Below are 144,179 nucleotides of genomic sequence, written 5' to 3'. Positions count from 1 at the left end.
TTAATATTAAAAAAAAAACACGATATACACATGAGATTAGCAAAGGAACGTTCACGTGAGCGTGAAATGGATAGTGAATTGAATAAATTATGTTTGCCGGGTTTGCCGCCACTGCCAAAAAGTTTAAGCACAGCAGCTGCTGCAGGCGTTTCGTCGGCCGCCTCCTCAGCAACGCACTCGAATACTGCGTCACCGTTAAACAACCATCATCAGCATCATCATGCATTGCACGGTGTCGAGAGTGTGGATCTCTTTTTGGGACCCTCAACATCGGCGGCCGCCACTCGTAATCACTACCGACACGGCAGTTTGTCCTCGACACAAGAGTCACTAAGTGATCGTGAAAGTATACACAGTCGCGCATCTTCGTCGCACAGTAGTCATCATACACCCACAAATACCAATACCGATAATGGTGGCACATCAATCTCGCTAAGTGGTGGCAGTGGTAGCAGCACAACCAGCACGTTGGACACACAACTAGCCATATTGCGTCGTGAAATGTATGGGCTGCGTCAGTTAGATCTTTCTTTACTCTCACAATTATGGGCACTCAACGAATCGATTCAGGGATTTCGTGTATTTCTACAAGAACAAGAAGCGCTCTCACCGCCATCACCCTCACCAACGCCATCTGACACTAATTCGCTTACATCAGAGGCGGAAGAGGAATCATATTCAGCGCAACCATTGAAATTACAACATCCCATTGTTGCACAAGCAGCATTACCACCTGGTGGCTCGACAACATCGCACGCCTCAACAAGTTCAGCGTCTGGCACGTCGGGCTCCTCATCGGCTACCTCTTCGATGGGTAAGCATGGCGGTATGCCATTACCGCCGGCACCACAAAAGACACACCCACAGCTGCCACGTATTCTGCAGCAACGTATGCGTCGTGCACCGCCGCCACCGCCACCAACAACACGACCCAAAACGACTAGGGACGCAATGGCGGCAGCCAATGGCACAGCAACGACACCAGTGCCACAGAGACCAGCATGACAAAACCCATTCTTGGATTAAGCATACATACAACGTAAAGTGTTTGCTTAATTCAAGAATGTTGCTCTAAACAAAAATTTATAGCTCGTAGACTATTCAAACGTTTGTGACTGTAGTACGTGTAGGCTTGTTGCCATTTGGGAATAGTCGTGCAAGTCGTAGAGACAAATATTGTCAATTATGTGTTGCGATTGTGTCGCTATGTAGAAGGAAAAACTGACACGTAAACGTTGAAGCGCAATTATGAATAACATAATCAAAATATATTCAGTGGATTTAATATTTGCGTATTTCGAAAGTGTATTTTAGACGCTTGTAAACGGTAAACATTTGCGGTAGAATTTAGCGTTTAATTTTAAAAATTATAGCGCGTTTTATTCAGTGCGTTCCATGCAATTGTATCTAGTAAGTAAGCGCGTAAGCTAATCAAAATGTAATGAATGAAATATCGGTGTCGTATTGTACACATATTCCCAAATATTGCTGTTAAAGGGTTAAAAAACAAAGAAAATGTAACGAATTGAATATCAAACTTTAGATATACGAAAATTATTGATTAATACATATTGCTATAAAGTCTGTTTAAATATTTTCCACTATACACAAACTTACATACACAACCCACATGCACAACAACAACGTGAAAGTGCACACATCTGTAACCAAAATACACATTGCATCCTAACACCACGCTGCATTTACGCATAGAAGAGGTGTTGTGCCAATATGCGATGTCATTCACTCCACTCCATTGTAGCCCTTGGTGGTCACATTTAACGAAACAAAATTATACTAGGAACTATGACGAAAACGATAAACAAAAACGATCTTAGCTGATTTTAGCCCAATACATACCATAAATAAACCTAAACAGAAGTAGCACTAGACGTTCAATTTATATTCAGAAATTGCAATCAATTATATAAATTACATACATAAATAATAAACGGCTGCACAAGTCGACTTACAACTTATTTCAAATTATTCGTTTGTTTAACATAACACTGCAATGTTCCTTGTTCCAACGAGTAATTCAATGTATGAGCGCTGAACAACAAATAGAAAAACATGCGTGACATTTTCATGTTAACCTCTTACATTGCTGTAAATGTTATCAAACAATGTTAATGCAATAGTTCACTCATTGCTTCGGAAATATCAAGTGCACTTGTGCAGCAGTTTAATAAATAATAACGAATCAAGATCATCATTAATGCATATACATACATTTAAGACGTATTACATCGATCTAAATATTTAAATTAATTTAAAAATCATAAATAAAATTGCAACATATAAGTAAAGCGAAAATTATAGTTGTATTGTAATCCGCATTAATAAGCGTTGTCAAGTTATACAAAAAATAAATAAATGCTAAATAAATAAAAAATAAATAAACGCATTCGCATGCATATATGCAAAATAATAATAATGAAGAAAAATCTACTTTGAAAATAAGCTAAGCTAAAATAAAACTTGTTCTCGTTCAATCGTTATAATCAAGCTCCTATTATAAGAAAATCTACTCCACTAATTTATACTCGAACTATTTTCCTTATAAATATCCTGGTGGTGGTTGACAAGCGCCAGTCGTGTGAAGCATATGTTGCTTTAAAGAAATTATGTTGTAGCGGATTTTCCTAGATATACCTAATATAAAATTGTTTCTAAGCGTGTAAATGTTTTTACAAGCACTCAAAATTATAAATTTTCTCCAAATACATTGATTTGTAAACATGTTTGAATCACACATATGCATATTTACTACATACTAAACCTATTATAACTTATTAAATTATAATATAATAAAAGTGCAGAAATGTGAAGAAGAGAAACGTTGATATGAATTATGCAATAAATTATTAAACGAAATAAATTTTGTGTATTATTTGTAAATGTCTAGTTGTAAAAAGCACCGGTTTTAAATGTCAAATTACGTATGTGTTGTTGGTGCTGTAATGCAGCGAATCGCTACTCTCCAATGCATGGATTACTGTGTAATGTCAATTGTGAATTGGAATCGTATCAAGATGTGTTATTTTCATTGTTTTTATATTTTTTCACACTCTTGGAACACATTGTTTACATTTTAGTTCGAAGTTACCAACAATTATTTGCCAATCAAATTTACTTCACAGCTGATTATTTTAAGTATATTTATATGTGCAGTTTTATTTTGTTCTTTATTTTTTTTAATACTAAACATACGCCATTCACTACAAATTTCCAGACTACGGTCATAAAATGCAGGGTAGATATTTATTCAATACTAAAATTCCAGGGTCCATAAATCAACCTCACAATGCAGCAGCCAATACGTGGCGTTTGACTAATAAATGCAGTCAACAAAAGTTAAGTATACTATTGTTAGATTTAAGAAGCAAACGCACGCGGTATTGGGGCAATAGGACATGCACTGCTCACTCTAAAATAATTTTTGCTTCCTTGCCATCGATGTAGACTTTTAAACCGTTGCGTAGACAGAAATCACGTTTGACATGCGCGAACAGCAAGTCTGTCACTAGGAATATCTATAAGGCATTGAAAATAATATAAAAATTATATTTTTTATAAACACAATATCAATAGCTTACTTGTCCTGTGGAGAAAGCTAACGTTGTGCCAAAATAAAAATTAGCATTCGCCGAGCCGGAATAAATCCATAATTGCCACAGCGCTGGCATCATAGATAAGGTGACCACGAAAAAGCAGAACACCACAAAGTTATGCGCCATAACTATGAATTATAATAAAGTAAATTTGTTTTCTCTTCTCACAAATGAATGAACGTTAGCACACTTACACTTCCAGCAGCGACGCCACAACGGTAACAGAGCCAAATAGAAACTAACATCACCAACACTGGGATACGAACGGAATATAGACATTAATGCAATGAGCACTGTGGCTAACAACAATGGCTCTTTGCGCAATTTCAGTGATAATGGCACAAGGTAGAGGACGGTGGCATTCATTTGGAATGTGATTAGGAACATTGTGCGGAAGTGCTCGAACATTTCCGTAAAAAAATACCAAAAAAGTCCGATATTTGGTTGTAAATCACGGTAGAAGAAACTAATAGAGTAGAAAGGCAAAAAATTAAAATACAATTATTACTTTAGACAATAAATTTAGCACTTACATAAAACCAAGTGTAGCATCTATAAAGCTCCAGCTATGGATTACAGCATAGTTCAAACCGGTGATTGCTAAACAAGCTGCTCCAAATAGCGCTAAAACACCAATGGCACCGGTTGTAGAGGATTTTGAGCGTTGTGCGAAAACCAATACAACTGGTGCAATCAGCACCAGCGGATATAGATTACGCATTGTTTCCAGTGCTAAGCAAATAACACAAGGTAATAAATGGCGTTGCATGAGAAAATAAAGCGTAAGTGCCAGCAGAAAATTGCTGAATACTGTCGATGTGAGACCAGCGCAACTGAGTAATGATAAGGGATTAAAGAGATAAGCTAGTAATACACAGCGCGGTATAACATCCATATCGGAAGCTTGTACTTGTAACTCCTCGGTGCCTACGGCAAACTCCAGTGCTTCCGCTTTTTGTTCAACAAGTTTTGAGCGTACAAATTTTTGTGCCAACTTATATAGTAGCGTAGCTGTTAGTAAATCGACTAGTACATAGAATAGTGGCACGAAGCTTGATATCGCACCAAAAATCCGTACAAGCAACACTAAAATTATTGGCAGCTCATGTACGACATCGCCGATGTAGGGGTCTATGCCATTTTCATATAGATATATGCCCTCTTGTACTGTTTGTGTGAAATTTGAAATTATTAATGAATATTAATTGCACTATTTTAAGCCGACCAACCTCGTTTGTAGGAGTTTATAGGCGTTGACACTTCAACTCTTTCACCAATCCACTGGAAGCTATGCAAGTAGTAGCGCGTTAGGCCACCAAGCGCCACCAGCAGTAATAACCTCTTTTCCATATCTTATTATAATATTTCGAAATTGTTTCTATCCACCGGCAAAATATTTTTTGAACGCCAATTAAACAAACAAATTCTGACGAGCAAATTGCAATTGGCTTTTTATAAACATATGAAAATTATGGGTTGCCAAGTGTGCAATATTTAGAATTACGAACAAAATTAAAAAAATACTGGATTTTTATGAATTTATTAAAAAAATGTTCAAACTTGATTTATAAAAAAATGTATCCGCATCCATATTTCTATAGAAATTAATAATTTCTTCGTAAGTTAGGTATCAACAGCATTCAGAAATATTTCTGTTAAAGTTTTTATGAGTTTCTTAAGTAGCAATTGACAATTATAAACTAAACTCTTGTGTATGTGATTTTTTATCCCTTTCTTATGCCAAGGGCTTAAAAGTTCTACTATTTATAAGTATTAGTTCCTATTCTTATTATTTCAATTCATTGGAATTTCGGCAGCCACACTTAATGGGTTGTATTTCAAAATTTCTGTCCATGATATATTTCTTAGTCAGGCAACTCTTCACCATTTTCTCATTGTGAATTCACGCTTAAGAAGAACAAGCATTATTTACATCGATTTAGAATTTTGTGTAAGTTATTTGCTAAAATATATTTAAATAAGAGAAAATTGATTAGCATAACAAATAATGGGGACAGTTGAGAAGGATAACTTTCCCGATAATGAAGCGCTTAACGAAATCACTACTGAATTCAAGAATATAACTGAAGACCCAACACAATTCCTACTAGTGTAAGTATTGCACGTGGTGCAACAAACATACAAAAACAAAATATACTAATTTTCTAATATTCTAGTGTGCCTTCAAAAAAACAGGAAGATATAAAAACGTTGTTACAAAAAACGTATCAGGCTTGTATACAGAACGATGAAAGTAGCAAGAATGCGCTTGAAATACTGCCGGAGTTGGTTGTGGAGGACATGGATGAAGAACAAATTTGGCAACAGTTGGAGCTCCGCAACAATACAATACTAACAGCGTTAGTAGAAAATGCCTCAAAGTTATTGTCACTTAAGGAAGAGAAACTGGAGGTACGACTGGATGAGGATGATAATGAAGAAATAGAAGAAGAGTTAGAGCAAAGTGAAGGCGAAGAGAAAGATAATTCGGGCGATGCCGATTTATTTAACGGCGAGGTCGATGATGAAAGCGATGAAGAACAAAAAGTCTTTCAAAAAAAGCAAGAAGTCAAAAAGAAACGTAAGGGGCGCACATCCGTGGTAGATGATAAATTCTTCAAGTTGAGCGAGATGGAAGCATTTTTGGAAGACGAAGACGCTAAAGAGATGCGACGAAAAAATAAGAAGGGTGAGAATGCGTTGGATGCAACGGTAGACTATTTTGCGGATGATCTGGGTGTAGGGGATGAAGATGAGGATGATGAAGACGCGAATCCAACATACCAAGACTTTTTCGATGAAGAAGATGAAGATGCAGACGTAAGTCTTGAAAAACCTACCAAAAAGCAAAAGGATCATTTCAAAGAGGTGCCTAGTGAGAATGATGAAGATATGAGTGTAGATGGAAATGGGGATGGCGAAGATGAAGAAGAAGCTGAAGAGGATGACGAGGATGAGAATATGCAAAGTGAAGATGAAAATGATGAGAGTGATAATGAAGTGAAAACTAGCAATGGAGGTTTACAACCGGCCTCCTCAGGCTCTGATGATTCTGAAGATGAGGAAGATCGTAAAGAACCAATGCCACAATCTTCATTCGAAATACGACAGGAGCGTTTGCAACAACGCATACGGGAGTATGAAGAGGAAGTGCTGGGTGAAAAACCATGGCAATTAAGAGGCGAAGTACAAGCCACTAGCAGACCGGCGAATTCACTACTTGAGGAGCTGTTGGAATTCGAATCAACCGTACGACCAGCGCCTATCATAACAGAGCACACAACACGCTGCTTGGAAGATATCATCAAGCAACGCATCAAAGATCAAGCGTGGGATGACCCAGAGCCGAAATTAAAACCTTTACAATCACCACATGAATTCCGCAAACAATTGATATTGGATCAAGAGAAGTCTAAAGAATCGCTAGCACAAGTCTACGAAAAAGAATATCAAAAAGAATTAGATAAATTCGATCCAAATCGTGCAGACGCCGGTGAGGAGGAACCGAAAGAGCATAAAGAAATAAAACAACTTATGCGTGCACTATTCGTTAAATTGGATGCGCTGTCGAACTTCCACTTCACACCAAAACCCGTGGCGCCTGAGGCCAGAATCATCACGAACACACCGGCAGTCAATATGGAGGAAGTAGCGCCAGTAGCTGTTAGCGATGCTAAGCTACTAGCGCCCGAAGAGGTGTACCGCGGACCGAAGAATGAGCTCGTCGGCAAAACAGAACGTAATCGTACAGATAAGAATCGTGAGCGCCGCAAGAAGAAGCAGAAGCAACGCGTTATCAATCGTCTATTGGACGAAAAGAGCAAGAAGAAGCAGGAGTTGGGCATAGCGCCAACAAAGAAGGAGGAGAACGCCAAGCTGCTCAAGTCACTCACAAAGCATCGCAATGTCGAGAAGGTATGGATTCTTTACTATTTAATTCATTTTTATGCAATGAACAGAGTAACGAGCTGAGTATTGATGGCCAAGCTGTCAACTCGGCAACGCTCCAACAAAAATAACAACGAGCGGAGTCGATTTAGCCATGTCCGTTGTTGTTGTTGTTGTAGTGGCAGTATTCTGTCCTGTTGACAGTCGTTGGCCGGATAAATTCCGGGTCTGTTCCGGTTACTTAGATCCGACTGTCGCGGAACATTTCTTGTTTACTTGTTATTTAAATATCTTTTTCTGTCTTACAGTTAAACACCACCAGCGACGATCAGCGCGCATTGAAGTCTTCCAAGTCGTTCTTCTCCAAATTGCAGGACACCACCAGCGTGGCGGGCCAAGCGGCCATAGCGGCGAAGGCCAAAAGGCAAAAATCCACTGGGAAGGCGTTGACAGCGAAAAGAGTGAAATTGTAATAACTCCTATTGTGGACTTTGTTAGTAATAAAGAAGTTTATTTTATTATATTACGTTTGTACATATGACTGACGTTCGCTTATTTGTTGGCCAAGCGCCGAACTAATGCAACAGTATACATATATGTACATATGTACATACATATGCGTTAGTGAAAATATCCAAAAAATATTCCAAAATATTTTTTTTTTTGTTTTGTGTTTATTGTGTGACGTCAACATATGCGCGTACATTTCTAATGTAGCAATTTTGTGCTGTGCTCCAGGTCACGTGTCGCAACAATTAGGCTGCTGCTGCCACTAGAGATAACTGTGTGTTGATGTGCGTGTGTCTATGCTGTTGCGCGCGCCGGTAAATTCAAAGTAGCAGGAAAAGTTACTTTTATTACATGTTTGTATGTGTAAATATCAGCGGATTTTGTTACAGTTAGGCGGAAAACCGTATGGGGTAATCATAGCTCAACACAGCAGATCAACAACTTAAATATGCCACAATTTTAGACACAGTACACGGTTGATGTTTGTGAATGTTATATTTGTAGATATGTATTTATTTGTGTTTGTCTGTGTGTGTGTCACGGACCATGGGGGTCACAAAACTATGCGCGCGTGTCATGCAAGAATAAAGTGGACTTGCAAATATGATAAGTTAATATGTTATACATACATATGTGTATATGTATGTATGTGTAAATCTGTGTGTGTATTTGTATATGTTAACATGTATATGTATATGTTTTTATGAGTGCGTGTGTTATTCCAGTCGGCGCAGCATTCAAAGATTACGCTTTTATGCGTAGGTTGGCATTGAAATTTGTATACAAAAAAGCAAAAGGCCGTTTTTAGAATATAATTTGTTGTAAAAATTTTAACGAGAGTGTGTAAGAAATATGTATTTGTATGTACATATTTGTAATCGTGGTTAGTCATCAATGGAAATTCACGTTCTCTACACACGTCAGCGTCGCCATTGCGCATCTAGGTATGTATTGCAACAATGCAGATTAAAATAATTGCATATTTATTTTCAGTAGCATAAATGAACATGAATGACATACATACATATGTACATTTGTATGCATACATATACATACATAAGGGTGTTTGTTATTTCCTAGACTGATTTTTATGCTCCGACAGGCTATATTAAGTTTGTTTAAAAGTTTTTAACACCCAGAAGGAAACATTTGAGACCCTATAAAGTAAATTATATGTGTATAAATTATATATTATGAATTATGTAAATGCTGTCGGTATAAATAAATTATGTATATAATTTATATATGGTGACAGCTGAATCGATTTTTGTCTGGTCGTTCATCTGTCCGTATCTACGCTCACTAGTCCTGCAGTTTTTGAGATATAGTTTCAAAATGTTGCACACGTTCTTTTCTCCCTAAAAAGCTTTTAATTTCTCGATACCGCCAATATCGGACCACTACAACATATAGCTGCCATACAAATTGAACGCTCAAAATTAAGTTCTTGTATGGAAATATTTTTTAGTTGTCAAGATATCTCCACGAAACTTCGCATGGATTGTTTTCCCAGACAACGTTACAATCCTCGGAACAAATTTTCCAGATCCGACCACTCTAGCATATAGCTGTCATACAAACTGAACGATCAAAATTATTTCCTTGTATGGAAAACTTTTTAATTTCACTAGATATCTCCACGAAACTTCGCATGGATTGTTTTCCCAGACAACACTATAACCTCCGAAGAAATTTTTCAGATCCGACCACTCTAGCATACAGCTGCCATACAAACTGAACGCTCAAAATTAAGCTCTTGTATGGAAAACTTTTTCATTTGACTAGATATCTTCATGAAATTTAGCATCGTTTATTAACAAAGCCAAAACTACAATCTCCGAGTAAATTGTCCAGATCGGATCACTATAGCATATAGCTGTCATACAAACTGAACGTTCAAAATCACGATTAAGCTATTTTTTATACCCTTATATACATATATGCTATAAAAATGCACCTGTTAAGGGTATTGCAAATTCGTTACTATCGAAATTAACGTTTTTCTTGTTTTTTTGCAAAACAAAAGTTTTCTTAAAAGCGATTTGTATGTACATTCTGTGTTGCTCATACGGCATGGTGTACCATATGAATACCGTGCATTTGAGGCATAACTTTAACTGCGTTTAACTTTTAAAGGAATGCTTTTATGAAACAAAAATATTTACGATTTAATGAACAGAAATCAACTTGGCGGAAAACAGTCACCCTTATACATATAATTATGTATAAATATTTTTTTTCATAGTGCCTAGTTGGCACATAGGGCATGAACTGCACATACCTACATACTTTTAAATATATAAAGCGCACAGCATTTATGGCAACTGCTCATAAAAAATAATCGCAATGCACTCATATATTTACATATGTAATTCATATGTTCATTCATTCATTTTATTCAAAAGCAATAACGCTATATTTGCTCTACAATCCACCCATCTAGTCGCTCGCTTGCTATAAATATGCATACGAGCAATACAAACCATATTGTCTATATTATGCAGTTTGTTACTCATCAATGACAAATGTGTAATAAATTTCAAATCAATTGATTTTTAAAATCCACCCAACTATGAAGTACAAACGACTGCCCACGCTGTTTATAGTGTTAAACGTTAAAGGTTCACACACTTTGCTTTTATTGTCAGCGCATAGTAGATGGCGTTAGCATTAATTTTTAATATAAATTTAATGTATTTCTTGGTGAAGTGCGAGTACATCAACTAAAAATATATAAATAAACACATAGATGCACTTATATCCATTTGATCAAAATTGACCCGGACTGATATAAAATAACGTTTCATGTATTCTAGTACAAATCTTAATTATCGCCCCAAAACATTCATGAAAACATTATTATTATTATTACATTTATTAGGAAAAATATACAGGCTATTAAACCTAATGATAAGGAGGAGTGCGAGCAGCTTTGGCCATCAACTCCGATATTAAATATAACAAATCTATATTATATCATATTATGTATGTTACATTCCACTAGAAAATTATAAATACATGTAATATTTTCAAAAGATGGTGTTTTTAACAGTGTTTGATATTGAGCAGAAATAAAGTGTTTATGCCTAATACTCTCTAAAGCTGGACAGGTGCGTAAGATGTGATCCACGGATAGTGTGTTGGAGCAGAAGGGGCAAGATGACTTAGGATTTCCGGTGAGTAGGTGCTGATGTGTGATTTGTGTATGGCCGATTCTTAAACGTGTAAATACGGTTGCTTTCAGTCGAGATATATTGCTAGGGTAGTAAATTTTATTTCGAAGTGGGTTGAAGTTTTTATACGGGTGTTCGAAATTTCTCCAGTCCGCGCGTCTTCTTTCCTGTACATGCTTTTGTAACCGTTTTCTAAGGTCATTTTCGTCATGTAACTCATGGAGAAGAGTCGGTGCTGACTCGAAGTACTTAGCGGCATTGTCTGCATGCTCGTTCCCAGCAATTCCGACGTGGCCTGGTACCCAGAGCAAAGCTATTTTTCGTTTGTTTTTGATGCATGTGTCTCGAATTTTTGATATTATTGTAGAGTTATTGCGTATATTACGGATTGCATTTAAACAAGAAAAGCTGTCAGAGCAGATTACGAACTTGCCTTTTTGTCGGGTGGTATATTCTAAAGCTTTGTGGATGGCAAAAGCTTCGGCAGTGAAAACAGATGAATGAGAAGGAAGAATTCCGCCGGTAATGATTGTCCCATTGGATGTTGTAACTCCGAAAGCTGTATTTGTTGCTTTGGAGCCATCAGTATAAATAGCCGAAAATTTTTTACACTTGTATTCGTTAGCGATTTCAAGAAAATGTTGTTGGAAGGTGGCATTATTGGTGTTAAATTTTTTGAAATCGTGCAATGAGGTATCTATACTGACTTCGTTTATTAGCCATTCCGGCTGAATGTTGATTTTGCTCGTCTTGGATGGTAGAAGTATGTTTATGGCTGAGCCATACCCAAGGCAGCGTTGAAGCGTGGACTTAAGCTGGAATTTTTTTTTGTGTCTTGCGGCTTTTCTAAGAATTTTATGAAGATCAGCGTTCGGCGAATTTAGCAGTTTTGGAAGTAGTTGGACCGTCGTTTCGTAAATTCTCTCTTTTATTGATGGTAGACCACTTTCACCCAAGATGCTTTTTACTGGTGATGTGGGAAACGCATTTATGCTACGGCGAATCGCAGCATGGTATGGAGCCTCCAATTGCTTTATATTTGTATTGGCACACCATCCATAAATCGGTAAGCCATAATCGACTTTAGAGAGTATTATAGCTCTTGTAATATTAATTAGAGTATTTGTATGTATAAATGAACGCTTACTAGATAAGTATTTAATTATATTGAGCCTTTTGAAAAGGTTTTTTCGAAGACTAAGGCATTGGACTCGGCTATAATCGCGTAAGCGGTGTCTACGCCAGTAAAGAAGAAGAAGGCATTGGTATTTAAAATTGAATTTGTTGTCAAAAAAAATTCCTAAGATTTTTAAGTTATTAACAGATTCTATTGCAGTGTTATCAAATATAAGTTGAGGATAATTACAATTATTCTTCTTGCAGATATGTAGTAATTTACATTTTGAAATTGAGATAGATGCTCCGGTGCGGGCACCCCATTTTTTAAATTCTAAAAGTATTTTTTGAAAAGTTTCGTTAATTTTCAGTGGGTCTTTTAAATTAGTATAAATAATAGCGTCATCCGCGTACAAAGTTAGCTTAATGTTCTTAATATTTAAACAAATGTCGGTAAGTTTGTCAAAAGCAATAATAAATAAAATTACAGAGAGCGGGGAGCCTTGTGGTATACCATTTTTAAGGGAATTTACATTGGAAAATATATTATTGACTCGAACTCGAAACTGACGATGTGTCATGAAGGCCTTTACTATCATAAAAGCTTTAGGACCAACCTTCCAGGCTGCGAGTTGGCTCAGCACTGCGTGAAGTCCTACGCGATCGAACGCTTTTTCGAAATCGGTGGACAAGATTGTGGCATGGTTTTTGGTTGCAACAGTGTTAGAAACAAAATGCTGTAGCTGGATAAGTGAGTCAATCGTACTGCGCTTGTTCCTAAATGCGGTTTGATTTTGCTTGATGTGCTTGTTTTTTGTAACGAACCAAATTAATCTTTTTGCAATGATTTTTTCGAAAATTTTGCTGAGGCAGGATAGCAAAGAAATTGGTCTGTATGAAGAAGGCAAGTCGGCAGGCTTATTTGGTTTAATAATGGGTATGACCGTCGCTATTCGCCAAGAGTGTGGGTATGAACCTTTTTCAAAAATGCTATTATATAGTGAAAGTAGTCTTTGTTTGGCTATTTGGGGCAGATTTGAGAGCATGGGGTACGATATGCGATCGATACCCGGCGTTTTGCCTTTTGCGTGTTGAAGTGCTGATATCAATTCACAGAGTGTGATTTTATTTTCTACGCAAGTCGCAGACACAGACAGACTTTGTGGGGCGTACACCATGGAAAGCCAGTGTTGCTTTTCCCTGACATATTCCTCACAAAAATTGTCATCGTTGGAGTATTGAGCCCAAAGTTGAGCGAAAGTATCAGCGATTTCTTCAGAGTTGGTCAGGACTTTATTATTTGTCTGAATAGCTGTGACAGGATTGTGGGGAATGCCAGTTATACGTTTTATGTCAGACCAAATCCTTTTTGGGGTTGAAGAAGGATTAATTTGTGAGGTAAAAGCTTCGAAACTTCTCCTCTTAGCAGCCTTAACCGCTCTTTTAAAACACGCGTTTGACTTTTTGTAGTTGGTAAGGTTTGTGTCGGACATAGAATTTTTGAAAACCTTCCAATATTTATTTTTCTGGTCACGAAGATATTTAAGATCGGCGTTCCACCAAATTGGAAAGTCCTTAGCAAGTTTCTTTTTAGATTGGGGTATCGATTTGTTGGCTGCAGAGCGTATGATTTTGGTAATAGAGGCACTTTCTTGATTGATATTGTCAATTGGCGAGCTTTTTATATTTTTTGTGATCTCTGCTTGAAATACATCCCACTTAGCGAAGTCTGTTTTGAATATGGGGCGGTGGTTATATTTGATAGGGTGGAGGTTGGTTTGAACAGTGATAGAGATGGGGAAATGGTCGCTGCCTTTCAGATCAGTGGAAATATCCCATTTAATTCTGGGAGAAAGTTGAGGGGAAGCTAAAGACAAGTCGACGTGAGTTAATGTTGAATGGGTTGAAAAATGAGTAGGAGATCCATTATTTAATAACACTAAGTGATGATTTAATATGAAATTTTCAATTATTGATCCTCTGGCATTAGATTTTTGTGAGCCCCACAGATGGTTCCAGGCATTAAAGTCGCCAGTCCACAAAATTGGGGTGGGTAATTGCTGAAGTAAGTTACTTAAGTCGGTTTCACTGAAAACTTGCTGGGGGTGGATGTATGTAACGGGTGATTTTTTTGAGGTTAGGATTTTCATGCATTAGTATTTGACAGATCACGTGGGATTTCAGACATGGTGTCAAAGAGAAAGATGCTCAGTATGCTTTGACATTTCATCATGAATAGACTTACTAACGAGCAACGCTTGCAAATCATTGAATTTTATTACCAAAATCAGTGTTCGGTTCGAAATGTGTTTCGCGCGCGTGTTTTGTTCAGCGATGAGGCTCATTTCTGGTTGAATGGCTACGTAAATAAGCAAAATTGCCGCATTTGGGGTGAAGAGCAACCAGAAGCCGTTCAAGAACTGCCCATGCATCCCGAAAAATGCACTGTTTGGTGTGGTTTGTACGCTGGTGGAATCATTGGACCGTATTTTTTCAAAGATGCTGTTGGACGCAACGTTACGGTGAATGGCGATCGCTACCGTTCGATGCTAACAAACTTTTTGTTGCCAAAAATGGAAGAACTGAACTTGGTTGACATGTGGTTTCAACAAGATGGCGCTACATGCCACACAGCTCGCGATTCTATGGCCATTTTGAGGGAAAACTTCGGACAACAATTCATCTCAAGAAATGGACCCGTAAGTTGGCCACCAAGATCATGCGATTTAACGTCTTTAGACTATTTTTTGTGGGGCTACGTCAAGTCTAAAGTCTACAGAAATAAGCCAGTAACTATTCCAGCTTTGGAAGACAACATTTCCGAAGAAATTCGGGCTATTCCGGCCGAAATGCTCGAAAAAGTTGCCCAAAATTGGACTTTCCGAATGGACCACCTAAGACGCAGCCGCGGTCAACATTTAAATGAAATTATCTTCAAAAAGTAAATGTCATGAACCAATCTAACGTTTCAAATAAAGAACCGATGAGATTTTGCAAATTTTATGCGTTTTTTTTTTTTTTTAAAGTTATCAAGCTCTTAAAAAATCACCCTTTACTTGCTATACCAAATGGCAAGTTCAGATTTAATTTTAGTGCTATGGTTGATATAGATGAAGTTATATTTATAACTTCATGTGGGATGTATCTTTTTATTAGGATACCAACACCTTGTTTGTTAGTTTGGATGTTATTTAAGTTAGAGAAATAGCCTAAGTACTGTTTGGGATAAAAGGGATTGGATATTTGTGTTAGTGGGATATGTGTCTCTTGCATACATATTACGTCTGGGCTTTTCTCTTTGATAAGCAATTGCAGCTCGTGATAGTTGTTGGAATACCCGTTTATATTCCACTGGAGAATTTTTAACGTCATAAAACTTAATCAAAGTAAAAAGGAGAGGCAAATATGTATTTATTAGTGTTTATTAGTTGTTGTTTTTCTTTTTATTCCATTTCGTTATCAGACGTATTTTGGTTTATAGTAGCAGCTAATACTTGGGCGAGTGATGGGAGAGGTTGGAAGAGTGGCTGGGATTTTGGGGAAGAGGAATGTGGTTTGGATGAAGAGAAATGATTTCTATTGTAGTTAGTGTCTGTCTCGATACGATCAGTGAGTTGAAATTCGGAAGTCGGAGAGTTAAAAGTTAAGTTGTGTTTGTTAGTATTTTGTGTTGTGGGAATATTATCGTTTTCTTTTGCTGTTTTGTTTGATTTAACTATATGGGAGTCAGAATAATTAATTTGTTCAATGGGGGCAATTTGATTGGAAGAGGAATTGGAAATTTCAATACTCGTATCTATGGTTGCTTCTTCGTAGTTTTTGTGGTTGATATTATTTGAGTTTTTAATGCTCTGTGCGTAAGTGGGAGAGCTTTTATTGTTTGTTGTAGCTGCTGTTATTATTATATTTGTTTTGCTAGTATTTGCGCTCGATGCAATGCCGGCGTAGGAGTAACTGGGTGAATTTGTTATATTTAGTTGTTGTTTGTGCTTTTTTATAGCTTCTCCCATTGAGCATTTGTCTATCGTTTTTATTTTTATTATCTCTTTGGATTGTAGAAATTTTGGACATTCTTTGGAAGAGGAGGGATGTGGCTGTGCGCAGTTAGCACAGAAAGTGCGTTCACAGTCAGATGGGGAATGGGGAGGTAGGGAACAATTTGCACAAAGAGGTGACCGTTTACAATAGTTTTTCGTATGCCCAAGGAGCTGGCAAGATTTGCAGCGCATGGGGGGTGGTATATATTGGCGAACCAAAACTTTGCACCAAGCAATGTCGATCTTACTGGGAAGATGGTAAAGATTAAATGTGAGTAACACGACTCCGGAGGGGTGAAGGTTACCGTCGAAGGTTTTTTTAAACTTGTATGCTGCTACAACTCCTTGGGAGCTTAATTCCTTAACAATTTCTTCTTCAGCTACATTGTTAAGAAATGGGGCAAACACTGTTCCTTTCACGTAGTTTAGCGATTCATGTAGCTTGGCTGAGATGGAGCACACATTTTCGAGTTGTTTTGCTTTTATAAACTTTTCGGCGATTTTATTGCTTTTTACAAGGATAAGTAGTTTTCCGTCACGAAGAGTAGAGATGGAGTGAACCTCACTACTAATTTGTTTGATACCACGATGAATTGCAAAGCACGAGTAAGATGAAATAGGCTTGGAGGGATCGGTTGATTCAATCACGACAAATTTTGGATCATTCACTTTAGTTTCAGGCAGAAAGGGGAAATCGGTTTGAAGGGCACTTGAATCAATTTTGTTTTTTTTTCTTTTTGGTCCAGTATCTAATAACGCAAATCGATTTGCGTTAATGTTTGGTGGCCCCGGGGCCATGGTGCACGTGTTTTTAAAGTTCACGTAAACAAAAGTAAGCGTATGCACAGAAATAGAAAGAAAGAGAAAAAGCGGAGAAAAGGCTGAGCTGAGAAAGAAAGAAATCAAAAAAACTCCGTACGCGCAAAAACAAACGTCTAGTCTGCAAGAGAGTTAGTCGATGACTGCATGAAAACACTAAATTTCATACTCTTTCTATAAACCTCGGCTGGAATAGCCTTCAGTATCTTCAACCAATTTTAATTTTTTTGAATTCGCCTCATTTTTCGCGTGCAACGCGCTAGATTGCTAAATAGTCAACGTCAGATTCATAAACTCCCATCTCAGCGCCAGTAATGATGTGTTTGATGTATGTAGGGTCCTCAGGTACATAGTGAACCAACTTTTTTGCAAAGGATTCAGAACCTTAGGAATGAGTCTAGAGACACCTTATACCCACAGCATTAAATAAAATGTGTTAAGTCACGTTGAAATTCTTTGCTATCTCTCTGATGCCAACACCACGACTTTGAAGTGCTGTTTCTCCATCTTTTTCGCAGTTATCGTCTTTAACAGAGGTGTATGGACGACTAGTACATATGAAGCAAGCCTTTGATGACTTGACAACCTTCATTGAATGATTTGTGTCACTCAAATACTTGGTCAAATTGCCATGAGCCCATCAAAACGGTGACTAATCCATGAAAGAAGATTAAATAGGTTTTGTTATGCGTTTGGTGGTACTCCAGAGAATCTACGAATAGGAGTTGCTCCTCTACGGCCAGCTCATCATTCAGATCTGTTCCATCAGAACAACACCTGGTCTGTGAGATTCGCCAGAAGCTAAGGGAATTTGGTTGCAAGGTTCTTATGTAAGCTTGGCATGAAGTGATTACTTCCCATTCCTGTCTATTTTCCACTTAATTATCATCATTGGGATTCTCCAAATACTTTTAATAACCATTTTGTTGTTGATGACGTTGTTGCGACAAAAAATTTATCAGTTAAATTGCGTCAAAACATGTTTTCGAGTATACTTGCATCATGCCACATGCTAATGCCATCCTTTCCCTGACCCTAATATACGTATAGCCTATATAGTGATTACCGACCTGGTTTTTATGCGTTTTAGTTGGTAAAAGAGGGTCTTGTTTATTGCTAAAGACCAACGACTTAACTTAACCCCACAAGTAGAAGTAGCAGTTTCTTGGAGGCCATTTAATGTTACAATTTTATGAAATAATCGAATCTCTAAAATTTTCTCCCAATAATTTGATTGTTGGACGTGCTGTGTGTAACTCCGTCTTGTTGGAACCAGATATTGTCAAGATCAACTTCTTCCGTTTGCGGTCATCAAAAGTTGGTTTTCACCGATCTATACCGCTCTCCATTGGCAGTAACGGTGTCACCAGCCTCATTTCGAAAGAAGTACAGACCGATAATTCCACCAGACCAAAAACCACACCAAACTGCCCATTTAGATGAAGAGACAGTTGTACATATATGAATAGTTTGTGGATTTTCTTTCCATCAGAATAAAGAAGAAATTGAGCCTAATCGAAGTGGTTGGTAAAAAAAAAAGTTTTCAACCTGTCTAAGACAAAATCAGCAAATTTGCGACGTTTACGATGGTCCAATGGCTCAAATTTTTGAGTGAAAATAATTCTGTACGAATGCAAACCCAAATCCTTTCTTATAATACACCAGTTTGTGGTATGAGACAGTCCCAATTTTTTGAGAACGTTTTGCAATCGACCAATTGCGGCAACACTTGCCTGAACGCCTGCAATACCACCCAATAACCTTTTAATAGTAAATTGTTTACTTGATGAAAACCATTTTTCGGAACATTGTTCGTAGTGTCAGCAACTTAATTCGTGCTCTTCATAACTCTTTTTAGCAGAGTCGAATTTCTTTTGATGGAGAGTTTGGTGGATTGGCATATCTTAGCACAAAAGCAGTATTGTTCTTTTCATACCACTAACTGCCGATTTGCTATAATGACATGAAGCCATGTAAGGTCAAAAAAATGAGGACACCTCTTGCCGTCTTATGCATGACAAAAGTCGTTTTTGCAAGCACTTCTGGATGTATAAATCAGTGTTGATAGTTCCAGTTTTGACAAAGAGCCGCTCCTTTTACCACAGCCACTAATTGTTTGTCAAACTTAAGATTTCTTTTGCAAACTTTGCCTTTTTGTGTGCTTAAACTCCTCCTGGACATTCCCTTTATGATCTGCAACATTAAAATTCACACCTGAAAGCTGCGAAAAGTCTCCAACCAAATATGTCTCATGATTCATAATGCAGCAGTAAAAATGTTTAAAGAAATCAAGGTAGAGCTGCTTGGCTCGATCTTTTGCCGTCCTGTGCTTTTTGGAATAACTAAGGTATGTGACACCTAAAGCATTTTACTTCATCTGTCTATTTTTGGTCTCAATGCCGGCAAAAATCAAAAAATATATGTTATATATGGAAGTAACTTACTACTTGAGAAATATTTATACCTCTTGAGCTTGAGTTTTTTCGTATAGTAAGCCTTTGGGGAAGGGAGCTTAGTCCCGGTGGTATCACAATGAGTCTCCAAAAGGCCGAGGTGCGTCATAAGACAACCACTCTGCCTAACCTAACCTAACCTAAGCCTTTACATACAGATTACTAGTGTACTAGTGAAAGAAAATTGTCAGGCTAATTATGGGAACTTCTTGCTTTCAACTTTCCGAATTCCTTCTGTGCTTCACTTTTATGACGGTATATTTCTTCCGTTGGTGGAAGACTTTTCCAGCGAATAGCGAAGTTAAAACAAACAAAACCAAAAGGAAAACTAAAAAAAATGCAAATAGAATGTTGAGCTGCACATAAACAGTCAAATATGTGCTCATTATTCTATTAGAAATCTGCTTGTATTGGTATTAAAGCAAAGAAAAAATCTGGTGTAAGTGAAAAAATACCGATTTCCCCTTTCAGACAACACGGCAAAGCTTTTAAAACACCAGTTAGTAAATGGATTTTTTTCTGTTGACGTCTTTCCATGGCTTTAATGTCTGTAGTGACTTGTAGTGGAGTATGTAAATTAGCAGTTTTGTACTTACTGAAGTTACACTGAAGTGAAGGGAGTATAGCTGGCAATAAGTACATATGTGTCCCATAGTTTGAATTTATGGGAAAAATTATTGAGCCTTACTGATTTTACAAGGATTTTGCACTCAATCACTTTGATGCCAGTTGAAACACTGAGGAGAATGGAAGCTTTATTGTGACACGAAAGGCTTAGAATGCCAACGAAAGGTGTTGGACAAGCGTGTGATAGCTCTATAGGGCAGGTTAAACTTCCTTAGAGACTAGATTATTTGATTTTAGGAGGTTTACTTCTTTAAAATACAGACTAAGATCTTCAAGGCTAAAATTTAATATAAATTTGGAATCAATTCTTCAGCTAACCTTCAGTTCATTTACAGTTAATACCTATATTATACCTATGTATATATGTATATATGTATATCTAACTACTCACTGATATGCATTTCATCATTAACTTTTCGTTTTATGATTTGCTTATCACAACGTTTTCATTATGCTACGCTTGTACTCGTGCAGACCTTAAGCTAATGTATCGGCATTTGCATGATAATTATCTCTGCTGGCTGAAGTCATAATTAGGCAACTTTTTCTGCATTTCGTATTCACATTTTTTATTGTTGTATGCTGTCGTAAATAAGCCAAGGCCCCCCTGTATGTATTACATGCACATATATATCTCTCGGCCTAGACGCGACAACCAGCAAACAGACGCGATAAATGAATATTATTAGTAATAAATCTATCATAAAATGTTGTCAAGAGAAAATGTTGCACGGAGATAAATGAAAAATCTAAAAACAGACTTTAATTATTGCAAAAGGATAACTTTTTAAATAATGAAGCAGCAAAAAAATTATAAAAAATTACTGCCAAAGATTAAAGGCGGGAAATACCTACGAAGCTTTACACTCCAAATCGTTGTGAAAGAATTCAATAATCGTGGAAGGATTACAATCAAATTTGGTATCTTGTTGACTTATGTAGTCGTGGAATGATTTAGATACATTCCTACATCTGCATGTCCGAGATATTAATATTAAGATCCACTTAATTAACTGAAATGAGATAATAGTGATAGAAAATCAATCAAATTTAATATATGGGGTCTATGAGGAAAACATCCAACAAACGATGGGAAATCCCAATTGCACTCTGGACTAATGAAATTCATTACATGCAACATATGGGATATGGGGTAATTCGTGGATCGACTTAAGTCCTACCCGCACTCAATAAAAAGGACTGAAGGACGATGATTGCAATACTCACTGATCACAGTGTCCAGGAAGTGTTAAGAACAAGATACCAGGGAAAGAATGGAACATCTTTACGGCATTTATCTCGCATTGGCAAAGCTATCATTTAAGCATTTGGGGACTCTACGGTTTCAGACGCTGGAAGAGGTATTGTCGCCAATACTGTTGAGTACCACTCATTGATTTCTTAACGGAATAGTTAAATTGTGAGATATAAAGTCAGTCCGGTGTTTGAAAACCATATATTAAGTATGTGAGGGCTAGAGGAATTATTTCCCAGAATACTTCCATTTTAGAATGGGACTGAAATTAGATGAGGTTTGCACCGTGACCTATTATGATCTTTCCTCCATCACATCTATTCTCTAAGGCTCAGCACCCTGACGAATTGCCGTAACTTGCTGGGATCCAAGGACATTCACCCTGCGCCTACAAATTGCTGTGCAATCAGGTGTTCCGAATTTTCCGGTTCCATGCAAGACTGGCAGTTTGCACAACAACCAATGACCACGTTTGGAATATTATCTATCTTTATCCATTATCTTTCTCTACCCACTCTCTTCTCCGTGCGGAGCAGATCCTTTATGAAGTGGGATCATCATTCTGGCCAATCATCCCAGAAGCCGCAGAAGATGGGGCGAGTTTATCGTAAGCCCCTGCACCCAGATTAGGTGTGCACGGTCGCAAACTGATAGGTGGTTCAGCCTTCCTATACACTCATCCACTAATAGCGATTTAGTCCCATAGGCTCAGGTCGCTTGACCATCGTCGATTGCGATAGTTACGATGGATATTAATTTTTGCATACTGACTTTTAGGAAAGATTTCTGTTTGAAAAATTACCGGAAAACATCCCATGGGTATGGAAAACTTGGTAAGCGGTTCCACAATGCCTGCTTCAGTTCCCTCCGGTGTCTTCGAGCTGCAGTGTACCACTGAACTTTGCATGCTATGAATGCTTTTGTGGTTTTAGACAGTTTTATTTCCACTTATTTATTTCACCGTAAGGTGGAGTCTAACATAGACCAAGGTGTTTAACTTCTTTAGATACCTACAACTCCCTGCCATCAAGGGTTTGGGTCCTCAAGCCCGGAAGTGATCTTTTTTTGTAAAACGCTACTGTATCGCATCATCCCAATACTAGGCTTAAACCACCTTAACTTTATAACAGAGAATAATTGAGGCAAGAGGATACACTGTTATTATATACATATATTTGTTTTCTGAATTTCATAAGATGTGTTAAATTGACCGATAGATGCGGTATAAAGTCAATTGGAATAATAGGTATATGTGAGTATTGAAATGATGTTACCCATTTTTGGCACAAAAGCATGCTGTTATTACAAGAATATTCTCTCCGAATGTTACCTCACAGATTGACAGGTATGTTCCGTAAAAAATCAACCATATGCAGCGCGGTCCACATATTTGGTGTTTGGGTTTTTGAAAAGTTAAATTCTGGGAGTCAGATGAAATGGCTTTTAGTCACTATTTGTCTAAAGTTTTATATTCATAAGTTCATTGATGTTTGAATTGTATACTGTGAAATGAAAGAATCAGATGGAATTAAAAAATATTTTATATGGGTAGTTGGCGGGGCTTTTGTTCCACTTCGCTCATTTTGGTACAGCTATGAAAGCAACTCGGACTGACATATGGACCAACTTGGCGCATTCTACGTCGAGATATTAAATTGAAAGCGTATAGAATACAGCTTGTGCAAAAACTAAAGTCATTTGATCTTCCTAAGCGACATCGCTTCGCTCTATAGGCTCTTGAAAAGTTCCAAGAAGATCCGACGTTTTCGAGCCAAATTTTGTTCAGAGATGAGGCCCATTTCTGGCTCAATGGTTATGTAGACAAGAAAAAAGACAAGAAGAGCAACTTGAAGAGATTCAAGAACTGCCATTTCATCTAGTAAAAACAATGGTTTCGTGTGGTTTGTGGTCCGGTGGAACCATCGGGCCATGTTAACCGACTATTTGACGCCTGAAATTGAAGCTCGTGATTTAGCCGGGCGATTAGCTAGCAAGATCGTGTGATATCACCTTTTTATGACAACGTTTAGACTCATTTCTGTGGGGTTACGTAATATCACGCGTCTAATTCACCAGTTACCAGTCGAAAAGCTCGAAGAAGTCACCGAAAATTGGACTCAATTGATGGATCATCTGAGACGTAGCCGCAGCCAACATTTGAAAGAGATAATCTTCTAAAAATGAATGCCAATGAATTTTCTTTCGAATAAGAATAATAAGAAGTTTCTGTGATTTTTCTTTAAAAATGTAGGGAACGTCGAAATTGGATCACCGTTTATTATACTCTGAAGCCACATGTAGCAAGAATATATTTAAGTTTAAAATCTAGAGCAAAAAAAGAGATAAGTGAAAATAAATATTTTTAAACATGTTTTAAAATCATTAATTAAAGTGATAATTATCTAAAAACCGTCATGATAAAACAAATAAACATTTTTCTCAATACAAAAATGATTGAACAGTGCTAAAGAGCCTTTATAATTGTATCATTGTGAATTAAAAATAAATAAAATAAAATATAAAAAATTATAAAGTTTTAGTTTTAAAATATTTAAAGGAGTAGTTGAAGAAAACATTTATGATTGTTAATAAATTTAAAAAGAAACAACAACAAAGATTAATTTGTCTTAAAAATTTTTACCAATATTAAAAAAAAATGGTATCATTAAGCTAATAAACAATAACAAAAATTATGAAAAATTAAAAAAGGTAAAAAAACAAAATAAAAAAAATAATAAAAAATAATTAAAAACAAAAATAAAAAAAATTAAATTGTAGTTTAAAAAATATTTTAAAAATTAATTTGATAATTTCGTGTATTACCAAAATAAAAAAAATAAAAATCAATAAAACAAGTCATGAAAAATTAAAAACAAGTAAAAATGATAATAAAAAATGTAAAACAAAAATAAAAATATTAAACAAAAATTATGAAATTTTAATTTTGAAATATTTTAGAAATTAATTTGAGAAAAATTTCGCGCATCACCAAAATAAAAAACATATCCGTGTCATGAATTACTCCTATTTTCAACCGCGACTTTCCCACACCCGTTTCTAGTCAAACGTGTGTGGTAGAAAAGCAAAACACTGTTTTCTGATACACATGCAACACAAAACCCACTCAAAATGCTGAACACATACTAAATATATACATAGATATATATGTGTGTACATCGATGCTACCTACATATCTATAATATCTCCGTATATCGACAGTCACATGAAGCATATGTTTAGTAGCATGTTATGTTACGGCGCTTTATGTCGCTATTTGCCGAAAATACGCGCACAACAATAAAAACGCTAGCAGCATTAGCAAGCGGATTGTGGCTTATTTCTGGCACATTATGGGCTTTAATGTCGCTGTGTCAATGATACGTGACACTTTTGCGCGCCAAGTTATGCCAGCTATGCGCCACGAGTTCACCAAAAATTAGCCAGAATATTTGTGTAGCGAAAATCACTCATACGACCTGGCGCACGGATGTCAAAACTAAAATCAACTAACGATGTGTGTGTGTGAGTGTGTGCGTGTAGTTGTTCAAAGTTAATTGAGAACTTTCTAATGACTGGTAATCGCCGAAAATACAAAAGTCATCATTTTTATTGTTTTTGTTGTGGCAAAAGTTGGCATAAATACATAAAGTGATGAGTTGTGGAATGGCGGTGGCGTATGAGCAACGTGACGTGGGCAGTTAATTAGTGTTTAATTCCATGTTGAGTGGTCACACTTAGCTGAAGTTGAGTACATGGCATACAAACACATTATACTAAATAAAGCCCTCGATATGCAGGAAGAATAGGATAAAAGTGAAAACGATTGGACTCATTAATTTGTAGGGGAATCCGAATTACTGATTGATAATTTTGTTGGAACTTTATTCAAATTTCGGGTTTACTTACCTAAAAGTTGTAGTATGCATGTAGTATCCTGCAATTGTTCCAAATTTTGTTTGTCGTACATGGAAAGTAAAAATTTAATTTGTTGTATATCTTTAGGGGCGCCATATAATTATCTAAGTCGCACACCTAATACGGTAATATTTGAAATGTAACTCTGATGCAGTCTTACAAATTTGGCATTTTTAAGGGGTTACATGGATTTCTTAGTGTAAAAAACAGCCTTTTTTCATAAATTTCAAGAAAAAAAATTTAATATTTTGTTAGTTTTTTTCAAACATACATACATACAATGCTAACTAAGAAATTAAAATTTTGGAAAAAAAAAAATAAAAACTCGTGATGTTATTCCACTGTGATGTTATTTCCAGTGGCCCGATAGCAGGATAGCTGAAAATTGGATTTTTGACAGACATTTTTACAAAACAATGTAAATTTCAGTGAGAATTTAGCGACAATTTTTTTAAATAGTTGTAGTCGAAAAGAAATCGTTCTCTAAGTTTTTAAGAATTGTATCATAAAGAGCTGTGTAATAGTGAAAAATAAAATGAAGATCGGTTGAATACATAACGAGAAATTTTGTCAACCGACTTCAAAAATAAAGTTTTGAGAAAAACGCGTTGAAAGACGGCTAGGGTAATAAGCTAGCTTCGAGCTCACAAGTTCTCAAGGCTGTACCTCTGAAACTATTACTCGGATAAACTTCAAAATTTCGGACAATATGCCAGAGGTGTTGTAGAATTTAGTAATATAATAAAAAAGACATTAGTAATTAGATTTTTTGAAACCAAAAAAACGCATGTAAACCTTTAAAGTTAAGTAAGTAAGTTTTGATAAATTAGTACATCAAAAGTGTAAAACCTTTTTCTGTGTTAAATATTAACATTATTAAATAAAATATTCCTAAATAAGTATTCCGATTAAAAATAATATTAGTACTCTCGTAAATACAATTTTATGATGTTACCAACCATTCGTAGCTAAATTACTAGGTTCGGGTTTTTGCAGATTCTTACTATGACATTACATTTCAAAATTTGTGATGTACAATCGTGAAACTACAGATATTATTAAATCTCCAAGTAGTTCAAAATGTGACAACTTGTGACAAGGACGGGGAGAGGGGTTAAAAAGTCCTTAAATTCGTGTAACGTAATTTATGGATGGCCCCTAATGTTGATTTGGACATAAAATAAATATTCTTAGAATGCAAAAATATTATTCAGCTTAGAAGTAGAATGAGTACACAATTTTAAATTGGTTTCCACTTGGTGGAATATTACCAAGAAAAAATGTGATATTTGGACGCACCAAAGCTATATTATCCTTCACAGGTACATTCCTTTTAGCATAAAAGGGTATAAAATGTATAAATTAACTTAGCTCGTCATACTCATCAGTTATAGTATAGATTTTGTAAGACCGTCGACGTTTTTTACTAAAAGTGGCCGGAACTATGGGCTGTAAACTTTTGCCTTTTTCACCACGATAATGATTTGAGTATAACGACATGCTGTCAGCCGGAAGTGAAGGAACTCATAAGATTTTTGTTGGATTTGACTAGCTGATCCATTTAAACTGCGCTTGCAAAGCGATTGGTATCACTTTTTTTATGTTCGTGTCAAGTTTGATATCCAAATGTCCATATGTTACCATGACAAAAATTAAACAAAGAGATTGTTTGAAATTATGTGTTTCCAACGGTATCAATTCTATGGAATCAATGAAAGAATTGCAGAAGCATTTTAGGGGAGTCTACTTTATCACGAACACAAGTATTTTAGGGGTAGAAAGCATTCAGTGAAGGTCGCGAAGTCATCCAAAGTCATCCTCATACGAGTCGTCGACATTGAAAAGTTAAAGAAACAATGATTGAAAGTCAAGATGCTGCTTTCAGAGAGATAATAAAGGAATTCAATTTTCTGTGGACCGACTCAACACATTTTGGTTAATGTTTTGTAACTGTCTTGTGCCAAAAGACCTAAATCCTTTGAAAAAGCATTACTGAGTAAAGTTCAGAAAATAGTGCTTGAATACTATGATTATAATTAATATTAATAATTAAATTCCCCATGTAATTGATATTGCAAAAAAATGTATTTTGCCAAGTTGGTAGGACTGATTCAGTTTCAACAAAATAGTACAAAACCTTCAAAGACGATCGAGAGATCGTCGAAGACATTCCTCATTCTGAACAACTTTTGACTTTTTCAATTGATGAAAATATTAAAAAAAGGATGGATATGGTGACTGAAAATCACCAGGCAATTGTTAGAGAGATGGCAAGAGAGCTCGACACCTCTCGCGAGTCCGTTTGGATGATTTTCGTGGATATTTTTGGTATGAAATGCGTTCTTGGTCGACTCGTCCTGATAAATCTGAATTATTTTTAAAACTTGTACCGTAAACAGGTCTCTTCGGGCATGCTTGATCTTGAGGATTCCGATCCCGTTAATACAGAGCATTATAACTGCCAATGGGACACGAGCTTATGAATATGACATGCAAACAAACCAAAAATCATCGACATCCGTCGAAAACGTTCGGAATTGTGCAAAAAAAATGCATGGGTTTTACACGATGATAATGCTCCATCACGTACATTGAGTCACGATTGTGGTTGAATTTAAAGCCAAAAACGCAATGAATACCATCGATCAACCACACCGTACGCAACAGATTTGGGGCCGTGTGATTTTTTCTTGTTTCCCAAACTGAAATTACTGCTCCGTGGAAACCGTTTTCAGTCAATCGAAGAGATACAAAACTCGGTGAAGGATTTTCCCAAAAAGCCATCCCAAAAGTTGCTTGTGAAAGTGACTAGAAATTGTGTGACTCAAGTTTTAACTCCGTTAAACTCCGTTCTTACTTGGCGAATGTAGCTTCAAAAATAATTCTTTTTCATAATGCAATGTATATGATTAAAACATAATTGACTTAATATCTATATAACAAATTATACGATGAATTTGAATTAAGATCGAAATCACCCTAATTTGTCAGACCCCAAACAAATGACGCAAGTCAATCAAAATAAACCGTTAGGATAACAATAACTAAGCTTTTCATGAAATGGCATCAACGAATTCGTTGCAAATAAACAATTTTATAGAGTCCAAAAGTCAATTGTGAAGTGGCAGTCATATATGTTGCATGCGTCAAATCATTCTTTATTAATATTATTGGCAATATACTGATTTGCACGATTTTAATTACAAATTGGGCTGACGAAATGTTACGAAATTCGGTAGCTACCATATCGTCACGTATTATTTGGGCATTTATGAGTGCATATGTTAGTGGTAAAACAAGGAACACCCGAAAATGTATGAAATCACAAGTGGCAGCTAATAAAACAAGCCGTTAATGAAATTAGAGGAAGAATAGATTAATTGCAGAAAAAAGATTGTGTTAATATATGTTTATATATGCTTGTAGGCGCAAAAATTGTATCATAAAATATGTTTGCGTTCTGCTGGAGTTCTCCCATAAAATAAAGGTATCGTCAAGCTAATCTTATCAGTCAGCGATTGGCCAAAAATAATTAATGCAAATTTAATAGCTAAGTTCGTTTGTGTAGAGGAAATATGCTGACACGTAGTTCGGCGAATGCATATATGTATAGTGTACATACAGACACATATATACTTATATCTAATTCCATATTTAAAGACTTCTTCTTCTTTACTGGCGTAGACACCGCTTACGCGGTTAGAGCCGAGTATACAACAGCGCGCCAGTCGTTTCTTTTTTTTGGCAATGTGGCGCCAATTGGAGACTCCAAGCGAAGTCAGGTCCTTCTCCACCTGGTCTTGACAACGGAGTGGAGGTCTTTCTCTTCCTCTGCTTCTTCAGGCGGGTATTGCGTCGAATACTTTTAGAACTAGAACTTTTACCTTTTTCTCGAAAAGTTGTAACGACGAATCATCAGAGGACGGTAGCAATGACTGACTTATAGAGTTTTGTCTCAGCACCTCTTGCCAAGAGTTATTCTGAGTTGAATTTCAAGGTTTACATTGTTGTTGGTGTTAATACTGGTTCCAAGATAGACGAAATTATCTACGACTTCCATGTTATGACTGTCAACAGTGACGTGGGAGCCAAGTCGGGAGTACGAGGACTGTTTGTTTGATGGCAGGAGATATATCGTCTTGGCCTCGTTTACTACCAGACCCATTTGCTTCGCTTCCTTATACAGTCTGTAGAAAGCAGAACTAACGGTACGCCAGCAGTTGTACACTCTTGTAAAAGCTTGCACCTTCTTTTCATATCTGCACCAAGAATTATTTTCTTTGGTAATAGGTTCAATTTGTTATTGAATGGCTTGGGAAAGTCTTTCCCTGGAACTTTTGGTTTTGCTTAACGTCAGTTTACACAGCCGTATTAATTATGAGCAGGATACCAAATTCAGACATATTGACATAATGGCGATCACAGCTGTGACGAAGAGGTGATGTGTGTCGATCCTCTTTTCACGGTTCTTTTCCAAGATTTGGCGCATGGTGAATATCTGATGAGTGGTTGAGTTTCCAGACCTGAAGCCACACTGATAAAGTCCAATCAGTTTGTTGAATTTTCACACAAATTACATGTGCAAGCAACAAATACAGTTATCGAGATGAAGATAGTATGCAGATGTCTCATGAAGGTAGTATAGCCGTGATCTTCGATGCTAGCAAGATTTGTTTTTGATTATTTTAGATCAGTTTTTCATTTGTGAATGATAATGGTAGAGGATGGAACCATGAGTAGAAATTCACGTAATTAATGAAAGTTGTCTGACCTCTATTCACTTGGGTGTGGCCAGAAACGATTTATTTACATATGGCTCAAGCAGCTTACGACTTCCGGTGTTAGACTTCTGGGAAGACACAAACATCAGTTTAACGGCGAAATAAAGTGAGAAAGCGAAACACTCCCACCTGAGAGTTGTGCGCTGAGTTTGGGACCCGCCACGTAAAAAATTCTACCAATGAAAAGAAAATAACAGTCTGAGACAAGTGATGACCCCTGAAAACGTGTTAAGATTATGATTTGAGGGCATGCACCTGGAATATCCGGTCCCTTAATTGGGAAGATGCTGCTGCTCAGCTGGTTTATGTCGTCAATAGAGTAAAGGCTGTCATCACCGCCATCATTCAAGAAATGCGAACGATGGGACACGGACTGAGGTGAGTAGGACCTTGTGGAATTTAGTACAGTGACCATATAAAGGAGCGCAAATTCGGTGTGGGGTTTGTGATGGAAGCGAGACTCCGTTACTGAGTACTGCCATTGACCCCGGTAGAGAAACGTCTACCCACAATCCGCTTCAAAAAGGAGTTCTTCAATAAATTCCTAGTTTGCGCTCACGCCCCGATGAAAGAAAAGAACGATGTGACCAAAGATGTCTTCAATGAGAGCTTGGAGCACACTAATGAGAGCTGTCCGTCACGATGTCAAAGATGGCATAGAAGGTATCTTTGACACAATGGTCGGTAAATTCGGTTTTCATAATGAAACATCCCCAAAAGGGTTGAGACTGATCGACTTCGCCACTACCCGAAATTTAGTTACCTGTAGTTTCAGATTCCAATATAGGAAAATTCACCAAGCACCTGGCTGTCTCCGGATCGAAAAGCTACCAACCGATTGATAATGTTGTGATATATGGAAGACACGCCTCCAGTGTTTTAGATGTGCGTGCGCTCCGAGGTCCTAACATTGACTCTGGCCACTATCTCTATCTTTTTGCAGCCAACAAATAGCCGATATACTCGATTTGCACTCCTGCTCTCTGAGAGCACTTATCAGCAACTCGGTCTAAGGGAACTGTGGGCCGCAAACGAGACCATTGGTTTTCTGAAAATGCAAAAGAGCTGAACACAACACATACGGGATAGCATAAATACCGGGAGTTGAAGAGGGAAGCGAGACGCATTTGTAGACAAAAATACTCTTGTAGCACAACCAGAGGTGATCTAGTAACCGATGCCTAGAATATACTAAAATTATATAGGGAACACTTCTCCAGCCTGCTGAATAGCAGTGAAAGCATAACACTAGGAGATGTCGAACCCAATTCCCCAATCGATCTTTTACAAGATATCATCACACAATTTTCTTTGGATGTTTCTCAAAAGCATCGCTACATTCTCCGAATATATTCTGCAGATTGGACCAACAGCAAATATAGGGTGATTTTTTAAGAGCTTGATAACTTTTTTTAAAAAAAAAACGCATAAAATTTGCAAAATCTCATCGGTTCTTTATTTGAAACGTTAGATTGGTTCATGACATTTACTTTTTGAAGATAATTTCATTTAAATGTTGACCGCGGCTGCGTCTTAGGTGGTCCATTCGGAAAGTCCAATTTTGGGCAACTTTTTCGAGCATTTCGGCCGGAATAGCCCGAATTTCTTCGGAAATGTTGTCTTCCAAAGCTGGAATAGTTGCTGGCTTATTTCTGTAGACTTTAGACTTGACGTAGCCCCACAAAAAATAGTCTAAAGGCGTTAAATCGCATGATCTTGGTGGCCAACTTACGGGTCCATTTCTTGAGATGAATTGTTGTCCGAAGTTTTCCCTCAAAATGGCCATAGAATCGCGAGCTGTGTGGCATGTAGCGCCATCTTGTTGAAACCACATGTCAACCAAGTTCAGTTCTTCCATTTTTGGCAACAAAAAGTTTGTTAGCATCGAACGATAGCGATCGCCATTCACCGTAACGTTGCGTCCAACAGCATCTTTGAAAAAATACGGTCCAATGATTCCACCAGCGTACAAACCACACCAAACAGTGCATTTTTCGGGATGCATGGGCAGTTCTTGAACGGCTTCTGGTTGCTCTTCACCCCAAATGCGGCAATTTTGCTTATTTACGTAGCCATTCAACCAGAAATGAGCCTCATCGCTGAACAAAATTTGTCGATACGTAAAGCGCGAAACACATTTCGAACCGAACACTGATTTTGGTAATAAAATTCAATGATTTGCAAGCGTTGCTCGTTAGTAAGTCTATTCATGATGAAATGTCAAAGCATACTGAGCATCTTTCTCTTTGACACCATGTCTGAAATCCCACGTGATCTGTCAAATACTAATGCATGAAAATCCTAACCTCAAAAAAATCACCCTTTAGTTGTAATTGAAACTGACCTATCAAAATGACCTTTTATATGCTTTTATGCTATAAAATGCGCCTGTGTAGGCTATGTAGCTCCGGTGCAATCGAACTGAAAGCTCAAAGGTCACTAAAGTGTGCATAGTTATGCTATATTTATGTATACACAACTTTGTAGGTGTGTATCGGTAATGTTTATCCTCTCAAACCAAATTTTTTATAAGCAAATATTTTATCGTTTTGTTATGAACTACGAAACGTAATGTAGTTAATTACATTTTATAGGTGGAAGCGTTCCATCATTCAATACCGCATTGTCATTGCTTTGACTAAATTGTATACAATAACAAAACAAACCATAAACGATAATTATCAATTATAATTGATGATAAATTGATAAGCAAAGGCAAACGATAAACGCACATATGAACATAAATTAAAAAGTCCAATAAGAAAATAGAAAATAGGAGAAATCGCAAAAAGCGCATAGACGGCTGCCACAGTGCTTTTGCTGCCCAAACCGTAATCACAATTAAGCAGCAAAATAATTTGGTGCAAATTGCAAAGCGATTTATTGACAACAAACCGCAGCACACAAATGTAGAAATGCGCAGATATGATAATATGTGAACATATATGTACGTACATTTATATGTGTGTTTGTGAAATGCTTGCTTTCTGTGAATTGCTGGAAAAATCCAAAATTAACGATGCAAATGTGCTATTGCCACATTACCACGTGTTGCACGATGCCGTGGCGCTGACAAAGCGGCCAAGTGTTGCTCATACGCCACCGTGGCATGGCATGCCTCATTGGGCCAGTGCGAGTGCACTAGAGCGACGGCTGTTGCTTGCTCTGCGCACCACCTCACTACACACAACACTTTTTGAGCTGCTGTGCTAGCTGTCTGTCTGTCCTTCTGCTGAGTATGTGTGTCTATTTGTCCAACTGCCCGTGCGTTTGTCCACTTTGCACCGTCAATGCGCACAATCGTTTCCGTTTCGTCGCATCGTCGTCCTCCTCGCCCTCATCCTCGTCTCCCTCGTCTTTGTTGTTGTTGTGTTTGTATAGTCCGCCTCGTCGTTAGTGTGCTCGTGTGTGCGCTCACCTGTGGCGAAAGTTGGCGCCCATTAACCTACAATATATAATTTCCATACAAACGTGTTATGTCTGTGTGTGTGTGCGCTCGTTAGCTCGTACTTTGTCGTGTGGTCGTAACTCTCCACTTCCGTTTGATTGTTGAATTTTGAAACATAACTGTTGCCGCCAAAAATTGCCGTTAAATGTTGTTGTGTGATAACTGTTCAACAGTTGCACGAACACACACATACACATATACATATAAAAAGCCACGCACACACACACACATACAAAATTGACACACATGTATTTATAAAAAACACACACATGCATAAAGTACACACATATTGAAGAACCAACTGTAAATACACACACACATTCATATTTCGTGCTCGTCAGTCGTTTGCTCGTGCTTTTTCCGTTCGCTGTTGTTGCTGCTGTTATTATGATTATTGCTACAGCTACTCCACTTATGAAGTTCGTGGCTCGTGTGCCTCGTGTATCGTACAACTCTGCTTTCCGTCGTCGCTGCGTCGCTGCCTGGCGCTGCGTCGGCGTTCGCCGTGCACTATAAATCTCGCCAGCAGTGCCGAGTTGCTTTCACTGTTCATTCAGATCTCCAAAGCGGTGCACTCTACCAGCGGTAGTGACCAGGCAGCAAACAGTCTGAGCTGTGCTTAAGCACTTGACTTGTTTCAAAAAATACCTTTTTGTTATAACAGTTATATTTGAAAGGTCGGCAGTGTGTTGCAGGCGTTGTGTGAAAAGTGTAAGTGAAACCTAGTGTTGGCAAAAAATCAAATAGATTTGCAAAAAAACTGTGAAAAGTCAACATTTGCGCGGCGAAAAGCTGAAATTGTGTAAATCGTGAGAAATAACTAATTTCTAAATTTACTGAAAGGTGAGTTTTTGAAGCAGTGTGATAACAAAAAGAGAAGTTATATTTTTATTAAAGTCAAAGAAATTTAAAGGGACAATTTTTTTTTTTGGAATTTTTTTTTTTTGGAATACAAGCGAAGAAAATATTATAATAAAAAAAATAAAATATTTTCTCAGAAATTCATTAAAAAATAAAGTCGAAGTTTAACTGCCAATACTATTTTTTTTAGTAAGGTTTTTAGAGTAAAATCAATATTTTTTGAGTATGTGTTTTTTGCAGTAAAATCAATCCAATTATTTAAAACAAAAATTAGAAAAAATCGCTAAAATTTATTAAATATAAAATAAAGTCAAAGAAATGAAAAGGTTTATTTTTTATAAATATTTTTTGGGATTAAAAAATAAAGTTGAAGCAATTTAAGGATAACATTTCTTTCCGAACAAGTCGTTTTTTGGAAAAAAATAAAAAAAAATTATTAAATGTTCATGTCAAAGAAGAAAGAAGTCAGAGAAATATTTTTGTTTTAATTTTTGCATTAAGGAAGTAATTTCAAACCAAATATTATAACAAAAGGAACATAATTTGAAGTAAGTTTTTTATGGTAGAAAATTCATCAAAATATTATGAAAAAGAAATCAATTTAAAAAATATTCGCAGAAATTCTATAATTAAAGTTACACTTTTCAATTAAAAGGTTAAGTTGAAATTAATAATTTTTTATAAAAATAAAATTAAATTAAAAAAAATATAAATTAAAAAAATATAAATAAAATTTTCTCGTCAATTGTTAAAGCGACTATGTGGCACTCTAACATTATTTTGCATTTTATAATACTTTTTTCGCTTATGAAATAGGCAGAGCAAAGGTAACATATGATTAAAAAAATGAATGGGCTTCTTTAATTTCAATTTTTAGCCATTTAATTTAAAGAGATATTCTGCTTACCTCTACTGCTAATCAAATAATATACTTTTTACGTAACGGTGAATAATAGTTTGAAAAAAAAAATGCTGCAATTTTTTTTTTTAAATTTAATTTAATAACATAACCTAAAACAAAATTTGCGAAGATTTCATTTATAGGGAATAAAAATTCTAAAAATAAATGCTTTATTTCAATGATGATTAATCATTTTCCAATAAATAATAAATAATTGAATAATTTCCAATACAAATTTTTGTTCGAAAAAAAAAACAAATTTAAAAAGAAAAACGAATTGGAGCAAAATTCTAAAAATTATTTAAAAATATTAAAAGGATTATAATAATAATAATTTTCAAAGAAACTTTTCAAACACACATGCGAAATCGAACAAACATTCTAATAAAAAAGCATAGATAATTTCAAAAAAAAAAAAAATTTAATTATAATTAATATAACTACAAAAAGAAATAACAAAAATTAATTAAAAAAAAAATTAAATTAAAAAAAATCGAAAAAATGTAATTGAAGAAAACTGCTAAACCTGCATGCTTTATTTAATATAATAATTAATTTCAAAAAATATAAATTTTTTAAATAATATTAAAAAAAATTAAAATAAAAGTTTATTTGAGTATTTTTAACGCAATAAGCACACATTTTGAGCAGTAATACATTAAAAATGTGTTTAAAACATATTCTCAGAAGTAAGATTATTCACGATTTGGTTAACTAATAAAATTAAAAAAAATTATAATAAATAACTTATAACTTATAATAAAAGAAATTGTAATTGAAGAAAAGTACTAAAACTGTATGCATTAATTTATCATTAAATTATAAATAATAGTAATAATTATTTCCAAAAAAAAAAAATTATTTGCTGAAAAATATAAAAAATAGAATTGAAATTAAAAATATAAGTTTATTTGAATATTTTTAACGGTTATTGCGCACATTTTAAGGACTAATACTCTAGAAATGTGCTTAAAGTATTTTCTCAAAAGTTTTCATCAAATAAATAATTTCTTGAAATTCTTGAAAGATTTTTTACGTTCTGATTAATTAATAATATTAAAAATAAAACTCAATAAATTCCAAAAAAAATTTAATTGAAGAAACTGCAAGATTTTATTAAAAATATTATAAATTATAATAATAATATTAAAAATATAATAATAATATTATAATTTATAATATTATAAAATAATAATAGTCAATTAAAAAAAAATATTTAAAAGAATATAATATTGTATAAAATAAAAAAAACTAATTAAAAATAATTAATTAAAAAAATTATTTGTTGAATATATAAAAAATTTAATAAAAAAATAGTACATTTTGAGGCCTTATAATCAAGAAATGTGTTTAATCTCTTCTCAGAAGTTTTCATCAAATAAATTACTTCTTAAACTTCTTGTCAGATTTTTATAGTAATTCTACATTATCATCAATTTGAGATAGAGGCGCTTTAACTGAACTTATTGTTAAAAAATATCTTTAAAAAGATAAATAGCTTGAAAAAACCCAATAAATAAAATTCATTTTGGGGCTAGAAACTCAGCAATGAACTTTCCTAATTTTGAAGTAGCTTTAAAAATTTCAATAAGGTTATTAGTTCTTGTTGATACTATTTCAACATTAATTAAAGTTTATGCGCAGATTTTTATATTACTTTGACCACATAAACATATAAAAATGTCTAATAAAATTTCAAATATCGTATTTTTAATATATAAAAAAAGTTCTTTGAAATTTACAGCTTTTTTAAGTGTAAATATTGGTACAAAGTTGCTTCTTTTTGGAATTTCATCTTCTCAATTGTCACTGAGTAAAATAATTGGCAATGCGCCGAAATGTAGGCAATGTTTTTGTTTTTATGACTCGCGAAGAATTTGAAGATTTGCTTAACTTTGTATTTTTTATTCCTAAAGATTTTACCACAAAATTTGGTTTATTTCTAGTTTTTTCATAATCATATCAAAGAGAAATATTTGTCAATCGCGGTAATGTTTTATTCTATAAATTAATGGCACAAAAAATGCAAAAGCTTACAGTAATTTTTTGATGTTAGAGACTGTTTTTCGCTAATTTTATGTTGCTTAAACCGAATATAATAGCACAAATTTCCTGTTTTATAATCAGGGGATGTAGGGAACAAGGGTAATGAATAAAATTTGTCTCAAAATTCGCAATCATGAAACCTGAACCTTGCTAAAAGCAATGTTACTTATGTAAATTGTACATATATACGTTTATTCCAAAAAGGTTTACAAGCTCAATCAGTCAAGCGAATATGAATTTGCATTTGTGAATGATCAATTTGATTAGTGAACGAATATTTTATTAATTTCTTAATTCGCCCAGAAAGAAGGGATAAATTTATAATATTATAAATTTCTATCCTTCTGTACATTTTGATGGCTTCTTTAGTGATTTTATGAAAAGGTGTAACACTAAAGAAATCAACAAATGTAATTTGAAATTGTGCCAGGAATAATAATCGTCGTAATAATATGTAATAGTTTCTCTTGTGCAGAAATCGCCAAAAAATCAATAAATCAGTCTTTTAAATTATAAAATTAATGAAAACTGTTTATTTATTGAATGAATTGTCATATTAGTTGCCATTGAGTTGAGTAAGTCTTTGAGGAGTTTCTTGGGTCACTTTTCACATATGTAATACTTATTTTATATAATAGTTATTCGGCTATAACAGCTTACACAATGTTCGTGTATCAGTCATTTATTTATTGACTTTATTAAGTACTTGAGATATATGTGGTTAATATGGTCAAATTTGTTAATGAGTTAATTAGATTAACGCTATATGTCTGATATAGAATTTCTTTAATAAAAGATTCAAGGTGGAATTTTTGGAGGAATTTAGAATTAGTACTCCTTTGAAAAAATTCAGCTTTATCGGGCCAAGTCGAATAAGAATTCATTTTATTCCCAAAATATTAAACCAAAATCATTCGAACTGACTCCCGAGAGATGTGGAGCTCTCCTGACATCTCCCCAACACTTGCCTGAAGATTTTCAAGCACCATATCCTTCACTTGTTTAATATGTTCAATAGAAGAACGAGGCATGTCTTCAACGACCTATCGACCGTCTTTGAAGGTGAATCACCGTAACCCTTTTCCAACATTCGTAATGATTCCGTCACAAAATTTGAGACAAATTCTTTTTTCCAATTTTTTTTTGTTTATGGTAAAACTCGCAACACACTACTGAGGTGTATCGACTTAAGGGATTACATGGGTTTTCTCGGGTAAAAAAGAGCCTTTTTTCAACAATTTTATTCTCATATAGAAAATTAAATATTTTATTAGGATTTTTTATTGTTATTAATATACACTATTAACAGAGAAATTCGAAAATTTTTGGAAACACATATTTTAAACTCGGCAATTGCGACACCATTTTCGGTGACTCTTCGGATAAAAAATGCGCCCGCGTTAGGAGGATGACTCCTTACAGGATCATCGAAAGTGAAAAATACTTAGAACTTGTACAAAGGAAAAAAATATAAAATTGTATTTTGGCAAACATTAAAAAAAAAAGAAAACTTTGCAAAAGTTTTTTTCTAAAAAATTTGTCACTTATTTTATGGATATATATATAAGATATAAAAAAAATATTGATAAGAATTGGATCAGTTATCCCTAAGTAATCATTTAAGAAATTTGAAACATTCAGTTTTGTTAAAAATGCCTTTAAAGATAAACTGTTAGGGCTTATGGAACTGAGCGTTTACATTTTAGAAGATTCAAATCTTGTTTTGATATTGGTTTAAAATTTAGGTATGGTATATTTTAAGGTATAACCAAAACGAATATGAAAAGTTTGATTTTTTTATTTCTATTTCTGGCTCTTAAGCACAAAATATAAAAAAAATAAAAGATTGAGAATCTTCGAGTTTCATTTGTGCTTTAATAATAAAAATAACAAAAATAAAATTAAAATAAAAATATAAATAAAGGAAATTAAAATATTTTACTCGTTTTTCACATAATTTATTTTATTTTATTTTTTATTTTTTGCTTATTTGTAGTAGTTAATGACAATGAAGTAAATCTTCTATACCCGAAAAAATTTTAAAATTTTTTGCTTCGAATTTTCGTAACCATAATATGCCCAAAACGCAAATTATTTATTGGAATTGCAAAAATAAATGAAACAAGTGCATTAATGTGTATTTTTAAGCACACTCATGCACATATAAGCACACATGTATGCAAATAACAAAATTTCACACGCAGTCAGCCATAAAAAAAGCGCCACACGCAATTATTTGCGGCATTGCGGTTAATTAAGATCTTCGGGCATAAGTTTTAAATCTACCTACGACTTAATGAATGACAGCTAAAGTATTTAAACAGCAAATTACGGCAGTTGTCAAACGGAAATATGAGGCATCGCTTAAATGCCGCTGGTGTTGTTAAATATATGTGCATACTTTACGGTACTAACGAGCTTGCTATATATATTTGGCTATAAATATGCATTAAAACTATAATATATATATATAATATATACTTATATGTATATAAATATATATTTTGTATGCATGAATGTGTATATCAGCTGGTGTAGCTATTTGCTGTCATTCAACGCAAGCTAACTGATTAAAACGCGTGTCGCATATTACATATAAATATGTATCATAAGTACTTGTCTGTATATCTACCATTATTATATTCAAACAATTAATTTTGGTGCACAAATATGCTAATTTAATTAAGACTCAAGTATTTTTGGTGAGACTGGCTTAGCTGTCATTTGGCAGCAGCTTCACTTGGCTTCTATATATACACGTGGTTGTGCATTACTGCTTGTGCTGCTGTTTTTAATTAACACGCGCGCAGCTTATATACGAACTATACTGCATATACCGACATACATATAATCATAATTGTGTTTGTACACAACTTGAGCAGACAACACATGGAAATTTTAAGAGTCAGCCAAAAATTCACGCGCTTATTTGCAATTTATGTGTGTACATATGTATATGTATATAATTCTATATACCTATATAAGTATAAACAAGCGTAGCTCTGTCTGCTAGCGCTTAGTTTTATTAATAAACGCTTATCGCAACATTTTCTTGTTGATTGTAATGACTCAATTGCCGCCTTAGCTAAATTGGTTACGTATACGCAGCGTAGTAGTGCGCGCGGTAGCTCAAGCGCGAGGTGCTAGAAATCGCACATTTTTTTCAACCATATGCTGTGAGTGGAGCATATTCATTTGGTAAATATTTACATTTTAAAAATAACTGTGAGCATCTATTTTCGGCTCACATGCATTTGGCGGCTGATTTGGAATTTTTAGCTTGCAAAATATTTATGTTTACACTTATCAGAGCTTGGCAACTGCTATAAAAGTTACATAGAAATTAATATAATAATTGCAGGCAACATCACTAAGCGTTGAGAGTTACGAGAATAAATATTAAAAATTTTAGCATTGGTGTCTTGTGTGCCATTCTTCCTTTTTTATACAAAAGTTTAAAAATAAAGCGAACTTCTTCATTATTTTAACTCATTTTTGAACAGCTGTAACTTTTTTTCAATTTTTTTTTTGGTTAAATGAAGCTTAAAATCTCACCTTTCCAACACGCAAAATACGAAAATACTTTTTCGACTACCCAATATTTTCATTAAGTTGTTATAATCATTCTTTCGCTAAGGACCAAAACTGGTTTATGCGTGGCTCACAAGTCTATTAGACTAACCTAAGAGACTGTTTAAATAGAAATGTCATACTATTTTCTAGATATATTTGTCAGATATATAGAGGATATATGTATGTATGTATTAAATTTACTACGATTTTTGTAACACCAAGAAGGAAATCTCGAAAACCATATATAGTGTATATCTTCACCTAAATTTGTCATTGTCAGCATATTGTCCAATATGTTACCATTTTATAACCAAAACTCAACTTTTGTATGATAACCAAAATATACTATAACTAGTTTATAACCAAAACTCAAATTTTGTTTCAATATCAATGTTTTCTATTATAACCTTTTTCAATATAAGTGTATGATAACCAATACATAACCAATACTTAACCAATGCATAATCAATATATAACCATTTCATAACCAAAACTCAAATTTTGTTTCCATAAGTGTGGTTTGTATTAAAACGTCTTTCCTTCGCCTATAAACTACAAAAAGCGATATTACGCTATTTTGCATTTTATAGCAACTATAGCATATAGCTGTCTTACAAACTGAATCAAGTGCTTGTATGGAAAACTTATTCATTTGATCTTCAAATAAATTGTTCAAATCAGACTACTACAAATAACAAATAAAATACTTCTTAACAAAAAAAATCACAAAAACTCATTTTTTCTCACACGCAAGTGTTATACCACCTTATTTGGTCTAAAATCCACCAAAATGCATTAAAAGCCAACGCCCCACCCTGTATCATAAACCAGTTTGCATTTCTAAAAAACAAAAAAAAAAATAATAATTAATAAATTCCATCATTTCTGCGCTTATTCACCGCCCTCATAGATGTCACTCGCTAACCAGCGCAGGTGCTTTTAGTCGCTCATAAAGTTGGTCATTTACGTGGCTGGTCGGTTTTCGGCATTGTTTATGTTCCATCGCTTGCTATGCTAATTTTCTTTAAGGACTTTTCCGTGTTTTACAAGCACCGCAAGCCTGTGGGAAACATAAGAAGAACGCCAGCACAGCGCATCTGCTTACCGTTATTCCGCTGTACTGGTTCGGCTGTGCCGTCGGCAAACTGTTGCGCTACATTTCGCTTGGCTTTGGGGCTAAAGTCCATTAACAGTGGCTGTGACTGTGATTTGTTGGTGGCAGTCGTAAATATTTATATAGCAAAAGTTGTGCTATTAATTAAGCAATACGAGGTTGCTGAATGTCATTCGTATTTATTATTTATTAAGATATAAGTAACTGTATTCGGGCGTGAATGTTAATGTTATTATTATAAAGTTTTTAGTGGAGTTTCGAGACTAATTTTATTACTGAGAAATGTATATGTATGTATGAAGAGATCTTTTGAGCAGAGTGGTTTCTAATTAAAGTTTTAAAACAAAAATAGTTCTGAAAATTAAATGAATAGCAGTATAAATAAAGACGACAATTTTTGTGGAAATATTTTACTTTCATTTCACTTAATTAAATTTTAATTATTTTTTCCGACTAAATTAAAATTATAAAAATACAACAAAATGTAAAAAAAAATTGTCTTAATTTTTATTAATAAAATTTTAATTTTTTTTCCTATTGAATAAATAAATTGAAAAAAAATATTTATAAAATAATTAAAAATATTTTTATTTTGCTTTCAAGTAATTAAATTATAATTATTTTTTTCGATTGAATTGAAAAATATAATAAAAAATTATAAAAATAGTTTAACTTTTTTTAATTTCGATTAATTTTATTTTAAATTTTTTTCCTATTGAATTGAAAAATTTAAAAACATGAAGAAATTAAAAATATTTTTCTTTTTATTTCTCTTAATTAACTTTTAATTATTATTTTTTTTCCGATTGAGTTGAAAATTAAAAAAATTAGGAAACAGTAGAAAAAATATAAAATTTTGTTTATTAATGTTTGTTTATTTTTGTTTTTGCCTCTAATTTTTCTGAAATATTCTAGAGGTGATTCTTTGCTAAAAGAAATATTGAAAAAATAATAAGAGAAATTAATAATAATATCTGATCCTTAGCAGATCGAAGTAAAATCCGTTTTCAAAGGAAAATTTCCATTTGCTAATGAGGTTAAAGGGCATAATTGTCAAAGCTTCTAGGGCATGTCAGTCATAAAAAAGTTAGCTAACACCTTTTTTTTTCTTTTTTCATATTATTGCTCTCCTCCTTTCCATCATAGTTCTTTTATCTCAGGCTTTTTATAAATTTCTCTCTCCTTTCCCTCTACATCTCTTTCTTTTTCAGTCTCTCAGACTGAATTGGATTGTTTTAGTTGTTTCTTCAGGGCTGAGAAAATCTCGACGAGTTTATTTCTATTGGTTTTAGAAATACCCAATATAAGTACTCCAGGAATTTAAAAAAATTCTTACAAATCTAATAAATATCACTCTACAAGGTTTGTTGGATAATATTCCTTGACTATTAGAGGGAAGTTGCAACAATTATTCAAAGACTTTATACACGAAACATTTACCAAAATGTGGTGAGACGATCCAGAAACGGCTTCATACGGCCACATAGAGAATGACCGTCTGTCCTTCCTAATAAATTTATGATGCACCAAATATCGAAAAAACAATGAGCATCACTTTGATTTTTGATCGGCTTTGGTGTTGTTTTTTGCTTTCGGTTCGTTTTCTTCCCTCATTCCGATGTTTCTTGACTTGTTTGTATGTCAAACAAACAAATCCATGTCTTATCGGGAGTTATAATGCCCTACAAGAATGTGGGACCGGAATTCGCACAATCAGGCTAGTCCAAAGAAATCTGTTTGCGATAATCTATAAAATAAAAATCAGTTTTATAGGGGCGAGTCAAGCAAGAACGCGTTTCATACCCAAAAGATCCACCAATATCCATTCAAAGGGTTTTGCGAGAGTTGTCGAGCTATCTTGCCATCTCTTTAACACTCGCCCGAGGATTTTGAAGCACCACCATATCCTTCACTTTTTTAATATTTTCTTCAGTTGAAGAGGGGTAAGGTCGTCCAGAACGTGACATGTTTTCAACGATCTCTATCGTTTTTGAAGGCTTTGTACCAGTCTGAATCACTGAATTACTGAAGCCATTTCCAACCAGGGTATAAATTAATAGAATCCCTAAGCATTGGTGCTTTATAGTGTAGATCGATGCTTAACGACCTTGCTGACTTAAGATGATTAGTCATTTTACTTTTTTCTTATTAAATCTATAACTTTTCCTAGCTGCATTCCAAAGTACTTTGAACCTTAGATCCTCCTTCACTCCCTCACGTTCTATTGTTAAAAGTGTTTCTCTGTATTAGTTTTAGAGAAGTATGTGTTTGAAGTTAAGAAAGAAGAGCTTTCCTCATTTCAGTTATTAATTTCTTTTGCGTTATTATTAATTCTTTTATTTCAATTCCAAGTCCCGACAACATTTTATGCTATATTGCTACATAGAAATATATTCACATGAAGATTGCAGCACGCTAGTATCATTCTAATTTAATTAAATCAGCGCAACTAAATACTTGTAGAAAACACCACTTAATAAGCAAGACGCGGCTAAAATTCAAAACAGTCTAAAACTTGTATTTGTATTTAAAAGCCACGCAAACGCAGCGCAGGAAAGGCAAACCCGCATGGAAGCAGACACGCTTACGCACACAAATACACACATACATGCAGCTGCAAGCAACTACAATAAAAGAAGAATACACACACACAGCAATGAATATATTTTAAGTAAACAATATATTTACTTGTTGTTTGTTTGTTATTTTAGGTCTGCTGCGTCGCCAGCAGCTAATGTCGGCGCTTGTCTTCAAATGTGCGGCTGGCTATCGGCACTCGACAGCGCTTGACGTCATGCGTTTGCTTAAATATTGTGCTTAAATGTGAGGCAGCAGCAAATATGAGCAGCACTTGGAGTTGTGCTTTTGTTTTTCTTCGCTTTTTTCTGTTTTTTTTCATCGTTTTTTGGAACCACCTATTCTAGGCAGGAAGCGGTGCAGAAGCGTACGCTATGCTCCAACCACATATCCACAGTTTTAAGTAATTTTCAGAGCGCTGCAGCACGCGTGCTCGCTTGTGAAGTGTCTTATTAAAAAATCGTAAAATTTCATCTCCAGTTTACACCGGAGTTAAGCGCCAACAACAACGGCAGCAACTGCGTCAGCTAAGCGGCAAAAGCGTTAACTTGAACTTGAAAGCTACACGTGGGATTTGTTGCACAAATTGTTCGTCCTTTTTTTTTTTGTTTTTTTTTTTCATAAAATTCCTTGTTTTTGCTTAAATGCTTGTATAATATGCCCGTACAAACCGGCAGTCAAATGGTTGCTCATACGTCATGGTGTCTCTAGCGTTGTGCTGTAAGTGCCACTCTGCTGCTGCTTTGCGGCAGGTAGCATAATTTATTGTCTTAAGCAAGTTTGGTAGATCAAAAGAAATATGTTTTATTTTTATATTACTCCTCCTCTTCTCCGCTTTTTTGGGATTTTTCTGCTATTTAGCTATTCATAAACGCTTTGTTTGTGAAGTATTTTATTTATGTGTGTTGCATTTTTTGTTGGCATTTCTATTTAACAAGTAGCACAATTTTATTAAACCGCATAACATGTCGCAACAAATGCAAACAATTCCATTGCAATACAAAGAAATCCATCAGCTATTCGGCGTATGTGTGTGGAAGATTTTGTTGCTGCCCGCAAGGCGTTCACAATGGCCAGAAGAAGCAAAATCATGTTGCAACAATGAGTTAACATTCGTTTTGACGGTGTGGATGCAAAGAGAGCATTCACATCAAAGTACACAAAAACTAGCGCATATATATTACTAGGGTTGCCTAGTGTTTATATATAAGCTTGAAGAGATTTTTGGTGAGAAAATATTTTTTTTTCGTTATTTTATATTAAACAAAAAAAATGTTAACTTCGCAACTAAGCTACATTTTTTATACTCGTAGCATGAAAAGGTATACAAAGTTCTTAATTTTATTTTGATCGGTCATCTTGTATGACAGCTATATGCTATAGTAGATCGAACCAAACAATATGTTCGGAGATTGCGGCGTTGACTTCGGTAATAATTAATGCCAAATTTTCTGAAGATTTATTTTCAAATAAAAAAATTCTCCATATAATAACTTTATTTAATCAGTCTGTTCGTATGAGAACTATATGCTATAGTGGACCGATCTAGACAATTTATACGAAGGTTTTTGGGTAATAATCCATATCAAATTGCGTCAAGATATTTTTTAAGTAAAAAATTTTCCATCTAAGGACATTATTTTGTTCGGTCGTTTTTTTCGGCCGCTTGATCCTATAGAGGTCCAATATCGGCGGTTCCGAAGAATAAACAGCTTCTTAGAGAAAAAAGCGGTTTGCGAAATTTCAGATCGATACTTCAAAAACTGAGGAACTAGTTCACATACAGACTCCATCTATACTTTTTCCTTTCACTTCAAAAAGAAACAGCTTGCTGATCTTTCTGGTCAATCAATTTGAAAAACTTATTAATCTACCTACTTTATAACACTTATACACTTAATATGATTATAAAATCACCCATCATAAGACTTTCTTCAAAATAGTGAAATGAGAACTCAACCTTTTAGTGAAAAGTTGGTTCAGTTTAGCTTATAATAGCACTAGTATGCATCGAAGCATACATTTAGGAGTGGAAAGTTTGAATTCCATAAACCTAGCACAGAACAGATACTTTCAGATTCATAAATGACTTTTTGAAGCTTTTCTCTCGTGTTTTTTAAGGCCATTCAGCCCTTCCCAGCTCCAAGAATGTTTAAGTTTGAGAACTAAAGCAAAATCAAAATTTAATAGAGTTCCTAGAACTGAAGAAACTCCAGCTAAATAAAATGACAAAATAATTAAATCGACAGATGTTCCTGCATGGATAATAACTGATTCAACCTATAGCAGCCCCATTTTCCACAATGTTTCCCACATGAAAGAGGCGTTAAAGTTTTACTTTTTGAAAATTAAAAGTGAGTCAGATCGCCAGAAAAGTGCAAGGAGTTAAAAACAGGCAGAGAAACAAAAAGTAGAGATGGGTAGAAAGCAAAAGAGTGAGAGGGTGAGATAGAATTATGGAGAGAAATAGGATAAAGAGAAAAAGGAAGAATATGGAAAGATAAGGAAAGCAAGATAGAGAGCAAGATAGATAGATATTTGAATAGAGAGAGAGTGTTTGAGATAACTAGAGGGCGGAAAAGATGGAGGAAGGGAGTGAATCAGACTGTTAAGAAAAGAGAGAGAAATAGGAGAGAGAGAGTGAGGGTTGAGATACATAAAAGAAAAAAACTAACATAGAAGAGTAAAAAGGATAATTAAAGAAGTGTCATTAATCTCTTGCTTAAAATTCGCTGTATAAATAAAATGATTTTCGAAAGCAAAAGATTTATAGAGAAAAATAAGATAAAGAGGATGAAAAGAGAATGTATAAAGAGAAGCAGAGGTAGATATATTTGGATAGAGGGAGAGATATAGAGAGTGGTTGAGATAACTAGAGGGAAAGCGGGCAGGAGGGAAGGAAAAAGGGAGTGAAATAGAAAATTAAGGTGAGAGAGAGATAAATGAAAGAGTAAGAGAAATGGAAAAGATAGAAATATAGGAAAGAGAAAGAAAGGGTTGAGATAAATAGAGAGAAAAACAGACAGAGGGGGGTGAGAAAGAAAATTAAAGATGTGGCATTAATCTTTTGCTTAAACATTTTTTTTTTTTGCTTAAAATTTATTGTATAATTGTGAACTTCAAAAATGTTTAAAGATATTTTTGGCATCCTTAGATAACTGATAAAACCAAAGGCTCTTACTACAAAATTAAAAATTGTTTTTTTTTTTTATCAAATTTTCTGCCGGATTTCTTCATTTTGCCAATATATAATTTGTATATTAAATTTTATTATATTTAATATGTATATTGTATTCCATCACTGCGTTTGAGAAAAAAACCAAAACGAGATTCTTCTACTTATGTCGATCTTGTACTAACCTCTGGACACCAAATTGTTTGGACCTTAGATATTTTGTTGTCAAAATTTTTAAACCGGTTGGCTTTTTCTGAGCTGGTTTGTGAATACCTGTCACCTGTCGACAGCATTCTGGGTGATGTCTGGTCTCAGGATATGCTCTAGTAAGCCCAATTTTTTATTGCAAATTTCGATCAAAAGAGACATTTGGTTTGAGGGTGACCACAAATCTACGTTAATGACGGGATAAAATATACAAAAAATACTGCGAAGTCTTATGTTTGTGAAAACTTGTAGCTTTTGAAAGCCAGAGACTACAAGATTCCATGTTTCACAGGCATGTGAACTTAATATTAGAGTTAAACATTTTAGTTTTCATACTTCAAGTAAAGATCGAGAAGCTTCATACCGCATTGAGGGCACCGAAAGCTCGCTTGATCTTCTTTATACGCTTGGTGATGTCTTCCTTCTTTCTCCATTTGCAAACAAAATATAATATATTTTAGGTAGAGAGAGGATCTGGGTGAATAAACCGTTAAACTAGCTATTTTGGATTCAATTAAAAGTATATGTACTAAACTATATAAACAGAATTTGATATTAAAAAAAAACTATTTTTTAAGAATTTAAACCTAGAAGGTTTTTCTTTCTTAAAATTATTTGATATTATATATTGTATGTTTTTTTTGATGTAAATACCATTATTTCGACATTAAAGCGTAACTTAAGATACAGCTTATGCGAAATTCCTCAATCGTCAATTGCTAACTACCAATTATGGCAATACTTTGTAGAAACTAAAAACCTTCTTGACTGGCATTCCTACGTAATACCAACAAAATGAGCCACAATCATAGAAAATGTCACCAGAATAGCGCAATAAAAACAAAAAACTACATCGCTATAACACCAGCACAGCCAATGATAACGAGATACGGGGCGTATGAGTGATTTTACTACCACACAGAGCAACATTAAATTAAACTTTGAACAATACGCGCTTGTGACGCGGCGAGAAACGCAAGCTTAGCTGAAGTGGAGAGAACGTGTTGCACAGAAATTATATATAGATACATGTACGTGCATTTATGTACGTGTGACTCGTGTGCATATGTGTTGCAGAGTTCATTCAAACAAAACATTCAACTTTGTATGAAGTGTTGCAGTGTTTGTGTGTAGCTGTGTAGGCAGCGCGCTGATTTATAAACGCATTGATGTTCGAAGGTCTAGTTGTCGATAGCAAAAAAAAAATGCAACAAAACTTCAATGTGTGTACAACATGTTGTTGTTTATGCCTTTCAAGCATCACACAATAACCCCAACTTTGGCTTCCTATTGAACTTAGCCGCCGCTAACGAATCACTACCGACCACAAGCTAACAACTATAAGCGGTCAACTGTATGTGTATGTGTGTTTTAACGTTAACAAAAGCAACAACAAATACGGAAAAAACAACTTCAAACAATTGCCACAGCATTGAAGCGTTGTTTGCTGTTCGCATCTCGTTCGAATCTCAATATTCACACACAGACATTGTACCCACAAGTCAGTTATATCACTTTTAGCCCACGTCACTAGACATTTGTTGTTGTAAGCGACTATAACTAGAGGTGTTTTAGCATAGAAAATATATTCGTAAGCGTCAACGATTTCAATTCTTAAATGTGGCCGCTTACGTTTGCTTTTAACTCTTGCAAAATATGCAAACTAAAGTGTTGTGCTTGTGTGTGTAAGTGTATGATACTCTGTGCTTAAAGTATACAAGCACTTGCACACACATACAAACAAACTTGCGCTCCATTCATGCTTGCAACATTCGCGCAGAACAATGTTTCCATTTCTTTACATTTCACTTGTTGCAGTTATTGCTACAACTATGTGTGTGTGTATGTGTGGGTATGCGTGTGTGTGTGCTGGTCATTTGAAAAGTTTTCAATTGAATAAGCAACAGCTTGTGTGGATTAAATCATAAAAACATTAAACTCAAGATGTTTGTTTGTCAGCACACATTTGATTGACTCGATTATGCTTGCAGAGCTTGGGATTAAAGCGCTTTGATAGGTCAGTGACAAGCCTAGAAGGCAGCAAAATCGCATCTTTAATCAATAATAGCAGCTTAGTGGGATTGATAGTGTCAAACGGTAGCATTATTGATCTTTAATATATAGAGAGCTACATAAATATGCAATAATATTAGCTGAGTGGCTTGCAAACGTCATTAATGATGGCTAAAATGGCAGACAGGGGCAAATAAGAAAATTATGGAGGGCTTTGTTTGTGTTTTTAGCATGAAAAAATTATCTTCTTTTCACAGTTTTTTTATCATCAAAATACCCGTCTACGAGCTTTAGTTTTAGACTGAAAAACATTTTTTTTTAAGTTAACGATAAAATTTATTTATTAATATTAATCTCAAAAACTTTGGTATTTTCAAATAAAGCTTTAGAAGTGCTATTTTGTTGGATATTGATTGAAACTTAAATTTTTTCGAAAATATTTTATAATGAGGGGCCTCACAACTTGTCATCACGCATCGTAAAGTCGGTTCGTATAACTTTATGAGACATATGACCTCTAAATGTGATTTCGATCGAGATCACAATACCGAGAAGAAAGAAGACACACGTATTATTTAGAAGATTTGATAATAATGTTAATCTGAAGTACAAAAGCGATCGTACACAATCGATTTTCAACAAAAAACTTGAAATTTCCGCTTAGTTTTCTTTATAACAATCTAAAAACAAACTGCCGAAAGGTGATTGGAGTGTTACGCTGCGATCTCCAGCAGTTATCGAAGCATACATTCAGGATGGATAATAGTCAATGAGGAACTAAAGCGACAAGAAAATAGTTTGTTTTTGTATTATTTATAAACAAAGCGAACTCAGTTGGTTTCCAACCCAACTTGACCTTCCCGATTCAGTCATTTATAAGTACATATACGTATACGACTAAAAGATAATTTGGCTTTTACCAAGCGACCTTCAGCAGATAACGAAAGATACTATTAGAGTTAGTGATTTTGAATTCAGTATGGTCAACGAAATACTCAAGAGAAAAGTATCTAATTTTTTACTATTAAGTATAAAAAAGATCGTATTATTTTATTTTCAACACAAACATTTGCTCTAATCTTCTTTATAACATTAAAAAAAAATACAACAGAATCATGGTTTGGTTTTCGCCACTTCCAGCAATTGTCAAAGCATACTCTATGGGGAAGAATTATGTTTCAATGAAGTCAACGAAAATAACTTCGCTACTTTGAAAGAAAAAATGAGTCAATTGATTTCATTGGAAACGTCATATTCAGTAAAAAACATGAAATTTACGAGATGGGTCGCTATTTACTATTCTACAGTTCGCATATTGGGCAGAAAATCGTTTGGCCGAGGATGGTCAATTTTACCGAAAAATCATCTTTTCGGACGAGGCTCATTTCCACCTCGATGGTTACGTTAACAAGCAGAATTGTCGTCTTTGGGGCACAGAAAACGCAGACTTAATCGTCGAGAAGCCAATGCACCCAGCACGAATCACTGTATGGTGCGGATTTTGGTGATTTTTCTTTGATTTTGGTGGAATCATTTTTCTTCGAAAATGAAGAAGGAACCGCCGTAACCATCAATGGTGAGCGATATCGCGCAATGTTAACCGAATTTTTCTTCAAGCAAGTTGAAGAGGAAGACTTGGACAACATTTGGTTCCAGCAGGACGGCGCTACGTGCCATACAGCAAACGCTACACTCAATATTTTACGCCCTTCGAAATTTAAAATTTTATATGGCCCACCCTTTATATAAATATCATGCATAGTTACTCTCAGATAGTCAACTTCGAAAAACTTGATCTTACGATATATGATCTAATCATTTATAACATTTTTAAAAATTACAAAGCAACGTTCTTTTCCTTCTTGTTCTAGGGTTGTCTTCAGTCGCTTTGTTTTTTACACCTTATTGGCTTTTCGTATAAAAAAAAAATAAAAAAGTTGAAATTTAAAAAAAAATATATGTATTACTTTAAGCTGAATTTTAATTTTTTTATATATGACTAGACTCATTCATGTAAGGAAAAAAAGTATACCCATTTACCATTCTTAAGACTACTTTATGTGTTCCTTCAGTAAAAAGCGTTAAAATTATTTCTTAGAACAAACAATACTGATGGCAGGACCTTTATTATATAACTTCCAATGAATTATTCTCTCTATATTTAGGTAATCCAAAATATATCGATCTGAAATTTAGCATAGGTCCTTCTCTCGCTAAGAAGCCGCTCATTTGTCGAAACCGCCAAAATCGACCATGCCAAATAAATGGATCGATCAAAATCAACCCTTCTGTGAAAAAGTTTTTTTTTTACAAGATATTTTCTCGAAACATTTTTAAAAAAATATGAAATTTAGATACGATGGCATACGACTTCTAATTCAAACTGCTTGGAAAAGATTAGTACATTTCTTCATAGAAAATCCTTTGTTCATACTATTAACCTGCATCAAGCTACGTTTTCGCGTTTTTTATACATCAGTGTTCCTGCCAAGCATTTAACAATGTCTGACATCTAGGCCTGTTGTTGCTAAAGTCTTACTTGCACAATCGGACAACCTCCGTTAGGTGCCGTGATGCTGAATCGGATTTGAGACCGGTTCGGACTAGCGTGACCCAAGGAAGTATACTCACCCCCTGACCTCTACATACTTTATACAGCATACCTCCCAGTTATCAACTTTGACTCCACAATGACGGTAGCTTATGCTGATGACACTGCACTGCTAATATCAAGTGATAACCCCACTATTGCTTCCAGAAAGCTGCAGATGCAATTGAATGCCCTACAACCGTGGTTCACGAAATGGAACATTGACATCAGCAGTGTAAAGTCTGTACAATATACTCTCAAGCACAGAAATTACCTTCAAGTGCCTTAATTTGGTCAGTTGTTACCAAAAAACACATGAGAAAAATATAGGTTGTCAAAAAAGTCTTGCGGTATTTTCGCTAGTTGGCGCTGAAAGCGCGTAGTTCTAGTTTTATTCGTCGCATCGGGTCATGCTATACCTTTTTGGAAAGCTCATTTCACGTGCTAACATGTGTTTGATTGATTGTCGTTTCTTTTAAGTCGTTCGTGAGTTATAGCGTCGCAAACATGGAGCAAAATAAAGAGAAAATACGGCATATTTTACAGTACTACTACGATAAAGGCAAAAATGCATCTCAAGCCGCCAATAAAATTTGTGCAGTTTATGGACCCGATACAGTTTCCATTTCCACCGCACAACAATGGTTTCAACGTTTTCGTTCTGGTGTAGAGGTGGTCGAAGATGCGCCACGCTCCGGAAGGCCTGCCGTCGAAAACTCCGAAAAAATCGCTGAATTGGTCGAAAGAGACCGGCATAGTAGTCATCAAACCGTTATAAACCATTTGATGAAGCTTGAAGTCACTAAGAAGCTCGATGTATGGGTGCCACACGAATTGATTTTATTTTAATAATTGGGGATTACCATCGATAAGAGGCGCACTTGAAAAGATCACGCAGAACTAAAGAGAGATTAAAGCTGGGTCCTTATCCGAAGAAGTCTGAAAAATAAGTTGCTAATTTTTAATGTAATACTTTCGTGAATCGGACGTATGGCACAGTGTTGCGAATTCAAATTTAAAAGTAATTCAAGGTTTTCAAAATAAAGTTCTGCGCATCATATCTATGTGATATGTAAAGTTGTTCACTGTAAAGGAAACAATCGAAAAATTTAGCAGGCGTTATCTCTTTCGTTTGGAGCACCATGAAAATATATTTGCGATTCAACCGCTGGACCACTCGGTAGATTTCCCTTTCGATTAAATTATTGTACAATACCATAATCTATCCTTATTGTGTTTTCGTGAAATTTAGTTATTGTTTTTTATAAAAAAAAAAATTATCAGATAAATTTTGAAAAAAATGCAATTTTATGGAACTCAAAAAGTTAACCAAATACGCAGAGAAGGTAGTCAATCGAGTTCATTAGAGTAGAGAAATGTACAATATAAATATATAGCACGGAATAGCTTTTTAGAATTCAAATAATTACTAAATAATTTAAGTATTTTTACATTTTTACTAACTACTCAGCTCCTTGCACTATTATACATTCAGCTTAAGAAAATAGTGTGTCACTTACCATATTTTAAATTAAAATATAAGTATTATTGATTTAAGGTATTCAATGTTAGATGTGACCTCAAAAAGTATGCCACTACTCTACACAAATATTTAAAGGAACAATTTCACTTTAACTTCTAAGCACAAAGATACATAAAAATACCATTAAAAATACCACCCATTGCAAAAATATTTTTCTCAGTAAAAATTTAAAAACTCACTCACCAAAGCATTTCGGATTTGCTTCAAATTCTTTGTTACCTCTACATTCCTTATACTTTATTTTTGCCCCTTAAAGCAAATGTAATTTTTTATTAGCGATGTCCTTTCGGATAACGCTTATGACTTATATGGACTGTCACCCACTTACGCACTTCGAAGCACAATATTATTTCCGTTTATCATAAAATAACAATAAAAATGATGAGCAAAAGTAAATAATTTAAACAAATACAGGCTCATAAGAATGCGTGTGTGTGTGTTTGAGATGGCGAAGGTCAGTGTGTGTGGGTAATATCTGTGGATTATTGTGTGAGCTTATTTGGGCTAACGCATTTTATTTGGATATACAGTTTGTGGCAAACGTGTTGTCATAACAAAATATTAATAAAAATGAAAACAAAAATAAAACAGCAAAAAAACAAAGTCTCAAAAAAGCAAAACAAAAACAAAACGGCAAAGAACAAAAAAAAAAATAAAAAATTCAAAAAAAAGCCACGAAAAATTATAATCATAATAAAACGGAAGAGATGCGATATGAAAAATATGCCTGAATTTTATTTCTGTTTTTGTTTCTGTGGCCACAAGAGCTGCGCGTCGCTATCTACTCAATTGGAAAAAATGCTCGCATCGAAATTAAAAGTCTGCTTGATATTGCGATAGAGCAGGTTTCGTGCTGCCGCCCAACTTTTTGCCTGCATCTCATTTTTCTGCGCTTGATTAAAGCGTATTTTCGTAATGGTTCCCTTGTTATTGTGGCTTTAATATGTACCGTTAAATTTTCGCTGACAAATTTGTTTTAATCAGCATTGTTTAATGTTGCTATCGTAAGTCAAAAAGCAGATTTGGTTGGCATTAGACAAATCTCAGTGCAACAAGCTAAATTCGTGCGTACAAATATACTCGTATTTACAGTTAGCAGGAGTTTGTATTCACAGTTAGAATACATATTTACACTTAGAGTACGACCTTGCAGTTAAAGTTCGCATTCACAGTTGTAGTACGTATTTGCACTTAGAGTTTGTATTCACAGTTAGAATACATATTTATAGTAAGAAAACGTATTTACAGTTAGTGTACGTATAGCTACGTATGTACAGTTAATAATGTTTTGAAGTTAACGAGGCTTATAATTAAATGCGTAAGGCAATTTAAGCTCGGCGTGTACTCGTACTTCATAAAATTTAAATTTCCTGCGCAATTAGTTGTGAGTAATTTGTTTCCTGCTAAGGAAATACCTAAATCGCTCATTTTACGAAGTGAATGATGTGCTCTGCAGTAAATTTTGTTGTACTTCTGCATAGCAAATTTAACATAATTGAGTAAACATTCAGCTGTTTGTGTATATAAACTAGATGGATGAAATTGTTGAAATTTAATTTGTCAAATTTACTTGAGAGCTTACTCAGCAAATTTGCATTGAATGGCTTAGCTTTGGGAGATATAACCTCCTGCTTCAGGCTTTGACTGTGATATTTTTAATGGAAGAGTTCAACTTTTTCACATGAAAGAAGTAAGATCACATGCTAACTCGAGTTTAAAGTTTCGAGCTTACGAAATATGATTTATTTTCTTCAACCCTAATTTAAGTGTAAGAGCTCAAAAATCTCTCATAAATAAAGTAAGTTAACTTACTAACTCGAGTTTAAATTTTCTAGTTTAAGAAATACGAGCTAATCTTCTTCAGACTTGGCCTGTGAAGTCTTTATTGGAAGAGTTCAATAATCTCACATAAAGTAAGTATAAGTTCACAAGCTAACTCCAACATAAAGTTTCGTGTTTAAGAAATACGTGTATATTTTCTTCAACCTTATTTAAACTTATTAAAATTTAAGTGGGAGAGCTCAATATTCGCACCAGAAAAAAGTAAGTAACTCGAGTTTATAGTTTGGAGTTTAAGAACAACGAGTTAATCTTCTTCAGCCTCAACTTGTTAAGATTTAAATGGACGAACTCAACATTCTCACATGAAACACGAGTTTAAAGTTTCGAGTTTAAGAAAAAAAAAATTTAATTCAAAATTCAGATATAAAAGTATCAATAATACCTTAGAAAGTCTTTTGAATTCAAGAAACTCAGAGTTTACTAAAATGCTTTCCTAACAATATGACGATGTGGCAAGGATCTAACATTTCAATAGAAATACTGCAAAGGCTATCAATGAACTTTAAGATCCACCTTTGCTGGCATTTTTCAAGTTTAATCCCGCTGACACCGTAATTAGCGCTACTTTTTATTGTAAATATTTACAGGGATTTCTATTTATTTGATTTAATATAATACGTGTGTATTTAAAAAAATATTTTGCCATAGATATCAGATTTTTCAAGTCAGCGGCTGAATTTCATTAAAAAAAAAAACTACTCTATTCCTATAAACAGCAAAAATGACGACATTCATTGCGAGTTAAAGAAATATTTTGCTGGATTTCAAAATCCTTGTTAATCAATGATGTTAAACCCTAGATTTAGTAATAAACTCGAACTTGTGGCCTCAGAAAGTTAAGGAAAAGGACAATTTAATATATTTTAATATAATTAAACTCGATTAATTGTCTTCAGTAAATTAAAAAAAAAAATAAAAATAAGAATTTGTCAGATTTAAATTCCAAAAATATCAATAAACTCGAGTTTGTCATCTCAGTTTTTTGTCAGCCTCAAGCATCAAAATTATCAAAAAACTAGATATTTGCAGCGACATAAATAAGTTGTAAATCAAGAAAATGGAGAATGACTACCTTTTGCCCAGCCCAGCCCAAAATTTCAGTCTCACAATTTTTTTTGTCAAGAAACTAGTGTTAAAGGACTCATTAATTAAGAATGTTCTCAAATTATTGCTTAAGTCGCGAGTATGCATTTAGCAGCTTAAGAAAATTTAGAACAATGGAATTTGATCAGCCAAAATGATTAATAACTCGAGTTTATCTCGACAAATTATCAACAGTATCAATAAACTCGTGTTTATGGATTCATTAAATTAGGTAAAATGGTACCAGCTACTATCAGCTTTCAACACTAAAATGATAAATAAACTCTAAACGTTAAGAATGTTGAAAAAGCCTTCGGTGATCATTATTTTACGCGAGCAAATGTTATTGATTGGCACAAATTATTCAACGAGGGTCGTAAACGCGTTGACGACGAACCACGTCCTGATCAACTGATGATTAACAAGGCAATAATATGTATAAATGAACTAGTACTTGTGAATCGACGATTAACAGTCAAAGATTTTACTGGCATCATTGGAATATCGGAAAGATCAGTGAAAATCAGTTCATTTGGGCCTAAGAAAAGTGAAACCACGATTGGTTCCCAAATTACTAAATTATTCCGAAAAAAGCGTCGCGTTAACGCCTGAGAAACAATGCTTTCCGACCACCTGAATGTCATGTATTATTACTGAGATCAAAAATCAAATTTGTTTTGGCAGTTTTCTTCGATTATCGAGGAGTGGTGCACTCCGAATTCCTTCCGACTTAGATTTTAGAATATATTAATAGCAGTATAACGACTCATTCACTTTAAACGCCAAGAAGTCGTTTAACATTTATTATCTCCACACTTTCTGCCTTAAACTCCATCGTTTTTACATAATTTGAATTTTTATTTTATCGCAAACCAATTACCAAAAGCCCATAAAAGCTTCAAACGCTTATGACGCACCAGCGAGGTAATAATATTGTGGCATAATGAACTGTGGCTACTAAAAAACAAATTTAGATTGATACTCATACAAATTTGTAACGAAAAGTGATGAGCTCAACAGATAAATGTCAAATAAAAGTACATAATAGCATTCTGCCACAATTACATAAAGCCAAAAATGAGGCATATAACCACCTTTACCATAAAAACTCAACTGATTTCTATCCAGCACGTGTATTTGTATAGAAGCACTGAGATATTCCCACAAACAAATAAACAAATTTCAAATGCTGACTGCACAATAAATCATATTTTGGAAAATAAATGATTGATAAACGCATTTCAGTGGGCGGTTGTTATGGAGGAAAGGGTCTGCATGTAGCCGGCGTGCTTTGGTTTGAACAATAAACCAGTTGCTCACGCTGCTGCCGCGGAGGCAAATGATGATGCTCGTATAAACGAATGGCACTTCACGTATCAATGCATTTGCACTATGCTATTTATCTGAGCTAATAAATCGTTTACTGTCCACAGATGAGCAACTGGTGAACAAACAACACACACAAACACAAGTGGGTGTGTGTAATTTGAAAAGCCGGAAAAATAAATAAATACGTACAAATGCTACTAAAAATACCGCTAAATCGAAATTTTGTGCCGAATGTCCACTTTTGCCGTTGTTGTAGCATGTGCCGTTATATTAGAGTTACTTGGTGTATGTGTGTTTATGGCGAGCTGCTTGCTGTGGCCTTCTGATCGGAGTGAGTTTCGCATTAGTGTCAGCTCAAGCGGAAAATTCGATGATTTCTTTATTTGTACAATATGTGAATTGTCCTGCACGAATTTAGATCTTTTAAGGTTTGTTGGTGAAATTTTTCTTTTTTCACTTTTGCTTCATTTCTGGTTTTTGTTATTTATTGCCGCTTGTAAACGGCCAATTGCTGCTTGATAAGGCGAGCAGATGTTGCATGAATGCTTAGGAAAAAAGATTCGAGTAGGAGCTGCCAGCATAAAGCAGTCAATTGGTCAACTTGTGGCATGTTTTATATGGAGCATGGTTTGACATGCCATATCTTACATATGTATGTTACTGTAAGTATACATATGTAGCTGACATTTTGTAAGCGCGCTTTTTATTACATCTTAATTGCGGTTGTCATAAGGAGGGGACCTCCGTTAGAGGTAATTCGATAAGGTGTTGAAGTCAACCAATGGACGGTGAGGTTCTTCTTCTTTTTTATTGACGTAGGCACTGCTTGCGCGGTTATAGCCGAGAACGGCGAGCTTAAGTAACTATATAAAAAATATGGTGATGTCAAAATATTAAAAAAAAAAATTAATTTGAAGAAATATAAGTATTTATTTTGAAAAAAAAATTTTATTAAAAAATGTATCGTTTCTTCTAATATAAATATTTTTATTCTCGTCTCACTTTTCAGCTTTGTTATTTTTACAAAATCGCCGATATGCGATTAAACGTTGCCTACATTTAGGCTGGTCTTTTTTTATCCAATTCGCACACCTAGTACCATACTAAATTAGTTCATTTTTTTATTAACGGTGCTTTTCACCTTCCTTATTTTTACAAAATCGTTGATATGCGATAAAATGTTGGTTATCTTTAGGCTTGTTTTTTGTTTTATATCTAAGTCGCACAACTAGCATCATACAAAATCAAAAGAGTCTTACTTTTCCGTAGTTGAAAGCGCTTCGCTAAAAAGTTACTATTTTTTAGAATTTTAACTGCGGGAATATTAGAATTTGATCCTACAAAGCGTCGTATACAATAATTTTTTACAGTTCGACATTCTTATGGTCTTTTCTAGTTCTTAAAATTCCTTACAACCAATAGTTATGAAATTCAATCTATACTACGCTTGATTTATATTCCGAGGGAGGAATTAAACTCAGGTATTCTTTCTAATATGAATTGAGTAGTGAAGCCTACTCTTTGCTGTGAAGATGGATCTGAGAGAGCCTTTTGGAGAAATAATCGTTTTGGCATCTCGAATTATTGCTTCCTTTAAAGTCTGATTACACCAGAAAAAGTAATGGAAATTTAGTACACTCACTTTCATTTTATCTCAAGGAAGGAAAGGCTGGAAAGGCTGGCGTATGAGTGTACTCCGGCCACCTGGACACCGGTCCAGACCAGTATGAAAGCTCAGCTGGTAGTAGTTTCGGCAATGAGGTCTAACTTAATTCTTGTACCATAGGGAACAGGATATCTTGGAGTTCTTTCCAACCAGCTCATGCGGACTATCCCCTCGGGGAGTATCTTGGTGGTTGTGGTTAAAACCCGAATGCGGAAATAACTGGCACTTTGTCAGTTGAATGTAGAGTTGCATTGTGACCAAGGGCCGTACTTAAAGTCCCAACGAGGTTTTAGATGGGCCTCGAACCCTTCTAAGTGGGTTAGTGTGTTCATTCCACACTGCCAATTGGTACTGAGAATGCTTGGGATTTTCTGAGCGCTGATCAACACATTGATTTGATCCACTGTGCTGTTGAGCGCCGTGGTGTAAGGCTGTCATCAACTGAATTAGCCTTCTTAACATTCTTAAGCTCATTATAAATATAGTGGACCTTACCTGTGTGTCTTTAGACCGGGAAATACACGATAGACCAATTTTTCGTAATGTGTTAATTTCCAAAGAAGGCTCTTGATAGACAAATCGATATCCATAACCTTTTCGTCGATTTCAAAGTAGCTTTCGTTAGAAATGCCAGGAGCTCCTGCTGACACCAATGTCTAAATTTGGTACCCGTTCGTTGGGCACAACTATCAGCTCCAATCCGAACCGTACCGTTCGATTTGCTCTTGATGGCTTGAGCCGCCGGCGCAGTATTTTCCAGCCTAGAAAAAGACGCGAAAGATTTTGGTCTTGTGGTGAGCGGAGACAAGACAAAGTTCGCGTAGGCCACACACAAAGAGTTGAGAAAGCACTTAGAGCGCTCGAGAGAACTGTTCTCCGCAAAATCTTATAAGCCGTCCGCGTGGTCGATGAATATCGAAGAAGTAGGAGCTACGTACTGTATGAGCTCTATAACGGTATGGATATAGTTAAGCGTATAAAAATCCAACGAATGCGATATTTAGGTCATATCGTTCACATGGATGTTGATGCTCCAGCAAAAATGTCCAATGGAAGCACCAAGTGCATAGCAATCTGTCTGCACTTGGAATGTATAACTGCTGTGACCTCGTAAAGGATAGGGGCAAATGGCGAAAGTTGTATTTTCGGCCCAGACCGACCCACAGTTGTTGTGCCAAAGGAGAAGAACCAAACCATTTACTGTAAAAATTTTGATGAGTCATCCTCTTGCGTGGTTTATTCACTTGATTGCCGATAAGTAGACCACTTTAGCGAAATTTCAACAAATTTTACTTTTAATTGATCAAATGAATTTAGAAAAACATTCTTACATTAAAATAAATTGAATTACAATTAATTTCAATTATTTTAAGGCGTCTGTTAAGTAAAAATCAACCACTGTAAATAATATTGTGAGGTGTCATTTCGTGGTAAGAAACACTTCGACTCGTTGATGGCACTTTTCTGACCCTACCACCGCAAACGCCGCAATTTACAAACGCTTTGACTTTGTTGTTTTGGAAATACTTGGCATAGCTAACAGTCAACTGGAATGGAAAACATAAAATTCCCACGCACATAAACGCTTAATTGCGTGCTAACCGCAAGGATGTGCAAAGCAGAGTAAGTGGCCATGTTTGGCTTTTGATGAGCAAAAGAGATTTATCACAAAGCAGGAGGCAAGTGGGCGTGCTTACACGAATATAATGCTGTGTGAGTAATGACAAAATTAAAAATTCTAGCCTTAATTTGAACTTTGATTCGAAAATTGTGGGTAATGTAATGAAGATTAGTGATAAAAGCAACATTAAATTTAATTGAATTTGAGAAAACTGACATTGCTTTACACTATAAGCTATAATTTGGTTAAATTTTGTGTTACTAAGTAAGTAAGTAGCCATTTAAACATTAGTATCTGCAAAGTTGGCCGCTCGGACATTAATTATACGGCACGTAGGCCCGCAAGCAACATGTTGCGCCAGTGGCAACTCAATTGAAAATTATTAAATTAACAAAAAATATGTTTCTGACAGCTGTGTCACAAGTTGAGCGACAAAACTCACTGAGCAGACACTTTAACAGCGGAATTATTTATATATATATATATAGATAAACATTTATGTATGTATGTTTATAGTTCAACTCACACTTTAATTGCTTGATAAATCTAATTTCTTACGCAAATCGCATGCTGCAATATCAACGTGGGTGTAGCAAGTTGAAAGTGAATAGAAAAATGGTATGAAGAGAGAGAAAATGAGATAAAAACGCAGGGACAGTAATATCAACAGAAACAGAACTCACAACAGAAACAGAATGAGCAGTAGAAATGGTTTAAAACAGTTGAAAAATAACGGAAAAGCGAAAAAATAGCAACAAAAACAAAATTTACTGTATTTCAAAAACAACTCGAAGAAGGAAAATTGTCAAGGGCAGAAACAGCAACAGAAACAATACCAGAATATACAATATATCATACAAAAATAAAATGAACAGCATGAACATGAGGTTTGCTTATTGAAAAACAACAAAAAAGTGAAATATTCAAAGTCACATTTGCAGCAGCAGAAACAGAAACCGTAATAGAAAACAGAAACTGTAATAGAAGAACAGGAGGAGTTAGAAGAAAAGGTAAATTTTAATTGAAAAATAACTAGAAGAGAGAAAAAAGCCGGATATATCAATAACAAAAGAAACGAAAACAATAACAGAAAAAGCATGAGTAGCAGCCATGGTTAATGCTAATTGATAAAGCAACCAGAAAAGCAAAAAAAGACTGAGGCATCAATAGTAAAAAAAAAAATTGGAACAAAACAGAAAAAACTGAAGAATCGCTTACTGCCAATTGAAAAACAAAAAGAGGGGTAAAAACGCCGAGACATAAATAGCAACAGAAACAGAAAAAACTGCTAGATGGAGGTGTATAGAAGCAAAATGACGGCAATCTATTACAAATTCAAGAAATATAATACAATTACACCCACACATACGAGAACATAAACGAAATAATTTTACGCATTACGTAATTATCCTGTCAAATGACCTAATATGCGGTCGCTTAGCACAGATTTCGGTTGTGTGTTAACCAAACACTCCAGCTTTGCCACATTCTACCACTTGCTCATTTATCACATTTTGAACAACAACAAGCACTTGCTAATATACAATAATATAAAAGCGCAGCGCACAGTAGATCATTCATCAATCTACTCAACATAACCGCTCACTTGCATTGATTGCTTTACATCTGTTTCTTAGACAAGCAGTTTCTGCCAACTGACAGCCGACTAAGCAGTGCAAAATAACTGTAACTTACCATCAACTAGTCCGACAGCTGGTCATTCAAACAGTCACTCGTTTAGTCATTTAGTCACTGCGTGCTGCTGTAAGTAAGTTAGAAGCAATCATAACAACAACATCAACAACAACAGTGCTTGCTACATCGCACACTTTACAATTTAATTGAATTACATCAGTGTCATATTCAATCTGTAGTTTCTTCATCTCCTTGTTGCATGTACTGCCACTACTCGCACCTGTTCGTCGTGTGGACAGTTTCCTGTCAATGCTGTGGCAAAAGGAAAGAAAAAATTATTTATTTTTTTTTTTACTTTATCATTTCTACTCCGATTTCCGCTTTGAAGTCAATGCTACTCAGATTATCAGCAGGGGTATACATTTTTGCATTTCCGCAACCACGCGCTAGAAAACATAAATCCAAGCATATTATTTAACAATCTGTATATTTGCCTTATTTGCCATGCATCTTTAATATTTCTACGTAAAAAGTTCATTTACTCGCTGAGCTTAGCTAATTTGCTCGGCCAACTTATGCATATTTGAATAGATAAAGCAATCTTGCATTTGTCCTAGTAAAAATAGAAATGTAATTACAATTCATAAACTCATTAAACTTTGGTCATAATACATTAGTCAGGTGGCTGGTATACGATTTCAACACGAGCAGCAATAAATTTCAATATTTATTATTGAATTATCATTATTAGATTAAATATAATGGAATACTCGTAAGATATATCATGAAATATAGAAATATCAATGAGGAGTTTTTACTTTATATATAATATAAAGCCCCCTAAAGTAAAGCCCTTTTCAAAAAAATATTATTTCATGATATATCTTACGAGCATTCTATTATATTGGCTTGCACACTCCTTAAACTTAAAGAAAATAGTTTATAAAGTTGTTGAGAATTTCATACTTTCGAGCTAAACGAATGAAATACGTACCAAAGCATTTGAACCGCTAAGAAAACGTTTAGTTCTAGCTCAAACAATTAGCGTCTGATCGTAGTCAGAGAGATCTTCAGCAATAACAATTTAGTTCTTATGTGAGGTACGTATCTACCAGAATAGTAAGGGAGACGATAAGTTATACGAAAGAGCATGATATACATCTTATCACATAAAAACGGTTAAATTTGTTTATTGGATTTCAGTATGCATTTCCAAGAGCCAGGTCTACTTTCGATAGGAGAGAATCTATCGCATTAACCTTAAGTGGAAAGCACAGAAACTTAAATTTTACTAAGGAATGTTTATAATCATTGAAAAGAACATTCGTTGGCATATATTTTTTGGAGATAATCGCTTTCACATGTTGGCAGCGCCTACGTCTCAGATGGTCCATCTGTTGATTTCAATTTTCGATGACTCGTTCGAGCATTTCGACTGATAATTGGCATATTACTGTTTCGCTCAAAGGTCCGACTCTAAGCGAGATTATCTGCATAGACTTTAGACTTTATACTTGTATATCGTCACAGAAAAAAGTTCTACGGTGTGATATCAAATGATCTTGGTGGCCAATCGACCGGCCCAAAATGTGTTCTCTTAATATAATATATCCATTTATTGATGCGATGTGTGGGAAATGGCGCCGTCTTGTTGAAACCAAATGTCGCCGAGATCACGAGCTTCAATTTCAGGCATGAAATAGTCGGTTATCATGGCGCGATAATGGTCGCCATTGACGGTTACGTTCTCACCGTTATCATTTTTAAATTAATATGGGTCGATGATTCCTCCGGCCCACAAACCACACTATACAGTTTTTTTTGCTGGATGAAATTACAGCTCTTGAATCTCGGGGATTTGCTATCTTGACGTGATGAGGGGGCTCAGTAGATATAATGATCCAAAGAGCGATGCTGGCGGTAGCGTAGCTACCAGTAGGGCCACCCATGCCGGTAAGGTCGATGGTGAATATCGAAGCTAAAAGCAATCCACTACATATCAGCGTCTGTTACTATAAGTACGGCTGAAAGCGGACGTCTGTACTTGTATCAAGCGGTTCGCTATATAAATGTGTAAGGATGGAAAACAGTAAACCCTTCAGAAGGCAAGGGGAAACCACTGAAGTATACTTCCCAGCATATCATATGACAATGATAGTACAACCAAAACAATGGCCCTCAGTCTCCGGCAAATCGAGGGTGCTAAGAATCCCCGGAGGTAAAACAAAACAAACTTTAAACATCGGAACATGGAACACAAGGAGCTTATACGAGCCTGGAAAACTAGCTAATACGATTTTAGAAATGGAAAAATTAAACATCGATTTACTTGGCATAAGTGAAACATGGTGGCCAGATTGTGGAGAATTTGTTTCCCAAAATACAAAGTTCTTTTTCTCTGGCAACCAAACTAAAAATCACCGCAATGGTGTAGGCATTATAGTTAAAGAAAACATTGCAAAATCTGTCATCGGATTTGTGCCGAAATCTGATAGATCAATGATGCTAAAGTTATTTGCAAAACCACTGAATATTAATATTATTCAAGTCTATGCTCCAACGGCTGACAAAAGTGATTACGAGATAGAAACTTTCTATGATGAACTAGACGAACTTATGCGATTAACAAAACCATACGAAATAAATATAATTCAAGGCGATTTTAATGCAAAAGTTGGAAGAGAAAAAGTCGAAGGAGTTGCAGGCGAATACGGCTTAGGTGAAAGAAATGAGAGAGGAGATCGACTAATTCAATTTTGCCAAGAACACAAGTTAATAATTTCGAACACATTATTTAGCCTGCCTCCCAGAAGACTTTATACATGGAAATCTCCATCGGACGCCTCCGATAATATCATCAGAAATCAAATAGATTACATTCTGATAAATAGTCGCTTCCGTTCCTCAATAAAAAAGGTCAATACATATCCAGGAGCGGATGTACCTTCGGATCACAACTTGCTATTGGCAAAATTGCGTATTAGGCTAGCAGTAATTAAAAAAGTAAGCCTAAAATTAAGCTAAATATAGATAAGTTGAGAGACGAAAGTGTAAAACGCCTAGTTGAAAGTGAAATTAATGACAAAATAAATGATATCCCATCAGGAAGTGCAGAAAGAATATGGAGCGATTTAAAAGAGATAATCTGTACTACAGCAAAAAACTCTCTTGGAATAGAAAAGAAAGAAAATAATAAAAATAATTGGATGACCGATGACATATTAAAACTAATAAGTAAACGCCGGGAATATAAAAATAAAAACACTGACATGTATAGACAACTGAATAGAGAAATAAGGAAGATCATCCGTAATGCAAAAACAAACTGGATAAACAATGAATGCCAAGAAATCGAAAGACTACAACTTTTACATGATACCTTCCATTTACACAAAAAATTGAAAGAAGCCGCAGGTATTCATCGTAAAAATCCGCCCTCAATACTTATAAATGAAAACAATGAGGTGGTATTTAACATAAATGAAAAGAAAAGTATATGGAAGAAATATATTGAAAACGTTTTTTCGGATGACAGTAGATCAAACCAGAACCTTCATCTCCATCACAGACCAACTGGCAATTATATTACGAAAGGCGAAATAGAGAGAGCTATACAATCAATGAAAAATTACAAAGCAACAGGTCCGGATGAGGTTCCAGCTGAATTTTTAAAGTTAATAAATGACAAAAATATGACTCTATTAGTAAAGCTTTTTAACCAAGTTTATGACAATGGCCAATATCCAAAAGACTGGTTAAAATCAACGTTCATACCACTACCTAAGAAAAATAATGCGAAACATTGTAGTGAGTACAGACTAATTAGTCTAATGTCACATGCTCTCAAGATATTTCTAAGAGTCATTCACGCCAGAATATATAAGAAATGTGAAGAGTCAATGGGCAAGACGCAATTTGGCTTCAGAGAAGGTCTTGGAACACGCGAGGCATTGTTCTGTATACAAGTTTTGGTTCAAAACTGTAAAGATGTCCAAAAAGATGTATTTTTATGCTTTATTGATTATGAGAAAGCTTTCGACACCATTAAACACGATAAACTTATGGAAATTCTTTATTCTATGGGAATAGATGACAAAGAGATTCGTTGCATAAGAAATCTTTATTGGCAACAAACAGCCCATGTAAGCATCAATGGTGATAAAACCGAAGAAATATCTATTTCACGAGGTGTAAGACAAGGACGCATTCTGTCACCCTTGTTATTTAACATATATTCGGAAGTAATATTTCAAGAATCGGTAAGCAGTATTGATGAAGGTGTAAAAGTGAATGGTATTTTCATAAATAATATACGCTATGCAGATGACACAACACTTATAGCCGATAGCTTGATGGGATTACAAGAACTTGTAAACCGAGTTAACTTACGTAGTGACGAATATGGCCTACGCATTAACATAAACAAGACGAAGTATATGATTATTAGTAGGAAAAACATATACAATGACACACACCTCATGATTAATAATAGTCCCATAGAAAGAGTCAAAAATTTCAAGTACCTTGGTTGTCAGATCAATGAAAGTTGGGATTGTTCAAAAGAAATAAAATGTCGAATCGAAATTGCTCGCACAACTTTTCTCAAATACAAAAATATATTATGTAGCCATGACCTCACCATCACAACCAAAATACGTTTTTTAAAATGCTATGTTTGGTCAGTGCTTCTCTATGCGATGGAAACGTGGACTCTAAAAATCACAGATATGAACAAGCTAGAGTCCTTCGAGCTATGGCTTATTAGAAGAATCCTAAAAATTCCATGGACAGATAGAGCTACAAACAGTGAAGTCTTGAGAAGAGTGAACCGCAATAGAGAGTTGTTAAAGACTATAAAACAAAGAAAAGCAGCCTACCTAGGACATATTATGAGGCACTCTAAGTATGAGCTTCTACAAATAATTATCCAAGGGAAAATTGAAGGAAAGCGGGGTATTGGCCGTAAACAACTTTCGTGGCTTCGAAACATTCGACAATGGACAGGAATCCAGAACGTGGGCAACCTTATAGATGTGGCGAGAGATAGAGAGAAATATGCTGCGATAATTCAAAATCTGTGATTTTTTTTATTTTTATTGTATTTTTTATATACAATAGATATATTTAACATGTAAACATTACATTATTATATTATTATTAAGTTTATTAATATTGTACATATTATTAATTGTTATATGATCACCAATATTCGAATACGAATTGGCAAATAAAGAAGAAGAAGGTTAATCTCTTTAGGTTACTCTTCGTCCCAAATGCGGCAATTTTGCTTTTTGCTGAACAAAACTTGCCTCGAGAATGTCGGATCTTCTTGGAACTTTTCAAGAGCCCATAGACCGAAGCGAGGTTGGTTGGAAAGCTCGAGCGACATCAGTTCTTGCACAAGCTGTACTTGGTACGTTTTCAATTTAAAATCTCGAAGTAAAATGGGCCGAATTGACTCTCCGCTATCATCGTGTATACTCTCAGCTGGTTCTCATAAAGTTTGAAGTAGATGTATTGCTCAAAAGTGAAGCTTCCTTCAAAGAGGTTTGCATTCACTCTAATAGCAGAGCTGCAATACTGGCCTTGAACTCACTAACTGTGTCAAAGAATGTTGGAACACTTTAAGCATAACATCGAACTATATTGATATCGGACTTGTTTGCGTGGTGGATCACAGCGGAATCGATGAAAACTGCAAAGCTGAAGAGCTTTCTAAAGTAGGAACCTTTCTTTTTTTTTGATCAGAATGACAACGTGTAGGTACTCCATCGCGGTCATACGCTCTAGGACTATGGATCCAACCCTCTCGTGAGTTTGACAAGCGCTGATAAAAAACCAAAACTTGCATGGCTGCGAGATTCTTCAGGTTCAAAGTGGAACGCAAGATTTCCCGTGAACTATTTCCTCAAAATAGGGTTAATCTCGCCACTATTGTAAGCATTCTGATTGAACACTATTCAACAGGCTCACATGCAATGAAGCTACATAACTTGCCGAACACAATTTTCCAAAGCTGAATGGAAGGCGAAGTTCAGACTGAGATTGCAACAGCTCGGTATACAAATTTTTGGTGAATCAGCGGGAGTTGCTGAGGTATTTAGCCACCTTGACAAATTTGTGGCACGCTCAAAGCACTTAATCGATCTATAATAGTCTGGTGATGTACATATATCTAGGAGTTTGAAGTTGGTTCACGCTTGATGCTCTACGATCTAATCTAATTTATACTTTGAAGAGTAGTGAATCGAAGAAGCAAAAACTGGAGAATTTCGCATAATTAAAAAGAGCTTACAAACTGGATAGCTAAAGAGAGAGCTTAAATGTAGCGAGAAGAGAAATGGCGAATTGAATACGTTTAATAAGTAGAACTATCTGCTTCTTTCTAAAATACTTATTTAAATGTTTTTAGATATTTAATCTGTGAAACATTAAGTCCATTTGCTTATAAATCTTTACGAAAAAAAGATTTTGCAATTTCAGTTAAAATAATCGGTTTTCATGTGCTCCATATGTCGTCATGATTTGCCGAATACTTGCAACATTTTCACAATTGCACTGCAAATTTATTTTATTGTTTTTTTTCCCTCAAAGCGACTCATTGCGATAATCATTACACAACATCCCTCCCACCGCAACTCAGCCATGCTCATAAGCTCTCAGCACTCATTCAAACATTATATTTTCGCCAATCACCGACAGATTTTAGTGACACTTATAGTTTGATTCAGCAAGCGCCACAGGTGGTAAGCCATAGCTCCGCATACCCACAACTGCCTAATCATGCAGCCTGCTATTCTGACTTTGATTTGGTTTTTCTTTGCTTGACTCGAAATTGATAGTCATCAGAAGACTTTTGTTAGTCGTTGATTTCTATGCGGCTTGTTGGCGCTCCTGCTGAGTCTCGTTGGAGTTGTCGAATGTAATTTCAGTGTAGCAAATACAAAGTGAAAGGGGAAAGCGAAATTTCATGCCACAAAGCACGAACAACCGTCGCACTGGTAAATAGTTTTGTGGCATGCGCTTAGCTGATTGCTTAATTTAAGAAAAATGGGGAAAAAATAGTAGCAGATTCGTTAAATTACAGTTTGCTTCGAAATAAGTCTCTTTTGTATACTCAAATACCATTAACTCAGTGTGGTCGTTTTTGCATTTACTTTTAAAGAGCTCAAGCTTAAGCTGTTGGTGTAACAATAAAAAGAGAGTTGAGTCTCTTTGGGCTCAAGTCAAATTACATAAACGTATTACTTTTCAGGGAAATAAAAAGTGAGAGAAATAGTTTTGCATTCATTCATCATAAAACGAAAACAGATTTAGTGCTTAGCATTAGAGAATATGAAGCGATTAAATGGGAGTAGACAGCAGCGGTGAGCATACAAAATGAAAAAGTAGAGAAGTATTTTGAATGCAAGGGATTACTTTCACATTATATCAAAAGTAAAATTATGCTCCAAACAAAATTCTTAAAGCATGGAGGGGAAAGTGGGCTTCAATCGAAAAGAATAATGGTGTAGGCATAGATTTTAAAGATGAGAACCCTGCCTTCTGACAAACAATCTCATTTGAAAATTTCAAAAGGTGAAGACGCGGTCTTATGTAGAAGTTCACGCAAGTGAGCAAAGTTCTCTGAGCGCCGTTCACTTGGGAGTAGACAAAAAGGATTCTTTTACATATGGCCCAAGCAGCTCACGACTTCCAGTTGGTTGTGCGCTGGGTTTGGGACTCGCAACGTAAAAAACTCAATAAAAAGTAGAAACCAAACTCTACTCGTACAAGTCACTGATCATCCTGGTTCTACTGCTGCAGAGGGATGGACGATGCCAGCATCTGATGAGTCAACGTTACGAGTTTTCGAGAAATGGTTCTGCGGAAGATTTATGGTTCTTTGAGACGAATACCGCAGTCGATGGCGATACGCTTGCTAGGTCATGTCGTCCGATTAGATGAAAACAGTACAGCCCTGAGAGTATTCGACGCAGTATCCGCCGGGGGAAGCAGAGAAACAGGAAGACTCCACTCCGTTGAAAAGAACGACTGGCGCGTTGTTGTAGACTCCGCTATAACCGCGTAAGCGCTGTCTACGTCAATAAAGAAGAAGAATTTTAATACAAAACACAAGTGCTTCAATCTAAGCTAAGTTATGTCTAAAACTTGTGCCGAGTCACTATCGAATAGTGTGGTCTGACGCTGTCCTTACACATAATTTATCACCTATTCGCTTAAGCTAGTCCTTTCTGGGCGATGTCCTTCTTCAAACGGTTCAATTATTGGCAGGACAGGTTCAAACTAAAGCTCATAGTAGATGACTGCTTGCCAATCCCATCAAAGACATAGCGAAATTCTCCTGGCCGTTCAATTATGGTTTGAACATGATTTGATCCTACTCCGCTTCTGACTCATAGCGCAACTATCACTCCCATTTTCGCTTGATTTTGTCGTTAGTGACCCCCCTTTTCGTCACCAGTAACCATCTGATTCCGAAGTTGATTGATTTTGTTGTCCGCTCATGGGAATCCGTTCCAACCTCATGGACTACATTATCTCTTCGCACCCATATTTCGAGCATATTTTTGCAGCTAATATTTCACGTTCCTGGTGTCTATCTCTGACGCGGGCTCAAATTATACTGAATCAGCAATCAAAAATTTTTTTGAGAATTGTTTTGTCGTTCATAGAATCGAAACGAGTTCATTTTAATATTGTATAGTGTAACTGGGTCGAACTTATACAACACGAGGTAGAGATCACTAAAGCCGTCTATTGGAAAAATAATGTATTTCATTCTACTAAGTAGATCTTCGACTAAATCTAAGGTAACAGTTTCGTACTATGTAGGTAGAGTGGTACACAGTGACCTTCAGGAAGTCCATTGTGAAACTAGTAAGAGTGTAATCCCCTCACTCGATTGTCTCTTCTTTGAACCACCTGTGCTGCTGATTCAGTTCATCAGTACGAAAGTTTTTATTTGTGCAGCCATCGTCAAGAAACCCTTGACCGAGAGTTGTGATCCTTTTCCTTAACAAAGCTTTATGTATGCATGGAATAAGATTTATAGTCACCTTTTCTTCTACCTCCTGACAGCTTGTAAAATAGTCAGTATTAGATGTTCCTAGTCTACTAATTAGACAATGACCTGCTAGTATTACTGCTAGAGTTCTTATGTCATTTCTTTAGAATTTTAATAGTCGGCATGTGCGGTCGATAGTCCATTCACGCAATGTCTGCCTGCTTTTTGAGTAAGTTCAGAATTGATTCCATCGAGACTCTATATTTACAACATGTTTGTCGATTAAATATCTACAAGTGGCAAGAACGGAGTTTAATTGTAACGTGGTTTCTGTCCTGACTAGTTCATCTGCTTTACACTTTCCAGGAATTAACAATCCCACCAAACACATAGCGAAACTCTCTTGATTGGCAATCAATGCTTGGCAGATGTTTGCTCTGACTTCAATGACTATTACGATCGTTTTCGCATGACGTTAACTTTATATATCTTCCTTTCTGGAGTCTAATTGAAGTGTGGTTTCTGTCCTGGCTAGTTCATCTACTTCACAATTGAATTGAATGTTTTGAAACCCATTGCTCGTTGAATGAGTAATAGGTTGTTAGATCCACTAAGAGATAAAGGCATTTTTTCATTACCTTTGACATAAAAGACTTTGGTGGTTTAAAAGGTATAAAGCGACCATTTCTAACTCGATCCTTTAGTTTAGACGGATACGTAAGAGTTCCTGTCCACCTGGCTTCTTTCCCACCCATCTCTGAAAGGGTAAAAACTCGTATTGAGGATCATGGACCGTGGTCCATCTGTTTTTTTTCCCACTCGTTTATGCAAGAGAATGCAATATTGGAGATCAAAATTCTGATTACGAAAATCCCAAAAATGCCTGCTAAAGGATCACAGAGCGTCAGATCGTCAAGATCAATTGCGATCAATAGTCAAAGCTAATCTAACTTACAAATCTTATCAAGCTGAATCCAGGATGTAGTGTCTCATATGTATAATCATACCAAAATAATATTAACCCAAAGGCACAAGTATTTATTTAGTTCAATACATACATACATAACTTTCGAGTACTCGAGTATGTTTCAGTTATTTGTGCAACATGTGTAGTTACTAAACACACTTTAGTGATTCACCCCAAATCCACTTACCGCCAAGGCTGGAGTTATTTAAGTGTACTTTTGCATTGCGGCGTGTCTAAATAGTTGCGAAATTATGAAAATCTACAGAGACCAGCGAAAACCACGGCAGAAACAAAGCCAAACGTTATGAGTTGTAAAGTGTTTGCGAGGGAAAACAAAAGGCGCAGCTGCAATTGCAAAAATCTGAAGCGGCGAAAATGCGCAACAAGAAGCAAAGCCAAATGCTGAGTGCAGCCACAGGAGGATAGCAGCTATGATACACAAATATAGCACATATAAACATATATAAGTACTCTTATACTGTATATAGAAAAGTGTATGTGTGCTTGTGTTTGTGCGAGTATTAAAGAAATTCTTTGTGGCGTGGCTTTGGCTGCCAACGAGCATTTTTGGCAGGAGCTACGGACCAAGCAGGTCGCCTGGTGCTATTTAGTAAGCATTACGAACACAAACACACATACATGTACAAACATACACACACATTTATATACCTAAATATATATTCTTACCCACTCTTGTTTGTATGTGTGTATGTACCGACTTGCGGCGCGTGGGCTCGTTTACTCTGGCGCCCCGGGGAGTTCAAGACAAGCGAGTGGATTAAAGCTGAATGCGTGTCTCTTGGCACAAAGTATCTGTTTAGCAGAGACTTACGTACTTGTACACACAAGAAGGTATTTCTTGTAAGCATTTTTTGCTGCTGTTGTTGTTATTGCTACAATTTGAGCCAAGAGAATTTCAGCTGCTCTAGCTATGTGAGCATTTCCGAAATAAGCGCAAAAGGCAGAAAATACAAAATTTTATTGTCGGTGCAAATAACGGCGACTTGTATTTGTGGAGGCATTTTACGCTTACTTTTGGATTTATTTATGTTAACATATATAAATATGTACATTTGGCTTGGCGTTTACACCTGTAGAAGGGGTGTAAATTAGCTTTAGGTAGATTTAAAAAATATGCAAAAATTTAAATAAATATTTGGCTTTTAGGAAAAGCCTATCGCGTCTATCAGAAACAGGCGTTTGGTCGTGGCTTGCAGCTTGCGGCAACAAGGCCTGAAGTGGTATTACAAATATTTAAAAAAATAACTGAAAAGTTAGAGCTTTAATGTAAACCAGAAGGGAATGGGGGTAGATGTTTGGGTCTATGTTCATGAAATAATATATATAAAATTTTATACTCAAAAAAATTTAGAGTTGAAATTTAAAATATTTTATGAGAAGCTACATCAAATACCTGAAATATAATTGCACATACAATTGCATTTTAAAGGTAAATTTCTCACGACTATACACCCAACTCAAACAGACAAAAATGAATGTAAACAACTTAGCTATAACCTATTTAAATAAAAAAAATATATATAGTTCGAAGCTACTTTTAAAATTCGAATTCTTTTTCCAGAACCTCTCATAAACAAGTTTCAGTTTTTAACCTTGTCTAAAATATTGAGTTGAAATTGAGGTTAAATCTGAATGATACTTCAACGACTAGTACTTATATCTAGATTAAATTTGTTACAATTTCTTTCTTACTTTAAAAGTATTATTTTTTGTATTGATTGCTGAATACTGAACCCAACAAATACTGTTTCTCCTTAAAATACATTCGCATTGTCCAAAACTGCCTGGAATCAATTGTTTCAAAGGAAGCTTTTAGGTAGAATATTTAATTGCTTTCTTTCCATCTAACTTCAGCAATATGATCAACTTAAACTTTTAGAATAATTTTTTTTTCTTTTAGAGTTGTTTATTTCCAATTCATTAGCCAAGACAGATAACAGATGTTACTCAACGTTTCCAGATTTTAGCTCAGAAACACTCCAGATATTATCCAAGACATGCACCAATTACTTTATTCTATACTTTTAACATTTAACTGCATAAGGTAAAATTTGTGATTTTTCTAAAAGTATTTTTCTTCCTAAAAAGCTACTCATTGGTCGGAAATACCCGATATCGGACCAATTTAGCACTTGTGAAGTATGTAGCCGAATTAAATTTTTTTCTAGTTTTATAAGCAGATTTTAGTCTCAAGCTAGAATCGTTTTTCCTCTAACTTCCAAAATCAATTGTTTCTATTTAGAATATTTAAAGAAATCAACTTCTTTCTTTCTATGTGACTTCAGCAATATGATCAACCAAAACATTAAAAAAAATGTTCCTTTTAGAATTGCTAATGTCCAAATTTCATTAGTCGAGACAAATTCCAGATATTAGCCGAGACACATATCAGAGTTTAGCCAAGACATGCACCAATTACTTTATTCAGAAGTTGCAGCATTAAACTGTCTAGTAAAAATTGATTCTTTTTCAAAAAGTCCTCTTTTCCCCAAAAAGCGCTCATATGTCGGAATCGCCGATATCGAACATCTATAGCATCCGTGAAAGATGCAGCCGAAATTTATGTTTTTTCTTAGTTTATCAGCTGTTAGGTATAGAGTGTCCATCAAGCTCCAATTAAAACCATCTACTATAGACTTACAGTCAGTTATTCATCTTAACTCAACTTCTATCCAATTTCGAATCGGTCATACTTGAAAATGTTTTTAATTCTAAGAATCTTCACCTTTCACCGAATTTCAGAAACATTTTTTCACAGTTGTTGATCTCTCCACAACCAAATTGCACTTACTGAAATCTTTCTGAATGGCCAGTCAGTGAATGTGGTTTATTTTTGTTTAATTATCGATCATTTCAGAATATTTTAAACCTATTACTAATATTTTTGTGTTAGACATTACTTACTCAGATCTAACGCTATAGTTGGTATCATGAACAATTCGCCACAAAGCAGATTTTGAAAGCTTTTATAAATTTAGTGTTCATCAGTAAATCAGCCTTGTCATGTAGATTAAGTTTTTTGCTGAGAATCATTGGTTCGTAAATTCGACATTAAAGGAGTAGACATTTTAAAACTTATTTTGGATATATTTTAATAGTTTCTTTAGAAAAGTTTCAAAGTTTAGTAGTCTGTGGCTGGCAATTTTGTCGTAAAGGATCAAATTTAGATCACCTTAGTCAAGCTATAAGAGTGTTTGACCTCTATTCCACGGGTCATTAGTACAAGCCACATCCTAGCAAAGATTAGAAAATGTGTTAGGAAGTATTTTTTATAATCTTCCCCATTAAACAGACCAAAAAGTCTGGAACAAATCGCTTACTGTTTAAAGCGTGTATAAAATTCATTAGTTTTTAACATTTTTATACATATTATATTATATGATCAAATATGGCCCAGACTGATCCATTTAAGCAAAACTTTGCATAAATTCCCTTTGGAATGTTAAAAATGTGTGAGAAGTGTTTTTGGGGGTCCTCTTTATAACGAACACAAGTATTTGAGTAGCACAAAGCATTCAGATCGTGACGACAACGAAAACTTGTCCTATGCGAGTCATCCATTCACGTCTGTTAATGATGCTTATAAAGTCAAAAAGTTAATCTCGAAAAGTTAATAAGTTAAAAGCATCAGAGGGTTAACAGAACATCTCAACATCTTTTATGGAACGACTTTAAATATTATGATTAATGTTCTGCGTATGCAGTTTGACGATGTTAGACTCGCACCAAAAAAAATTAAATCTTTTGCGAAAACGAAATCTGCTAGAGTACGCAAGAGAAACCTGATTTCTTGACGAAATAGCTGACGATATGATGCCGAAGAAACCGAAAATGGCAAAATTCTCTGAAGGCACTAAAGGCTATCCCAGCCAAGGCGGATAACAAAGGTGTGGAAAATTGGTTTAAAGAAGAATTCTATAATTGAGATATGTATGTATGTAATAAAATACGTGAAAATATGAACTCTTCAGTCCGTGTTGTATTTGATCAGGTGCTTTTCACATAGTTGGTTATCTATGCATATATAATATAATATATTGTATGTATATATGTATATTTTTAAGTCAATCATTGCTAATTTTTTTTACTAGCAATATTCCAAATAAATGCTTCACTTTATGCGTTCTATGGTTGAATTTTTTTCACTTTTTAGTTAATACATAAAACTGTAAATTATATTTTTTAATTACGCTTCAATGTATGTAAATGTGTGCGTTGAATTATCAAAATTTGCACACATTCATTTGATTGGAATTTATGCACGTGGAAATTCATATGTATATACATATGTATGTATGTATATATTATTAGATTGGAGTAGAAATTAGTGAAGCATTAATTTTGGGAAAACATTAAATAAGTTTCACTTTTCGATTTGTTGGAAATTTGTATTTTTTTATGAAATAATATTTTATGAAATAATTTTTGGGATTTCGGGAATTTTTAATCTCAGTCCCGAAATTTCGAAATTGTAAAATTAAGTTTCATCATGAGATTTCTTAAAAAATAATATGTTTTATGAAATAATCTGTCAAGTTTTCGGGATCAAAAAATCTCAGTCCCGAAATTTCGGGATTATAAGCATAAGTTTCATTTTAAAATTAATATATTTCACGAAGTAATTTTTCAAGATTTCGGGATTATTTAATCTCAGTCCCGAAATTTCGGGATTATAAGAATTATGTTTTAAATTACAAATAACACAAGAAATAAGAATGAAGTAATTTTTCAAGATTTCGGCATCAAAAAACATCAGTCCCGAAATTTCGGGATTATAAGAATTATGTTTTAAATTACAAATATCATGAGAAATAAGAGTTTAGCTTTAATTTTTTAATTATGAATAAGTTTGGCGCCAGAAAACTCGAAAGAAAACTTTACGTTCTAGCAATAAATATTATTTTATGAGTCCAAAAGACATTTAAAGATGCCACTTAAAACATTAGAACATAATATTATTATTTTACCGAAAAAAATGCAAATATTTGAGACATTCTTGTAGTTTAGTAAGATTTCTAGAATAAAAAGTAGAAAAATGTGTAAAAAAACAACAATTTTTCTCTCTCATGTAATTTTTTTGTAGCATGAGATTAATTGTTGGAAAATGTTAATATATTCCAGTGTCACCTTAATTTTAAAACTATAATTTTTCTTAATTTTTATGCATAACTAATTTCAGCTATTCACATCAGCAGTACGCCTCTGTGTATACGCAACATTTTCGTGCTTGGCGTAATATTGAGGTCAACGAGTGCAATTTGTATTAGTATGTTGCACATCGCTGACAACCAACTGCCTGCATGCTTTTTACTTCATTTTAATAATATTTGAACATTAAAATTTAATATACAGGCGATTAATTTTGTAACTAGGAAATGACCTCAGCGGCAACTAGCCTGAGCTGCAAAGCGGCACAAGTGTTGAACACGCCGTTAGCAAAGTAATAACGGCACGTGCTTGCCTGTGTTGCAGTAACAATTTCCCTACAGCCATGCAGCAAGCACTTGGGCGCTTATTCACTTAAACTGGAAGTACTAGCGCTCGCACACGCTCGTCAAGCAATTGACTAGCCGCTAGCTGCCTCCTTATCACAACACTTGCGGCACTCAAGTCAATGAAGCTGTTGATATGCTTTGCTGCAACTTCGGTTGTTAATGTTGCCTGTTGTTGTTGCTACTGCGCTGCAGTTGATAGCCAGAAAGACAACGTCACTCAGCTGTGCACACACACACACATACCCACATTCAGCCTGGCAAGTTTAAATTCTCTGCAAGTGGAGTGTCTTCCGATTGCTTATCCCTTTCCCTGTTGCTTGCGGATGTGAGAAGTCGCTGCAAAGTCTGAAAGTATTGCAAAAATGCGTTTGTTGTTGTTGCCGACATACAGCACACTACGCCAATAGCGTTATATACGGTTTCCAGCTGCTTTACCGCCCGATTTGTTTGTAACGTCCATCAACATGTCAACAGGCTTCCAGATAAGCAGGCACACACACTCACCCACCCACACATAATCGGTTTTGGTTTTCAGTTTTGTTTGCGTGCTTTGCTGTGTGTTGGAATTGGTATTGGTAGATTTTGCACTCAATGCACATAACTCAGCAGGTAATCAACAACGTTTTGATAGTGTCAACGATGTGTCAGTCGCGTCATCCTCCACTCTACTCCCACAAACACACATACACACTCATTGGCGTTCCACAGCATCGCTTGTTTACATGCACCCATTATGTGACACAACAAATACATTTGCAACATTTTGCTGCACCATTAAATATTGTGTGGCATAAATAGTTTAACGTACAACTAAAAATGCAACAGCGGTAGGGGCGTGTGCGTGGGGGTACATACTTTTGTAGGCAAACAAATTCTGTGCCACTGAGTGAGAGATATTTCAAAGCAAAGCAAGCTGCAATGTATATGCAAATGTGTGCGTTGAATTATCAAAATTTGCACACATTCATTTGATTGGAATTTGTGTACGTGGAAATTCATATGGACTGAATTAGAAATTAGTGAAGTATTAATTCTAGGAAAACATAAATTAAGTTTCATTATTCGATACGTTGGAAGTTACTATATTTTATGAAATAATTTTTTTGGGTTTTCGGGATTATTTAATTTCAGTCCCGAACTTACGGGATTATAAGAAATATGTTGCATCATTAGATTCTTTAAAAATTAATATGTTTTATGAAAAAATCTTGCAAAGATTTCGGGATTAAAAAATCTCAGTCCCGAGATTTCGGGTTTATAAGCATATACACAGTTTCATTTTTAAAATTAATTTAATTATTTCATGAAATATTTTTTCAAGATTTCGGAATCAAAAACTCAATCCCGAAATTTCGGGATTATAAGAATTAACTTTTAAATTACGAATTTCGCAAGAAATGAGCTTTTTTCATAAAATATCTAATTGCCGGGCTTTCGGCATCACTCCCGAAATTTCGTATTTACACGAACTTAATATTTTATTATTTTAATTTTTTGCGAAATGTCAAAAATAAAAGACGCTGGACATTGCATTAATTCTTGGAAAGCATAAATTAAGCTTCATTATCCATTAGAAATTCGTATTTTTTATGAAATCGTTTTTCAGTATTTCGGGATTATTTAATCTCAGTCCCGAAACTTCGGGATTATAAGCATTAAGTTTCATCATTAAATTCCTTAAAAACTAATATATTGCATGAAATAATCTTTCAAGATTTCGTGATCAAAAAATCTCAGTCCCGAAATTTCGGGATTATATTAATTAAGTTTTAAATTACGAATATCGCAAGAAAAAAACATTTTTTTATAAAATAATTACCGAGTTTTTGGTTTTAGTCCCGAAATTTCGGGATTATTAAGTTTCATCTTAAAAATTAATATGTTTCATGATATAATATTTCAGGATTTCGGGATCAAAAAATCTCTGTCCCGAAATTTCGGGATTATATTAATTATGTTTTAAATTTCGAACATCGTTCACCACTTTTTATATGTATATGTTTTAATTGTTTGTCGGTTGTTTTCAGCGTATTCGCAAAGAAATTAGTATTTTTCTTACTTTTTGAGGAAATCATGTGATTTTTTGTATAGCCCAAAATATTGCACAATTTTGGTTTCAATCATTTAATAAATATGCATAATTTATTTTCAAGGTAGACACAAGCAATCAGCTATGATGTTTAATATGCGCATGTGTTCTATTTATCCCACATTTTATATTATTTTTTCAAGTCAACGCACCAAAGTCATTTTTTAAATTCACAAGGGTTTCTCTCCCACATATATAGTAGGTGGACCGACATGCCTTATTGATTGCTTTAAATTAGCAGTTGCACACCCCACATAACCACAGACATGGGTGTCACTTTTAAATTATTCTGTGTCTGTTGAATTAATTTATTTTGATTGCTTTATCGTGATTGAATTATAATGCGCAAAGTAATAGAATCATACGCTGACAGCTACTGCCAAGGTGTGAAAAAATGACAATTTATATACATATACATACAAACAACATACGTTATCTTAAAATTTTTTCTAACTGTTCATGAAAGAAAGTTAAAAAAATTGCGAGATATTTTGACTCATTTTAATATGGGCTCTATTTACTTATATTCTCCCTTTACTTATTAACTTGAAATGCTATTTAATAGCCGCATTTACATAATTTCCTATTATTAACTTACTCTTCTTCTTTTTCTCTTGCAGCGTCAACCCTTCCAAGTAAAAGCAGCAAATACAACAGAAGCAAAAATAATGATGTCAAACAAGTTATTCTGTTGGTCCTTGGCTTTTGTCGCCGTTTGCTTGGCGCTGTGTCTGTCGACGTCGGAAGCAGCGCCATTTCCCAGGTAGTTGTAGCTTTGTCAAAATTTAAAACACCCACACTCACACACCATAAACATTTACTGTCATTTTGCTGAATGATTTTTTAATGCGCACGCGAAAAGCTTCAGTTAAATTTTATATTATCAATGCGCGTGCTGGCGCAGCAGCGTTGTATTTGACTAAGACCAACTAAGCTCGGCTAAAATTTTGGCAGTAGTTCACCGGACAGTTGAAATAGCGCTGCTCAGGTGTCATTTAAATTGTATACTAATTTGCATAAGCAAGTTATTAAGGAGGCTGTTCAAGTTTGACAAGCTTAGATTGAGGCCCACACGGTACTCAATATGCTGCAGTTGGTTAGAGTAAGAGCTTCTAAAACTTGCTAGCTTTGGGGTTACAAATTGTTGACATCAACGCCTAGCTTGCTGAATTTAATGTAATGCATAATTGCTTGTGAGAACATGAAAGCCAATTATAGATATATGGTGGAAGGTTAGTAAAGTTAATGAAAGAATAATCACTAGAGGCCTAGGCCATGGAGGAATTCAATATCGGCATAGATTGGAAGAAAGATCACCAGAGGCCGAGGCCCTGGAGAAATTAAAAATATGTATTTCATTTCATCGTCTCAAATTTTGTTTCTACCTAAATGGATAGATAGCTAGTAAAATTAAGGCTTCGCACTTCGACCTATGGTCTATTGTGCCCTCTCCTATAACATATATGATCACAATAGTCCAGCATTCTGAACAATTCCAAGAGCCTGCTGGGCGCGACTGAGGTGTTGTGATCCTTGTCTAAGTAGATGGAACCTAGGGCCTTGAGCCTGCTGCAGAATGAGGTGTTTTCGCGTTTCCTGTTCCCATGAAGCAAAACCTGCAGTTTGCGCAAAAAACTAAGCTCATGTTGGACGAGTGCTTCCTGAGCCTGCAGTTCCCTGTATAGATCGCGACAAGGGGATGGAACTTGTCTCGGGGTAGGTTGATTATTTCCTTAAACATTTCAAGGTTGTACCCTCCCAGAAGTAGCTTGGCATGGTGCATTCCTGCTGCCTGCTGCCAATGCTGTTACCTACCGAGTCTCTTCTCAGCTCTTTTAAAGTGTGGTACTCCACTTCAATGCATGATTATAGCGCCATTCTCTTGGACGCTGCCGCAGAGCGAGCTTGTATCCGATTGCACGCTGACTTATAAAGGGTGATTTTTTAAGAGCTTGATAATTTTAAAAAAAAAAAAAACGCATAAAATTTGCAAAATCTCATCGGTTCTTTATTTGAAACGTTAGATTGGTTCATGACATTTACTTTTTTGAAGATAATTTCATTTAAATGTTGACCGCGGCTGCGTCTTAGGTGGTCCATTCGGAAAGTCCAATTTTGGGCAACTTTTTCGAGCATTTCGGCCGGAATAGCCCGAATTTCTTCGGAAATGTTGTCTTCCAAAGCTGGAATAGTTGCTGGCTTATTTCTGTAGACTTTAGACTTGACGTAGCCCCACAAAAAATAGTCTAAAGGCGTTAAATCGCATGATCTTGGTGGCCAACTTACGGGTCCATTTCTTGAGATAAATTGTTGTCCGAAGTTTTCCCTCAAAATGGCCATAGAATCGCGAGCTGTGTGGCATGTAGCGCCATCTTGTTGAAACCACATGTCAACCAAGTTCAGTTCTTCAATTTGCTAAAATCCTCTGTAGCCATTAGCAACATGGTACGTTTCGCTACCCGTTTGATTACTAGATACAGCGGTGAGCTCCAGCATGACTTCAAGTGCTGTGGTTGGGCACATGCGCATTGCCCTTGAAGCGCAGTCACAGGCGAGCCTTTGAAGATTCGATAATTGAAGACCTACTGAAGACTATGTTGACCTAGATGTCCAAGCAACCGCTCCATAAGTGACAATAGCCCTGACAACCAAGGTATACAGCCATCTTATCTCTACCTAGGTAAAAATGTAACAACTGAAGTGGGAAAGGCATTAACTCAATGCGTTTACTTATGACAGCTTCGCAGAGCGAAATATGTTGTTTTCTGCAATTTTTCGACAAAATAACTATCTGTGTTTTGAATGTTATGCTGGCGGAAATCATCCTAAGATCATTTAAAGGAATACTGCCGAGTTTTTAGTTCCTGACCAAATATTAGATCGGCTTCTTACTATTTAGGTAGACCCGAATATCAGGGGATCAGATAAGCTCATCTTTCTCTTTGACACTTTAAAGTGCCAGAAGTTTATATGAAATTCAGAAGTATACTACTCGTATGTACGCAATCTTTAAGATCAAGGGAAGTCAAGTTTTTCCACAGCTAGCTTTTTAATACCGTGGAGTCATTCGGATTTCGATAGGGTAAAAGATTTAAATACGGATAAACCTAATTTTGGGCACATTACAGTTTCAGAAAAAATAGCATATTTACATTTTTAGGCAGAGAAGTCATCTTTTCAAGTTAACGAGTGGTAGAAGGTGAGGAGTAGCAAGTGGAATGTTTGAATTTTATGAAAGCTCTATTAGAAAGCACATTCAGAGTTGTACAATGAAAGCTTTTTAAAGAGTTAAAGTAGATAACCGAACGGCACCGCCGAGTATGTTAAGTGTGTTCACCTCTTGAAGTGAAATTTTTTCTACCATTTCTGTTCTATTGGGTTCCTTATAAAATAGGGAAATATTACGAATTTTCAGAAGCAACAAAGTTACATCTACCGAATTTTCAACAACTCAGATTTTTTTTTTATGTTTTTGGAAAGTTCGTAATCCTGCATCCCAGAGGTACAAGTCGATTTGAATAATCCGAGCTTCGTTGAATGTTTAGTAAAATCTGAACTGATTTAATTTAAATTTCGTAAAACTTCTTTGAAGTAGAAGCTTTTCGTATCCTTTCACTTGCCATATTTATTTTCAATTAGCCAAACCTTTTTCTGCATTTTAACCAAACCGCTTGAATTAAAAACGCATTATGTAGGCGTACTTTGCGAGCATATGCCATATTATGTATATACGTGTATATTGACAAGCCATAAATAAATGTGCGCTTGAGATACTAATAGAAGATTTTCTTATTTTCCAATACACTTAACAACGAAACAAAACATAAAACGCTATGTAAACATAAATCCTTATGCCGGCACAAAACCATACAAAACACATACACGCACATGAAAACAACATGGCAAACACACAGTCAGGGCGGCGGCTACTACAACGAGCTTGAGGAGGTGCCCGACGACATATTAATGGAGCTGATGGCCCGTTTCGGACAAACTATTATGAGAGCACGCAACGATCTGGAAAAGTGAGTAATAAAAAACACGAAGAAACCTTAAACTAACAATAATTTCAGTATGAAATGAAGGCGTAATAGCTTTTAAATGCGCAAATGTATGTGTGGTTTATTGAAATTAGGTAGGCGTTAGAGCGGTTTAATTTGCAGACTATAAATGTTTGTGCGTACAAGCTATTAATTTACTATCATCACAGCGCAAATGTGTCTCTAAAAGGCGCCAAATGGGTTCATACATTGTGGGTGTTAGATTAGAAGGCAAGAGGTGAAGGGTACATATAACATTTGTGGCTAATTACAAGCTATTTATATAATTGGTGTTGTAAAGTTACCCAAATTTTAAACGGATATTGTCGAAATTAGCTTTGTAAACAATGATAACTGAGTACATTAAAGTGATTCAGCATTATGCAGAGGAAGGTAAAATTTCAACGAAAGGATATAAGGTTGTAACCTGTGTTGGGATTGGCTAGACAGTTCATCATTTTTAAATTAAGTACTCATTTCTTAGAGATAGTTAGAGATAGTTTCTTCCCATATTCCACTGTTGTTTGATTTCAACAAGCAATGGTCATCCTAAATGTAGGCAACAATTTATTATAGTCTACAATTATCGAAGTCGCAAAATGTCATCGATAAGATGTAAGGTTGTTACCTGTTTTGGGATTAGCTAGACAGTTCATCATTTTGAAATTATTTACTTTTTTTCTGGTAGAGACAGTTTTCCCTCATATTCTAAAATTGTTTGATTCCAATACTAAATTAACCGCCAAAATGTAGGCAACATTTTATATTAGTGTGGAATTATCCAAGTCGCACACCTGTTGAAATATTGAGAAACTCATTTTAGATATTTAAAAACTGTTGTAACTTAGTATCGCATTAATTTTAACTAAATTAAAGCTAAAATATCTTATTATAACGATTCAAAAAAACACAAATAAAATATGTGAAATTAAAGCACAGCAAATTCCAATATTCATGATGGCAATGTAATGCTATGCATTTGATGAGATATTCATCATCATTGAAGAGATCCGTTAATGAAAATTCCAAGAATTTGCGACTAGAAAATTATTTTCGATTGTGAAAATGTGCTGCCTCATGTTGCAAGACCTGTTAAAAACAATTTGAATAAGTGAGAAAGAGCTAAGTTCGGGTATAAACGAAGATTTCATACTCTTGCAACTTACAAGGACTAAAGCAAGGGAAGTACCTTCAGGTACATAAGACCTGTTAGCTTTATAGGGTCATTCTTAGCAAAAATATGTACCATTATAACAAGACATACTCTCTCAATTTTACTAAAATAACGCATAATTCGTCGATATAGCCAACATAAAGTCACCCGGAAGTTCGAAAATCTTTATATTAGATAAATAGGGCCTGAGGGTAGTATTGAGCCGATTCAACGCATTTGTTTCACCCAGACATGTACTGATCAGGAAAAAAGTTTTCTCTGAATTTCAGTTATATATCTGACACATTGACCGATATTTTCGCTGAAAAGTCCACTATAGGTAATGAGTCCACATATTCAGTACCTTAGGCCAAGAACAGTTTTGGTTAATTTTGGAAAATTGTCCATAGCAAGGCATACTCCAAAGGTAGTATTTATGCAAAATTTTATGCTATTTTATTAATTCTTCCTGATTTGTACATTCGAAAGAAAAGAAGGAGATGAAATTTAAAATGGTTTTCAATGGGACGTAGGCGTAACTGTGAATTTGTGAAAAACAGAAAATTTTGGGGGTATAACTTGGGTTTAGTTAGTTCTAGATTTGGATTAAAAAAGACTATAAATATATTTATAATACAAAAAATACTTCTCCTCCGATTTCTCCTTATTAAATATCACCATTTTCTCCACTTGTATTCCACAGCTCTAAACGCACTGTGGACTTCGGCTTGGCGCGTGGCTACTCAGGCACACAAGAGGCGAAACATCGCATGGGCTTGGCTGCAGCCAACTTCCCCGGCGGTCCAGGCAGGAGGCGACGATCGGAAACCGAAGTCTAAAGTGTCCCAAAACACCCAGGCAGCAGGCAAGCAAGCGTGCGAATGAAAATATGAAAACTTCCTGATTTGAAAATTTCTGAATTTATGCCGGATTTATTAGAGAACTCTATAAGAATTTGTTGATTATTAAATACATACATACAACATATATACATACAAGCATACAAATAAATAAACAAACAACAGCGCACCAAAGCGCGGGTTGCATCCTAAAGTATATAGTGACTATTTTTTATTAGCCTAAATATATATGTATATGTATTTAGTACAAGACAAAAACAACAAAGCATACGTATTTATTTACAATCTACACACACTGTAAGCATATTTACAAACAAACATATTTATATTTATGAAAGAAAAACCAATGTGAAAAGTATTTAGCTTCAATTTATTGTATTTATTATAAATAAATAAATATTAAATAAAGTAAATTAATGAAAACTATGCGTGTTGAACACATTAAATTATATTTGCAAAAAAAAAAAACAAAAACAACATACATATGTATATTCTCAAAAACAAACAACTTCAAAAAAACTGTTGCTCCAAAAGTTTTAAAATTGCAAAAATAAAGTGAAACGAAACGATCGATGTTGGCATTTTCTCTAGCTTATAAGAAGTGTGCACAAAACATGCGACAAATGCATAAAAAATATTTTAGAAAAATTTAGTAGAGAAATTTAGTAAAAAATGAAGCAGAAAGTGCGTACGAGAAGTAGACGAAAAAACACTTGTAAAATAATAACAAATTAAAGAGTATTTAATGAAAATTATTTGAACAAAAATCTTTAAGTAGGTATGTAGGTTAAGCAGACATACAGCAACAACAGCAACAGCACAACACGGCTTAAAACAACACGAACAACACCAGCAAAGCCACCGAAGCCACCAAAAAAATGCCACAAACGAAAAATTTCACACACACACACACATTAAGGCCCCCGAGAGAAGGTGAGAATTTTAGAAAATTTCGCAACATTATATTAACTGTATTATAACACAAACAACATACAACTACCAGCATGAACACATATTTAATATTACAAAAACAACATTCAAATGAAACGAATAAAATATATATATATATAAATGTATATGTACTTACTTGTATAATATGAAGAGTGACGAAATACATACATACATACGATGTGAAACAGTTATGAGCAAAATAAAAAAAAATTAAATGAAAATAAATTGTACTGAGAAAAACCAATAAATGAAGCGTTTTTCGAATTATATGAAGATCACCGACGATAATGTTGGAAACAAAAAAGCGTTGTTGTGGCATCCACTGAAAAATGAAGATAAAATAACAAAAAATGACGAAAGAAAAAAAAACAAGTAAGGAAGCGCTTAATTCGAGTATAAACGAATATTTCATATTCTGAAAGTTGCAAGAACTAAAGCCAGGGATGTACCGGCCTGTTAGTTATATGGGACCTAAAGCGTGTTTTCACTCGATTTTTTTTCATCCTAAGCACAAATATGCACCGCTGTAAGAAAAACACGTACTCTGAATTTTATAAAGCTAACTCAGATATTGGCCGATATATGCGATTTGAAGTCACACGGAAATTCGAAATCTTTGTATAAGGTATATAAGCCTAAGGAAGTATTGACCCAATTCAACTCATTTGTAGCACACTGTCATCTCTCATGCATCTCTCTGCATGTCAGTTATAAATCTGACACATTTACATATGTAGAAGAAGATGTGGTTCGATTTCACCCAATTTCACAGTGTAATATAAAAATGTCAGGAGAAGGACATATATACCGAATTTGGTTAAAATCGGTGAGACGGATCTCGAGATATGTGTTTTCACCTAAAAGTGGTCTTAAAGCCTTGGTGTATTTAGTTATTGATTTATCGCGTTATCAGTAGTTCTAAACAGTACCGTTATATCGGAAGTGAGCGGAGTTATTATCCAATGTCATTCATTTTCTGTTTGTCGGTAGGAGTTCTTATAATATTTGCACTAGGCGAGTTTGGTTATTGTTGCTTAAAGGGGTATTCTGGTCTAAGATTTTGATTTGTTTTTGAATAGTTTGAAAGTTTAGACTTTCAAAAATATGCCTTTGGAAGGATTTTTCAAAATTCGATTTATTTTCGGAGATACAGCCGATTTTGTGACGTGGCGTCCATGTTCACTATAATTGTCTCCTAAACTTTAAACACGTTTTTCTCGAAACTACTTTTTTTGAAGTGGTTGACATGATATCTCAAGTTCTACTGAGCCGACTTCTTTGAAATTTAGTATATATCTTCTTTATACAATATTCTATCGTGTCTGCCTTGGATTTCTAAAAATTTTGATTTGAAATATTTTTTAAAAAAAGGTCGAAAAAATCGGGTCAGAAAACGTTTTTTTTTTTTTCAAGTCGACGCCATTTTGTCAAAATTGACTTGGACAAGTATTTAAAAGATCTACAAGTATAAGGCAAAATAAATATTATAAACAAGTGGCGAGAAATTCTTTGATATTATATTTTCCCTGGTTAATACTTTGTTAAATAACGCTTATCTTAATTCACAGCAGCGTGGCAAGCTCTCTATTAACCTTTAGCATCTGTCCACAAGAATACAGTACCATGCTTCCTCTAAAAGAACGTTGCAATTTGTAAATTTTCTTTGCCTAATTTTTCCTTTGACTTCATCCACAAATTTTTGGATTGGGCGTATATCTTAATCTTACACTGGCTAATCAACAAGTGGAACTTTTTCTTGCGTAAGCCAGTTTCTTCAATATGCTAGGGATCGTTATCGTGCATAAAGGTCCAATCTGCTGGCATAACATCATCGGTACAGGGCTTCATTGTTTTCCGTAGTATATTGTGTTATGCAAATTTATCCATATTCTCTTCTATCTTTAGTCCAAGCCAGGAAAACGATCCCCAAACTTTAAAATTTCCTCCACCGTGCTTTACGGTCTTTTTGTTATATCTTGATGTACAAATAATTTTTCCACCAGGACCAATGTGGTTTATTTCGGGTTCATCCTTAAAAATATCATTTTCCAAAAATTCAAATGCTTTGATCTGTGACCATTATTGCCCGTGAAGATTTGAAAGGATCAGCTTTACATCTCTTAACAATTACTTTATCTTCTCGGTGGGTGTTTTGCGAGGCAGTGCCTTACGAATTATTTTTTGAGATAACAGATTGGTGTCATTTTTAACAATTTTTATGGCATTCTACACAATTCTTTCTGGAATACTTCACTATATAAAAATTTTTTCCTTGGTTTGTACCGTTTTTGTTTGAGACCTCTACAAATTCATTCTTCTTTTTTTTCCAAATTAACCGTATTTTAAAGAGAGGCGTGGGAAGCAGTATTGATCTCCTCATAACAAATTTATAGAAATATCGCTCTCTTACAAGTAACAGCAATATTTCTAAATCTGAATGCAAGTGCGCTAAATCTCTGTCCAAAACGGCATGTACCTATATCTAAAATTAAAGATATGCGTACATCTCTGCTTGAGCTTCATACTACTTACGCTCCTTGGTCCTGTATGTCTGTTGTCAGAACTGTTTGTATAGCTATCTCTGCTCTGCCCCTTGCAAAAGTCTCATACGTGCTCTCCCCCGCTTTTACTCTCACTCGACTCATACTGTATCGCTCTCTTGGTAATCAAGTGTTTATGCATTAATTTTAATGTTAATTACTTCTGCAATTCAAATACGAGTATGTACACATATGTATAAGCTTAAATATATAGCGTTAAAGTATATTTTACTTTGCCATATAAACAAGCACACATACACATGTACATGTATACGTGAATATATAAATATAACGAAAACAACCAAAACTCATCTTAGTTGTTATCTGCTGCAGAATTGGAACTCAAGAAAGTCATAGAAGTCACACGGAAGTGTCTGGTGAGTAGTTGAATGAAAGTGTTGCAATCAAGCATTGCTTGAACTACAGCACATTCATACACACACATAAGCACCTCAACAACTAGTTATGCGAGTGAGCTACTAATTTAAATCAATATTAAATATTCACTACGATTTTCTTAAATACTTGTATATACTCACGCATATATAAATATATACATATGTATATGCACACATAAAGTACTACTATTGTATTGAGTATTGTATTAGAATGCCATAAATGTCTGCCATATTAACAAAGCATACACAAGTAACAACTGCTTGGGAGTACGTGAAGGTACTTACTTGCATATACTACCGGAGAATGGAAGAATTGATAAAAAATAAAATTATGTAGTAAAGACAACTGATCATAATTTCGTTGTAATTAAAGGGAATAAAGCGTAAGTGTTATCTTGGAAGTGTTTGAAGTTGTAGGAAGATAACCTAGGCTGCATAGTTCAAAAACATTTTCTCGGAACTTTTTATACCATTACAATAACATTATGGTGTAAAAAATATCAAAAAATATATTTTTTTTTCACAGAGACAAATCCGGAGAGGTAAGTATTAGTAAATTTGACCGTTTGCTAGACATCTTCAACAAAACAAGATATTTATTGGCAGTCTTCCATAAATATGAGTTCTAAATTGACCCATATTCGTTATCTTTATCTCAAAGTGTCCCTACGAATTTTCGCTCTCACCTGCTCTTTTTAAAGCCAAAATATTTGGCACTCTCACTTAAATTAAGTTATCTTTATATTTGCCTGCACTAGCTGCCCAGAGGTGTCTGTATTTAAGGCTTTATTGGCATTTTGTTGTCTGGTCGGCCGCAATTAATTAGCGAAATTAATTGAACATCTTTATCCTTTTAACATTAACACAGATTGCCAAATACATACATACATGCTAATGCAAACAAATTATTGCACTTTCGCACATGTGAATATGTTGTATATACAATATATATATATGTATTTAAGTAGACTCCTTAGCGAAATGACTTCCAGAAGTGTATACTATAAATGGTCTTCAGATGTTGTCGAATATTGGTATCATTGGAAGATTAGTCGCGAACTATTTCCTTGAAGCCTGGGTCTCAACAACTCTTCTAAAAAATTTTTAATAAATCAACCAGTCACTGTCTCTAAGTGCATGGACTTTAAACCGTCTATTTGTTTAGGAGTGTTGATATATTGATCCGCCGAGGAAACATTAAAACTCAGAGATTATTATTTACTTGAAAATTTATATGATGAGAGGCCTATTGAAATTGATAGACAACGGTGTACATATGAGAGAGCTTCTACACGTAAACCAATTCCGCGAAAGAAAATTCTTTAGAGGGACACGTATGTTAATCATAGAATACTTAAATCAGCTGCCATTTATAAGTTGTCTGTTAAAACGATTATTACGTGTGTGACAGAAATAGCTCCGTTGAGGGATCACTACTAAACTCAACTATGAGTACCTACAAATCCCACTCACTACATCTGTCTTATTCATCGAATGGACATGCCTCGAACATACCTCGAGTTCTCAGTGCTGGAACACAGCGGAATCGCTGAAAACTACAAGCCGATGGGTCTTTAATTTGTCTTCTTGCGCTCTAGCGTTGGATCTATGTATCACCGTCAAGCAATGAAAGCTCTGGTCAACAATCAAATTTTGTTCGCCAGTTTTTGCAAGGCGGCTTTCGGTGATTCTGACGAAATGGCTAGCGTTAATATTAGTCGCTTTCATAAATATCTCGGAGTTTTGGGAATCACAAACAACTAGCGTTCACAGCTCTACAAATTGGATCCAAATTTTATGTGACGATCAGTCCTACAGCCTTACATAACCTAAGTTAGAGAAACTTTTTTAATTTATTAAAATTTAAGAACTGATGTATAGTATATAAGAGCAAGAGGTACCAACTTGTATACAAAAGAACTGGAATCATCCAGTCAAAGCTTTAAAATTCACTAAATACAAACTTATTTTGGTCTGAGACATCAAAACATGAACTTTACACTAAAGAAAAAATATTTCAGTCTTCAAAATTTTATTGGTTAATATTCTAGAGTAAATTATTAAAGTATAGGCTCTCGAAATGATAAACATATAAGTGTCTCTATTCTCATAAGCTTGTCTTACTTTGAGACCTAACACTTATTTTCCTTAAAATCATTGGTCTGTTAGTATAAGAATCGCCAATGGTCCATAACTAGCATTTTTATATCCTGAGCAGGATATACTAAGTTTGTAACTCCCAAACGAAACTTCCCTTCAGCGGGACGAGGTGTGTAATGGGGTATAGTCATGCTTCTGAGTAAGCAGTTACAGTCGTAGGGCTATACCTAATTCCTACTGTTGCGTCTTTGCGGTAGTCAACCCGTGTGGTGCCTGGAGTTACGGCTAAAAGAGAGGAAGCTTCAGCGGAGCCACTTCGACATATTCGGTTTAAGGGTTCGCTGAAGTCTAATTGCTGCGTTTATTCATCAGAAGTGCGACAGCGAGCGAGCGTCAGTCTTGAAACTATTACCTACTTATATAATGCACATACATAAAACTTTATCGTACACGCCTTGCGAGATTATGAGCTGGGTGTGGACCCGCTACGCAGAAACCACTTCCACTGAAAAAGAAACGACAGCCTCGGATGTAAGACCTCACTTCTGATGACGACCACAGCAGACTTTAAGGGCATCCACCTTGAATGTCCTGTTCCTAAATTGCGAAGGTGTTGATGCCCAGCTAGTTGATGTCCTCGTAAGATTAAAGGCTGACATCACCACCGTTCAAGAAGTGCGATGGGCGGGAAAAGGACGGAGACGAGTAGGTCTTTGCGACATTTATTACAGCGTTCGTATAAAGGTTTGCATTCCTTTCGGTGTGGAATTCATGGTGGGAGAAATATTCAGTCGTCGAGTCATGTCATTCACTCCGGAGGTATGAGTGTCAAGCCACAATCCGCATCAATGCAACATTTTTTAACATACCATTAATTTGAGCCCATGTCCCGACGGAAGAGAAGGACGATAATCAAATCAAAGATGCCTTTTACGAGTGGCTGGAGCGCGTTCATGATAACTGCCTCCGCCAGGATTAAAAAATTGTGCTGGGCGATTTTAACGCCAGCATGAAAAAAAATGGCGTCTTTGGTACAACAGTCGGAAAATTCAGCCTTCATCGCGAAACCTCTCAAAATGGGTTGATACTGTTTGACTTCGCGGGGGACGGAAATATCACGTATATGGTTTCATCGAGCGTAGTGTCCGTTAATAAACTAATTGAACCTCATCAGTGTGATATTGATATCAGTGGCCTCAACAACCGCTCCTTTAGTTTTGTTTTTCAGACTGGATAAGGAGGAGAAGTGGATGGGTTCGGTTGTGAATGAGAACAAGACGAAATATCTCCTGTCATGAAACAAACAGTCAAACAGCCTACGCCGGTAAAGAAGAAAAAGACAATCTGAGTCGATTTAGCCCTTTCTGTCTATCCGTCTGGGTACATACGAGCAGGTTAATAAATTTTCGGATAGAGCTGAAAATTTTCACATGAAAGACTCATGTGCTCACTATAACAGATTTAAATTCTAATAAATAATTAAAGCACTGAAATTCTGTAAAATGGTAAACGTGCCCAAAATGAAAACAATAACTTAATAATATGATATTAAAAAAGTTAAACAATTTTTTTACTAAAAATATTTCTGTTTATTGCAATTAATATCGATTTGTATAAACTAATTTGCGTATTTTAATACAAAAGTTGCACTTTCGAACATTTATTGCTTGTCATGTTAGCTGACAACACTCCTAGTATATTGTATATGGTATGTATTATATGTATGTATGTACGTATATTAATTAGTTTGCATTTGTATGTGTGTTTGTACGAGAGTGTGCTTAACATATATGATAGTATGTATGTATGTATAGTTTTGTATATTATAAACGGTGAGTATATACTATTATTCTATTTTCTGTATGTATGGTATGTACTCTAATTATAACTATGTAGTATGTATGAATGTATAATATATAATTATACTTAGTTTTTAATGATCTTACAGCATTTTCGTTCTATGTGTTTGTGTGAGTGTGCTAATTAAATGTATTTATAAATGGTGTGCGGATTTACTATTTCCTCTAACAATACTTTATTCTATTGTGATTATTTCATTAATCCATATTTAAACAAATTACGCGGTTTTGAGGGTAATGACATTTAAATACTTGTGCGGAAATATTTTAAAATACTCGTAATTACTTGCTTGTGCCATTAATTAAATGCAACTGGGTACTGTGCTTATGTTACATAAGGGATCTTTTCAGCTATGAGTACTAGAAGTGCATATTTATTATATTTTATATATATTTCTATAAAGAGTTGCATCTTACATACATATACGCGAATAGTATATGATATGCATTTGTAAGTACAGTCTAAAAACAACTCAAAAATATCATATGAGATTTTTATATATATACTAATATATATATATAACTAATACTAAAATGTCATAAGTTGGTAAGCAGTTCATATTCATTTTTATATTCTGAATATCTTAGTGAGAAGATTGGCACTTTAGGGTTGTATATTATGCTTCTAGAAACTATTTTATATTTAATGTTATTTTTATATTTATTTACTTTATCGCTTAGTTTAGTATAGTGTATGACGTCTTAACTACTGATATGAGAATTCATAAATACTTTGTGTATATATTAGAAAGAGCTTAAAATTGATTTATTGAATTTATGAGTTAAAATGAACCTACTTGTAGAGAAAAAATAGTCCTGTAAAGCAATTTATTCATGAAAAATTCCTTCATTTTTATCTTCATATAATTAATGTGTAACAAACTCTTTTAGGCCTTTCTCTTACGAGGTTTGACAATTAAGTAATGAGACTGATTTTATTGCCGCGCTTGTGGTAAGCCTGTGACCTTGAAATTCCCGTTCTCTTTTTCCGGCATCCCTCCCCTCTCTATTGATATATGTACCATCGCTCTAGCTTGTTTAGTTCGCCTGCTGCGTTAAGTTGTGTAGACTGTGTTTGCAGTGCTCGTCAAGAAAATGGAAAAAAGAAATCAAGAGCAACGCGTCGCGATAAAATTTTGCGCTAGATTGGACGAAACAGCTTCGGAAACGTACGCTAAAACAGGCGATGAGAGCTGGTTTTTCCAATACGACCCGGAAACCAAACGCCAAAGCTCACAATGGTTGTCTCCGCGCGCCCTCCGCCCGAAAAAAGCTCGCATGAGCAAGTCGAAGGTGAAAACGATGATTATTGCCTTTTTTGATAGCCGTGGAATCGTCCACAAAGAATTCGTTCCACCGGGGAAAACTGTGAATCAAGTCTACTATTGCCAAGTACTCGAAAGATTGCGAAAACGAGTCAACAGGGTGCGCCCAGACATCGCTCGTAACTGGATCCTTCATCATGACAACGCGCCGTGCCACACCGCCCTCAGCGTGTCGCAGTATTTGGCCTCTAAACGGATCGCCCTGTTGTAACAGCCGCCTTATTCACCTGACATGCCACCCTGTGACTTTTTTTATTTCCTAAAACAAAATCGGTGGTCAAAGAAACCCATTTTGAGTCGATTACGGGCATCCAGGCGGCCGTACCGAGGGTACTCGCGGACATCCCAGTCGAAGCGTTCCAGAAATGTTATGAAGCATGGAAAGCGCGCTGGAATCGCTGTTTAGCTGCCCAAGGAGACTACTTTGAAGGGGGTGGCAGAGTTGTAGAATAATTTTCAAATATACGGTTATTATGGAATCATTCTCATTACTTAATTGTAATACCTCGTAAATGTCGTTTTTGAACGAACTAAGTAAAAAATATTAAAAATTTCCTTTTTTTTACAGACTTTGAACAAATATCTAATTTTTCGCCATTTATTGGTGAAAAATAAAGAATGAAAAAATTGTAATGAAACAAGAAAAAATCCTTCGTTCAATGATTAGATAATGTTATTTTTAAAACGTGTACACAATACGAACTAAATTAGTCGATAACTTTTCGAGAAATCGTGTCCACCGACTTCAAAAACACAGTTTCGAGACGGACCACTTAGCGCAGCTAGCCTCGAGCGCACAAGTTTTCAAGTCTGTATCTCCAAAACTATTACTCAGATCATCTTTAAAATTTGGGACAATATTCTAGAGGTATTGTGGAATTTATTAAGGCAAACAAAAAAAATAAATTTTTTTTTATAATTTTTAAACCCACATTACCGCTTAAATATTTTATAAGCTAGATTTATCTTTTTTCTTCTTCTTTACTTTCTGCCGAAAATTTCGACGATAAAACCCTTACTCTTAAAGCCATACTTTTTCTTCTTAATTGGCGTAGACACCGCTTATGCAATTATAGCCGAGTCAACAACAAAGCCATACATTGCAATAATATTTTTTCTCTGTATATCTATACATAGGTTAATTTTAACTCATAAATTTGAGTTGCGCGTTTTACGGTTTTATATAATAATATACTATATGTTATAATGAGAGAAAATATTATTCTTATATATTTTATTTTTTATAATACTTTCTATGTTATATTTTAATATTTATATTATTTTATATTAAGGTGCCATTTTTCTCTTGGGCATTGTTGAAGTACATATCTATATGTATTATCTACATGTATTATTATCGTACATTGACATTGAAATAATTTCATTAATTTTTTTATTTATGGCATTTTATTAAATTATTTTTTATATTATACTTTACAAAATTTAGTTGAAACTGTTAAAATATGTAGGCTCGATTATTAATTAATTAAAAATTATGTTCTTTCTGATTTTTTACCTAACTGCAATTTGTTTCTTTTTTGAGCCAATAACTTTTTACTATTATATTCATTTTTTTTATTAATTAATATTATCGTATTAGATGTTGAATATATTATCAGGCGAGGCTGGAATTTTCAAAAAATTAAAAATATTGTATGCTTTGCGGTTCGAAAAACATCACTAAATCGACAGAATAGTTAAAAATGTGCTTGTCCAATCCTTTGTAGTACTTGTTTGTTAGGAAACAGCATTTTTCGAACTGAGCGAGAATGATATATAGTCCTTGATTCGAAAATGTAAATGGAGTTTCTCATTAACATCATTTACCCCAACCTCAGTTTTTAAGATATCCTTTTGAAATTTTGTAAACGTCATTTTCTCTTCAAGAAGCTGCTCATTTGTCGGAACGGCCAATATCGGATCACTATAACATATAGCTGCCATACAAAATGAACGATCGGAATCAAGTTCTTCTATGTAAAATTTTCATATTTGACAATGTATCTTCACAAAAGTTGGCACAGGTTTTTTCTAAAATAACTATGTAATATACGAAGAAATTATTCACATCGGTTAACAATATCATATAGCTGCCATACAAACTGAATGATCGGAATCAAATGCTTGCTTGGGAAACTTTCTCATTTGACGTGATATCTTCACGAAATTTAACAGGGATTACTGCTTAAGGTAACAACATAATCTCCGATAAAATTGTTCAGATCGGCTCACTATAGCTGTGATACCTGTGAAGGGTATATTAGCTTCGGTGCAGCCGGATTTGACTATATCGGACTACTGTAGGATATAGATGCCATTCAAACCGAGGGATCAAATAAACAAAAAATCGTTTTTTTCAACTTTAAGGGGGTATTCTAGGATTACGTCTAGGATTTTGAAAAAATCGATTTTTTTGCTTATTTTGAAAGTTTAGACTTTCAAAAATATGACCTTGGAAGGATTTTTCAAAATTCGACTTATTTTCGGAGATACAGCCTATTTTGTGACGTGGAGTCCGTGTTCACTATAATTTTCTCCTGAACTTTAAACACCTTTTTCTCGAAACTTCTTTTTTTTCAGGTGGTTGACATGATATCTCAAGTTCTACTGAACCGATTCCTTTGAAATTCGGTATATATCTTCTTTATACAATGCTCTATCGTTTCTGCCTTGGATTTCCAAAAATTTTGTTTTGAAGTATTTTTAAAAAATTCGAAAAGGTCGAAAAAATCGTGGAAATCAGGACGCACCGTTTTTTTGAAGCCCGCACTCCACCGACGAATTTTGGGTTTTTTTTTTTTCTTGCAACTTTTTTTTTTATATTTGTCAATAAAAAGCCTATAAAAAAATGGATACTAAAAATGTTTTTCATTTTTTTTATCTTAGTTTAAAAAATTCCTAAAATGCTTGCGTCTAGACCAGAATACCTCCTTAAGATTGTTTATATCAAACACCGTAGCTAAAGAGAACTAGCAAAACTTTTTCTGTTGGTTGCCACTGAGAAGGGTATTTCAGTTTCATTTAGTATTATATTTTATTTGATTTTACGTCATTTGATATTTTCCTTTTTGTATGTATATTAATTAATCCTTCAATATTACAAAATTTAATTTTTTTAAATTGGTCATAATTTTTTTATTTAATGATTTATTTTTTACTTTTATTGTAATTTAACATTATTAAATTTAATTTAACTTGAAACTTTATTATAGAATTTATTTTATTTTTTTTATTATTTCATCACTTTACTTTACGTTTTTGTATATAATTTTTTAGAAGTGTTGTTTTTTATTTTGTCATTTTTTTATTTTTTTTGTTTTTTATTTTATATATATAATACTATGAATTTATTATTTATTTGCATTTATATTTTTTTAAATTTAATTTTAGAGTAATGTTATTTTTTTATTATTAATATTTATTATTTTTATATTATGTCTTACTCATATTTTCCACTTACTTTATACGTCTGTTTGTATACAAGCTAATGCACGAATCTAGAAAATATGTATATTTACAGTCTTTGTGTAATAAAAAATAAAAAAAAGCGAAATTGTTGATATTGCAGCCACATAAGTTCCTCAACGGATATGCACTGCAGCACACACAGCAAACTCGCGCTGCCACGGAAGCCGTTTCGATTTGTTTTGGTGGTCACAGCTGCGCTGCCGACTGCCGCACACGTCAATTGGCCTGCACTACACCGCGACCGCGACGCCCCTTCAAATTTTGACAGCTGCCGAGGTGTTGTTGGCGTTGTTGTTGTTCGTGTTGCCGCTATTACCGTTATTTACGCCAACATTGTTATTGTTGGTATTGCAATTGTTAGTCAAATTGCCAGTGCTGCTGCTATTTTTATTAGCCATATTGTTGCTATTGTTGTTGTTTTTAACACTAGCAGCATTATTTGGATTATTGGTGAGACCGCAGCCACCACTGCTGCCAGCACCACCACCACCAGCAACAACCACATTGCCAGCTGGCATAGACGGACGCAACAACTCCATATACTGAAACGGTACGTGGTAACTCTGACCTTTGTGCTCGACAATCAAGTGTCCGCGACACGATGAGGCGCCCACAACGCTGACAGCTTCACCCTTCTTCAACTGTTGCTGTAGCTGTTGTTCGGCCGGATTAACGATGGGTGGATCCTCGGGGAAATTCATTTTCATGATGCGACTCTGCGGATAGCTGAGCTTTAGGCTGCCAGCGATGGTGTAGCCACGTGACGGTGGCACGGGTGGCGGTCGTTCCTGCACACACATACACACGTGCACATGTATATGAGTAGTTGTCGATGGACATTGGCAGCAACGACGTCATCGGTGTCATCGCCGTTGTCGTCGTCGTCAACATCAGCGACATTAGCGGCATTATGATTGGTAGGATGAGGATGCGGCAGAAGACAGCGTCGCACAAAGGCGGCATAGAGATAAGAAAAGAATTCAATTGAAAGGCATTTGACAAACAATGAATGATGAAGTATGTCCAATGCGGAGGAAAACAAATTTATTGCGCCACATAATGGGAATCAGTGAATGGTTAAATGAAAGCAGCTTTGTGTTGAGTGGGTGACATGCGGTAGGAAGTGCAAACTAAATGTTGGTTAGGCGCTTGGACAGGCGATTAGTGGTTTATGGTTGGCAGTTAGCGTTCGGTTAGTATGGTATGTGGGATAAAAGAGATAAAAATCAGTGCTTGGAAATTAAAAAGCAAAATTAAATGGCTGCGAGTTAGTTGACGTAAGTTGAAAGGTTACACACACACACCAACCAACGCATAGTTGGTGGAAATGAAAAAGTGAATGAAGTGAATGTAGTGAAAGTGGTCAGCAAGTTAGTGAGGAAAGAACATTTAATACCAATGGTTAATATACATACATTTTTTAGATTTTAATTAAATTCGATTTAAGAAAAGACTTAGTAAAATAAAAAGCGAAAAGAACACGCATAAACTTGCTTATAACTCCTGGCAGGCCGAAAAGTAGGCAAGGTGATTAGGAAAGTATGAAATAGCAATTGATAAAAATTTTGTTAAAAAATTTAGTCTACACTACGGCGCTTAGTAAATAAAAAAAATTCTTAAATACAAAAGTTAAAGATGAAAAAGAATTATACATTTCGTAAAAATAAAATCCAGTTCAAAAAATTATTGACGAGAAAAATTTTGACTAACATTAAATTGTATCAAAAACCTAAACTAAAATATTGATGGGAAAATGTTGCCTACCATTCAGCGTTTAGCTTATACTCAAAAAAGCAATATTTTGTAAGAGAACTTGGAAGAATTTAGTCATAAGCTACCCCCACCTTTTTACTTTGCTTCGAACATTCAGACTTCTTAGTCACTTCTTAGACGTCCCTGAAATATTGTTGAGAAAATGTTCTCAACAATTTCTGCATTTAGCTTATATACAAAAAAAACAAGATTTTGCTACAGGATTTGGAAGAATTAAGTCATAAGCTACCTTCACCTTTCTACTGAGGTTCGAACATTCAGACTTCTTAGTCACTTCTTAGACGTCCCTGACTTTCAACGGCCTACTCCAATAATCGGAGGAAATAAATTCCAAAATTTAAAAAAAACAGGCATTTTTCATTATTCAATAGGTTACACTTTTAAACTGTGCCCAAAAAATAAGGTGACATTGTATTTATATTGAAAATTCTTTATTTATTCTTCCAAATCAATTTCATCCCCTTTAAAGTCTTTTCACAATTCCGGCCTTTTTAGGCGGATAATAATATTCCTTGTTGACTGTTTGACCGGTTGGAAGGAATTCATAATGCACAACACCACGATAATCGAAGAAAACAGTCAACATGACCTGGATTTTTGAGCGACTTTGGCGCGATTTTTTTGGTCTCGACTTTCTTTCGGCACGATATTCGCTCGATTGATCGGTTGTTTCGGGGTCGTTAGCATAAATCCAAGTCTCATCGCCAGTTATAATGCATTTCATGACAACCTGGTAGTCGGGAAGCATCGTTTCACACACTTCAACGCGACGCCTTTTTCCAAAAAATTCAATGTTTTCGGTACCAGTCGAGATTTGACGTGCTTGAGGCCCAAAACATCCTTCAAACTGGTATTGGCTGAGCCTTTCGATATGCCAACTTCATCAGCAAAGTCTCTAATTGTTAATCGACGGGTTTTCAACATAATTCTTTGATTTGTTGAACGTGAGCTTCGTCGGTTGAGGTTGATGGTCGCCCTGGACGCTCTTCGTCTTCGACACGTTCACGGCCGGCTTGGAACTCACTATACCACTTGTAAACTTCTTTTTAGACATAGCCTCATCACCAAAGGCTTTCTGCACCATCCTCAACGTATCCGCCGTAGAAAATTGATTCCGTGAAGAAAATGTAATGCAAATTCTGTGCTCAACAAATTTCGACATCGCAAAAAAAACTCACTTGTAGTAGCTCACAAAATGACACATATCTCAAACACTAATGAATATTTTGACACGAAATTTGACATAAATGTGACTGACAGTACTACCAATTTAGAAAAAAAATAATACTCCAAATCCTTCGACGCGTGCATATTTGCCCTTATTTTTTGGGCACAGTTAGGTTGGATGACTGATCCCTCAGCGTAATGAAGGAATCACGCTTATATTCTTGTATTCAGCTTTTGTGAAGTCAAATGAAAAGCTCCTATGGCTAGATGACAAAAAGTCAACGGAGCTCCTATCCGTTCCCGTTCCTACCTACCTGTTCTAGCTGGCTCATTAGCCTTACAGCCAATATCGTTATGGCAGACACCCAAACCAGCCTAGTCCTTAAATAACTTAATGCTAGAAATAAGGAGTCTAAGGAGTCATTAGCACTGAACCAATGAACCTTAGCAGCATGCGTTGGTTAAATATCAGCTCTCGTGCGAATGCGAGGTTCTTTGTCCTTTTTGGGGATCTACTGAGCTACTTGCCTTCAGAAAGTTCATCTTGCCGCAATCGTTGGAGTTTCTACTGAACACTTTCCAATAGGCATTCATGCGGTAAGGCTACGAATCTTGGTGGGAGGTACTTGTCAAAGTTTTGTCCAGCCTTTGTACAACTGAGGCTGGAACACCTCGGTAGTCTTATCTTCAGTAAACAAGAACATATGCCGAAACTCACATTAGCCATTTAAACAAATTTGTGATAGGCTTTGTGTAAAGCGCTTTGTCGATTTGTAAGGATCTTATGCTCCAGTAAATAGGAGTATTTTAAGTACCACAATGGACCGGTTTTCTAAGCCGCTCAAGTGATTTCCATGTCAGGATTGACCTCTCAACCTAACCTAACATACTGTTAAAATTGTAAAACAATTACAAAAGTCTTTCGTATTTTCTTAGAAGTCGCTTTTTTAAAACTGTTACAATAGATGGGTATTTTATCAATATTGTCTAGGAATGTTTGATTTTGACGACGAATTGTGACAAAATGCTTTTAGATTTCTAATTTTGCAGTAATTTTTATCAGTTTTGACTTTTTACTTCGCATAGTTCACTCAGTCAAGTCTAAATATTAGGAAGATTCAGCAACAACGAGTTGTGAAGTCATCGAAAACTTGTCTCCTATGAGTCGTTCCTCCAACTCCGTTAATGACGATGACATCGAAACAGTTAAGAAAAATGCTTGAAAATCACTGAGATGGCTTCAGAGAGTTAGCATAGAATTTCAACATCACTTATGAATCGACTCAACATATTTTCGTTAATGGTATGAAGCGTGTCAAGGCTAGACTGGCCTGAAACGGTGTCGATTAGAGGACGCATAAGAGATGACAACGAAAGTGAGGACTCTACAATCATCAAACCCTTTATTACTATAGTGATGAGATGCGGAGTTATGCGTATGACATCGAAACTGTTCAACAATCTACCCAATGCCGCTCCAAAAATTAGTCGAACCCGAAAAAACTCAAAATCGCTGAAGGCACTGAAGGCCATCCCAGCAGAAACTTAAAACAAGTCTATGAAATATTGGAATAATCGGACTTATTTTGAAGACGATAATAAAGATTTGTATTAAAATGTGTGAAAATGTAGTCTTACTTTGTTAGTGCGATTCAATATTGATAAGATCGTACAAAAACTCGACCACCAAATCAGAATCACACGCAAGTAAATAAAAGTTTAGTTCTAAAAAAGTTCAAACGTGCAAAAACACACGTGTTACATCAACTTTGCTACACCAACACCAAAACTTACTTTTGTTACCTTAAGTACTGGCGTACGTGTGAGTTGCGCATGCAAGTGTTAAATAGTGAAGGAACAAGTGGAATGAGTAGGAAATGTAAGCTGATAGGCGGCAAGTGTTAGATTAAGAGAGAAAAGAATGAGGACTCACCAAATCTAATCCGAATAGGCTGCAGGTTTGCTGGATAATCTTTGTGTCGCATTTCTCATTCGGATCAGGTGGTGGTGTGCCGGCGATTGGTTGCGGACGTGGACGCGTTACAGTGCCCATAAGATTTGTAGATTTCGCCGATAGACGCGGTACTATACAGCAGCGACGAACAGGTGATGAAAGAAGAGAGAATGAAAAAATTAATTTCAATTTCATAATTGCATTTGACACGCCGAGTCAAGCGGCAACAACACTACTTACGCGAATTCGCACCGCTGTTGGGCAGCAACTTCGTCAGTTTAGTTGCGCTTGACGCAGTCGGTAGCATAGTTATGACGCCATTAACGCCGCGCGTACGCTTCACACCGCCCATCTTCTTGCGCCACTGCCAGCCACGCCAGGTGGCCTGTATCAATGTGGCGCTCTTGGTGCGTATCTCCGCGCGCAGATGTTCCAAATGCTGACGCATGCCCTCGCTAAGGAATACGTGGCGCTTGCCAGGCGCCCAAGCGAGCGTGACGGAACCGTCCAACACCGGCGGATTCTCCATGGCAAACTCTAAAATCAGATTGCAATCTTCCATGGCCTTATCCTCGCTGCGGCGATGCAGGCGAAACGGCGCCAACATGGCGACATAACGCGCATTGAACTGCTTGAAGCGCATGCGATGCGGAAAACCAGATGCCATTAGGTTAACTGTCTCCAGCACCTGCAGTGAGCGTATCTGCCGAACAACCATTTTACGCTCGAAGCAGCCGGCCGTTTCATTGGCATTGCTGCGTATGCAGCGCACAAAGTGTGGACGCGCGTGCACCAGCGTGCGCAGCAAGTTGTCTAAGCGTGTGTGGAAGTCTTGCGTGAGTGTCGAGACCGGTTCGTCGCCATTCAATAGATCCGTATGCGATGTGGGTGAAATACGGAAACTGAGACCACGTGGCACGTTCTGCAGTGCGTACAATGCCTTCAGCTCCGAACCGAAGAGATGTGTGGCAAAGCCGAAATTGCAGGTGTGCTTATAGAAGACGGCGACCAAGTCATCACGCACCACATCACGATTTGTGTCCAAAAAGTCGGTGGTATCGTATTCAACACGGCCAGCAAAGTGACGTATCATAAACATGCGCGGATCATAAGGCTCGCTCGCGTGCTTTGTCTCCAGCCGCGTTGAGTTGCGATGTTGCACCTTAATCTTGGCGACATAACTCTCGGCGGTGCCGCGTATGGAGCACTCAGCGTCCAGCATGCTTAGTAAACCGGTGCGTAGCGAAGATATCAAATCGATGCAGGGCACATTATCCACATAGTCCACCTCAGCATCGCAAACAATGCCCTCATCACGACAAGACTCCACCGAAGACTTAAAGATGTGCGTATTGTAGAAATGCTGCATAGTTTCGGCACATAAATTGATGCAAAGATGCTCCAATTGTGCGTGTGATGGTTCCTCGAAACCAAACATATCCAGTATGCCGATAAAGCCGTCCGTGGCATGACGTACCGCATTATTTAAGGCTGCCATTGATTTCGAACCAGAGTTACCACCGATAGTAGAGGCGTGCTGTGATGCGACATCTGCCTGGTTATGCACCGACTCATTTGAATCGGAGCTCAAAGTGCCCAGTGTGGAGCCAAGTCTTTTCAGACTATTGGCGCGTCGTACTATGGTAGCCACGGTGCGGCAGTAAAGCGCTTTCGCGAGGCAGTCGCGTGTCATGTTGGACATATTGGCATCGCAGACAGACTTCACCAACTGACCACGTGCGTTGTGTGTGCGCGTGGTGAGTCCACGAAAGAGTGCAGCTGGTGGCACACCTAACAAGCTGGCGACGGAGTTCAGTTCGGCTTCACCTTTGACGTCCACTTCGAGGCTCTATGGAAAAGAAAATGTATCTATTGATTAAAATGTAATATAATTTAAATTATAGAGTAGTCCGATATGAAAAGCTTCTTCGATATGAAAAGTTTCAAATAAAAAATTTTTCAAACAAGCACTTGATTTCGATCGATCAGTTTGTATGGCAGCTATATGCTATAGTTGTCTGATCAAAAAATTGGTTCGAAGATTGTAGTCTCTCCTTCGACAGTAATCTATACCAAGTTTCGTAAAGGTATCTTGTCAAATATAAAAGTCTTCTATACCAGAACATGCCCTATAGTGGTCTGTTGGTTCCGCCGAATGAGGAGCTTCTAGGGGAGAAAAGTTCGTGAGCAAAATTTCAGACCACTCTGTCAAAAACTGAGGGTCTAGGACGGACAGACAGACTGACAAGGCCTCTGAACCCTAATAATAAAATAAAATTATACAAAAAAATTAGAAAAAAATTTAAAAACTTATTTTTCTCCCGTTCAGTCATGAATTTCGCAACATACACGATTTAAAATCACATTCAGGCGTAAATTACCCAAACAAAAACATCATAACGAGAAGAGTGCCTGTGCTGGGATTTGAACTCGCAGCAACAAATTCACGGGCGCAGAGTACTACCATTGCGCCACGTGCGTATTATGGGGTGATGTGGCAAAATGCCGTTTTGTTGATATGTACTGTAGCAAAGACACACACCAATTACTGTACTTTAGCTAAAATAGGAACAGGGTGACACACGTACTTAAGAATTTTATTCAATAATTATTTATTAAGTATATAGATATAAATTGTTGTTGGTATATTTATGTTCTAGTTTTGGATCGTGTGTATTTTTGCTAGTACTAGTACTTACACCAGGAGACATTTTTAAGAAACATAATTTTGAGAAACGTATTTATTACAGTCTGAAGTCTGATATAAGTATCTAAGAAATAAACATATCTTTGACTGATTTTTGGGGTTAGACCATCTAGATAGATTTTATCTGTGTTTCTGCTCTTAAATTTTTATTTCAAAGTACCTTAAGGTAGTGCTTAAACAGTCTATGTTCCATTTCTGGGAAACTGGGACTTTGCAAAATCGCACCCGTCGTTCCTAAGAGTCAATTTTGCAGTTTATATCCGAATGAGGGCTAAACTGAAAGCAGTCGGATAGCTTTCAGATACTCATACACAAGCCATTGGCTATCGTGGATTGACAGGCGACATGGGGAACTGGATTTCCACCTAAAAAACTGAATAGACATTAGGGTGATTCAAAAAAAAATAAATTTTTTTTTCGTTTGGTACTCAGAAAAATTGATTCCTAGACACCTCGAAGAAAGCCTCTCCAAATATGAGTTCTTAATTGTAACAGGAAAGTCCACCTACATACAGTTTTCTATTTTTCTTATTATCAGGTAGAAAAATTTATATCTCGCTTCCAACTACTCGAAAAAATATCTTGTTCCTTAGATTTTGTAGGAAATTGAATGCTCTACAAAAATGATTTTTTCGTAAACCCAACCGTTTAAAAGATATTAACAGTTAAAGTTTGATTATTTTGGAAAAATTTTATTTCTTATGAATTTTACAACACAATGAAAAAATCTTTATTAATGATGAAACTCATAGGTTTTTGGAGAGGCTTTCTTAGAGTTGTCTAGGAACCTATTTTTCGAGTACCAAACGAAAAAAACAATTTTTTTTCTTGAATCACCCTAGTGGGCATGATTGCTTTAGAAGCTACCTATACAGATTCCAGCGAGGCAGTCCGAATTGTTCAGAGTGCCTTGAAGACTCTGAGTATGTACTGTTTTATTGCCTTCGCTTTTAAAGTACAAGGGAAAGGCTTACAACTACACTCGGTACTCGGTAGTTTTACGGTGGATAATTTGACGACACTCAGCTGTCAGTCCATTAAGAATTGGAAAGCTGTTAGCGAAGCGGTTGCCTCAACCATAACAAAACTGACACATACATATAGAGCAGAGTAGGCATCCGTTCGTTCATGCCATAGAGAAGACTTAAAAGTCTTATCACACCAACGAAGTAATAGTTAATCAGGTGGTTCCGTGGGATGGTCTGGAATTGAGAGTAGGTTAAGTTTAGCGGATAGAAGTTCCACACTCCGGCTTTTGATCCTACTTCCTACTTGAAAAAGAGCAAATTTGACTACTGATATTCAACTAAAAATTTAGATTCCTGGACACAAAGATTAGCACACATGGCCAACCCTCCAGAAAGTAAGGAATCTCTTAACTTCGAGAAAAAGTTTAAAGATGAGGAAGTGGAAGTACTACTCCATGAAGATTGATGCAAACCCAAGAAGTGCTTACGGAATATTTGGGAATCACTCAAGCAGCCTTTGAGACTGTTTAGAAGTAGCCGGAACAAGGAAATAGGATGCCATATGAACTGAAGCCAAGTGATGTTGAAAATTGATTTTGCATGTCAGGAAGCTGCTTGAACGCTACAAAAAGAAGTCGTTCATGCAACAGACTGTAACTGGTGACAAAAGAACAATACAGTACAAGAACCCTAAACACTAAAAACCAAATTTGAAACCTGGGCAGTCAGGCAAATCAAAGGCAAAGCCGAATATGATGTGGAGATAATGCTATGGATTTGGTGAGTTCATAAAAGAATGCTATTTTATGTGCTTCTAAAACCTAGTAACACCATTAATGGGAATGCTATAGCTAGCAACACATTAAGACGAAGCGAGGGATTGCCGAAAATCGTCCGAAAATTTCTAGTAGATACGAGGCAATACTTATTCGTCAATGCAACGCTTGGTTTCATGTTGCAAGATAGGTAAAAACTTTTTTGGAAAACAGCGGGTAGGAAATTTTGCCTTACCGGCCTTATAGCCCAGAGCTTAACCCTTCAGATTACTATTTTTTCCGGTCGATGCAATAAAATCTCACTGGAATACGGTTAACATCAGAACAGGGTATCAAAAATTGGCTTGATTCATTCTTGGCCGCCATTCCGAAGCAGTTCCTTTGGGATAGAATGCACAATTTGCCAGAATGGTCTTAACGCTTCAAACGGGCAATAAGCATTAAAATTTTGAAAAAAGAACGTAAGAATATAGTAACAGACCCATTAGATCGTTATATCTCTTAAAACAGCAAGTTAATCAGGCTGTTAAGACCTGGGATTCGATTCTTTTCGAACCTGGAAAGTTAACATGTCTCTGTCAATATGTAGCTCTAGACTAAGGTAATCTGGCCTCGAAAACACGATTGAGGATCCGTTTTTATATATCTTCAAAAATATTTTCCCAGCTTCCTTGACAATCTTTGATCGGTTATAAGTTTTTTCGTTTTAATTATGTAAGTCCAATTATCTCGGAACGAAGGGTCCAAAAGTCAATATTTTTTGTTGTTCGCCAACTCAATATATTAAAAAAGAGATCTGTTAAAAACAACTGGAGACAGAGTCTACCAATATGGGGAACGTCTCGCACTGTAAGCTACCTAAACTTCTTTTCGCTAAACGTTTCATGAACTCACCTGTCCATCAATAAATTGCACATTCCCCAGCAGCAAAACAGCGGCAAGTACACGCACCACATCCAAAAACGGTATACCCAAGATACCCAAACAGGTCTTCCATGCTTGAAAGCGTGCAGCATCCTCCTGTTCATTCTGCACAATATCGCCGCTTTGCAAATAACGCAAATTCGCCGGCGAATAACCTTCCAAATTCAACTTTATACGTTCCTCTCTACTCAAACCGGCAAGCATTTGATAGAAGATATGATAGTTCTTCTCCTTCGGCAGCGGGCGTATGACACGTGTCTGATCCAAAAAGTAACAGTGTATCTTGGTGCGATAGAGAGCGCCATCAGTGACCTGCACCTCGATAAACTGGCCAATGCGACTCGATTCCGAATTAGTTGTGGTCTTGGCGGAACCCAAAGAGCGTAGCACCGTAAAGGCGGCAGCCAAATGTTTAAACGCATCCGTCTCGGGGCCACCACCAGCAACAGCGAATAGCTGACGTAACAGCAGCATCGAACAGTGCGTCTTACCGGCACCCGAAGTGCCAGAGAGTATAATAGCTTGCGGATAACCGGTCTCCGTCTGCTGGCGTACAGCCTCCTGTACGATCTTGTTCAACTGCGGCGCCAGCGGTAATGAGCGGGTGGAGGTGAGCGTGAGCGGATTGCCAACATCACGATAGGGATTGATGGAGAGCAGTATGGGGCCGACATTGGTCTGCAAGTGGTTAGAGGATTTTGTATTTGGTGTTTAAATTATTTTTTATTAAAGTGAGGTTAGTTGGAATTTCTGTAATTTAAAGAGTTTGAAGTACTTACAAAGTAGCAGTTGTCGCTGAAGCGCGCCTGCAAGGTGCGCATCACCGCATCCTCGGTTAGTGGACCGGGCAGATGTATCAGATCCTCAATCTCACGCGGCTGCTTGTGTGCGCCGGCGTTGCCAACGCTGTTGTTGTTATGACCCGCATTGTTGTGGTGTGTCTGAAGGCTGCCCAAAAAGTTGTTGCTTACATGGCGCTGCTCGACATTGGTGTTGCTGTAACCGAAGGGTGCGACAATATTGCTGAAACTGCTGCCATGACTGGCGCTTGCATGCTTCTGGGCAATCGGTATGAAGGGTGGCAAATTATGGTGGCTAAGGTGATGGACGTGCGCGCCAATGCTGGCCGAGGAGCGCATCGGAAGCGTGTGCGCGTTATGTTGTTGCTGCAGCTGTTGCTGCTGCTGGTGTTGTTGGTGGTGCTGATGGTGGTGTGACTGTTGCTGTTGGTGATGTTGTTGCTGTTGTTGTTGTATAGTTGACGGCAATGGGTGTGGTATGGAAGTGTTGCGTGTGGAAACGATGCCCGCAGCGGCGCCGGACGGCAAAGTCGCTGTGTTGCCGGCGGAAATCGTTGAATTATGTGGCAATGTGTGGCTAAAGCTGTGCAAATGTGACTAATGCCAAGAAGAAGAAGAAGTAGCAGTGGAAGAAAAGCGTACAAGAAATACATAGAAGTTAGTATGTGTGTAATTGTTAGGTAATTACATAGTAATTTTCTATAAACAGCAAATTGCCTTGTCAACACCGGCGATTACGTAGCTGACTCACCTTATTGTTGTTGTTATTGTTGTTATTATTGCTATTGATGTGCGTAAAGGCGGTGTTTGTGCTGTTGACGTTATTACATGATGTCAAGGATACATTGTTATTATTATTATTGTTGTTGTTGTTGCTGATATTGCAATTGCCGCTATTAGATTTGTTAATGGCGTTGTTATTGTTATTACTGCTATTGCTGCCGTGTGTGGGAATTAGTGTGGAGTGTGTTAATTGCAATTGTTGTTGCTGTTGGTGCTGCTGTTGATGCTGTTGCAAGCTATTATTATTTATGCAATTTGTTGTTGTTGTGTTACTATTGTTCAGATGCTGCGTGCTGTTGTGCAAATTCGATGTGGAAGCATGCAAATTGAGGCCGGTCAAGCCAGCTGTGTTGTTGACATGTTGCTGCTGTTGTTGTTGGTGCTGTTGTAAGTTACTCACCGTTGTGACATTGCAATTGCTGGTGTTGTTATGGCTATTGTTGTTGTTGTTGCTATTGTTATTATTGTTATTGGTGTTGTTGTTGTTTTGTTGTCCCTGTCCAACATGCAGCCGATTGCGTAGGGTGACTAACTCAGTGCTGAGGCTCTTGAGGCGCTGCTGCAAGTGCACGGCTTCATTGGATGAGGATGCGTCTGTAAGCAATGGAGGAAAACATATGTAAATTAGTTATTCAAGTCAATTAAATTTATTTCTTTATGGATTTCATGCTTTAGTGGGCGCTTTAGAGATTCGGGGTGCATTTCTAACGAGAAAGTGAGTCTTCGATTAATTTTGGAGTTACGTTAGTAGAGGGAGACCAAAAAAAAAAACATTGGATTCCTTGATCTCATAGTCGATTTCCAGAAGAACGTTTCATGAAAGATGTCTGACGGTAGGAAAAACCCCCAAAAAATGTTATTCGACAAAAATTCCTATTAGCTGTATCCCCCGCGATGATGGACTGCTTTATACGCATCCTAAATAGGAAAATAAGTAATACAATGACCATTCAATTGAGGCACCTGGTGTTATGTATAAAATGCTAGGTGTAGGACCCCCGATTCATAAACCTAATTTTGAAAGTCAACAAAGGAACGAAGCGGGCTGGGATATCAGTCCAAAGTCGTTGAGATACGATGATGACTACCGCCGGACACACTATGAGTCGTGTCGCCAACGGCCACCCCTCCACTGTAGCGAGAGCACATTGCGGTGGTTGTAGTACTACTACCAAACCAGCTCTACAACGCATGGATATCACAGTCCATTAAGACTCAGACCAACAAAGCGCTGAAAACATTAGCGAAGAAATAGAAGAAGAATTTCTTCGCTTTCCTGAGCAGGTTCCTAAGGTTCCGACTCTGGCAACAAAAGAGGGCCCCGGAGGAAGCCAATTAAGAAGGAGTCGAAGGCAAAAGTGCAACAATCTCGTAGCAAAGTCCACTCTGAAGGAAGGAGAGTTGAAACGGCTGGCTTGTGCCGAGAGGAGGTGAAGAACGGCCGGGTACACTTCGCTATTTGTAACTGGTTTAATGCCTTGGATTCAATGGTAATCGGATTGAGGAGCACATCTTCCTTCTAATGAGAAAAAAGGCTTAGAACGCTTTTAACTTGTTCCGGTAGACCACACTAATTAGCTATTATAAGCATCAGGGTATAGTGAAACATATATGTATGTATATCAACCAGACTTGATATGAGACACATCGAGAAGATGAGACTAGGATAGCGCCGTATAACCTACAATTATATGGTGTTCTGCAAATTCTACCCATATCATAAAAAAGTTCACCGCAGTGCATATTAGACGATATTTAAGCGCAATCTCAAAGCATTTCCGCGTCTTTTTATGGTCGCCGACGAAACATAGTAAAGCCAAAGTTCATGGAATAATCAAAACAGTGGACTTCTTACGGCGTTGGCAATGATTTCTCTACCACTTATGCTTGGGAAACACAAAATGTGATCTACATCGACTACCGGCGTTCACAGAACTCAATTATGTCGGACTATTAGGTCGATTCGATGTATAATTGCGGAAAAAATGGCCCATTTGGAACGGAAGAAGTGCCCTTCGTTTATGACAACACACTGATTCACACATATGCCGTCGTCACAGTTCGAGTTCTATGCTACGAATCTCTGTCCCATCCATCGTATTTCGAAAATTTGACTCCCAAATGGCAAAGCAACGCACCGGCCTGAAACTTTACTGCTGCCACGGAGGCTTTCGAAACTCCAGCAAACGTTTTTCAAGTTGACTCAATAGCTAGAATAGATTCATAAGTGTTTTTTGAAAAATGTTCAGGGTAATCTTTAGAGTTAGCCAAGAACATTTGTTGCAATGTACGTATATGCGGATAAGGAGCGTGCATCAGCTTTTTTGTTGAATATTGTCGGACAAAACCAAGCGATTGAAATTTAAGTGTGCTTTGCTCAATCCACAAAAAGGGAGACCCCACCATCCGTGTGACAAGATTCATCAATATCGCATGTAAGGTTCTATCGAGGATATTGTATGAAAAACTTAAGCCCACCGTCAACAAACTGAATCTTCTATGTATAAGAATGTACAGCTGCTGGCGGACGCCGATGATACAGTCCTAACTTTGAAGTCATAGATAATTTCGTCTCTTTTTGTACCAGTATCAACACCGACAAATTCAAATTCAACGCAGAGTCAGCCTTTCCAACAGGTGCTACTTTGGACTGAGAAGGCAATTAAAAAGTAAAGTCCTCTCCCAACGAACAAACACCAAATTCTACAAGTCATTTCATCATACTCATCCTGCTATATGGTACAGAGGCATGGACGATGACAACATCTGATGAGTCGGCTTTACGAGTTTTCTCGTGAAAAGGCCTGCAGAAGATTTATGGTCCCAACACCGCAGTCGATGGAGCGATGAGCTCTACGAAATATACGACATTAGCATAGTCCAGCGAATTAAGAGACAGTAGCTACGCTGGCCAGGTCATGTCATCCGAATGGATGAAAACACTCCACTCTGAGAGTATTCGACGCAGTACTAGTCGGGGTATTTGGTTGACGTACATCATGCTTTCTACGATAACTTGGTAGCCACGAAATTCTTTCTTGAACCTGTTCATACTTTAAAATCACAAATAATTCTGAAAACAATTTCGTAAAAATTTATAAGGGTTTCTATTAGCAACAATAGTTATCCAACTAATAAATTGACAGCTGACAGTTGACAATTGCAGTGCTGCGTTGAAAATCACTGAACGGTAAATTTCGAAAAAGCAACAAATCAAATATAAGCTGTGAGTGCCGCCATACTAACTTGAATATGTTATTGGTCTATGAATATATCTGTATGCTCTCATCGAAAGAGATTTATAGCTACTTCTTATCTGCTGACATCAAACTGAACTTAAAAGCGACCGCTTATGGTAATGGGTATGTATATGTGAGCATGTGTCTATACATATCTTCATAAACAGTTTCGTGGTCAACATTTTGTACTCCAAAACTGGCGAGTATTTAAATTGTGTCTTGTGCCGAGTGGCAGCCGAAGCACGTTCATTATGCGGAGCGCGAATTCAATAATAATAATGACAGTGCGCAAAGCTCAGCGCTGATTTATGGTATGCTGATCTATGTACTTGTATATGCACACCTGTTGGTTTCAGGCTGATTGGAAGTCCATGCTAGATTTTACCATAAAGTATGTAGTTGAATAAAAGATCAAAAACTCTATTAATAATGAGCTGAAGCAGGAAAAGTTGTCTCAAACAGTTAACAACGGACTAAGCTTCGAACAGATGGCAGTTGCCGAGCTCGATCGCGTGATAAGCACGAAATCTTAAGCGCTAGCGCTACATAATTATATGCGATCGTTCCAAATTAACGAGAGAAGCATTTAAACAAAAAGTATATATTTAGAAGGTAAAGATGAAAGCTTCTAAATATACATATGTACATATGTATACTTTTTTCTTTAAATTCTTTTTTTGTCAATTTGCCTAATAAATATTCAAATCATTCATAATGGGGACAATGTAAAGGTCGCTTGTTGGTGAGAGAAGAATAGAGATAAAGTGTGCTGGAGAGTATGCGGGGTAGATATTAACAATGTGTGAGAGTGTGAGAAAAAGAGAAAGAGAGAGAAATATGAACAAGCGTCAACTTTACGGACCCAGCTGAATGGGTCAAGTGAGTATACAACCTAGAAAAATTCGAACCGATGCTGGCTCAGCTTCACCTTGCTGGCTTTTGTGGTTGTAATCATTGTTACGAGTCAACGATCTTCGCTTACCACCAACGTGAAGCATTTGTTATGGCTATAAAAGCTCATCATTTTCGGTTTGTTTGCATTAATTATAATTTTTGTGCTTTTTTTGGCATACGAACATGTACATGATACATACATATATATGCACATTAGACTGGGAAAACATGAAATTGTCAATCCAATCATTTTGGGGTAAACTTTGTACAATTTTTGGCGCGAAGAGAAGAATCTTTCCTATTTCTGACGGTAACCTTAAAAAAATTAAATATCTTTTCTCAAATATATAAAAGTAGTAGTTATGTGAACAAAGAAGTCGGTATAAATTAATTATTTTCGAGCCATGAGACTTTAACCATCTATTTCGTGGTTGACTACTTAAAAAAATCCCAGAAACTTCAAATTTACCGGGGAATTCATATTATCATTCCAAAGAACATTCTAAGGCTTTTAGTTTTTAAATATTGTCCCTTTTAAATGTTGGCCTCGGCTATGTCTCAGATGGTCCATCCGTTGAAGACAATTTTCTATGACTTGTTCCAGCATTTCGATGGGTAGCTGCCGAATAACACGAGTGATGTTTTACTCCAAGCTCTGAATCAAAGCAGGATTGTCCGCATATACCAGACTTTAGACATTAAAAGTGTAATGGAGTACAATCAGACGTTCTTGGTGCTCAATCGACGGACCCAAAACATGAAATTATCTGCTCACCGAAGTGTTCTCTTAATAAACCCATTGGCTGATGCGTTGTGTGGGAAGCAAAATGTCGGCGAGATCACTAGCACCTATTTCAGGCATCAAATAGTCGGTTATCATGGCGCGATAACGTTCGCCATTGATGGTTATGTTCTCACCGGCATCATTTTTGAAGAAATATGGATCGATGATTCCACCGGGCCACAAACCACACGAAACCGTTGTTTTATTGGATGAAAAGACTGCCCTTGAATCTCTTCAGGTTGCTCTTCGTTCCAAATGCGGCAATTTTGCTTTTTTACATACCCATTGAGCCAGAAATGGGCCTCATCGCTGAACAAAATTTGACTGGAAAACGTCAGATCTTCTTGGAACATTTTAAGATCTTATAGTAAGAAGCGATATCGCTTGGAAAGGTCGAGCGGCTTCAGTTCTTGCACAACATGTATTTTATACGCTTTCAATATAAGATCACCACGTAAAATGTGCCAAGTCGTTCCATACGTCAATCCGAGTCTCTGCGAACGGCGCCGAATCGACTCTCTACGGCCTTCATGTAGACTTTCAGCTACGACTGCGTGTTGAACGTGTTCTATTCGATCAAATATTATCCAATACTGAATGCAGGGTCTTAAGATGGGTGATGGTGTTGCGAATAGTACGCTCGGTAGGTCGATTATATGAATCTGATTGTTATCCGATAATATAATAAGTGCTTGAAGATTCAGATTGTCTTCACAGACCCTTTGGTTTCGATTGCAGAAAGTTATATGCGAAAAACACGTCCCCCAATTAATTACATTTTGTCTTAGCTGTGGTTTATACTCATTTATGTTAAAAGTGTCCTTTCAACGAAACATCTTATAGATGTTAGATTCTACATACCTAAGATCACCTACTAATGTCATTGAAGGGTATGGCACCAATAAATTTTGGCGGTAAGTTGGTATTTAGACGGGTCTGGGCTAAACTGGCATTTGAACCCATGTTTATCGAAGACTTTTGTTCGAAATATTGGCTTTTAGCAACATTAGAAAGTTTTTTTGTGTATCTATTTTATAACCCATGCAAACCAAGTTCGATTATCTTCAATCTCCGGTTTGACTCGAGATTTCACTAATCGTTACCGAAAAACCGATACGTCTAAATACAGAAGTCTAGAATAAGAATTTGTCTGTGAAGACACGTTGCACGTGTTATGACCCAAGAGAATACTGACAAGTATTGCAAGTTGACTGTAGAAGTACTCAAAAAATAATAATAAAATACAGGGATAAAAGCAGTTTAGGTTAGGTTAGTCGTCTGGTAAGCTTATAATCCACAAATAGACTAGTTTTGGTCCTTAGCGGTACAATATGGAGTACCGTCATGTAGTCCATGAGAGGTAATTATGCTTTAGGAGGTCAACGTTCAACGAGAGCTTTAAAAGTTTCTGTGTCCTTACAAATGACACCTTCCCAAATCGTGGGAAAGACAGATGCTTGAATCGTTGCCTTGCTAATAAAGGGCAAGTGCACTGGTGATGCTCCATTATCATACTGTTGCTCAAATTATCATACAGACAATGCATGGACCCACCAATGTAGGTCAGGTTTTCGGAATGATAACCTCATCGACATTCTCGTTATCCTCGCTGCCTTTGTGGTCTACCTGTCTTCTGTTACGCAAGACACTGTTGGCTGATATGTGAAACGAGGTTATTGCCTTGACCATGTCGACGTCTTGCGGAATAGCAAAAACCCCTGCTTGAAATACCTTTACTGCAGAAGTACCGTAGTTTAAATGGCTGCCTTACGCTCAACTCTGGACATCATATCCTCGCATCGACTCTGTCCTCCATTTTCGAGCGATGCAGCTCCCATACCTTCGCTAGATGACGTCTTCTGACACCGCCATGACTCAGCCAGCCCAGAGGTAGCTCAAAACTAATACAAAACATGCAGCGACACCCTATGCCCTGTCGATAGTCGCGCGGAAGATTAAACTAAAAGAAATTTTGGGTCGGCTTTAGTATACCGTCTCAGGATTTCGGGAATAAAATGGGTATGGTCGGATAAAGAAGATTCTCCAGATTAAGAATATATAGTGATAAAATAGTGATAATTTTCTACTTTAAACGCTAATATCTCGAAAACTATAAGCTTCCCATGTTAATCCCGAAATCCTGCGACGGTGTACTAAATTCTTCCCGTATCATATACCTGTAGTCCTTGTGGTCGATCCAGTAGCATCAACTGATGTTAGTAGAATAAGATTATGTTATTTCCAGCCTTGGGAAAGCCAATCGGCTTCCAGTGTATTCCAGATTGGATTGCAACTATTCAAAACTGGTAACATAGCATATAAGGTGTAAGGTTTTTATTATGAAACTCAATCAAACTCATCAGCACTGCAAATGGTAGTCCAAAATTTGTAAGATCTTCCAGTTTTATATCCAGAACTGGATCCATTAAGTTTGCCCTTAAGTTTATAGCAACACCTTAGTTTTTGAGATATCGATATGAAATTTTGCATGTTTTCATTTCTATCCAAGAGGCTGCTCACTTGATAGAACCTTCAATATCGGACTACTGCAGGATATAGCTGTTATACAAAATGCTCAATCAAAATCAAGGCCTTGCATGGAAAACTTTTTTATGTCACAAAATAGCTTCAAGAAATCTGACATGCATTATTGTCTATGCCTATCTACAAAGAAATTTTACAGACCGGACCATTATAACATATAACTGTCATACAAACTGACCATTCTGAGAGGGATAACGATATTTTTTTCTAACTATTCTAATTTGTTCTTGCTTTTTCATATTCAAATATTGGATTTTCATGACGGTTCAAAGATTTTCCATAAGTTTAAGTGTATGTACGAGTATATAAGCATATACCGTAATTTAAGTAAAAGCCCAAGAAAATGTAATGAAAAGTTGAAAAGTTCCAAACCTGCGAGAACCAGTTTTTTCAATATGCCACAAGACATACCAGCCTAACCACAGTACATATATGTAAGTATGTTTGTATAAATAAATACACACATATATTTAATTGCACATGTATTGCCTCGAAACCTGCAAGATCGCCACACCACCGTAACCAGTCAAGAAAACTTCAACTTCGACTATGAAAAGTGCTTTTGGCACAAAAGAGAATAACTCCAAAATAACAAAAAAAAAATCAGAAAAAAGCTTTAAAACATAGCCAACAGCGTAACAAACAGTCATTTGAGCATTTGAGCAGCAAAAGGCTGTAGTTAAGTAGCAGCAGCAAACACACATACAATAAACATGTTTGTATGTATGGTATATAGCATAACAATAATAACAAACCTTGAGGCCACTTTGAGTAATAGAAAAATCGACGAAAAAGAAAATCTTGTATAAGAAACACACACACAAATATTATTTATGTGTATGTGTGTTTATGTTTGCAACTGTGTTTGGGCCTTTCGTTGCGCTAGAGATCAGCGGTGAGGGACTGCTGCAAGTTACTCATAATAAATCTTTTACTGCCGCATAAAGCTCAGCCGAAAAGTATTTAAGCTGCGCGGCGACAAGCAAACTGCGCATGTGTAGTTATTCAGGTACAAAGCTAAATTTTTAACATGTCTATGTGTGTGCGTGTGGCTATTTGGTTGATTTGATAAATGTGTCTAAAGACAAAGGTAATCAAAACGAAAGAGTGTGAAAAAAATCAGTTATAAAAGCGTGATTCAAAATATAAACGCATATACATATGCATATAGCAATACACACATATCTAATATATAAGTATATAGTATATACTATATACATAGCTGGCTGTACAATAACGTAGTATGTTTAGAAATATATATGCACCTTTATTATAGCATTTTGAAATTCGCTTCAGCCATTGATACCACAAGTAATTGTATTGAAAAGAGTCACTGTACAAATATGCATTTATTTTTCTACATAAATATGTATATTTGTACGTAAGTATGTCTTACACGTAGCTAATAGCATATTCCTTTGTGGTAATGCAACTTCATAGGTACTTCATAAATACTAACGGTATTTTTGCAGTTAATTATAACCTTCCAGAGTTCAATACAAATTTTCCAAGAGAAAGTAGTAGTTGTTGTTAGTAGGAATTTGGTGAGCTGTGTGAAAAAGCGCATTTACTTGCAGTGTGGTTGGTAAAAGTAGTGGCGACTAACTAAAATTCAAAGGAAGCTAATAATTTTCCTTCAAACATATAATCTACAGCTAAAAAGTACATGAAAATGCATATTTTTATACGAAGAAGTATTATGGCGAATATTTGCGGCAAATATTTTAAAACTATTGAACAAAATCAGCACTTTTTTAAGTTTCCACCAGTAAGTACTAGGTTTTTACAAGTCTTGACTGATTTTGGCAACGGTAACACCGTGAGCAAAAAATAGTAAGACTTTTTAATTGAAATTTCGTGCGAGAACCCATTCATCGAAGATTTTTTTTCCTAGTTTAGTATGACTCTCAGTGACTTCTGTGCCAAACGTTACATCAAATTATTCATTAGTGTTTAATATACGCTTGTCGTGCATTCGGCGATTTTTACGATGAGTGAAATTATTCATATTCAACAAAGAAATTTCATTAAATTTAGCAGAATCAAATTTCTTATGCCGAAACGTTCAGAATGTTAGAAAAGGACTTCGGTGATACTTGTTTCACACGAGCATAAGTTTTTGATTGGTCAAAATTATGCAAAAAGAGGGTCAAGAACGAGTAAACGACGAACCACTTCCAGTACGGCCGTCAACCTCAACTGATGAACAACACGTCAGTAAAACAAAGAATTTGGTGCTTGAGAAACGACTATTAACAGGCAGAGATCTTATTGGCATCGTTGGAATATTGAAGGGGACAGTCAAAACCATTTTTAAACTTCAATTGGGCTTCGATAAACAATGTCTCGTTAACGAATGAAACAATGCTTTCCGACTATCCAGATTTCATGAAACGTCTTGGATCTATGCTTACGACCCAGACACAGCCGACCAGTCAGCCGAATTTCGTAGGAAAGGTGAGTCGAAGCCAAAAAAAAACAGAAGCACTAAAATCATTTAATTAATTATGAGAGAGATATGGGCAGTACTGAAACGATTTTAACAAATTTCAATACCAGACCGCATTATTGTAAGGAAAATATACCAACTTAACTTCATTAAGATACATATAAAACGATATATAACGATATAAAGTCAACCGGAAGCTCTGAAATCATATTATTAATTTTGCGGAAGCTTGGAGAAGTACTGAACCGATTTTATCTATCTTTTATACAAGAACTCATTATTAACAATAGAATTGACAGAATATTCCCGTGAACAATCAGCCATAAATACTGAGTTTCCATAATCAGTAACTTGGGGGCTGACAAATATTCGGTAACTGGGGGCTGCCAAAGGCATAACATGATGCCAACAATTTTTAGACGTCGGATGGCAAACCTTTAAGATACGATTTGTTTTACTTCGATAGGGCATTGGCTCTCGATTTATACATTAAGACAAAAAAAGCACCCGGAAATTTTAATTAAATTCCTCGTGTAAATGGTAGTTCAAAAAAATGTATTTTGCTAAGTTGGTTAGACTGTCCTTAATTAGCGCACCAAATATAAGGATGATCATACTTTTTTACAGCAGCTGCTTAAGTCGGTACACATGAGTAGTGCGTTGCGATTTTTATAAATATATAAAAATATCGAACAAAGAATTTGTCTCAAATTTTGTATTTCTAACCAGAACGGATTCGTTGCGAATGTTGGAAAAGGCTTTCGGTGATTAAAAAATACGTAGATATAGTTAAACACCTTCGACCTTTTCAACTGATGAAAATATTAAAAAGGTGAATGATATTGTACTTGAAAATCGTCTAGCAAGTATTAGAGAAATGGCATTGGACATTATTGATGAGACATCGGTTTATGAGTTTGATATGCAAACAAGTGAACAATCACCGAATTTTAAGCCAAAAACGCAATGACTACCATCGATCACCCACCGTATACACCAGATTTGACTCCATGTGATTTTTTCTTGTTCTGCAAACATTAATTGCCGCTCCGTGGAACCTGTTTTCAGCCGGTCAAAGAGATAAAACAAAATTCGCTGATGGAGATGTTGGCCACCCCAAAAAGAGCTTATGAAAATGTTTTGAGGACTGGAAAAATCGTTAGCAAAAGTGTGTTATGAGGTGGGAATATATATACTAATACAGGGTGCTTTAAGTAAAAACTGCTTTTTAAAGAATTGTCTAGAAATGAAAGAACTCTGTTGGGGGATGGAAGAAAACTTATAATGGATCACTTGGATCATGGAGTCGTCAAACCGAACTCTAGCCACTCTTTCTCTGTCCATATACCGGCGAGGCAGTTGTAAGTGGGAAGAACCCGTTGGAGGAGAGGGCAGTGAGCCTCTTTACGGATTGGTTAAAACCGGGGGGGAAGGTTGTTGGAGGAGTTTATTGTGAGGAGCTTTCTGCTCTCTTCTCAACTCCAGCTTAAGACTTCTTGATTATTGTAGTGTTTTCCGAGCTGAGGTTGCAGGGATTAATATATCAGTAGATTTATTGCACCGGAGTGCATAACCAGTGCGACCAGGGTTAGTTAAGAAATGCCTAACTTCGTTATCATGGTATCGAGTCTCTTTATTATGAAAATGGTATAGGTGCCAGGCCACAGTGGAATCGCCGACACTTGTAAAGATGATGAGTTAGCAAGAAAAGGCATCCTAAATCCGCTATCAGTAGAATGGAGCGTGTCGGTGCTTCTGTATCTTGTTGTGTTTTACAACTTAATAGTTGGGCTTCACGGAAACTTGGCCAGGTTGGCCACCATCAGTACATGCGCAATCGCAAAATCCTTTTGGCCAAAGATCGATCGCAGGAGTTAAGTGATCTATTTACCCTCTTTTAGTTGTGGGGGTTTTACAGGTCATTGCCCTATTGTAGTCAATGCTATAAGGCAGAATGGATAACAACTTCATCTGCGGAAGCTATATATGTACATTCCAAAAGTTTCTTCAAGTATTACGTAGTAATAAAAGTACTCAAAAACTTTAGACAGACTATAAGCTTAAAAATCCTATATTATTTGAAAGTACAGTGTAGCAGATGTCTTTTTAATCTTTTAAGCGAGCTAAACCTATCAGTCATTGAATTCAAATACCTATCCTGAAAACACAAATTTGTATACAAAATAACGATGTTTTTTGTGAAGTTCTTTGATGCGATCAATGAGCTGGAGCTTTTCAAAATTGTCTAAATTGCCCTACTATTTCATATTAGACCCATTTTGACATATTTCGCATGGAAAACTTAGTGGTATGAATATTTTGACCAGCGGTTAAAACTAGATCTTCTATTTTGATTTCCAGCAACTCGGACGATAACTAGCAGAAATAGTCAGCCAGGACTCCAATACTTTTGCCAGTTTAAGGCATCGGAATTTGCTGTCTTTATTTAAGAATTTATAACATCACAAGTAAGAAAAGGCTAAAATCGAGTGCAACCGAACATTTTATTCTCTTGCAACTTGCATTAATCAAAGCCAGAGAAATACCTTACGATGTAAAACGTCAACCAGGGGATCGGAATCTAAGCAATTTTATATATGCCCATATGTATAACATATACACTGACCTACATATATATATTCGGCATAAGATTTGTTAGAAAAACCAAAATCATTATATATAGTCATTATACAAAACCAGCCTGATGTTCGAAAATCATGGTAATGGTTATATGGGAACTAGGTAAAGTTTTCGCCCAATTATACAAGGTGTGCTCCAAAGTAAAGCGCCCCCTGGTGGCGCTATCTATATGTCGACTGGTGCGTTAGAGTTTGCTTTCTTTATCGATTGTCCAGTGAGAATTTCATGACATTTCATTGATTAGAAGTGAAGTTATTGCGTTTTAAGTGTCAGTATGTTTTTGTTATCGGTGTGAAAATGAGCCAACATTAAATTTGTTTTAAAATTGGTAAAACTTTTACCAAACGTTTCTATTGATGAACAAGTTTATGGACAACGATGATTGCCTATCTTTAAAAGAGTGTACGAGTGGCTTCAACGTTTTCAAAGTGGTCGTGACGACATAAATGACGATCAACATGTGGGCCAATCAAAATCCATGATCACCGGAAATTCCATCGAAACTGTGCGCGAATTCATCAAAAATCAGCCGAAATCGTCATTGAAATTTATGGAAATAGAATTGAACATCCCCAAAATATCGAGTTATCGCATTTTGACCGAAGATTTGGGTTTATGAAAGGTGTGTGTTTGTTCCGCATAAATTGACTGAAGACCAAAAATTGCTCAGAGTCCAAAATTCGAACGACGATTATTTGACAAAAAATTACATTTTAACCATTAACCACTCTTCGTATTCACCTGATATGGCACCGGGACTACTTCTTAATTTTCGGAAAAATGCATATGCTAATGAAAGGAAAGCGTTACGCAGACGTAGAGGCCATTCAAAAGGCTTACACCGGCATACTGGTGGCCATACCGCCCAACGAGCTAAAAAACTCCTTCGACATGCTTTTGGACCGTGCAAAAAGCTATATTAAGGCAGAAGGAGACTATTGTGAACAAAATAAATTGATTTTGCAGAAAAACCATTTGTTCAGTTTTTTTTTTTAAGTCCTGTTTACCTTGGCACCTTGTATAACTGTCATACGAGTACAAACTGATCCGAACACAATGAAGATAAAGGTTTCTATAAGAGATATTTTTTTTTTCTTACTAAGTAAACTTAATTCGACTTGCAGGTGGTTTCTGTCAAACTTTATATATATATTATAGCTTTAGCAGCCGAAATGAACGGGTTTCGCCCTTCTTATTTGCGAACTCACCTTGCAACTTCTTCTCGGTCTCCCAAAACTTCTGCAATTCGGTGAAATATTTATCCAGAATGAAAACTTTTGACAGGCCTAATGTGGCCATCGTTGATTAACATTTGTCTTCGATACACCAAAATCTTGTATGAACGTTGTGAATATATAGAAATACAAAAGCCACTAACACACGTGCACACATATGTGTAGGTAAAGGTGCAACACACGCGAAACGCGGCTAAAATAAACTGGAAAGCGGGAATCAGGTTGTTAATTTTTGTTTTATTTTTTATTGATTTTTTTTTGTTTCTGATTTGAGCCTTTGTTGCAATTTAAAGGCTGAGAAGATAGTGCAAAAATTCACTGTCTGTTTGTGTGTGTGTGTATGTATATAGATTTGTGTGAGGTATGTAGCAAGCGCAGCAACTTCGTGGTGGCGCCTTCAAATTGGGCAGCAGTCGTACGTAAATGGAATGGCGGAATCGAAATGGAATTCGAAAATATTCACCACAAAGCAAAGCAAAGGGCAACTACAATAAAGCATGACTGTGCTGCCACAGCATTGTGTTGCAAGTGTGTGCAAACGGGCGCATAAGCGAGTAAAGTAAATATGTAGAAATGGGAATGGCAGAACGCGCGCTGTGCTTAGCTAACTTAACGCGAGACGCGATGCGACGCGGCCGCAAATTCAAATGTTGCGGATAACACCGAAATGTGGCACATTGACGTTGCACAGAACAGGTTTATGCAGAGTACGCTGTGTGTGTATGTATAAGTGAGTGTAAAATTGGCGGCGCGGCAGCTATTCGACGGGTTTTATGGTGGCGCGCGAGTGACGCGCGGGTGGCGGCGCGGTAGCTGCCCAAAACTGTATCTATTACTTGCAACGCGGCTGAAATGGCAGCAATGCTGCAGAGGCTTGTGTAGTTGTTGGGTTTTATTGTTGTTTTCAATGAAATTTGTAATTGTTATTATTTTAGTTTTTTGTTGTTGCTGTTTTTTTTTATTATTTGTTGTTGTATTTTTTAATTTTTTGATCTTTTTATATCTTATGTTGTTGTTGTTTTTTGGTTCAGATTTTTGGTTGCTATTTTATGATTTTTATTTACCGTTATTGTTTTTAAAATATTTTTTTTTATTTTATTTGTTGTGTTTTTTTTCATTGATTCTGATCTTGTGCTTCATTTCTGTGACATTTCGCTTCAGCCTGCTTTTAGTTGTTGTTTAATACTGTTTTTTCTACTATTGATGTTTCTATAAATTTTTTTATTTCTTGCGTTTTATTATTGTTTTGAATTATATTCATTATAGTTGTTATTTTGTTGTTGTTATTTTAATTTTTTTGGTTTTTTATTTCTTATGTTGTTGTTGTTTTTTCAATCAGTTTTTTTGTTTTTCATACTTTTATTTACCGTTATTGGTTTTAATATTTTTTAAATTTCATTTATTATCCCTCGTTTTTGTGAATTTCGGCTTTAGTTTGTTTTTAGTTGTTGTTTTATACTTTTTATTTGCTATTGTTGTTTTTTAGAATTTTTACTATTTGTTGTTATTTTTTTTTTAATTATATTTAATTATTTTTTTAAATTATAATATGTATTTTTTATTTTTTATTTTTTATTATTTTATTTTTTTTAATATTTTTTTTTATATGTTTGCATTTGTTGTTGTTATTATTGTTGTTTCTCTGACTTTTAGCTCCAGCTTCTTAACATGACGCAGGAATTTTACGATTTGCCGTTGCTTAAATTTTATTTGTTGTTGTTTTTTACATCTTTTATACTTGTTGTTGTTATTTTTGTTGTTTTTCTGACTCCCTGCTCCAACTTCTTAACGCGTCTCGCAGGAATTTCTACAATTCTGTCCATAAAGTTGCCGCACAACAAGTGATATTCTTACAACAACAACAACACAGACACTAATACTAACACTAACAACAACACCAACACATTTGCAACACAACTGAAGGCACATCAACAGCCAAAATAGAAACGACACAGGAAAAATGTGCGGAAAAAAATCAAAACAAAACAAATAAACCGAGTGGTAGACTCTGATTTAGGCAGCAAACTGCACGCTCAGACATACGCACAAACCGCTATACATACACATATGTACATACGTACATGTGTACATATATGGCATACCGCAGCGTCTGGACGTTTGCAGCCTTCCACGAATATTTTACGCGTTTGCTTTAATTCTGATGATTATTTGTTGCTCTGCAGTGTTGTTGTTGTTGTTTTACTTTGCTTTTTTCATGCTTTCTTCCTCTTTCGTTAATAGTTGTAATATCTTTTTTTAATTTTTTTATATGCTTGCATATTTTTTTTAATTTGTTGGTTTTTATTTGTTGTTGTTATTTTCATTTTTGTTGTTTTTCTTATTTTTTGTTAGTATAATTTTTTTTTAATTTTTTATTTATGTAAATTTATGTAATTTTTATTTTTGTTGGCTTATATTTGTTGTTGGTTTTTATTAGTTGTTGTTGTTATACTTTTTTGTTGTGGTTTTCATTTTTTTCTTATAATTTTTTTTCTTACACGCTGCTTTGTCGCCGCCGTTGCATTAGTCGTGCCTTGCGGTCATTGTTGTTGATTTTATTATTGTTGTTATTGTTGCATTTTCATATATGTAGATATATTTTTGAACAACACTTTTCAGAACTGGTAACTTGCTCGACGGCTCCAATGCGCCACCGCCGTGCACTTGCTTTTGTTGTTGCTGCTGCTGATCAGCAAGTCAGCCCAATCAACGGATACACACTACACACAAACAAACACACACATATATATACATCGTTGCACACGCGCACAGCCATTATGAACACTTCTTAGCTGGCGTGTTTGGCCACCGCCACACAGCGTTCGTTGAAATGGGTATACACCGCGCACCGTACATACATACAGACACTTTTTTGTGGGCAGCTTATGCCTTTGCGGCTATATGCAAAGCGTTGCTTATATATTTTTACATATAATTAGATTTTATTTCTTTCAAAAATTACTTTTTAAATTTTTAATTTTCAAATTCACACCTCTTATTAGGTTTTCCAATTATTTTGGTCACTTTACATATATTTCCATACATATATGTACATATATATATTCTTTTTTTACACCTTTAAATCTTCACTTCTTGGCGTCCGCAAAATCTTTTCCAACTTAACACTCTCGCTGCTCTCGGTCGACTAAACGCGTCCGATTGGCGCAAGTGCTCTTGTGGCAAAAACGTTTACCTGCGCGAAACAATTAAACAGTGTGTTGTTCGTGTAGTGGCAAACAGGTCGTGCATGCGCCTGCGATAAGCGCTCTCGCAGCAACACCTGAGCAAGCACACACACAACCAAAAACATATACAAACATAATATAACAACAAGCACAAAGAATACAAGCAAATTTGAGCGCAGATATAACATTGAGCGGAACTCCAACTATCTAAAGACAGCCTTTATTGCCACTCCAAAAACAAACAAAAAGGCAGCCTCCAATAAGCAACGACTCTCTTGTCATTGTGTACTTGTTGCACGTGTTGTATGCAGTCGCCAATGTGTTTGTGTGAATGTACATATGTGCCGTGGAATCAGCTGTCATTATGTTATTATGAAATTCTAACTAAGCTCAGGTTGGAACTACATGACGTGCGCCTATAAATATGCAAGTAGTTTTGTGTAGTGCTTACAATGTTACTTAAGCCTGAATTAGTAGCAGCGTAACGTAACGGAGGCAATATGAACGATAAAATGAGGTCCATATTCGAGCGAAATCTATGTATTCACCAATGGAACAGATGATGAAACAGGAAACTGAGCAGTCGCAGTCTTCCTCCATAGAATTTTGCACAAAGACCGAGAAAATGAGGTCCATGTGGAGTTAAATAGAACAATTCTCTTCCCCAGTATGGAAGCGAAATCTTTTCATTTCGAGCGAAATCTTTTCATTCATGGTGATAACAGGCACAGAGCAGTTCTCATCCGTAGATTTTTACACAAAGAAATCTGCTACAAACTAACGGACTACAATTCTGTCTTTCGGATCGAAATTCTTGAAATAAAAGCTGACGCCAAGTGGACTTCTGTTCTAATCAGCAAGTTTTGTAACTTTTCGAAGAATAGCACAGTAACAATATGACTATCCGCAGAGCCTGGTTTAAAACACTTTCGGTAGGAAACGCGGTAAACATCATCTGAGTGGCCAATCATATAGGAATAGAAAGAAATGAAAAGGCAGATGAGTTGGCTCCATTGTAAATAGCCCGAAAGGCAGTTCCCTTCAACCAACGACTCAGCTCCTTCAATTGTTACTTGAAATCTAGAAGAACACCATCTAAAGTCTAGGTACACTCGGAGAGTAAAGGGTACACCAGAAATCACTTTGGGGTGAGGGTACTATGCAACATTGTAAAGCTCATCTCAGGGTATTTTCCTTTAAAATCCAACCTTAAAAAAAATATTAAAATATATTCAGCGGAACCCAGAGCATGTGCGGAGAACGATATGACACTGGAAAATTACTTCTGCAAGTGGCGAGAAGAAATATCTTTCACGGCTCCCAATGTTCCAACTTGAAAGATATTGGGCAGTTCTTCTTCTTTTTTGACGTAGACACCGCTTACGTGATTATAGCCGAGTTTACAACAGCGCGGTAGTCGTTCTTCCTTTTTGCTATTTGTCGCCAGGAAGTTGTGTCCTTTTCATTGGGGTTCTCAAACCCTGCGCACAACCATGTGGAGGTATGATTCGACTTCTTACTTTAGCTCGCCTTCAAACGGATGTTTTTTCGCTAACCAGAGGATCTTTGGTTTAAGACCGAAAGTGGTGAGCTGCTTGAGCCATATCTAAACGAATTGTTTCTGGCCACTTCCAAGTAAATGGCAATCAGAGAATTTTCCTCACTTGCGTGAACTTTTACACATGGCTCTATCCTGCTATTAAGAATACTTTCAGAGCTGGAGTGCTTTCATCCATTTGGACGACATGACATCCTCTAATTCGCTGAACTATGTCAATGGTTTCGCATATCTCGTACAGCTCATCGTTCCATCGACTACAGTATTTCCCGTGTCAATGTCAAAGGAGCATAAATTTTCCGCAGAGCCTTTGTTTCGAAAACCCTTAACTCATCAGTTGTTCGTCGAGAGAGGACTTTACTTCTCAATTGCTTACTCAGTTCTTTACTAAGGTGAAAATTTCAGACTCCATCAGCCTCGGTCTGCCACTTCATGAAAAACTACAACAGAAAATATATGAATTTTTAGTCGAACCATCTAGGTGTCCAACTTTTGTAACCTCTGAAAAAGCTGGGATTGACCGCGAATGTTTAGCGACAATCGATGGTGTCTATCTTTCGCATGCCCAAAGACGTAGCTTTTCACTAGCTTTTTTTGACAGATCACGCGTGAGTCGCTGAGAGTGTACACGAAGACCGTGGAGAGTCGATTCGTCGCCGCTAGCAGCAACTCGGACTGACATATGGAATTCTAAGCGTACAAATGAAGCTTATGCAAGAACTAAAGCCGTTCGACCTTCCCAAGCGACATCGGTTCGCTCTATGGCGCTTGAAAAATACCAAAAAGATGCGAAGCAAAATTGTCGCATTTACAGCAAAACGCAACCTGAAGAGCTTCAAGAACTGCCATTTCATTCAAAAAAAAAAAAACAACAACGATTATGTGTGTTATGTGGGCCGGTGGAATCTCACTTCTTTAAAGCTAATGCCGGTGAGAACGTAACACCGTCAATGGCGACCGTTGTAGCGCCATTATAACAGACTATGTGATGCTTAAAATTGAAGCTCGTGATCTCGACGACACTTGATTTCAACAAGACGGCGCCATTTCCCGCACATCTCGTCAATGAATCGATTTTTTGAGAGAACACTTCGGTGAGCAGATAATTTCACGTTTTAAAACGGTCGGTTGGCTCTCAAGATCATGTGACTTTTTTATGAGGAGATATGTGAAGTTTATTCGGACAATTGCGCTTCGATTCAAGCCTTAGAGCAAAACCAGTCGAAATACTTGAACGAGTCATCGAAAATTAAACGCAACGGATTGATCATACGAGACGTCAAAATTTTAAAGAGATAATCTTCAAAAAATAAATGCCTAATAATGTTCTATAGAATGACAATAAACATTCCCATTAAATTTGAAGTTTGTGTGTGTTTTTCTTTTAAGTAGTGAACCTGGAAATTGATCACTCTTTATATATCGTTACAAATAAGATAAGACCAGATGATCTACAACAAGGCTTGCTCTAGTTAAATTTTTTACTTTTTACAGGAAAGACTGAGCCGGAAAACTTTGTCATAAGGTGATTGAGAGATCGCTGTAGGAAGTACATATCGGAAGAGCAAAGGAATCGGGAGCGGCAATTGATATTACTTTTTGTCGATTACAATCAGCGAAGAACTTTAATATCACCACTAAAACGTCACAACTTTTAACTACAACTCAGTAAACCTCATGCTGAAAACTTCTTGCAACAAAGCAATTGCCGAACACTTTCGATTCGAATTACACACATCTTTTTGTAAATTAATTGGCAGTCATGGAATAGCTAATGACAGCGCAAAAAACTAACCAACTGGCCAATAACATTAACAAGTACAACAAAAACGTGGTGAGAATTTCAGCACGTTGTTGCAATTAAAATACTTCAACGATATCATTGTTGCTGTTGTTCTAAATATTCGACACGCGATCGTATTGCGCTTACCTGTTGTTGCCGCAGCTATCGTTGTTGGTGTTGTAGTTGACGCTGTTGTTTTAGTTGGTGTTTCAGTCGCATTGCGCGCTTTCTTGCGTTTTACCAGCGGCAATGTATAAAGATTTCGCAATTCTACATTTTGTCGCTGCTGTGGGTTCACCAGCTCTGCCGCCTCATCGGATTTTATTGTCACCGCAACGGCCTCCGCTGTTGTAGTTGCTGCAATCACAGACTGCTTAGCCGCAGCTACAGTCGCTGGTTGTTCACATGCAATCGTTGTTGTTGCTGTTGTTGTCACATTCTTTGGTTTATTTTGTTGCAATAGAGCAGCAGCGCTGCAACCAGAAAAACAAAAATATTTGTAAAAAATATTTTCCATTGCAATTGTTGTTTGTAGGTGCTCACCTGATCGCTTGCTGGTATTGACAGAAAAAGTCCGGACGTATGCGATGTCGACGCAGGAAATTATCGCAAACGACACGCAGCATATCGGCACTGGCCGTTAGCCGTTGGCCACTAGGCGAATCAGCAGCGCTGCCACTGCTGCTGTTGGGACTGAGGCGCGGGCTTTCGTCAGTCGCTTCGGCATCGCTTTGTCGCGTCGCAGGTTGTTGGAGTGTTGAGAATTCTTCACTTTGCGGCAAGATGTCGCCCAAAGTGTCGAGGATATTGGTGAAGAAACTCGAAGTGCAATAAGGAAATGAGATAATGCCGCCACTGCTAATGCTGCTATCGCCGCTGCCAGTACCGCTATGCGTCTCGGCGCTGCCTGTGAGTGAGTCATTGCGCTCTCGTTGATTACTCGGTAATCGAGCTTTGGTTTTGACACTTTTACTTTTATTTGTTTTATTATTATTTATTGGTGGCGTTTGCTTGACTTCTGCTTGCGTTGCAGACTCTATGTGTTCGTCGTAAGTCTCATCCGGCAGCAACATATCATTTTGCGTGTCAAAATTGCCGTAACTCTATTTATAACAAAGCTGTTTGAAGATAGAGGAAATGGATATTAATTTAAGAGATCTTCTAAAAATCGAGTGGTTAAGTTTGACTGATAAGATATAGGCTACGTTCAGTAAAATACTGTTCACAAAATTATAATACAGCAAGAAAAAACTACAACATAATCACTAAATTGGACTGAAGACGACTATAAGAAAACGCAGCCCTAAAAATCAGTCTAAATCCATCGAGGATGAGAGATGCGATGAGAAAAACTACAGCATAATCATCAGCCTAAAGAATCCTTCGATTACGCCGATTTGTTGCCATCTGGATTACTCTAGCCAAAGGGGCCAAGGTTACAATTTTCTCAATTGTGTCTGGATTGAAAATCAGATCTGCAAAGCCCAGAGCACCAAACTTCAATATAACTCAGACGTTAATGGATTATCTGGACATCACCTCTTAAAAATTTTTGCTGTCCCCAACGAAGCTTCAAGAATTATATATCAACTGACATATGACAATAAAAAACTTTAACATCGACCGCACCGAATCCGTCACAGGTACGTTTTTATAACAGTTTGAAATGGTGTAGAAGAAATCTTGATTTTGATCAGTTTGAATGGCAGCTATATGCAGTAGTGATTAAATTTTAACAAAATATTCGACAATAATAAAGAGTGACCTATTTCAAGGTTACCTACAAAACCAACAGGAACTTCAAATTTCATTATCATTCGAAAGAACATTCTTAGGCATTTGTTTTTTGAGCATTATCTCTTTCAAATGTTGGCCTCGGCTACGTCGCAAATGGTCCATCCGTTGAGTTCAACTTTCGATGACTCGTTCGAGCAATTCGTCTAGTAACAGCTGAATCATACGCGTGATGTTTTGCTCCAAGACCTGAATCAGAGCGAGATTATCCGCATAGACTTTGGACTTTCAGTATCCTCAAAGTCCAACGGTGTGACATCACATTATCTTGGCGGCCAGTCGACTAGCCCGAAACGTGAAATTATTTACTTACCGAAGTATTCTTTCAAAACCAAATGTCGCCGAGATCACTATCTTCAGATTCATGCATCAAATAGTCGGTCATGGTGGCGCGATAGTGGTCGCCATTGACGGTTACGGCCTCACCGGCACCATTTTTGAAGAAATATGGACCGATAATTCCACCGACTCACAAACCACACCAAATAGTGGTTTTTCCTGTATGAAATGTCGTCCTAAATGCGGCAATTTTGCTTGTTTACATACCCGTTGAGCCAGAAATGGTCCTTATTGCTGAACCAAATTAGGTTCGAAAACGTCAGATATTCTTGGAACAGCCCGCAGAACCAATAGAGCGAAACGATGTAACTTGGGAAGGTCGAGCGGCTTCAGTTCTTGCACAAGTACAAGTACAAGTATTTTGTACGCTTTTACTTAATTTAAGATCTTGATGTAAAACGCGCCAAGTCGTTTCATGCGTCAGTCCGAGGTTGCTGCGGACGGCGCCGAATCGACTCTCTGCGATCTTCGTGTGCACTCTCAGCTATGGTTGCTATATTTTTTTCACTGCGTACTGAACGTGGTAATTCGGTCGAATATTAACCAATAATGAATACTAGGTCTCATAATGGGTTATGAGCGATTATGTTGACCAAAAGTTGAGCGAAGCGCGCGAAAAACTTCTTTACAGTCTCTACAGATTGTGAATTTTCGTAATAAAGTTGAACGTAATAGCATGACAGCTTGACACGACAAACGCTTGATCTGCCAAAAAAGGCTCTACTAAGGCTCTAAAGGCTAAATTTCGTGAGCATAACTTATTAAATAAAAAGTTTTCCATACAAGCACTTGATTTTGATAGATGAGTTTTGGCAGCCATATTCAATAGTGTTGTGATATCGGCGGTTCCGACAAACGAGCAGTTTCCTATGGAGAAGTCTCCGACTTTCCAGTGGCACAAGTTTCGTGGGAACTTAACACACCTTGGTTAGGGTATAAATATATGTACTATATAACCAAGCCAAGCATCCCCAAGCGATTTGTGCTGAATTTTTTGTTCATTAATTGCCGAATTTCATGAGCCATGGCATAGTTCAAACCATTTTATTATGCCAAATTTAAGATTACTAACTTGTTCATAAATCTTTCGTATAATGATGCTGGTTCTTAGACAACTATAACTTTCAAGAGCTTTGATGTTAGGACCATCAGAAAAAATATAGACGGAGATGTACCAAGCATTAGTAAATTTTGTATCGAATTTTTGTTACCTGTTTGATCTTTTCAAGAGAATTGCAATTTCAAGAATTTCATTTTTAACTTTGTTCGAGTTGCTGGTGTCGACAATTTACAACCTCGGCCATAGCGGTAAATTGAAGTCGAAAATCATGAGCCGCTTTCCAGGTCTTTCCTACTATTTTTTATAACATATCTAGTAATCTCACACTCATAAATATGTGACGGCAGTTGGCTGCCTTCACGAAGATTAAGTAAACTTTTGCGCGGATTGGGTTAAATTCCTTCACCAGTTTCATCTCACCAAATTTTTATCACGATTTGACGCGCTCAGTATCAGTTTCTCAAACACACACACACATTTTTTCTGTTTCTTAAGTCGAAGTCAGTTTTCAATGTAGAGCCTTAGACAGTCTCTGCTCTGGAAGTAAACACCCAATCAGGGCACGTGCCCTCTTTAGCAGGATAACATTAAGCTAGTTCACACAAAGTTGTTTCATCTCTTTAATTCTCTTTATCTGCTAGCTTTACTTTAATTTTCGCAAGCTAGTAGTCGGTGTGCAGTTTCAACTCCTATCTAGAAAAAACTATTTTTCTCGTTTTTGATAGAAAAGAAGAAAAAATAACTGCATAATTTATAAACTCCTCCACTTGTTCGTCCACTTTTCTCTGGCCATAAGAAATAAATAATACTGCGTATATTAGAAGTGAAATTGACGCGTACTCGCAGGTGTGGTCCCGAATAGTGTATAAATTTAGTAACTTGTATGCGAATAAAACTGTAATTGGCACATTTATATGATACTGTTCAAAGCCTACAGGGGCAAATTGATGTGTCAGTGGATTGTTTAGGACAACCTAATATTTTTTAATGATATATAATTTTGCCGGAAATCGTATTTATTCGCAATTTGGTCTGGGATTTATAAGAATTTTTAATGTTTAATCTTGTTTCACAGATCTTGCTGAGAAACTTTAGGAAAATAATATTTGCAGATAGGAACAGAGATATAGGTCTCTGGTTTCGATTACTGATTAAGAGGTCCGAATGAAAGAAATCCAGTTCTGAAATTAGATCATTTGAGAAATTTCAGGAGGAATATTCTAACTATATAGAAATCAAGTTCATCAGTAGAAATAAAGGAAATGATAAACAGGTTCAGCTTTTTTCCTTTCCTTCTAGTCCAAGAAGCAATTTTTATGTCAACATTTTAAACTTAAATCATTTTACTTTTGGTTCGTCTAATCTTCGTATATTGCATATTGTTTTTTAAACCGAAGTTACAGCATTGAATTGAACTATTGGTCAATTTACTTCTTCAAAGTATGGCATATCCAAACTGAGAGGAGGGCAACGTTACAAGCCTGGTGCTCACCAACCATGAGATTAAGGCTGATTAAGAAATGTCTAACCACGTTATCAATGGCATATAGTCAGAGTAGAGTTTTGTAGAAACTAGTTTGGGTACCAGGCTGCTGCATTTTCTGAGCTGTCAAGGAAGTCCCACTAGCCTCACTGTCTCTAGAATGGAAACGGGTCAGTGCTCCGCATACTTTGTGAGTTCTACTACTGCATGATAGAGTTTCGGAGAACTTGGCAAGCGCTGTGCTACCATCGCTTCTTGTGATATTGCTCTCAGTGAGGCTAGCTTCTCTTTGGTTAAGGCGGTTCTAACTGATCATTGTTTTAGCGGCACCCGCGCTGTACGGCGAATAATCTTACCAGATGCCAAGTGCTGAAGCTGTATAGAAGCACAGGTGAAAACATCGCAACACTTCCTTTTTGATTGTTCAACATTTCCGAGAATAAGGTTTAAATACTTAAGACCCCACATTTTCAGATATCAACTGTGCTGGTAGAATAGAAATTAAAGGCCTGAGAAAATTTTTGTTGGTCTCAAGACGCCTTGCCAACTTTTAAAATCGAATATATTAGTTCCAATTATATAGATTCCCTAAGGACTAATGTAGCAGAGTCCAACTCATCTTGAGGATCAGTCATTGAACCTAACCTTACCTAACCTAAAAGTCTGCTGGGAATGGTTTTGCTGACAGTTCCCAATTACTTTGTTAAGGGTGATCCTGATTAGGCCAATTTCCTGTTTCTTACATATACCTCGAAATTGGTAATACCCATAACCAAACGTCGGAGTCTTTATTTATGGAAACTAAACTCTCAATTTTTGATATATCAATCTAAAATTTTGAACACACCCTCTTCTCCCCAGGAAACTGCTCATTTATCGAAACCACTGATATCGGATCCCTCTAGCATTTAGATGCCTTACGAACTGACCGATCCGACCAACCATGTCTGAATTTTTTTTTTATTTCATAAGATGTCTTCACACAAATTTGGCTAAAATCTTTGAAGAAATCTCAGATCGCACTACCATAACATATAGCTGCTATTCAAACTGTCCGATAAAAACAAAGATCTTACGAAGTTTACGTTTTTGTCTTGATGTTTCTTTACCATTTGAGCCTGTACTACTAGAAACCTCAGAAAGGTGTGTAGAATCTGTATGCTTGCCAACTGGTAGACCCGGAAACAAAGAGGACTCCTTTTCGAAGTCTTCTGAAATAATGATGAACTTCTGGGACGGCGTTGGTTGGTTGAAAAGGGAGGCATATGAGCTTCGGAAGGCAGGTGACTGCATTCATGATTTCATTGGGATCATTGTTCTTCAGAAGAGGGTTATGTTTGCAGAGTTCGAAGGTCGCTTTTAAAAGTATTTTCACCAGATAACTCTGCTTCGTAGTCTGCTCTGAATCTTTGAGACTACAGCTGGTCAAGTTTTTGGCTAAATATAATATTAAAGTCAATTTAAAGAGTTCAAATACTCAGTTATCAGCGAGATTTTCACTTTGATCAGGATATAACTGATATGTTACTGATTTATCCCCACAATCTCGTATTTTTGCGTGGAAAAATCAACGGAGATCAGCTTTTAGGCAGCAAGCCTGAACTTTTTCTACCACAAAAATCGACACAGTTTTCCATTGAGACCCCACGTCCGAGAGCGAGCGAAAAAAGCTGCCGCTTTCAACCTACAAAAGCGTCTACTTTGTAACCAAATCGTATCTACATACGAGCAAGTTGACATTACCGCATGTCAGACATGCCACATTAGACACCACACACGCCAACACCAACACCGACAACAACAACAACAACACATCAAGTTTTGGCAGTAAAATCGCCTTTTAAGTAGCTACAGCCGCAAAAGCGCAAGGTGACAATATATACACACATACATACTTATGTATGTATGTATATCTGTTGCGCTTGTTGCGTGCAACCAACACATAAAACTTGTTTTTAATGCAACAACTATTTTTGTTTACTTTGCCACACAGATTAGTGGCATTTACTGCCACTTGTGAGCGACAGCTAAGCAGCAGGCAACAGTCAACGACGAGCAGCCACGGCCAGCAGCAGCTAATCGGTGCAAGGAAAAAGTGTTTTGGAGTTGCGCAGGCGCGACTCAACGCATATACACACACACGCACACATACACAGACTGCATTGTGACATGTTGTTTCCCATGGCGCATGTCAAGTCGTCGTATGTCAAGTGGCGTCACGACCAAAACCGACAACCGTGCATAATTCGCGTCTGCCGTCCAAGAGTGCCGCCGTGCCTGTGTGTGTATGTGATGACGTTGCGGCCGCATTTTGAGTGATGGTCAAAGAAAGTTTTGTACGTCATGGCCTCGTTTACATGGTGATGTGACAACTATTTACTTTTCATTTACTTTCGCTACTCACAGACACACACACACACGCGTGGCGCGGAAAAATTTTGCTTGCTGGTGACAGCGGAAATGCGGCGTTGCTTTAGAAAAGGAACGCAATTGCGATTTTAACAAGCTCAACGGCTAATTGCTGCAGCAGTTGTTGTTGTCGTTGTTGTTGTTGTGATAAAGTGCGTTGGCTACTGTCGTCGCGCAAATCAATATAAATGACGGATTATACGATAGCAGCGGTAAATGTGGCACACTTCAAAAGCTGTTCGACTTAAAAGCATCACCGAGCATCGGCAAGCTGCCGCTTAGAAACACGTTTGCCACATTTCACCATAAGCTTAATGAAAATGATACTTAAATTGCGGCAGGAAGTGGCATAATCACGCGGTGGCACTAAATTGCCGCTCGGCATGATTATTTCGAATGGCGGAGATGCCACCAGACCGTGGCGACTAATTCAATTCGGTTGCAAGCGGTTGCGGCAGCTGATATTCTATGTTGCACATATACACACATAAATACGTGTTTATATGTATATGTTGTGTAAATATGTACAAAGTCACTGGTTGGTCACTATTCCATAAATCTCTCGGAATGATTACCTACCGCGCGAATTTAGTGCACTTTCCGCTTCCTCAGTTGAATGAAGCAACCCACGCACGGTGGGATATTTTTTGAATTATTCTAAGTAGTGAACGGAAATTCATTATTTTTGCATTCAATTGAAGATTTTATTTAGCGTATTAAGAGTGATTTGATTATGGCCAAATAATCATCGAAGTGTGATAACTAGCTGCTATTTCAAGATATTTTCATAAAACTACATTCCTGGAAACTCTGTTGTTGTAACGGGTACCTAATCCCTGTTAGGATGGTAAGGATTATATAAGTTGTCATCGACATTATCCAACCCAGGGCGGAGTCGGACCAAAGAAAGAAGGGTGTCAGATATGTAGGTTAAGCAGGGCATGCAAAAAGGTGGCTAGTATCCTGCGGGCATATATTTCATATGTTAGGATCTATTCTGGATAAGTGGGAATTTAACCTGCTAAAGTATCCAGAACGAAGCTCCTTAAGGGTCACTCTAATTTCTCGCGGCAATTCGAGCTCTTCATCTGCAATGGGTGGTGGTTTGACTCAAAGTACGTACTCTGTTTTAGTACGCCATTCATTGAGAAGGAGTCGATGAAGGTGTTAGTAACTCCACTGTGAATGGAGCCCAGTGCAAGTCTGAAGAATCAAAAGTCCGGTCGGCGTATTATTTTATGTTGTCAACGTCGTTGAGGAAGGACCTCTTGATGTTTCTAGAAGGTGGTTTCTAGAAGGTGGTTTCGCTCCAAGCAGGTGACTGCAGGGATGACTGCTGCGAAAGTATCCCAGCAGAAACTGCTTGACGAGGAATTTGTGGATTTACTGAGAGATAGCGACAGGTTCCACCCAGCGAGAAAGCGAGAAAGTTCGGAGAGGTAGCCCTTTACGTTTGAGCACATTTCATCGATTCCATTGCCATCCATCATTATAGTGCCATCATCAACGTACAAGATAAGAGAAATTTCCTCTGGTAATTGCGGAAGTTTCGATATCTAGAAGTCAAACAGTAACGGAGAGAGCACCCCACCCTGTGGAACCCTCTGTTTTTACCTCGAAATTGTACGGATGATTGACGACCGCTCAGGTAGTTCATAGTTCATCTCTTCAGTCCTGGAGAGACCTTAAATTTTTTGATGTCCTCAAGTAGCGTTGTGTGATTGACAAGCCCAACGCGACGAAGATCGTCCTCTCGGGGTTAAGGACCATGAACAATCTTGAGGCAAAATTTCCCCTTAGACACGAATAGAGAGATTACACTTAGAGACAGCTCCGGACTAAGGATGAATGCATAAGAAACTTTCAACCTAACTTCAGGAATGTCTGGCCAATCACAAACGATGTATATGATTTCACGGAATACAATTCTTCTCCTATTGGTCAGAGCTGGCCGCTTGTAATTGATTGCTTTTCTCCAACGGGTAAATTTTGGACAGAACAGTATCGATTTAAGATCTACGGGTAATCCCACCAAATGTTCAGCAAAACATTCCTGACCGTTAAAATTGGCTTTGCTATCGTGTGCACGGACTCATCACAGTAGCATCCCAATTATTTTCGCTTGACGTTGTCATAAATGAACCGTTTTTACCATGAACTTCAGAAATGGATCGATTTTGTTGCGACTCCACCCCGAACTTTAACCAGAAGTGACTACTAGAATATTGGGCCACCTCGTATTTTCAACGCAGTTGATGTCTTCCTCTTTCTCTGCTTCCCCCGGTGGGTACTGCATAGAATACTTTCACAGCATAGCCGCTGAACTATGTATGTCAATGCCATCGAGTATCTCGTACAGCTCATCGTTCCATCGAATGTGAATTAAAATAGAGTTCGAATGAAATCCCACAACAACCAGTTCTACGATGCCGAAAATGACCAGAGTTTTATCGGGCCAAAGTTTGTATTTCGAGAATGTAACCCTGTTTGGATCTGTAAGTAATAAGTCAATACCGTCATCACTTTTACAGCAACACCAAACAGCAGGGTTGCCTCGTGATCTGAGATGGCTTTGAGTTCAACACTCTGCGCATCACAGAAGCCGAATATCATGGCAAAGGTGAGCCGAAGTCGAAAAAACCACGTCAAGGTAGGTCAAAAATCAAAGTTATGTTGGCGGTTTTCTTCGATTATCGAGGTGGTGCACTCCGAATTCCTTCCGACTGGCCAACCCATCAACAAGGAATACGATTTGAGTGCTATGTGTCGTTTACTCAACAACTCTTGGTTTTTGCACCACAATAATGTACCGTTGCATGCTGCATTGATTCTTCAACGACATAGATTTTGAAGAATAAATTAAGGATTTTGAAATTATAAAGAAGGTCTTACCATTTTTTGTTCATAGTACTATATATACGAGGTATGACAATTAAGTAATGAGACTGATTCCATAAAAACCGTATATTTAAAAATTATTCTACAACTCTGCCATCCCCTTCAAAGTAGTCCCCTTGGGCAGCTATACAGCGATTCCAGCGCGTTTTCCATGCTTCGTAACATTTCTGGAACGCTTCGACTGAGATGTTCGCGAGTACCCTCGTCACGGCCGCCTGGATGTCCGTAATCGACTTTGACCACCGATTTTGTTTTAGAAGACAAAAAAATCACAGGGTGACATGTCGGGTGACTGTTGCAACACGGCGATCCTTTTAGAGGCCAAATACTGAGACACGCTGAAGGCGGTGTGGCACGGCGCGTTGTCGTGATGAAGGATCCTGTTACAAGCGATGTCTGGGCACTCCCTGTTGACTCATTTTCGAGTACTTGGCAATAGTAGACTTGACTCACAGTTTTCCCTGGTGGAACTAATTCTTTGTGGGCGATTCCACGACTATCAAAAAAGGCAACAATCATCGTTTTCACCTTCGACTTGCTTTTTTCGGGCGGGGGGCGCGCGGAGACAACCATTGTGAGCTTTGATGTTTGGTTTCCAGGTCTAAGAGCACTATCACTATTTAGCGTACGTTTCCGAAGCTGTTTCGCCCAATCTGGCGCAAAATTTTATCACGACGCGTTGCTCTTGATTTCGTTTTTCCATTTTCGTGACGAGCACTACAAACACACGTCTACTCAACTTCACGTAGCAGGTGAACTAAACAAGCTAGAGCGATGGTACATATATCAATAGAGAGGGGAGGGATGCCGGTTTACCATAAGCGCGGCAATAAAATCAGTCTCATTACTTAGTTGTCAAACCTCGTACAAGTATATGATCAGCCTGGCTAGCTGGGTCGATTTAGGCATGTCCATCTCAATTCTGTCCGTCTACTTGTCTGTAAACACGCGAGCTAGAATCTGAGATATCAATCTGAAATTTTGCTCACGACCTTATATTTTCAGGAAGCTACTCATTTCGGACTACTACAGCGAGATCGGCTAGTTATTATCCTATCTAATAAGTAACGGGCTAGTTAAATAGTTTAAAACGACCACATTTTTAAACAGTTATTGTTCCAAAGCGCTCCACTATTCTCTGCATACGCAACTTTGCGGTCAAAAATAAAATCATTAGTGCAACGTGTTGCAAGCGTTCTAAACACTCTGCACGCTGTGGCATAATAAACGATAAAATGCCTGGCAAAGCAGGTAAAAGGTAGCAGTAAAGCTTGTAAAACATAATACACCGGCATAAAGCAGACTGCTGACAAACAGATGAACACCAATGAGGTAGAGCAGGTGATGCCACAAAATTTATGCATTTATGTACCCACAAAAACCGCTATGCGCTCACCTGGCTGCTAGACGGACATTGTTGCACATACTGCTACTGTTGCTGTTACTGTTGTTGTTGTCGGATGGGGCGCCAGTAAACAGCGGAAATCCACAGCACACACATATGTTGGATGAGTTATTAAATGCATTGCTTGCAATAAAACTAAGCGAAATCATAAATTCTGCATTAGAAGCGTTGCAAAAGGAAATAGGAAAAAGTGTTGCCAACGAGGCAACCAACAGCTGTAGGTTTAGTAGGGTAAAAAAAAAGTAAAAAAAAATTTAAGTATTTTATTTTTGAATTTTTAACATTTTTGTCCTCCGTCCGTCTCCTTTGTGCATATTTTCTAAGCTCTGCTTGCGTGTGGCACTGTCACTTGCCGCTTGTTGTGGCAGCAGCGTGTTAGCGATTTGCTAAAATTAATTGCGCTTTGTCTGCCGGCTGATGAATGTCAACGATACTCTTTATTTAGAACTCTATACAAATACATATACATATGTGCATAAAGTTAAATGGAGTTACTTGCAACACAGTGCTGCAACATTGCTTTTGTACGGCACTTTTCAATTGCATCATCACTCACTCAACTGGGAAGCAAATAAATTCGCTAGCAAAACACTTGCAATAAATATTCAGTTGGACAAACATTTGGCCATTGCATAACATACAGACATATGTATATATACAGACATCTATGCATTGCATTGTTGCAAGTGATATATACTCGTACTAATGCTACAAGTTAATTTCCTGTTGGCAAACAATCGTCTAATACTATTCAAATCCTCAATCACCCCAGTGGCTTAAGGTTAAAAGACAAATTGGCATATATGCTGCACCCAGCAGGGAACCCCAAACTATTTTGATGAGTTTCAAGCTCATAGCTCGGATTTTTTCTTAGATACGTACTAGTTTTTGACAATAATAAAAAATAAATCAACAAAATGTTGCAGAATCTCACTTCTAAGTT

At 36.3% G+C, this 144,179-nt stretch overlaps 5 protein-coding genes across 5 annotated transcripts; 3 read left to right on the top strand and 2 right to left on the bottom strand.

The window, feature by feature from the left end:
• The first annotated feature begins 30 nt into the window (after positions 1 to 30).
• On the top strand, positions 31 to 2,027 carry LOC105228491 (putative protein TPRXL). The gene has a single exon (XM_049456006.1). It carries the CDS (start codon positions 31 to 33, stop codon positions 1,003 to 1,005), a length of 975 nt encoding a protein of 324 aa, XP_049311963.1. The 3' UTR covers positions 1,006 to 2,027.
• Positions 2,028 to 3,147: 1,120 nt separating this feature from the next.
• On the bottom strand, positions 3,148 to 5,064 carry LOC105228492 (phosphatidylinositol glycan anchor biosynthesis class U protein). The gene is made up of 5 exons (XM_011208343.4): positions 4,844 to 5,064; positions 4,148 to 4,781; positions 3,809 to 4,080; positions 3,600 to 3,742; positions 3,148 to 3,536 (listed from the first exon to the last, which is right to left on the bottom strand). The coding sequence occupies exons 1-5, from the start codon at positions 4,962 to 4,964 to the stop codon at positions 3,426 to 3,428; spliced, it is 1,281 nt and encodes a 426-aa protein (XP_011206645.2). The 5' UTR covers positions 4,965 to 5,064; the 3' UTR covers positions 3,148 to 3,425.
• Positions 5,065 to 5,509: 445 nt separating this feature from the next.
• On the top strand, positions 5,510 to 8,036 carry LOC105228496 (U3 small nucleolar ribonucleoprotein protein MPP10). The gene is made up of 3 exons (XM_011208350.3): positions 5,510 to 5,726; positions 5,792 to 7,529; positions 7,811 to 8,036. Exons 1-3 carry the CDS (start codon positions 5,623 to 5,625, stop codon positions 7,973 to 7,975), a joined length of 2,007 nt encoding a protein of 668 aa, XP_011206652.2. The 5' UTR covers positions 5,510 to 5,622; the 3' UTR covers positions 7,976 to 8,036.
• Positions 8,037 to 34,173: 26,137 nt separating this feature from the next.
• Positions 34,174 to 87,521, top strand: LOC105228495 (diuretic hormone class 2). Its single transcript, XM_011208348.4, has 4 exons — positions 34,174 to 34,479; positions 81,612 to 81,757; positions 84,906 to 85,016; positions 86,888 to 87,521. Exons 2-4 carry the CDS (start codon positions 81,660 to 81,662, stop codon positions 87,021 to 87,023), a joined length of 345 nt encoding a protein of 114 aa, XP_011206650.1. The 5' UTR covers positions 34,174 to 34,479; positions 81,612 to 81,659; the 3' UTR covers positions 87,024 to 87,521.
• Positions 87,522 to 98,075: 10,554 nt separating this feature from the next.
• LOC105228494 (myosin-G heavy chain) lies at positions 98,076 to 132,963 on the bottom strand. The gene is made up of 8 exons (XM_049455897.1): positions 132,392 to 132,963; positions 131,996 to 132,321; positions 111,506 to 112,131; positions 110,734 to 111,351; positions 109,925 to 110,632; positions 104,820 to 106,428; positions 104,559 to 104,710; positions 98,076 to 100,473 (listed from the first exon to the last, which is right to left on the bottom strand). The coding sequence occupies exons 1-8, from the start codon at positions 132,919 to 132,921 to the stop codon at positions 99,940 to 99,942; spliced, it is 5,103 nt and encodes a 1,700-aa protein (XP_049311854.1). The 5' UTR covers positions 132,922 to 132,963; the 3' UTR covers positions 98,076 to 99,939.
• Between the last annotated feature and the right edge of the window lie 11,216 nt (positions 132,964 to 144,179).

The sequence above is a fragment of the Bactrocera dorsalis genome, chromosome 1 (assembly GCF_023373825.1).
Source record: "Bactrocera dorsalis isolate Fly_Bdor chromosome 1, ASM2337382v1, whole genome shotgun sequence".
NCBI classification, from domain to species: domain Eukaryota; kingdom Metazoa; phylum Arthropoda; class Insecta; order Diptera; family Tephritidae; genus Bactrocera; species Bactrocera dorsalis.
This window is presented reverse-complemented; position numbering and strand designations above follow the sequence as displayed.

Excerpts from the sequence above, each read along its gene's own strand:
- LOC105228491 (XM_049456006.1), top strand. The coding sequence starts at position 31 with ATGAGATTAGCAAAGGAACGTTCACGTGAGCGTGAAATGGATAGTGAA.
- LOC105228495 (XM_011208348.4), top strand. The coding sequence starts at position 81,660 with ATGATGTCAAACAAGTTATTCTGTTGGTCCTTGGCTTTTGTCGCCGTT. Across the intron at positions 81,758-84,905 it reads GCAGCGCCATTTCCCAGGTA|TCAGGGCGGCGGCTACTACA; the intron begins GTTGTAGCTTTG and ends GCAAACACACAG. Across the intron at positions 85,017-86,887 it reads GCACGCAACGATCTGGAAAA|CTCTAAACGCACTGTGGACT; the intron begins GTGAGTAATAAA and ends TGTATTCCACAG.
- LOC105228492 (XM_011208343.4), bottom strand. The coding sequence starts at position 4,964 with ATGGAAAAGAGGTTATTACTGCTGGTGGCGCTTGGTGGCCTAACGCGC. Across the intron at positions 3,743-3,808 it reads GTGGCGTCGCTGCTGGAAGT|TTATGGCGCATAACTTTGTG; the intron begins GTAAGTGTGCTA and ends TATAATTCATAG. Across the intron at positions 3,537-3,599 it reads TAGCTTTCTCCACAGGACAA|ATATTCCTAGTGACAGACTT; the intron begins GTAAGCTATTGA and ends AATGCCTTATAG.
- LOC105228494 (XM_049455897.1), bottom strand. The coding sequence starts at position 132,921 with ATGTTGCTGCCGGATGAGACTTACGACGAACACATAGAGTCTGCAACG. Across the intron at positions 112,132-131,995 it reads GATAGCTGCGGCAACAACAG|ACGCATCCTCATCCAATGAA; the intron begins GTAAGCGCAATA and ends CATTGCTTACAG. Across the intron at positions 100,474-104,558 it reads GCCTATTCGGATTAGATTTG|GAACGACCGCCACCCGTGCC; the intron begins GTGAGTCCTCAT and ends ATGTGTGTGCAG.
- LOC105228496 (XM_011208350.3), top strand. The coding sequence starts at position 5,623 with ATGGGGACAGTTGAGAAGGATAACTTTCCCGATAATGAAGCGCTTAAC. Across the intron at positions 5,727-5,791 it reads CCAACACAATTCCTACTAGT|TGTGCCTTCAAAAAAACAGG; the intron begins GTAAGTATTGCA and ends CTAATATTCTAG. Across the intron at positions 7,530-7,810 it reads AGCATCGCAATGTCGAGAAG|TTAAACACCACCAGCGACGA; the intron begins GTATGGATTCTT and ends TCTGTCTTACAG.